Source organism: Microtus oregoni, unplaced genomic scaffold (genome assembly GCF_018167655.1).
Source record: "Microtus oregoni isolate MIOR12 unplaced genomic scaffold, Mior012 000021F_ref0000039, whole genome shotgun sequence".
Taxonomy (NCBI): Eukaryota; Metazoa; Chordata; class Mammalia; order Rodentia; family Cricetidae; genus Microtus; species Microtus oregoni.
The window spans coordinates 21,821,366-21,943,261 of record NW_024543080.1 but is presented as its reverse complement, the minus strand read 5'-3'; the positions used below and the strand labels follow the sequence as shown (position 1 = coordinate 21,943,261).

The 121,896-nt window shown below is 44.3% G+C and overlaps 3 protein-coding genes across 4 annotated transcripts; 1 reads left to right on the top strand and 2 right to left on the bottom strand.

The window, feature by feature from the left end:
• Window positions 1–7,578: 7,578 nt before the first annotated feature.
• Window positions 7,579–45,814, bottom strand: Lrrc66 (leucine rich repeat containing 66). Its single transcript, XM_041671233.1, is given in 7 exon segments — window positions 7,579–8,173; window positions 8,175–8,327; window positions 8,329–9,850; window positions 10,950–11,139; window positions 23,384–23,553; window positions 42,271–42,720; window positions 45,725–45,814. Coding segments are annotated over 7 exon segments (2,607 nt in total). The 5' UTR covers window positions 45,753–45,814; the 3' UTR covers window positions 7,579–8,079.
• On the bottom strand, window positions 45,744–56,755 carry Sgcb (sarcoglycan beta). 2 transcript variants are annotated; one of them, XM_041671236.1, is made up of 7 exons: window positions 56,677–56,755; window positions 53,197–53,406; window positions 51,975–52,160; window positions 51,116–51,307; window positions 50,709–50,840; window positions 48,149–48,367; window positions 45,744–46,032 (listed from the first exon to the last, which is right to left on the bottom strand). In XM_041671236.1, exons 1-6 carry the CDS (start codon window positions 56,713–56,715, stop codon window positions 48,164–48,166), a joined length of 963 nt encoding a protein of 320 aa, XP_041527170.1. In that variant the 5' UTR covers window positions 56,716–56,755; the 3' UTR covers window positions 45,744–46,032; window positions 48,149–48,163. The 2 variants fall into 2 exon arrangements, with proteins under 2 accessions (XP_041527170.1, XP_041527169.1); XM_041671235.1 differs by having other exon boundaries at window positions 45,744–48,367.
• Window positions 56,756–61,284: 4,529 nt separating this feature from the next.
• Spata18 (spermatogenesis associated 18) lies at window positions 61,285–92,182 on the top strand. The gene is made up of 13 exons (XM_041671553.1): window positions 61,285–61,414; window positions 68,229–68,334; window positions 68,449–68,564; window positions 69,774–69,883; window positions 77,239–77,334; window positions 78,856–79,110; window positions 80,782–81,058; window positions 82,155–82,313; window positions 83,768–83,943; window positions 87,384–87,507; window positions 89,019–89,102; window positions 91,328–91,373; window positions 91,658–92,182. The coding sequence occupies exons 1-13, from the start codon at window positions 61,328–61,330 to the stop codon at window positions 91,663–91,665; spliced, it is 1,644 nt and encodes a 547-aa protein (XP_041527487.1). The 5' UTR covers window positions 61,285–61,327; the 3' UTR covers window positions 91,666–92,182.
• The last annotated feature ends 29,714 nt before the right edge of the window (window positions 92,183–121,896 follow it).

Here is a 121,896-nt window from a genome sequence, read left to right as displayed (position 1 = left end):
CTAGTCAATCAAGATCAGCCAAAACAACATTGGCCTATTTTCTGGTTAACTGTGCATAAAATGAGCAGCTTCAAAACAGTGACTTGTTATGAATTCTCAGAGCTTGGAGGTGGATGGTGCAAACCCAAGTTTCCAGAAGGAGAAAAAAAAAGCCTCACCTACATTGAAGACTCCGTAAGGCTGACTGACTAGGCAGATCTTCATGACTGCGGGAAGATCAGTGCTGCAGATCTGGAATCTTGTGGGCTGTCTTTAGTAGCCATCCATCACCTACCTCTGTATCTAACATCCTTCCAACTATTAGGCAAAGGAATGTATTAACTTAGCAGAGCATCAACCCCAATGTTGAGCAGGTTGCCAGCCAACATGTGAAACCTATGCAAAGATTTCTCTGCTTTGCAGTAAGCTGCCTGATGCACCCTCCATACTGTTTGGTATATACCTCATTCTGTGACTTTCTTTTGTTCTGTGACTTGCTGTGGGACAATGGTCTTGTACGCTGTAAAGATTTGTCACTTGTACTGGTTTAGTAAAATGCTGATTGGCCAGTAGCCAGGCAGGAAGTATAGGCAGGAAGTATAGATCAGAACAGGGGAATTCTGGGAAGAGGAAAGGCTGAGTCTGCAGTCATCACCCAGATGTAGAGAAAGCAAGATGAGAATGCCTCACTGATAAAAAGGTACCAAGCCATGTGGCTAACACAGACAAGAACTATGGGTTAATGTAATATGTAAGAATTAGTTAATAGAAAAACCTGAGCTAATAGGCCAACCAGTTTATAATTAATATAGGCCTCTGTGTGTTTCTTTGGGACTGAGTGGCTGTGGGACCGGGCAGGACAGAAACCTCTGGCAACAGTGACTATAAAAGTTTGTTAACCACTTCACACTGTAACACGCTGTCTGGGTTCCTTGGCCATAGTCACTTATGCTTGGCTAAGAATAACGTATCTCTTATTCCCTTTGAAGTAAGAGCTGTGTTTTCACACTGACAACGGGTTTGGCTACTTTATTCTTTTTGTTCATATGTTCGTTTGTTTTGAGAAGGAGTTTCACTGTGTAGCCTTGCCTGTCCTGGAACTCTCTCTGTAGACCAAGCTGGCCTCAAATTGAACTCACAGAGCTCCGACTGCCTCCTGAGCGTTGGGATTAAAGGTGTATACCACCACCACCTGGCTACCTTATTCTTTTTTATAAACTTTACCTCACTTTTATAATCATCTGTGGCCATGGCAGAAACCATTGTCATATTTAAATGTTGGTACCCAGGTTAGACTGTCTAGATCAATTTCAGTGAGGCATGATGTCTTCATGGTTCTTCCACTGAAGAACTGAGCTCATTTGCATTTTTTTATAGCTTGGTTGTCTTAGGGTCTTTGGACCCCTCACACAGCAGCTGGCTTCATCCAGAACTTTCCAAAACACCCAGCCCAGGTGTGACCTAGTAGTCTCAGTCCCTGCAGTGTTCCTGAAGTGGTCAGTTCAGGTTCTGGAGCAAGAGAAGCAGGTGTGTGTGTGTGTGTGTGTGTGTGTGTGTGTGTGTGTGTGTAGAGAAGGGGAGGCTGATAGCTTTACAACATGTGTTTCCATAATATTAATTAGTTCAGGAACACCTACCTACACAAGAGCCCAGGGAAGTCTGCAGAGGAGTAGCCATGCCAGGCCAGGCCACTTTTGAGTTCTGTGCTCAGGGTGCCCCTATATTAAGTCCTTCAGTATATATTGTCCAAGCATCCCACTTATATGAGTGTGCGTGCGTGTGTGCGTGTGTGTGTATGTGTATTAGGATAGAGGCTGACACCTGGTATCACTCTCAATTGTTTTCTATCTTACTTTTTGAGACAGTCTCTCACTGAACCTGGAGCTCACCATTTCATCTAGACTGACTTACAAGCAAGCCCCAGGGATCCTCCCATATCTTCCTGTCCAACAATGGAATTGTAGGCTGCCTTGTGCAGAAAGCCCTTTACCGACTGAGCTGTCTCCCAGCTCTAGTTGATGTGCATTGTAAATCTGTGGGTGCAGCCTCTCCCTGCCTCTTCCTGCCTCTCCCTGCCTCTAGCTGCCTCTCCCTGCCTCTAGCTGCCTCTCCCTGCCTCTCCCTGCCTCTAGCTGCTTCTCCCTGCCTCTCCCTGCCTCTAGCTGCCTCTCCCTGCCTCTAGCTGCCTCTCCCTGCCTCTAGCTGCCTCTCCCTGCCTCTCCCTGCCTCTAGCTGCCTCTCCCTGCCTCTAGCTGCCTCTCCCTGCCTCTAGCTGCCTCTCCCTGCCTCTAGCTGCCTCTCCCTGCCTCTAGCTGCCTCTCCCTGCCTCTAGCTGCCTCCCCCTGCCTCTAGCTGCCTCTCCCTGCCTCTAGCTGCCTCTCCCTGCCTCTCTCTGCCTCTCTCTGCCTCTCGCTGCCTCTAGCTGCCTCTCCATGCCTCTCCATGCCTCTCCCTGCCTCTCCATGCCTCTCCCTGCCTCTAGCTGCCTGCCCGGGTAGTCCCAGGTGATTTCTCAGAGGCCAGTGACTCTTGCTTCATGCTCTGCTTCAGCTCACCTGTCCATAGTCTCCTCAACTTGATCTGCCCTTGGCTTGTAGCGTGTGATTTACAGAATGCAAGGCTTTTCAGGGATGCAAATTTCACAGCAGAAAAAAAATCAAGCTATTATTCTCCACTAAAAGAAAACAGAGCTGAGAGTGATTTCCATTCTTGAGGAACATTCTAGACTGCACTGGAATATTTATTGTGAAAAAGCAACAATACTTTAGGAATAACAGAAAAAAGACACAGAAAATAGCATAAGGGGGAGCCTATTGGTCTGTTTGTGAACATTAGAACATCTAAAAATAAAACCAAAATTATGGTTAATTAAGATTATGTTAAGCTGTAAAAAGCTAGTCAGTAGTGATAGCTAAAGAAAAATAATGAGAATTTTCTTTTTAAGCCCCAAGACTTACATCTGAGCTGTATTTATTTATTCAAATAAATAAAGATGCTATTCACATTTAATCTTATGAATACATGCACAAACACACTCACATGCACGCTCACACACACACACACACACACACACAGAGGCAGGTGGAAAAGTCAAAGGCTGAGCCAGTTTCATGTCTGTGACTGGGATGTCCTGGGCTACCGTGGTGATGGAAGAGCGCTTGTCATTTGTTAAGCTATTATGAGCGTCTGAGAAACCTTAAGACACTGCCACCCCTTCACCGCCAGTATCACCTGGAATTTGCTGTTACTAGGGAAACATGAACGTAGGAATCTGGAAATAAAGTCTGGACAAAGATTGTGCAAAAGCTAGAGATAGCTAGTCGTAGGTCTTTGCTGAACGTCTAGGAAATACGAGATTCTCAGAAAGTGCGGCGATGGGGCCTCTCTCCTTGTGCACTAGCAGACAGGCTCCTCACCGCTGTCAGTCTGCCGCTTGTCTCTGCTTGGCAGCTGGGTTTAGTGTCCGCATGGAACCTCTTCACACAGGGGAACTTCTAACCCTGCTGTCTTTGTCTCCTTTGCACAGGGAGTGCTTCAAGGACAGCCCGCAGACCAGGGAGGGGTGGGTTTTAATTTGAGGTAGACTGAACGAGTATCTACTAGTCTGCATTTACTTGCGGCTCTGTGTTTCCAGCAGCTATTTCTGGTTACCCAGGTTACTCCTGTGACTTTGCCCCAAAGAAGAAAGATGGAGCCTCAGACCTCACACCTGGTACCTTTCTAGAGCATGAGGAGAAAATGCTGTCAGGCAGATCCCCAAGGGACTTCACTGAACTGAAGGATCCTGGGAGGAGGTCCATAAGAGACAGATCATTAATGATCCTACTCACCTTCAAAGAGAGTAAAATTGCAATGTCTCATGTTTGGGGGTTCAGCCCTGGGCCAAGACTTATTTATTTCATAGTTTTGGAAGGTAAATCAATCATACAAAAAACTTGAACGTGTTTCTTGAACTTATATCTGCTAGGACCTGGCTGAGGCAAATTTGTTGTTCTGCTCTAGACATGCAAAAGGGCAGTCTGAATAAAATGAAGATGTTTTGAAAGTCCTCTGTGGAATAACACAACTAGAGACATAATCTTGGAGAAAATCAAGAGGGAAAGCCGAGAGAAAGGGCTCCACAGAACTCAGGCAGAGATTTGTGAGTTTCAAAATCTGGACTTGTAGGCTTCCAATCCTCCACCAACCAGCTCTGCCCAAGTTGACAGCAGGCACTCTGGGAGGGGGTTAAATGTGTTTTCACAAAAGACAGGGGCCTTGCTGGGAAATTGGGCCGCTAAACTGTGCTGCCTGCGTTGTTTCTGCTACACTATGAGGGCTCCTTTTGGAAGTCGGAAAGAAACTGAGTGAATGCCTAAAAAACCAAAGCCCCGAAGACAATTTTCCATGTGCTTCTGGGCTGGAAAGCAGGTTTTCCACCTTATGCATAACTGTGGGCTCTGAGGTAATGGCCGGCTCCATTGATTCCATGTTGAAGCTGAATTCTGCCCAACTATTGTGAGGCAGGAGAGAGTCTGCATGGAGAGTGAGGTTGACATTAGCATATTAAAGACACAGTTGGCACAGAGACCAGAGCCTCTTTGCCACAAAGGCCAATATGTAACAAATGGAGCATGAACAGAAAGGCTCACACTGTGTGAATGACCCCAAAGCCTGGGCCATTAAAAAATCCCGGAGATTTGTACAGTTTTTGTCCACGTTCTCCTGGCTCTGGCTCCTTTCTGTCCTTGGAAGGACATTGTTTCTCCGTAAGCTATCTCCACTTCTGCTATTACCCATGTGTCTCTCGGTTCAGGTTTTGGTTCTGGGACACAAGAAGTTGGAAACCGCACTGGACACTCAGTGAATCCAAAATCCATCAGCAGTTGGAGATTGACTAATAAAAGAGCCTCGTAGGTTCCAGCCATACCAAATTAAACCTTGTTGCTTCCACAAGACGTGAATTATACTACATGGCCAAGTGGGGAACGGAGTGGTCATTTCCACCTTAGTGAGATGAGGGGGAAAGGCTTATGGAGGAGGTACGCTTTGAACCAAGGCTTGGATGAAAAATAGATGCCAGGGGTTGGAACACCAGACAAACAGCACAAAAAGTAGGTTGTAGCTCAGCCAAGAGCAGAGAATGACATAGGCTGGTGTTTGTAACCATGAGCAACTTGTATGGCTGGCTGGCTTGGTTTGGGTGGTCAGAAGCAGGCAGGAGGTAACAGCAAGCAAGCTGCGTGAGAAGCAGGACCTGATCATGGAATTCCCTGTCCTGTGTTACAAAGTTGCTCTTTCATTATTTCTTCAAGAGACACATATATTGAGAACCTACTAAATGTGAATTCTCAGGGAGACAGAGTTGTGGTGGAGTTTTTGTGGTTGTTGGTTCTCATGGAACTTTTAGTATAAAAGGGGCAGGCAGACATTAAGCTTCCGATCGTACAGTTATTTAACTGTACGCACAATAAGCATCTTATATGTAGAAGTTAGCAATGTATAGTGAGAGTAGTAGGAGGGAAATCTAACTTAGTCCAGGGTCTGAGAGTTCCCCAAGGAGGTAACACAAAAGCTGAGATCTGTGTGGATACCTGTCGGCTAAAGCAGGCTTATCTGGACACTTTGGAAGGAGGATGTGGGCAGATATGACGTGGACAAAGGTCTGGAAACAGAATTAGCTGGAGTTTTACAGAAACAGGCAGGTGGGGAAGCCACACGGTTGGTCACATCTGCACCTCAGTCACCCTCACCAGTGATGCAGGACGGGGAGTGTGGTGATGGGTTTTATGTTCTGAGGGCAAAGGGATGGCCTGATAACAGGCAAGCCTTCTCTTTCAGCTGTGCCCAGGCATGGTCTCAGGAAGAGCTCAGCGGTTGAGTCAGTAGATCCAGTGAAGAGCTCGGCTCTTACTGTGTGCACAGCACCATCCAGTCTACACAGTGCCCCAGAAGAGCAAAAAGACAGAGGAAGGAGGGAGTGTCTCTCGCTTCTTGGGCTGGAACTTCCATGTTCTTCTGATCGGAACTTGACAGGTAGTTAAGGGTGGGTACCTCCAAAATCAACCTGTTCTTTCCTGGTCAGGAGTCAGGGATGGCCTTGGTTCTATGGCTATTTTGTCCTGGCTGAAAATGCCAGACATGTTTTGGCCAGGAGACATTGGTTTGGTTCATGTCCTAGGTCATTTAGGTATTCTTCTATAGCAGAGCAACCTAATGAATACAGCTGTCTGGAAGGTAGGCACGAAGAGATACTTCACTGGCCCTTGAAGACTTGTACCAGAATCTCAGCCCAGTCACCAGGGTGGAGAGACGAAAGGACACTCTGTGAGGATCTATGGGCCAGCTGCGCTGACCAGTCCACGTCTCCTTAGTTCTCAGCCCTGTCATTTCAAGGACTTACGGACTTCTTTAGTCAAGAATCTTCTAACTCCAGGACAAAGACCCTTCACTTTCTTTACATGCTTTCTCGCTATAATAAAGCTCCTTGTTGACTTGAAGTTACCCTTCATTATTTGTGAAATTGACCCTTTGCGTTTGCACCACCAAAGAACCTGGAATATCACTGGTTCTGTAGAGGTTTTAGTGACTGGGACCCTGACCACTGAGTTAAGCCCACGTGAGACTAGAAAGTCTCTATCATACTTAGGGGCCACCATCTTCCCACTTCACTCAGACGTCAATGCTCCTGGTTCTTAAGGCTTTGGGCTCAGACTGGGATTTGCAACATCAGATGCACATTCTCTTAACTTGCATTGTTTGGATGGGACTGTATTGCTACCTTGCATGGGCACCAGCTTGGACAGAACAGATTGTGGGACTTCCATGCCTCTATCCTCGTGGGTGTCAGTTTCCCACAGTAAAACCGTTCCTTCTGTCTCTAGGCACCATATTGGTTCTGTTTCCTTGGAGACTCTTGGCTAATACAGGATTTGGAGGAGGCAGTTTGTGTGATGTGTGTTGTTGTGACCAACCTTGTGGGAATGACCAAGTAAGGGATAAAATTGTGACAGAATGGACAGGAAAGGTGGAATAGACTTGACGGATCTCTAGGGCCTTCAACTGGCTGTACCTAATGACAAAGAAGTTACATATGGGGAACATAGAGATAAATGTCAAAAGAATAATCCTTAGATATCTGAATGGAGGAGCCCTTGTGTGAGCAGTGAGGACCAGATCTGGTATGTGGCAGGGATGAGGGGACAGATTAGGCTTCAGTATGAATACATTTACCTTAAAACGAGATAGGCAACTGGAAGCGAGCATAAAATCTTGAAAAGATTTCAGAGCCAGACTTGTAGAAATAAGTAAGGCTAGCAGAGAGGTAGGTGGCCTTCAGAAGCTCCGACACCTGAGAACTCTCACAGAGGAAGGTGAGCGGACTGAGAAGACTGGAGAGTCAGGTCCTGGGCCTCTGTGAGAGCGACTGAGAAGCTAGAACCCTGAGGACCAGCAGTGATGCCATGAGGTGGACAGGGAGACTCTTGGTGTCTTCCCTCCAAACTTCATCTCTTTTCGTCTTCTATGCAAACCCTAATTCAATGAAAATTGTCTAGCCCCGGTCCAGACTGCCTGCCAACTGTCTCCCCACACAGACAGCCAGGAGCTCAGACGGCGCTCCTGTTTAACATCTGCGCAGATGCAGGAAATAAGAGACATCAAGAGTAAGACAACTGTGAATGAATTTACTGGGTTGACACCGTGATAATGGTGACTCAAAAAGTGACTTTGGGAAAGCACACTTGTGAAGGAAAACGATGACTTTCAGGTTCCAGGATGATCCATGTGGATCCGGGCAACTGCAGTTGGGGGATGTGAGCCAGAGTCTGAGTGGGGACTAGGCCTTGTCATGAGGATCTGGCAGCTGTCTCAAGCTGATTGTTGGAGCAATAGGGCTCGCATTTGCCAGAACACTCTGTTACCCATCCTGAAAAACCCTGGTGTTTCCTGTCTCTATCTCCTGAGAGCTGGAAGGACGGTGCGGGCCACTGTGCCCAGTTTGTACAGTGCAGGGGATTGAATCCAGGACTTCGTGCATGGTGAGTCCTGGATTCTACACTCCACCAACAGAGCTTTATCCCCAGGTCATAAAAGGGGGCTGTTTACCAATGCTTACTTCTCTTAGGTGGCAGGCTCCTCGGGAGCTGAGGGATCTCCAGCAGACTGTGGTGGTGATGGTGAAGGACCCGCGTTTGGGAATTCCAGGTCTCTAAGGCCAGTCTACTGCCTCCAACTGGGGTCCTATGTCACCATCACATACAAAGATGTCCGGGGTCTCCTGGTGTGATAGCTTCTGACCCAGGGGTTGGGTCAAAGTTGCTATATTCTCAGGGAGAATGGAGTTCGAATCTCTTCCCAGGTCCATCTCACACAAACGAGTCTGGAGCAGAAATGAAGAGGTTTCCAAAGAGAGCGTCCTGGATTTCATACATCTCCAGAATCATCTGTGGGGTGATGTCCTTATCACTTTCTGCTGATGTCATATCATCCTGATAGTCTCCCAAGTTCCTGCTAGGCAGGGGCTGACTGGCCCCCACATTCTCCACAGAAGCCTGTCCTTCAGACAAACTTCTTGGGTTCTCAGAATCCTCAGAACTAAGGGTAAACAAGGAGCCCTCGTCAGAGTCAGAATCGTAATTGGCCACCAAGTCATAAGGAGAGTCAAAAGGGGCATCTCTTGGCTCAGGCTCCTCGGTGGTAGGTGTGGCATGAGGGTCACTGGTCCATCTCGGCACAAGGGAGGGCGGGTCTACATCTCTTGGGTTATGGTGTAGGACCTCATCATAGACATCGGAAACCCTTTCCTCAGCATCGGCTTTCTGGAAGCTTGGCTCCCATGTGGCCATCCCCCTAACGAAATTGCTCGCCTGTCTTTCCTCGGAAGACTCCATCGGTGAGCCCATAGCTCCCAAAGGTTCAGGGCACCCCCTTTCCTTACTCTCCCCAGAGCCCTGTGTATTTGTAGGTGCTAGAGTTTTGGAGACGGGAGCCACAACATTTCTTGACTGTGACAGGCACAATTCATCCCATTCACCATCGGTGGAGCCGGGGATAACTTCCAGAGAGCTAGAAATGGAAGACCTATCTGTCACATCCTCGTAGAGAGAAGATTCCTGGTCCACCACCGTGTCATAATGTAATTCTTCATAGTGATCCTGCGCCGCTGAAATCAGCTCGTGAATACCAGCCTTTGGAAGTCCATAGAGAGCAGAGTGGGCTACACGGCCACACGGAAGCCCATTGCCATCTCTGCTTCTTGCCCCAGTGTTGTCCTCGAGTTGCACCGGGTTCTGTTGATGACTGAGATCCATTCTGCCACTCCCCGGTACCCTTTCTGGCATGACAATATCATATGGCATTGGCTCTGTTGCCCACGAAGGGTTCTCGCTCTCATAAAGCTTTAGCTGGTGCGATGCTTGGCATGGTTCTGTCCCTTGGTGCTGTTCAGGTAGGGAAATTTCAACTTCATCATAGAAGCCCTCATTTGAATAGGCATCTCCTGAGCCAGACTTTTTGTTCAGGCAGCATTTTAAACACAGTCTGTCAATCTCAGGCCTCATGAAGGCACCCAGGCAGAAAGCCACCACGAATGTGATGCACACCGACAGGCAGATGGCCAGGACGAGGTTTGGAGAATCGTCGTCCTTCCTGTCAGTGACATCATCATCCCCAGAGTCTCTGAGTCCTGTGGGGGGCTGTGGCTGTGTCTCCTTGAGGCCATCGTAGCCCACCTGGGCTGCCTGCTCCAGAGTGGAAAGGTGAACATCCACTCTTTCCTGGGGCTTCTCTGCTTTGCTCTGCATGAGGCTTTTCGTGTCACTCGGAGTAGCAGGAAGGTGTGTTTCCCTGGAAATTCTGATCTGAGGGGTCTCCAAATATGGTTTCTCATTTTCTGCAAGAGGGAAATGGAAAAACACACTGATCAGATGTTGGAATAAGACACCAGGTTTCAGAGAGTCTGTGAACACTCAAACTTTAGCTAGCTAGGTTTTCAAGCATGTATCAGGTAACAGGTAATTTTCATGTATTCATTCACGTGTTTATTCCTGTTCATTGCCCACAGTGGCTCTGTGAGACATGGGCCTGTTTCTCATAGGTCCAGAGGTTGGTTATGTCCTGCCCAACGACTACCCACAAGTAAAGCAACCAGATGGGAGAGCTGACACAAGGCTTCTCCTTCCTCCAAACCCTCAGCTACTTTGCATTTGCTAGAACATTCTATAAACCCTCTATGGTATCTGCTTCTGACCTACTTGTTGTAGGTTGAAATACTAGTTCCTTACCATTCTCCAGTTTAGCTAAGCAGTAAAACCCCCACTTTCTTCTTCTGCCTTATACACTCAGAATGCCAGTCCTGGCTTATGACTTCCTTCTGCTCTTCATGGATATCTTCTACACTCAGTAGCCATGGCCATGACACCGCTTTAATGGCAAGCCCAAAGCAGTCAGATTCCAGGCCGTTTGGTCCTGAATCTCGTTTTCAGGCTAGTGAGGATAGCAGGGGGATTAAAACCTGCCCAGATTGTCCCGCCTCACTGGTGTCATCTGTTGGTGGGGAGGGACGAGGATCACATCAAAGGGAAGGGACGAGGATCACATCAAATGAAACTTTACTTTTGAAATCCGTGTGCTTGTCTTCTGAACTCAGAGAGTCACATTTTAGAAGTTAGTAAGCATTTAGAATGATGCTAAAAACCCCTTCTTTAATCAATCATTAAGAATTGGGGTGAACTTTGTGACATTTTGGGGGCTTCCAGGCAAAATTCTTCTCTAGCTAAAGAACTGTTTCATTTCAATGTTTCTTTGATCACGTGAAAAGAAACTGTCAGAAGCCAAGGAAAAGGGTTTTAAGTGTTAGGACTGTCCTTTGCCGCAGCCCAAGGCTGAATGGGGTGGGGACCAGCATCCCTGTCTTTTGAGAGACTGTCGCTCCTTTTAAGGAGGTTGCCTTCTTATATGCTTTTCCAGGCCAAATGACGCCACCCACTCACCCACAGCCGTGTTGCAGATGGCATCCCACATCTCCCTCCAGGATGCAGAGGTGACATTCTGAAGGCTGGCACTGCTATCGTTACACCGCCACTGGTTATCAGCCAAGTCAAGTTCCAGGTGGGGTAATTCCAGAGCAATGGTCACAATGGGTGCCAGGGCGGTCAGGGCGTTGCTTCTGAGGTCTACCACCTGCTCCAACAGAAGCAAATGTGGGTCAGGCTGTGCACAAAGACAGTGAGGGGAAAAGCTACAAGGAGTTAACACAGAGATATTTCTAGCTCTACAAAAGCAATGCAAGTTCAAGCCTGGCATGAAAGTCAGCGAACACTGGGTTTAAATCCCTGCCCTGCCCACAAAGCCTCTGCGTCTCGGCAACTGTTTGCTTTTTGTGAGACCACCGCCCAGCATCGTCCATGGGTTAGATGCTTTCCGTGAGACCACCACCCAGCGTTGTCCATGGGTTAGATGCTTTCCATGAGACCACCACCCAGCGTCGTCCATGGGTTAGATGCTTTCCGTGAGACCACCACCCAGCATCGTCCATGGGTTAGATGCAACTTGCAAAAGCCTTTTCGACGTCCAAGCATTTCATCTTTATTTACCATATAACCTACTGTAAACCCTAGACTCACGTGCTATCATTGCTCAGAACTGGATCCAGGTCATGAATTTCTCAAAATATCATCATCTTGGAAATAGCAAAGGATGTGAACCATGAGACCACGAGACACAGGAGAATTGTGTGTGGTTAAATCTCTGAGAGTAGCACACGGTTCTTTGTGCATTTGTGGCTGTTCAGAACCTGAAAGATGACTCGCCTCTCCTGCACACTTAGAAATGCAGAGCTGGGCAGGGGGAGTGTTCCCCGTTAATCCCAGCACCCGTGTGGAGGCCCAAAAATGTGAGCCTATTTCCACCTTGTCTGCAGGTCAGAGATCTGAGGTTGTTCAAAGTTGTTGACTACAAGGGTGGCTACACACCCTGACCTAGGGTGTGGTTAGTTGGTCTTTTACATTAAGATGCCCCATACAGGTAGATCCACTCCACCCTGACCGATGGTCAGAATATTCAAGCCTAGTTCTGCTCTTTCTTTGAGATAGAAGGTTTGACCTAGGGAGCGGCTGCCTTCAGGAGACTTGGTCTAGGGTGGGTTCACTGCCTAAACAACAGAATGCTATTGACTTGATGTCACAAAGTATTGAAGCAAACAACTGTTCTGGTTGTCCTTTGTATCATGTTAAAGCAGTCTTCTGTCTTCTTCCCCTGTGGTATTGGTAGAAAGTGTATGGAAAATTAAACATGGGAATTTCAGTATTTACTGGAACTCCCTCCTGGTACTATCCTATGTTTTTTGTTTTATTATTTTCACTTGCGTCTTGGTACCCTTTGCTAACTTTTCTCATCCCCAATCCCCTACGCTGGTAAAGTGGTCCACTTGTCAAAGCATGGTCCCTGACACACCTGGGAGGCAGAGGCAGGTGGATCTCTGTAAATTTGAGGCCAGCCTGGTCTACAGAGCAAGTTCCAGGACAGTCAGAACTACCGCAAAACCCTGTCTTGAACATCCACACCCCCTCTCCACCTAAAAGAGAAATGTATGGAGAACCAGGGGATAGAAATCACTCAGCTGCTCAAGTGACAGGCCAGGGTGTGCTAGAGCCGGGCACGGCAATGCACGATCCAGCAGGGGAAGTTATGTTAGGTACGGCTCTGGCTACAGCGTTGCCCACCAGATATTCTGCTGAGCCTCTGTATATGTTTTCTCAGATTCCCCCAGCATCTTCCGCAGCTCCCCTTCACACAGTGTATCCCATACAGAATGTCCTTGGTACAGGGGTCTGGATTAGAATGGGCACTCAGGAATAATGGAAACCGTAAATCAGATGTGGTGGTGCTCTGCAGTCCCAGCGCTTAGGAGGTAGAAACAGGAGGACAGAAGAGACCAGTCAGACAGAATACTGAGTTTGAGACCATCCCAAGCTACACAAGACTCGGTCCCAGACAATGGGGACAACTGTAAATGGAGATGCTGAAGAATTAAATGACAGAGTTGCAATGCTTTCTGGCCTCCTGGCTGTGTGTCTTCACTTCAAAACACACCCTCTCTGAGCTACCACATTAGTGTGAAGGAGACATTTGGAGAACATAGGTGTTAACAACAGAACTGGAAACCGGAAAACAGAAAACGCCAACCTTGTTTTAACTAAAGAGGACATGGGAAAAAACTAGGAAGGACAACATTTTCTCTCCAGTCCCCAAGAACGGTCCAATTTTCACTATGTAATCCAGGCTGGCCTCGAACTCATGGCAACCTTCTTCGCTCAGCTCCTTGATCAAGGCCAATTTCTAAATAAACATATTACATTATACAAATCCCTAAAATGAGGTAAGTCTAACAACCAAAAAAAAAAAAAAAACTTCACCACAGAATCACTAGAAATAGAATCGAGTTTTTCATGAACTGAATGACCGTTGTTCTCCTGTGTAGAGCCTCTAAGCAGTCCTGACTCTCAGGAAAGGCTCCTGGAACCAGCAAGCAGGAGGCCTGGATAAGGAGGGAAAGCATTTTACTTGGGCTTGGTGTGGTCCAGGGACAGAACCTTTCCCCCACTGGTGCCTGTTCTCAGCGTCACACTGAGTTAATGTCACATTTTTTGAGTAGCTATTTTCTTTCTGGTGTATTACATCCTAGCACTTTTTAAATTAAAAATCATAGGACTAAAAGTCAGTCTGGAGAAAAGAAAATGGATGGAATAATTCAGGAAGAATACTTTCTGAGAAAAGATGGAAACAGAATTGTTACTTAGCCCCATTCTATGGCGTTTGAAAAGTGCATATATTCCGGGATGGCCGGAAGACAGGCAGAGTGTTGCTGCACAAATCATTGTATCTAAGAAGAAGGAGAGAAGATTAAGAAAATAAAAGCTAATCTGGACTGTCAGTGAAACTTACTTCATCCTGTTTAAGTATGCTGATTGATTTATGCTTAAAAAAAAAATCGATCTGGCTTCCGGGAAGGTGCCCCCACGGGAAGAGAAACAGCAGTGTGAATGTGAAATCCATCTTCCGGAGGGAAAAAGCCAACCATCGCGATGCCGAACATCTTCATCATGGTCACAGCCAGTGTTTGGAGTTATTGCCAACCACACAGAAGGGGATGCTGAGCAGGGACCTCTGAGTATTCCCAGTTCTGATCAGTCGGGGACTATGGCTGTATACCAAACATGCTCAGAGCTGATTTATAGCTTGCCTTTGCTAATTTTTTTTTAAACCTCAAACTTCAAAGACTCCTCAAGTACAATAAAATGCACAGGAGAGCAACACGCATGACAAATTCCGCACACAGATGTACCCGCAACCAGTGCACACTGGTTAAGGCTCCTTCACAATCTGCTGATCTCTCGCCAGCAAAGTGGAGAGCGCGTCATGTGAAGTGGACTCTTCTGCTCTAGTTACATGGCAGACAGACTCCAGAGTGGTCCCCCACTATCCTACCTTTTGGTATTCAGGCCCTTAAACCATCGCTTCTCTCCAGTGCAGGCAGGACAGGCGATTTGGTTTCTATCCAAGTGACTCTGCCAGCCACAGCAATGGGATTGCTGCTTTCTGATGACATTCCATGAAACTGAACACTTTTCTTATGCAGAGTAGTGAATACCAGAGGGACTGCTACCTCTCGAGCAAGATGCCACATCATGACTAGCCTGGTGGAGAAGGCTTCAGGGCAGCAACCTGAGGGTAGGCTTAAATCAACAGTGGAAAAGAGCTCAGGTCCAACAGCCCAATCAGGAAGCAACTCCTGCCTGCCCGGCTGAGGTGTCTGTTCTCTACAGTGGGGCTTTCAGGTGAGACTCCAGTCAGGGCAGCAGTGCAGTCTCTTGAGTGACCATGAGGTAGAGGGCCCAGCTAAGGCATGTCGAAATCCCTGCCCCACAGACATTGTGAGGCGATAGATACATGGTTTTAAGCTAAATAGCTGTGGTAAGTCATGGTATAGCAATAGACCACTGACTCGGTCCCTTGGGAGCATTGCCCATTGTGGACACCACTGTTTATTCATAGGTGCTTAAAATGCCCTCAGCTTAGCACTGGGAAACAGTCAGGCATGGTATGTGCAATGATTTCAGCCACAATAAGGCGATACTTCCGGGTTCTAGGGGTCATGCAGGTACAGACAAGCCCTCAGGCAGAAGTGCCTAATGGCCCCTGGGGATATTAAAGGGCCCTGCATGACCCACGTGTGGCATGGATTACATCATCTACATATGACTCTGCTAAGCCCTTGCGCACATATGTGAGCCCGTCATCTGCCTATGATGTAGCCATGTTAACCCCCTGTGTGCATGTGCTAGGCAGCTTTTAAAAGCTGGATGCGCCATCTTCCTCTCTCTCTCTCTCTCTCTTTCTGCACACTGACGTCCCCAGGCCTGTGCACGCCTCCTCTAATAAACTCCTAAGCGGGTTTGTTGCGTGTTCCACATTTCCTTCTCACTCACGCCAGGTGATTTCATTGGTGCCATGAGACTCGGGAGGCTCTCCTGCCCCAAGCCCCTCTCCTGGGGTCAGGATACGGAACCGGGTATTTTTTTTACAACAACCACGTGCTCCATCTGCCTGAGCGTAATTTCTATGCACACCACTAGCTTCAATTGTTGAGTATCCCCCATCTGGTCAACTTAACCGTTTCTCTGAACCCAAGGAATTGACTGTTGAGCTCCCAGAAATCTGGTGTTCCTAGAAATGGGGGACAGGGGACAGCCACCAACCATGGTCTTTATGGCTACGGTTGAGCCCTTCACTGACATTCATCTCTAGATTGCTTCCCTTGCTAAAATCATGTTTGGACTACCTGGGGTCAGCCCTTCCATGACTGGGGGCCCAGGGTTCCTCAGAGTTTTCTTTTTTTTCTTTTTCCTTTCTTATCCCCCCCCCCCCACACACACACACCATGAAATGTCACTTGAAGCAACCTCTGGCCTCTCTGGCTTCCGAGTCACTCTGGCCAGATCCAGCCAGGCTTTAGCACCCCGCCTGTATGAAGAGAACGCATTCCTACAGGCCCTACAGTGTTCACTGCCAATTTACACCCCTACCTATAGAGGAGAGACGTCTTCCTATGGGCCTTGTGGTGTCACCAATTTCGGGGGTTTTCACAGTTTCAACTACGGGTAGCAAGCCTTCCAAGTCATCAATCCATCCCCCCCCCCCACCCCAGGATGCCTTTTAGAGGCCCTAAAACCCCAGGCCTTAATGTCCTACTTACAGATTCCCACACTTGTCCATCTTTGTTCAAAAATTGGCCTCGTTACAATTTAGATAACAATCTAAAGTGGCCGCTTAACGGCACCTTTGATCCTAATATTTAACGGGAGCTTTCTAACTACTGTCAGTGCACAGGCAAGTGGAAGGACTTTCCTTATATCTAAGCCTTTCACTATCTAAGCTCTAAGCCTCAGCCCTCTGTCCTTGCAAGTTGTTTACCTGCTCACCTGTTCCTGGCTATGCCATCTGTACTGGAAGAACCCTCCACTTCCACGCTGGACCCAGCTAACAAACCCCTGCCTTTTTGACCTCAGCGGGCAGCTACCCCTGTTCCTTCAATTCCTACCCCCGTTCCTTCAGCCCCTACCCCCATTCCTTCAGCTACTCCTCTGGACCCCACTAAGAAGTCCACACTTCCCCACCTCAGCAGACAGATCCTTCTGCTCCTTTGCCCTGCTCAGCTCTCTCTCTTCCCCCACTAACTACTCCTCAGCCCTGCTGGACCATCATTCCTCTCAGATGCCTGGCCTCAGCAGCCACCCAGCTCTGGCACCCACCTTTACCCCTCTTCTCACACACTTATGTGCTGCTATGGAACTCAACCCTGACCAAGCCAAGTTGGCTGCAGTTCTCCCATTGCGAGAGGTGGCCAGTGTAGATAGATTCCTTAGGGTACATGTTCCTTTCTCCCTCTCAGAATTCTCCCATATAGAACAAAAACTGGGGATCTATATGTTTACTTCTATCACTTTCATAAAGCAATTCCAATATATTACCCAGTCTTATAGTCTCACCTTTCATGATATCTATATGATCCTATCTAATAACCTACTTCCTGAAGAGTGCAGGCAAGTTTGGGAACAGGCCAGACTACTGGCAGACAATATTCACCAAACACATGCAACACACCCTCCAGGGGCAGAAACCTCACTGGTACTCTAACACTCCAGGTGGGATTTTAGCTAGGGACTGGTTTTTGACTTGCCTCCTGGCAGGTCTCTGGAAGGCTGCCCTCAAGCCAGTAAACTATACTAAGCTCTCAGAGGACATTCAAGATACGAAGGAAAATCCTTCTGCATTTTTTGGAACGCCTCACTAAAGCCCTGCTACAATATACTAACTTAGATCCAGAAACCACGGAAGGCAGACAGCTATTCGTGACTCATTCTTTTTCAGTGCTACCCTGACATTAAGGCTAAACTTAGACATTTGGAGAAAGGCCCCTAGATCCCACAGGCAGAAGTCTTAGAGTTGGCTTTTAAGGTGTACCATGCAAGGGACGACAAAGCCTCCAATCACTGTCATGTGCTAGCCACAGCCCTGCGACCAGCCGAGGTGACAGACCAAACCAATCAGTGCCATCCGTGCTGCTCCCATGGCGCCCGGGGCTCAAGAACCACCAGGCCTGTGTTTCAAATGTGGTAGAACTGGTCACTGGGCCTGAGCATGCCCTAATCCTCATCTTGGTCCTGCAAGACCTTGTCCAAGATGCCATAGGGAAGGACACTGTACATTGTTGCATGGAGACATCAAACCCAGAAAATTCCCCAGTTGATCTTCTAGGTCTGGCCATGGATAAGTGAGGCTGCCTCGGCTCCTTTGACCTGACCACAACCACTATCTGTAACAGGGAGCCATGGGTAAACATCATGGTATCAGGATGGCCCATCTTTCTCTTGGACACCTGAGCCACATACTTGGTACTGAGGGAATTCTGGGGGCCTACCTCTCCTTCTAGTTCCCCTATTGTCAGGGCAGGGAGACAGCCTTATCTCCCTCAGCAGACCCCACCACTTAACTGTGTTTTAGGGGTATTTCTCTCACTCATTCATTTTTAGTCATGCTAATCTGCCTGGTACCTCTTATGGGAAGAGATATTTTAACAAAAGTAGGAATTTCCATTTCATTTGTTCCTTCCATTCATATTACCCCAGACTCGCCAACAGCTCCCCTCCTCCTCCCTCTAGCCTCCCAATCTCCCAGCTCCAATGTGTCTTTTCCTCTACCAGCCTCTCAGATGAACCCCCAAGTCTGGGACACAAAACCCCTCTGTTGTTAAACACCATTCCTCCAAATGTTATCCAGTTATAAGACCCTACTAAGTACATTACCAAGCTCAGTATTCCCTCTCTTTCCAAAGCCTTAGGGAACTTAAGCCTATTATCTCTGACCTTCTAAGAAAAAAGTTACTTCACCCCACTTCTTCTCCATTTAACACTCCTATACTTGCAGTTAAAAAACCTAACAGAACCTATTGCCTCATTTAAGACCTCTGGCTCATTAACTCCGCAGTGGTCCCTCTTCATCCTACAGTGCCAAACCCTAACACACTTCTTTCCACTATCCTTCCAGGAACCTCCTACTTCCCAGTTCTAGATCAAGGATGCTTTTTTCTCTATTCCTTTCAGTTATCAATCTTAAAATATCTTTGCCTTCACCTAGACTGACCCTGACACTCACCTCTCCACACAACTCACTTGGACCATCCTTCCCCAGGGATTCCGGAACAGCCCACATCTATTGGTCAGGCTTTAGCTTCTGATCTACTCTCACTGTTTCTCCCCAAATCTAAACTCATACAGTATGTAGGTGATATTTTACTTTGCAGTCTTTCATTGGAGATCATTAAAACTGATACCTCTGCTTTTTTAAATTTTCGGTCCAAAAAGGCCTATAGAATCTCACCCTCCAATGCCTAACTGTCTACCTCTCAGTTCATTTACTTGGGATTAACTATTACCCCAACCAAAAAGCTATTACCCTAAACAAAAAAGCTAATTCAGTCCCTTGAAGTTCCTTCTACAAAAGAAGAGTTTTTATCATTCCTAGGAGTAGCTGGCTTCCTGCGTTCCTGGATCTCTTCTTGTTCTCTCCTTGCCCACCCCTTATATGAGGCAGCTTTTGGCTCTCTGCATGAGCCCCTTCTCCATCCCATTACTAAACCCTTCCAGAGACTCCAGCAAGCCCTTATCCAGGCCCTAGCTCTTCATCTCCCAGATTTAATTCGTCCCTTCTCCCTCTATGTAACAGAGAAGAAGAAATATGCCCTTGGGGTCCTAGGACATCAGCTGGGACCTTCCTTTGCACCTGTAGCATACCTGTCAAAGAAGCTGTACTTCACCACTCAGGGCTAGGCACCCTGCATACATGCTTTAGCGGCCATTGAGCTTCTTATTCGTGAGTCAACGAAACTAACTTTTGGGTCACCCACCACTGTCTTCTCCCACCACAATCTGTCCCATATCTTTACTTACAAAGGCTTACAAACATTACCCCCTTCCCGAGTTCTTTCCCTCCAGGTGGTACTAGTAGAAGATGCCACACTCACTTTCCAATCCTGCCCACCCCTAAATATCTCAAATCTCCTACCTCAACCAAACATTTATTATTCCCCGTCTCATTCCTGCATAGAAACTTTAGAGTACTTACTACCCCACCCCTCACACGTACAGGAGGGAATACTGTCCCAGGCCACTTATACCTGGTACAAAGATTTCAAATATGCCTTTCATATCCTCCTGTTCCACGCAGCTATCTGGAATGAGAGTGGGTTTCTTATGATGAAAGGAGGATCTATAACTAACTCAGGTTACATTAAGGATCTGTTAAAAGCCTCCCATCTCCCCAAAAGCTATAGGAGTTATTCACTGTCAATCTCATCAGACTGACAGTTCCATTATTTCCAAGGGAAATAACTAACTGACCAAGCAGCTAGAACAGCAGCATTTCAGAGCCCAAACCTACCTCACCTAAGGGGGTTCATACAGTACAGCCCTCATTTTCGCAGATACCCCCTGACACCCAACAAATTCTGTCCTACCTACATCATCTCTTTAATCCTAATAGCAAAGCTCTGCTTCATTTTGTCAAGGCTCACCTCCAACCCACCTCTGAGGACTTAGAGTTCTTAAAAGCTATCACTGCCTCTTGTAAAATCTGTCAAAAGTCAAATCCCAAGACCAAATATTGTAGCTTCCCTTTTCCCACCACCAGGCCAGGAGCTCCCTTCCAGGAACTGACTAGCAGCTTGATTTTACTCATATGCCCACAGTCAGATTAATTAAATATTTCCTGTTTTGGTGGACACCGTATCTGGGTGGATTTAAGTGTTTCCCACCATTAAAAGAGGGCCCAGACAGTTTCTGATGCTCTTCTCCAAGAAATTATCCCCTGGTTTGGAATCCCAACCTCTCTTCAGTTGGATAATGGCCCAGAGTTTAGTTCCCAGTTCCTCAAACTTTATCTAAGGCTCTTAACATTCCCTGGCATTTTCATATCCCGTACCATCCTCAATCTTCAGGGAAGAGAGAACGAACTAACTGTTCCTTAAAAATCGTTCTTGTTAAGATGTCACAGGAGCTTCACCTTGACTGGGTAAAACTTTTGCCTCTGGCCCTTCTTAGGCTTAGGGCTCTCCCCAAAAGCCCCCTTTCCATCTCATCCTTTGAACTCACATATGGTTGGCCAGTCTTAACCCCTGGCCTCTCACCTAAAACCTCTTCCCTTCCTGATCACCTGCTTACTCTACTGTTATCCCATCTTCTCTCCCTATTATGGGATTTTACCGACTACTCATTACCTCAACCGTGTGCCAATTCATGCCCACCACAGATTAAAATAGGATATAAGGTATTATTCTCTCTCCCAGACCAATGTTCCTCACCCCTTTTCCCTAAATGGCAGGGCCCCTTTAAAGTAATTCTTGTAACAGCTGCCAAGCTCAAGGGACTTCCTCATTGGATTCACCTATCCCATCTTAAACCTTTTACTCTTCCAGCTCAAGATACTTTCTTGTATATGGTAACTCAAACAGGGCCCTGCTCCCTTAAGTTCCAGAGGGCACCAAGATCAGCCACTCTTTTTTCAGTTCCAGAAAAATAAAAGTCTCATCACCGTACTCAACTCTCCTGTACCAAAAACTCCATATACTCCTCCTCTTCCTCTTTCTCCTATCTGCTTTACCAGCTTCTCTATATCTCCGATGTCATGCTTAAATTTCCAGTTAACCACTCATCTGGTATTACAGGGACCATCATTAAACATGGAACTGGAGGTACAAGAACTGTCAAAAGCCCAGGTGGTAAGAAACAATAACAAGTTTGGGGACATTCACAGTCCCAAACTCCAAAAACTCACAAAACAGACTTTAACATAACAGGTTTATCACTGACTGCAGCAGTGTCTCCTGGATGTTAAGGTAATACCATGATGCTAAAGAGAACAAGTGCCTTCAGATTTGCTTCAGGTAAAACATCAAGGGTCTAATAATTCCCCTTCTTTTCCTCCCTCGAGGCTGAATTCCAAGCACTCTGCCCCCTACCTCATTACTGCTTCCTTAGTCTCCCTTCCACGAGGAGGGTTCAGGGAGCCATCGTAGGTGAAAGGGAGAGGTGGAGGCTTGTTTTAACAGCCCTTGTGAAATGCTGGGGAAACATCCCCCAGTCTCTGGCCAGGCTGCCTAATATGTTAGCCCCGTGCGGCCACTGAACATCGAAATACTGAGACAGGAAGCACATGCTAGAGGTTGAAAGTGGTTTTTTTTTTTTTGAAAAATGGAATGCAAAATACCACCTTAATAATTTTATACTAATTATACCTATAATATTATAGCTATTAATATTAATATAAAAGCTATTATATTGGGTTCAATAGTGTGCATTATTACGGGGAAACTCTTCATTTCCCCTTTTAAAGAGGATTTATGTTTTAGTATTTTTAATGAGAGTGAGTGCAGGTGAGTGTGGGTGCCTATAGAGCTTTGGCCTGGAGTTGAAGATACAGGAGGTTGTGAGTCACCTGATGTGGGTGCTGGGATTTGAACTCCTGTCTTCTTGAGGAGTAGTGCATGCGCTAACCACTGATCCATCTCTGCAGCCCCTCGGTTTCATTTTTAAAGTCTGGCCACTGGAGCATTTAAAATTGCATGTGTGTTCAACTTTGTTTTAAGTGAAGAGCAGTGACCTAGAGAAGAGTGTGTGTGTGTGAGTGTGAGTGTGTGTGTGTGTGTGTGAGTGTGAGTGTGTGTGTGTGTGTGTGAGTGTGAGTGTGTGAGTGAGTGTGTGTGTGTGTGTGTATGTGTGTGCGCATGTGCGCACCTGTGAGATGGAGGTGTTCTGAAGATGGAGACTGAAGAGTCTCTCAGCTTCACTGGGGGTCCCTCTGGTAAGTCTGAAGGCCACTGAGAGGAGCCATTGCACTGTCTTCATTGAAGGGAAGGGCATGGAGAAGGGGCTCAGGGGTTCCTCGGCTTCAGTCCTGTCAAGGAGACAATTTGCAAGACTCACTGCTCTGAAAAGAGACGTACATGCCCCGCTGGAATAACGCGCGGCCTGTGGTAAGGGATGCACGTGGGTGCACTATTATCACTGTCATTCTTACCGCCCATGGAGTCTTTGGCTATGAAAGCTGCAGGGTCCCTGGCCAGCAGCGACCCCATGGTCCTGGGCTGATGACGCCCCAGCATCGGCCACCGCGGTCAGAAGGACCTCCCAAACACTCCAGTGCGTGCAAGAGCCCTGGCACCTCTGGCTGACCTTGCAGCCTAGGTAGGTGATATTATTTATTTGTTTGCTTGTTTAAGACAGTGTTTCATTCTGGGACCCTGGCTGGTCTGGATCTCCCTATGTAGACCAGGCTGGTTTCAAACTCGTAAGTAACACATTTAATTTCTTGCCAGCTGGTAAATGGAAACTTGGAGTTGAATTTGATTTGGTTTAGAAAAAAAATAATATGCCAATTTCTTTCTTTCAGTTTTAGATGGTGCCTCTTGCAAGCGAACTGGCCTTAACTTGATATGTATGTGGCTACCACCTGGAACTTAAGGAGCCTTCCACTTCTATCTCCCCACCCCCAGAATATATGTGTAGGCTTGGGATCGAACCTAGGGCTTGTGGAATTCTAGGCAGGCCCTTTATCCACCCAGCCACATCTACAGCCCCATAATGTGAGTTCTTGCTGCTGAGAATTCTTGGTACATTTGTGCCCACGGTTGTGGTCTTTGATTTTTGAGCAACAGATTTTGGGTGTTTTAGGATCTCTTAAATAGACTCACATACTTTGATTAACAGCCCATTGCCCTGCACATGGAGATTCCCTCACAAGAAACCAGCCCTCTCATCTAACTGGTCACAAGACCGTAGAGTTAAGACAGTAACAAGAAAGATTTTAGAACCTGTAATTTTTTGAGGCCCTGGAAGGCTTCAGGGTGAATCGTGCTTATCTTGTTGCTCTTTAAATAGATGCTCTCCAGCTGCAGGCAGCTGTGAAAATCAGACGGCCCAACGTGAACTATCCTGTTGAATGACAGATCCAGACTCTGCAGCGACTTCAGCTTCCACAGTCCTGAGAAAAGGAAAAGCAAATTCAAACCTAAACTGGTGCTGTTCGCTGCCGCAGAGTGTGTGGTGGGAAGTCGGAGGAGATATTAATGGCTCTTGGGTGGGAAGTTGCCAGAGTGTATGAAGAATGAGAAAAATAAGTGGTCTTAAGAGAGATGAGTCCAATCGGCCTGTGAGCTTAGTGAGCAGGAAGGAAAAAAAAATCAAGTCAAAATAGTACAGATTATAATGACAAATGTTCTTGAGGGGACACACATAAACACAGGTAGGTATGTACTTGAGGGGGATACACGCATAAACATAGGTAGGTATTACTTGAGGGAAAGCACACTAACATTGGTAGGTATGTACTTGAGCGGTATACACACATAAACATAGGTAGGTATGTAGTTGAGGGAGATACACATATAAACATAGGTAGGTATGTATTTGGTGTGGGCAGAAATAAGGTAGTGAGTGAAATTAACAGTCATCACGGTTTGGTGTAGGATGGCTGAGGGAGGGGGAGAAGGATATGGAGAAAACTCTTTAACTTTATATATATTGGCTCATTCTTTCAAATGAGCATGTGCTGTTTTTATCACACACTCATTTAACATTTGTCATTTGTGTATTTGTATATGGATAACACAGGACATGTATGGAGGGTAGAGAATAACTGTCACGAGCCATTCTCTCCTTCCACCATGTGAGGGGGCAGGATTTGAACCCAGATCATCAGTCTTGTCTGCAATCACCTTTCTTTTCCTGGTGAGCTGTATTTCTAGTCTAGTGTGTGCTCTTCTTAAATTACAGAATCAATTTTTAGAATCCTAACCATGATTGAGTAAGGTGATGAGCAGATATCTGTTGCTTTGATTAACTGTCAGTGAAACCGAAAGATCTCCCTATGATAACACTGGAGAAACTTACCCTGAAGTTTATCATTACAGAAACGAATTCTTCCACTTTGAAAGTTCCTTATTCAGTTTTTAAAGCTTCTTCTTTTTTTTTAGGGTTCTCTTTGTGTATATTCATTCTACATGGTCCTGTACTGCAAAAGAATACGTTCGTGCAAGTGTAGATTGTATGTTGAGTGTATCTGCCTCCCATCCCTCCCCACCTGTCCCCTTTGTTCAGTTGGAGGATTCTAATTCTATTTCTGCATCCCACGCACATCTTTAATTTTAGCCATTTGCATTCTTGTAACTGTTTGCCGTTGGTATTATAACTATTTTCTAGGTATCCTCAGATATTTCAAAGGTAAAAAGATCACAGGTAGACTTTGCTTTCCAGCACAAGAATCAGATGGAGTTTTAGTCTCTGCCTTTTCGTTTCACTTTGCTTTGGGAAGTTGGCAAAAGGTCCCGCTGGCACTGAGAAGGAAGACTGAGAACAAGGTGCCAGTCACAGCAGACTTGCAAACTTAATTCCCAGATGGGTCTCCTAGGGAGGTGCTTGCAATTTCACACGTTCTTCAGCCTTATTCTCAAACGTGGGCTGAATCTCTACTTTCTGGGTAGCAGATCAGGCTTATTCAATAGTTCCAGAGCCAAGCTTATCCCTTGCTTACTGTCTGCAAGGCATCGACGACAAGACTGATTCTGAAGAGAGCAGGCCACATAACTGAAATGGCTGTACCATGCGGACCATCATATGTGCACTTGAGTCGCACAGATTAAGCAAGAGAACTTTAAAGAAATGAATCAATCAAAAGATTATGATGGCCAGGCGGTGGTGGCGCACGCCTTTAATCCCAGCACTCTGGAGGCAGAGGCAGGCGGATCTCTGTGAGTTCGAGGCCAGCCTGGTCTACAAGAGCTAGTTCCTGGACAGGAACCAAAAGCTACGGAGAAACCCTGTCTCAAAAATAAAAAAAAAAAAAGATTATGATGGAGGCACATGGTACTGAGGATAAATCCTTACCCCAGAAGCTCAGAGTGGTGGCACAATAAGACACACAGACAATAAAACTTACATGTCAGGCAGAGCTGTCCATCATCCATAGCACCCCACTGTACAGTGGACTATTCGTCCTCCTGACTGGCAAATGATCAAATCTTTTCTGTGCAGAATAAGCTGAACTTTGGGATGTAGTGTTTGACCCAACATTGAGGATTCAATACAAAAGTCTGTATTTCAGGCTTCTTTGGAAAGATTCAAAGTTTCATCTGGTGTGTGACATTGGCTAGAGTTGAATGGAGGCTGCTTGCTTTAGATGGGGCATGAGCTTGTAGAAAACTGTTATTTCTATGAATACACACACTCTGTGTGTGTGTGTGTGTGTGTCTGACACACAGATACACACATGAGGGATAGATAGGTAGATAGATATTAAAAATTGGTCAAGAAAATTACATTTAAAAATCAATGAGAATGAACCAAAGCTGATGTTCAGTTAGCACATGTGTGTGTAAAATACTCCCATATTTCTGTGTGCCTGGAGTCTGTGTGTGCTGTCCCATGGTCCTGGAAATCCAGTGTACTTCTCCCATCTCTTCCCAAGTCCCCCCTCAACTCTTTCTCTGTTCTAGCACCAGGATACATCCAAATGAGGGCTTGGAGGAGGGGAAGGCCAGTTGTCAACAACCTCTAGAGATGAACACAACCGCTAAAGAAAATACATTTCTTTGTGCAGAAATTCTTCTCCCGTGTTTAAATGTGCAAACACAGGGATCTGGGTGGGGAAGACAGCGTCGGGAAAAGCACTACAGATTCTCTGCCTCTTCCTCATACTTGTCTGGCCTATTAAGAAATGTGAATTCATGCTTCCTAAAACAACTCAATGCTTAGCTGAACTGAGCAAGTTTCTAGGAGCTCAGTGGAGGGAGAGTACACACTAGCTTTGAAGGGAGAGAAACGACTATGCAAAGCTCCTGCATAATCATACATGGTTTATGCTTTAGGCATTTCACAAGTCTTTCATTTTTAATGTTCACAAAGTCCTGGGACTTCTCACCATTTACAAAGAAAATACCAATGCAAGGCTTGCCCAGTGACAGGATAACACTGGATCAAAGTCCAGATAGCTTTCCCGGTAACTGTGCCCCAACAGTAGACACACCAATAAGACAGAGGAGCACATACTGAAGGAACTTGCCTATAAAAGGGGGACAAGAGGGTGTGGTTCTCCAAGAATGCACTGGGTGGTTTAGTTACTGTCCTATTGCTATGAAGAGACATTATGACCAAGGCAACTCTTACAAAAGAAAGCATTTAGTTAGGGTCTTGCTTATAGTCTCAGAGGTTCAGCCCATTGTCATCATGGTGGGAGGCATAGCCGCATGCATGCAGGCATAGTGCTGGAGAAGTAGTTGAGAGTTTCACATCTGGATCTGCATTCAGAGAGAGACTGGGCCTGGCATGAGCTTTTGGGACCTCAAAGCCCACTCCCAGTGACGTACTTCCTCCAACAAGTCTACACCTTCTCATCCTTTCAAATAGTGTCACTCCCTGGTGACCAAGTATTAAAATTTGTGAGCCTATGGGGGTCATTCTTATTCAAACACCAAATTATTCCATTCCCTGGTCCGTATAGGACTGTAGCTATATCATAATGCAAAACTGCATTCTGTCAAGCTTCAGAATCCCCATAGTCTATCACAGTCTCAACACTATTTAAAAGTCTAAAGTTCAAAGTCTCTTCTGTGATTCATGCAATCACTTAACTATAACCTCCGATAAAATAAAAATAAATAAAGCAAATCACATACTTTCAACATGCAATGACACAGGATGCACATTGCCAACTGACGGGGGAGAAAAGGGAGCATAGGAAGGAAATACTGGATCAAAGCAAGACTGAGAATCAGCTGAGCAAATTCCAAACTCTGCATCTCCATGTCTGATGTCAAAGTGCTCTGCAGATCTCCAACTTCTTTCAGCTTTGTTGGCTGCAACACACTTCTTTTTCTTGGACTGGTTCCACTCCCTGTTAGCAGCTCTCCTCTGCAGGTCTTCCAAGGCTCTGGCATCTCCAACATCTATTTTCTTGTATCCTTGACTCTAAAGCCAGAACCATAAGGCTGAGGCTACCAAGTTCTGTTGCTTGGAGCTGAAACTTGGTTCCCTTGTCCAATTGCCTGTTTTCCAGTTTTCTATTGTGGATGGTTCCCTTCACTGCTTAAGGCTTTCTTTTATTTCTGTTCACAAGTTTGAGGCTTAGTTGGGTGGGTTCTTGCCCAGAGGTCATCACTCCCTTTATTCCATTTAGCATTAGGCTTTTCTTTAAACTTTTTAGTCTCTGTGAACACTGGATTTAGCTCCGTTACATTTCCTGGTGCTCCTTTTCTCCTCAGACTGTACATTCTGCATTTCTCCTTGCCCTTCTTGCTCCTTTTCAATGTAAATCTACACATGTGTGGCCACTGGTCATCATAAGACACACTCAATACTAGGTTGTTTGAAATCTCCTCCAAGGACCATAAACGGAGATTCTGCTTTTGCTTCCTGATTGCCCAGACCCGAATAATCACACAGAAACTATGTTAATTGCAACACTGCTTGGCTGATGGCTCAGGTGTATTTCTAGATAGCTCTTGCATCTTAAATTAAGCAATTTCTATTATTTTATTTTACCACGAAGCTCATGGTTTGTGACTTCTTGCTTCTTGGGAAGCTACATGGCGTCTCCCTGACTCTGCCTTCTTTTTTCCTCTATCTCTACTTGGATTTCCCACTTTGCTATATTCTGCCCTGCTGTAGGCCAAAGAAGCTTCTTTATTAACTAATAGTAATAAAACATATCCATAACATACAGAGGCAAATCCCACATCAAAGGACATTCATCCAAAATTCTTCAATTTAGCCTCAGGCAGGTTTTCAGGATAAGGGCAAAACATAGCCACCCATCTTTGCCAAAATACTGTAACAATGGTCTCTAGGCCATTTACTAATATTATTCTTCTCTGAAACTTGAGCTGGGCCTCCATAGTTCAAATTTCCCTCAGCACCTGTCTTCAATGCTTGTCTCCCATGCTTCTACTAGGAGGGCCCAATAGCCCACCCCACTTAAAGTGTGCAATTGTTTTTCTAGTTCAAAGTCCCAAAGTCTTCCTTAAACCTAGAACAAACAGCATGGTCAGTCCTATCACAGCAACAACCCAGTTCCTAGCACCAACTATGTCTTATTTTCTTATCTTATGTGTATGAATGGTTTGCTTGCATATGCCTACCTGATGCTTTTGGAGGGTGTCTGGTCAGAAGGTGTTCGGCCCCCTGAGACTGGAGTTACAGATAGTTATAAGCTACCTTGCAGGTTCTGGGAATTGAACTTTGGTTCTCTGTACAAGTAACAAGTGCTATTAACCTATGAGACATCACTCTAGTCCTGGATGAATCATTTTATATATGCCAATTGAATCAAGATTTTTGATTAAACTATCACTTCACCGAGATCCTTACTGATTGCTTGTCTCCTTGATCTATTATTGGTGAGGGGTGTTGAACTATCAGTTTTTTTCAAGTTTTCTTATGTTTCATTTTAAGTGTATTTATGTATAAGATTATTATAGCTTATCATTATTTTTTTTTAAAAAAATTAGTCCCTTTATCATTACATAGGACTCTTCTTTATCCTAATAATTTTTCTTGTTTCAAATTCTTGAACACGATTAGAAATGTATGTACAGTATGTTCTAACAAAATTAATCTCAAATTTGTATCAATATACAAAATTTGTGTACAATATATAAAAATCCAGTCTATTGTAAGATATTTAAAATTAGTAGTTGCTTTTTAAAAAGTGGATTCAATAATCTACCTTTTATCTTATCAGATCTATAAGCTTCCCTTTTTTCAGAGTAGATTCAATATTCTACCCTTTTATCCTATCATATTTATATCGCAATTTTTTCTTTCTAAAACAAGAACTTTGATTCCAATCTCCTTTGCTCAACTTTCCTCCTGACTGTAACCAATAACAACTTGTAACCATCTCAACCCCCTAAACAATGACAAATAGTCATAATCCATTGGATGACCAAAACCACAAACCCCACCTCTTGGGAATGTGGGTGTCATATTCTTAAATTTACTTCCTATTGTCTGGGGGTGATGACATCTTTAGGGGATTCTGAAAAGAAAAAATTGAGTTGCAGAGTCCCGGGAGAGGTACCTTTATTATTTGTTTTCAAATCTCTGCATAGTGGGAAAGTGCAGGACTTATCTCAAATCCTGCTTAGAGTAGTTTGTTAGGCTGGATCATCTCAGCTAATGACCTTGAAATTGTTCTGAGAAATTTATAGTCCAAAGCTGATCTTTAGGTGGTGTCTCTCACCTTAGTGGGGTTATCAAAGTCCTGGAGGAATTGTCACTGTAGGGCCCTATTCTCAAACATTGGAGACTTCAAATGTTTCTGTTAGGCATGGTCTTCATTCACTGCAGAAAACCTAAACAAATATCATGTGCAGCAGATCTCAAAGAGGTTAAAGAAAAGCTTCAAAGACTCAAAATAGAACCAAAGAATTATGAGATTGGAGGCAATAAAATAGTCCTTTAATTTTGTTTTTCTTCTGTTCCACATCAGATGGCTCTTCTGACATGGGACAGAGATTTTGGATTTTACTTTAATAAGCATGCTTGGGTTCAGAGAAGGAGAGAGCCATGCTCCAACTCCAAAGAGAGCTTTAATTTTTAGTAGGACAGGGACTACAAAAGGACCATTTGCATTACAATCTGTAGAGAACAGCAGAAACAAACATTTGGGAAGATTTATGAATTTTGTCCTGTTGGAAATGTGATATACCAATAGGCCAATTCTTTTTCTTGGGACATTTTTTTTTTCTGGATGATTTATCCTTTTTCTTCAGATGTCTCTCTTGTCCAGTTGTCTTTGGATTCCTTAGCTGGATGCCTTTATTCTCCTGAAAACACAAAAACAAACCCTTCCCCAACTCTAAATTTTTGGGAGATTCTCTTTTTGGCTAGTTATATATTATCAAATGAAAAGTATTTGTTAGTTTTATAGGTTAGTTTAGATTAAATGACCATGCTGTTTGATGAACTATATAATTTCTCCTAATTAAGAGGTGTCTGTTGTTCAAATTGAATCTTTATCAATTTTGATGGTTTCCATAGCTTTCCTTCTCTTATAGAAACAAAAGCAAAACCCTTTCCCCAGTATAACACATGTCCTGGTTTCCATTCCATGTAAAGGTCAGTATATCTTTAAAGTATATTGGCTAATTTTATTTCATAGTTTTTTTAATACTATCCAATGTTTTTCTGCAGTTGTTCCTTTCTCATTATCATTTAGAAAATTCAAAGTTAATAAAGCAGTATTCAGTCTATTTATGGGGGTATTTATCATCCTTTTTTGTTTACTTAACATACCTTTAGAGTTTGATTTGGTCTTTTTCTAATTGTCTGGCCTATAGGATTGTGTGATATACCTATAATAAGCTATAATACTATAATAAACAAAACTGTTTCATTTTCCTAGAGACATATGCCAGAGAGTTGTCTGTCTTTATTTGTACAGGGATACCCATGATGGCCATAACTGCAAGTAAATGTATAATTACCAAATCAGCCTTTTCCAAACTCAAAGCAGTTGCCAATTTAAAACCTGAATAGGTATCAATGGTGTGGTGTACATATTTTAGTTTTCCAAATTCTACAAAATAGAACACATCCATCTGCCAGATTTATTCCTTTTAGTACCCTTTGGGTTACTTCCTGCAGGTAGTGGTGTTTGGTTGTATAAAGAATAAGTAGGACATTTCCCTATAATTTCCTTGGTTTGTTGTCACATAATAAAAAAGTCTTTCTGAAACCTTTTCCATTGACATTATATTTTTTATGAAATTTCCAATCAACAATTCACCAATTTCTGCGTTACCTTGTGCTAGAGGCCCTGGCAGACATGTATGGGATTGGATGTGTATTATATACATGGGATGATTCCTATTCCTGATTATATCTTGTAACTGAATAAATAATAAAGTCAATTCTGTATCATCTGGTATAAATTCAGTGCAAAGCAACTCTTTCTGCACATTGCGAATTGGTAAATGTGTCGAGTGGTTCTTTAAAATCCATTAGTACCATGAGAATAGCATATAATTCTGACTTTTTGACAGAATAATAAGGGCTTTGATTCACTTTATTTAAGTTTTCTGATTTGCAACCTGTCTTTCCTGATTTATTTGCATCAGTATAGAACATAGGGGCTCTAGTTATTGGTATGTCCTGTACAATTTGACAAAGAATCCAGTTAGTTCTTTTTGTAAGTTGAATTCTCTTCTTTTGGGGATTCTTTTGTTAATTTCTCACAAAAGAATTGCTACAAGCTTTTTGCCAGAGTTCACTTTCTGTCCATAACTTGTCAATTTCATCCTTATTAAAGTGCACTATAATTTCTGCTGGGTCTATTCCTGATAATTGATGAAGTCTCAATTTTCCTCTTAGAATTAACTCAGAGATCTTTTCCATATAAGTTTTTAAGTTTTTTACTTGGTTTACGTGCTAAAATATCCATTCTAAAATAATATCTTTTTGGAGTTGATCTTGTATCCTGCCACATGGATGATGTGGCAGAGATCAGGAATCTTGAACCAGACCAATGATTCTTTGTGATGAACGCATACATGTTAAAATGTATGAATAAAAGGTTTTTCTGTGAGACTCCCTGTGTCACGCTGCAACTTCCATGATGAGATTTAAAAAACGAAAAACAAAAAACATGGAGTTGTTCGTGGAATGTGTAGCAGATAGGAGTTAAGTTTACTTCCGATGATTAATTACAGCTCGCTATTATTATTTGCATATATGCCTCTATGGAAAAACATGGTTTTTGCCACGTGCGGCTTGTCCTTGTAATTGGACACTCATGTGTTTTTTCTTAACCCTCAGAGTATAAATTGCCCGATGCTCTGAATAAAGTTGTCAATTGCATGAGATTTAAAAAATAAAATAAAATAATATCTTCCCTCTGCATTAAAATTTCTGTAAGGGAATGTTTGGAGGGTAATATGCCCAGAACTCAGTTAAGATTTGGATCAAAAAGATCAATGTGTGCCTTCTGTAATTTGTCTTCTATCAAAGTCAATTCTCTTTCAGCTTCAGCTTCTCCTTCTCTTGATAATTTCCTGGAACTATTTAAGTCCTTGTCACCATCTAGGGTTTTGTTTAAATTAATCAGTTTATGAGGCTTTATCCCAATAGTTAATCATAGATTCAAAATGTCTCCTAGCAAACTTTTAAAATCATTAAGCATCTGCAATTGATCTCTCCTAATTTCCACTTCTTTTTTCAAGACAGGATTTCTCTGTAGCTTTGGAACCTGTCCTAGAACTAGCTCTTGTAGACCAAGCTGGCCTTGAACTCACAGAAATCCACCTGCCTCTACCTCCTGAGTGCTGAGATTAAAGGTGTGTGCCACCACTGCCTGGCTCTAATTTGCACTTTTTGAAGTTTAAAATTTTTGTAAATGTATCTTATAGCCTAAATAATTAATAGAATCTCCTCTGTGTATTTTTTCAGGAGCAATTTGTAGTACCAAATAAGGTAAAATTTTCTTTACTTCTTCAAACATTCTTTCTAAATTATTTACATTTGAATAAGCTATAAAATTGTGTTTTTCATGTAATGATAAACTATAGATTGAAGAAATAGTTTACATATCGTTTCCAACAGCTGCCATACAAAATATTGGCACAGGGTGGAGCTATTTAACATCTCCCTGTGGGAGAATCTTCCATTGATATCTCTTAACAGGGTGAGAATTATTATAAGTAGGTACTGTGAAGGCAAGTTTCTCTCTGTCTTTTTCTTATAAAGGGATAGTAAAGAAACAGTCTTTTAAATCAATAGTGATAAGAGGCCATGTTATAGACAATAGAGAAGGCAAAGGACTTCCAGACTGTAGAGAGCCCGTTGACTGAATCATCTTATTAACAGTTCTTAAATCTGTTACCACTCTCCATTTTCCAGATTTCTTTTTAATAACAAATAGAGAATTCCAAAGGCTAGTTGATTCTTCAATATGCTGAGCATTTAGTTGCTCCTGTACTAGCATAAATCCAGAGCATAGTCATCATATAAAGCTTGCCTTTCTATATAGTAGAATATTCTCCTTCTCCAAGAAGTTGATCTTGGGAGATTTCCATACCTCTTGCTTTACTTTATTGTTCAACTGTCTTAGCCTCTTCTCTGAACCAGGTGCTCTACTGTAATTGTGGACCAGGTTCTAAAACAGCTTTAACCATATCTATCCAGTCTTTAGGTATAATCCTATCACAAACTGACACAGGTTTAACATTTGCTTCATAAGAGGTGTACGCATGCCATATGAGACTACCGCTTCCTTGAATCTCTTTAAATCTAGCACTGGCACAGGAGCCCAGTTATTTCTTACAAACCCTCTATCATTTGGCAATTCCTTTAAGGTTACTGGGTATATTAAAGTTGATTGTTTGAAAACCTTAGGCTGTTCCTCTCTAACCTTATAATGCAATGCTGAAATTGGTTCTCCATTAAATTCCTCTGTCTAGATCTGAATATCTCTATAATCTGTTTTATTAAGTTTTTCTAAGGCCTGTATCTTGGCAGTCAAACCAAATAACTTTTTAAGAGATAAACCAAGAATTATAAAAAAAAACCAGCAAGGATTATTAAAATGGTAATTAACAGAAAGTCAATCCTGGTTAAGTTGATTATCCCTTCTTTTAGTTGTTCCATTTTTGGAATCATGCATTACGTAATCACACAGAGACCTAACTTTCTCTATCGCAATTGTGTTTACCATTTTTTAACGTGGTAAAAAGCTCTCCCTTTTAAGGAACTCTTCCCTTTAAGAATTCCCAATTTTCTCACCAAATCAGCCACCAATAACAATGAAGATGTGAGGCTTATTGCTGCCGTGTAGAACAATAAAAGCCTGACTGGAGTTCAAGGCAGCTACCTAGTTTGGCAGCAGCCTGAGAACCGAGTTCTCGGCCTGAGAAAGAAGCAAAAGCCCACCAGGAGAGAAGTAAGGAAAACCCAGCATGTAGGGCGGTGACTCTGGCCGCATGTAGCTTCGGCCTCTGCCAGTGTCTATAAAGCCACAGGCAAATGGTTGTTTCATGAATTTGTACCACAAATATCGGGTGCCAGATGTAGCATGAATAATAAAAACTCAGAGACAGATATTTGAGTTCAAGCTGAAGATCAGAAAAGAAAAGCAGTCAACCACTAGAGAACTCTTACCTCTATGGAGTCTTCAGACTGAAAGAGAGTGAGTTCCTGTCTCATCCCACCTTATATTCCTCTAGTTCTGGGATTAAAGGCATGCACCACCCCTGGTCTCTATGGCTAACTAGTGTGGCTACTGGGATTAAAGGTGTGTGCCTCCACCACCCGGCCTGTATGGCTGACTAGTGTGGCTAGCTTTGCACTTTGATCTTCAGGCAAGCTTTATTTATAATACCATGAATAAAATATCACTATATATAAGCCTGTATGCAAGCCAGCAAACAGGATTCCTCCATGAGTCCTGCATTCAGATTTCTACCCTTACCTCCTACTCAGACTTCCTTCAATAGTGAAGATGACTTGAAAGTTTAAGCCAAATGAAACTTTTTTCCCCCTGGTTGCTTTTGCTCAGGGTATTTTATCAAAGCAGCAGTAGGGAACTAGAACAATACTAGGTGCCAAACTTGGGCCTTCATGTGCACATACATATATATGTGCAGATGTGTTCCACACATGTGTGTTCACACATAATACAAGCATGCATTCACATACTCGTGCATATCATATGTACACACAAAAACATATTAAGGGGAAAGTGATAAAGGAAAGCACCTGGAGAGTCAACATATGCATCACACACACACACACACACACACACACACTTTGCCTTTCTTTTGGTTAGTGCTTATCTAGTGGTTTATCTTTTTCCATCCACCTTCATTGCAGCACATCGAGCCTCTCCCCCCTACTAGCCTATCTGACAACAGGTGATGAGCTTATACTCAGCAGTGAAAAATAACAAAAATTTAATATATATGATGATGTGAGTAAACATCCAAATAATTACACTGAAATAGAGATGCTGAAATAAAGCAAAAAATGCAAGCAGATGCTTCCTGATAAACAAAGATCTTATATTTTAATAAATCCATCACAGGCTGAAAATATCACGTCAAAATGCCTTTAATATAACGAACCCACCAAATAGCCTAGCGTAACAATGCAGTACACGGAGTCACTGACTACCTACACGGTCCAGAGGCTGACTGGGAACCATGACTCTGCCACCACCTGGTATCATACAGAATACCACAGTATGTAGCAAAGGCCCCAGGGAACAAAAACAGAATGCTAAGGACAGTTTCTACTCAATGTGTATTGTTTTGTCACCGCTGTAAAACCAAAGGGTCATTAAGTTTGAATCATCATAAGTCAAGGTCTGTCTGTATTGTATGGTTCTGTTCATATAAATGTACAGGAAGTTCAGGCGCGCTTACAATGCCAGGAGAGAAACCAGTGTTTCCCTGGGTTGAGGAGATGATGAGATGAACGGGAAAGACAGGTTGTCCAAAGGTTCTGGAGAAACTTCCACAGTGATCGCTAGGTCATATCTGGATGGTGGCAATGGTTTTCTTACAGTTCAGAGTGGCTTAGAATCAGGGCACAGAACCAAGGTTTCTTAGAACAAGGAAGGGTAGGGGCCCTCTCACACTATAAAGAGGCGCACAGCTTTGAACAGAGCAACGGCACATTTGACCAATCCTCTGGACGTTTGAAGACACTCAGATAGCTTTTGTTTTTTGAAATGAGCATTTGCCCATAGACAGCCTGCATTGCTGTCTTTTTCTCTGTCAAATATTTCTGTGCAAGATTTTTTTGTTTGTTTTTTGAGACAGGGTTTCTAGTGCAGCCCTGGCTGTCCTTGAGCTCACTCTGTAGACCAGGCTGGTCTCGAATTCACAGAGATCTGCCTGCCTCTGCCTCCTGAGTGCTGGGATTAAAGGCATGCGCCATCACCATTCAGCCAGAAAATAGTTTTTAATATTCTAATTTACCTGAAATCAAAGAAGTGACAAGGACAGAAGAAAACTGGTGGGCCCCACAGTTAGAGTTGCAGGGCCATTCAACAGCACCAAAGGTGGCTAACTGGGCTAAGGTATTATGTACGACATCACTCTGTGTTCTAGGCTTCAGATAGCATCTGTGTGTGTACTCATTTGCTGATCCTGTATACTCATTATTCCCAGAGATATGATTTTTCATGTTTAGTGAGTTATCGAAGTGAGTTATTAAGGAAACAGAGTAATGCAAGATGTTTTTTTCAGCTTCCCTCATAAAGTCAACCCAAGAATACCCCAAAAGGGTAAATTTCTTCTGAATATGGGACTAAATGTCATGAAGTTCTTCCAATTTTAGAGGATTAAGATTTTGTTTTATTAAGGTACTGGTGTGGTCCTTACAAATGACCTTGACCATTTAAGGTCTCCCAAGATGGAGTGAGATCTCCATCTTGGTCATTCGAGTAACTCATTTACATATCCAGGCTGCACAGCTAAATGGGGGGAAATGTGTTTCTTATCTGAGCCACTGATGCTCGAGTGAGCAGAAGCTGTGAGGTGCTGGGAGCCACTGGGCCATCTCATGGCAGTTAGATTCCATGTTTCAAGCAATTCAGGGCTGAGAGGAAAAGTCAGAAGTGACTTTGTGGGAATGGAATTAGCTTTGGAACTTTATTCTGACGATGACATGGGCTATGAGGGGGTGAAATCTAATCACCCAGTACGTAAGAGGCCAGAAACGGTCTTATTATTTCCTGGAAATCATATTAGCGTTCCTATGTAAAAAGGGCAGCAGAGGGTGTCTAGCCACCATCTTAGTAAGCACTGTCTTTGAACTATGAACTTCTGCATGCCTTCTCACGTGTAGTCATCAGAGAACACAGCAACAATGCCATTCTGGAGTCATGGCTTCAAGTTCAGAGTATTAAGAACCGGAGTAGGGTCTAAAATGGTCCAGGGTGAGACATTTTATCTAATATGTCTTCCTTGATTGTGACCAAGGTGTAAGTCACCAAAGTCCTGCTCTCTTGGCTTAATGTCGTCCGCACATTTTGTTTGTTTAGATTGAGTTGATTTTGAGAACAATGGTTATTTGTGTTCCTATAATCCAATAGCAATCCCTGTGGGTAAAAGAACACAAAAAGCTCTTGTTTTATAAGACATGGGATTTTCCGTCTTTCCTAATTCTTCTCATTTCAAATGTCAGCTGTTCTTTCACCTTGTCTCTAATGCATCTCTCTAGTTTCTGAAACTTGGTGGGTTAGCATGAGGGATGCCAGTCTGACCTGTCAATCTCCCTGGAGCCAGCGCCCAGTCTGACCTGTCAATCTCCCTGGAGCCAGCGCGAGGTCTTTGTCCCAGGACATTCCCAGCTACTGAAAAAATCCTGCCGAAGGTCTTAGAGGCTGGCTCCATTGCTTTAAACTCCTAAAATACTGGTTGCTATGGCCGTCCCCAGGATGGCTTAGTCCCTAGCTTGGAGCTACTGAAAGGAGTGAACTCTTCAAGAGGTGGTGCCTACCAGGAGGTCTGCGGCCACTGGGGACATGCCCCTGGTGGGAACTCTTGTACTTTGGGTTCTTGCTCTCTCTCTCTCACTGGCTGTTACCGTGAAGTCAGACACTTCTACCGTGTGTTCCTGCCATGATGTACAGCTCAAAAGAGGCCCAAAGCAACAGCACCAGCTGACATGGACTGGAAACTTCAGGACTGTGAATTAAAGCAAAACTTTCCTTTTTAAGTTGTTTATCTCAGGCATTATTTTACAGTAATAAAAAGACCCAATATCCTGATTTTAAGTTATTACCATTCCAAAGTTCTGGATGGAAGGTGGAGCTATCACATTAAGGTTGCATTCATGTCTGGCTTCTCTCTTGTTTTGCCCAGCACTGGAGCAGGGTGTTTCCTCCACACGAAGCTTATTGCTGACGTCACAGCTGACTCAACACAGGAGCATGCCTGACAGTGGATTAGTCAGTGTGGTGTTCCAGCATTATAAAAATGGGACACTTTTCTGAGAGTCCTAGAAACAATCACTGTTTAAAGACACAAGTCATAGGCGATGAAGCTCTGTGTGCTGCATGGTCAGTGGCTTGAGAGGTGCCTTCTGGGGTGTTTCTAATTTATTCTCGTTCTGGACAAGTAGAGCACACCTAAACAGACACGCACGGCCCTGCTGTGGATTGTAGTGGGTTATGGGTCCCCTCCATGGCATCACTACTTAACGTTTTCAAAGGCAACTTGAGATGTGGAGAGAAGCGAATTCATTCTTTGTTTCTAAGTATACTGTTGTTCTTAATTTGTGCCAAGAGAGCAATAAAAGCTAATGTTTGCAAATCGCTCTCGGGCTTCCAAACAACCTTTCACATCTTTCAACTGCTACCCTGCACTGCGCGTGGCTTACTGCATTATAGCGACAAAAGGGCCCCTTTTCACTGATTCTTCACAATTCAGATAAAGCTCGTGGAGCCTTTGATTTATGATGGGTTGAACTGTGATTATTATTATCTTTTTGCTTCACAGTGGTCTGAAATTGTGCTCACACAACCACCGCTTCACACCTTCAGTACTTCTATGTGACATGGGATACTCAACATTTTATCAGAAAATGAACTGGGCATCACAGGCTTTCTTCTGGCTGTTGATGTAAGTGTTCTGAGACTTTCTAAGGGAGGGCATGCTCAGCTCTGATGCCAAGGAGGTCAGGGGCTGGTAGGTTTGTTTCTTTTTTCTTTTCTTTTCTTTTTTTTCCTGGTTTTTCGAGACAGGGTTTCTCTGTGGCTTTGGAGCCTGTCCTGGAACTAGCTCTTGTAGACCAGGCTGGTCTCGAACTCACAGAGATCCGCCTGCCTCTGCCTCCCGAGTGCTGGGATTAAAGGTGTGCGCCACCACCGCCCGGCTTGTTTCTTTTTTCTTGCTGTGATAAAATATCTTGGCAAAACCAACTTAAGGAAGAAAGGGATTTGGGCTCACAGTTCTAGAGAGCTAGAGCCCATTGTGGCTGGGAAGGCATGGTGTAGGAGCAGGTGGCTGGCTGATTGTGTTTCATCCAAACTTAGAAACACAGGGAGAACAGCAAGGGGGCCCAAGTCCTGCCCTAGTGATGTACTTCCTCCAGCAAGACTGTTTTTTCCTTCTAAAAGTTCCATAACTGATGTGGGGTTCTCCTCTGTATTTTGTAAATACCATTGGTGAATAAAGAAATTGTCTGGAGCTGGAGAGATGGCTCAGAGGTTAAAAGCATTGCCTGCTCTTCCAAAGGTCCTGAGTTCAATTCCCAGCAACCACATGGTGGCTCACAACCATCTGTAAAGAGGTCTGGCGCCCTCTTCTGGCCTTCAGGCATACACACAGACAGAATATTGTATATATAATAAATAAATATTTAAAAAAAATTGCCTTGGCCTGTTGATAGGGCAGAACTTATGTAGTGGGGAAAACTAAACTGAATGCTGGGAGAAAGGAGGCGGAGTCAGAGAGAAGCCCTGTAGCCCCGTCGGACACAGACGCTGGAAGTTTACTTGGTAAGCCAAAGCCATGTTGCAATACACAGATTACTAGAAATGGGTTAAATTAAGATATAAGAGTTAACCAATAAGAAGCTAGAGCTAATGGGCCAAACAGTGATTTAAATAATATAGTTTTTGTGTGATTATTTCAGGTCTGAGCTGCCAGGCAGCTGGGAAATAAACAAGCAGCCTTATTACAACCGTCCCAAGGGTGTCATCAACTGAGGACTGAGTGTCCAGATGCATGAGCCTTTGGTGGAATTATTTTATTTTCAAACTCCAGCAAGTATATTTAAATGCACCTCTGATTTATGGTGTTTGTGACCTGCGTTGGGTTTGTGGTGATTATAGACCAGGGAGCACCTGCTTGATCTAGACAGACTTGAGCAGCAGAGTCAGGAGGCCTGAAGTAGAGTGATGTCCAAGCAGCTCATCTCACTAGCTCCTCCCCTCCAAGATGGGATCCTAGGTTGCGCACCTAGCCACGGTCAGCCTTGCAGAATGACAAGGGGTGTTAGAGGGGGTCTGACCTAGGCAAACTTCAAGAGTATGTTGGCTACAGGAAGTGAGTTCAAATCACAAAAGGTCTGGGTAAAAGGCTGTGCTATATCAAATCAGATCCACACATTCCATGGACTTTCTATGTGTGCATCCTTCCTCTCTTGAAAGCGCCATTGGCTAGAGTTCTAACAGAATTCCAGACGCAGGAGTGGCTCATTTCATTTTCCTGCTGTTTTCTCTATGCGTTTACCATTCTCCTCCTTACAGTCTGGAAGGCAGAAGTTTAACCTCAGAGAGGAAGAAGCCCACGTTTATACTGGGCCTTTGACCTTGAAGTAAAATTGGCTGGTATCATCAGTAAGTGCAAGCCCTCTGGAGAACACATCTGTCCTCAGGAGAGAGGGTCACATTTCAATTCATTCTAGGATAGTGACCTCCGTTGCTAATCCTGTGGCTCCCTGTAGTCTCCATTCTCAAAGCAAAGCAGGCTCTGTGCTACTGTGCCCAGCAAAAATGAAGCGGAGGAGTTTGGGAGTCCTGAATCTCAGAGGAGCGAATCCCTAGGCCTTTCTCAAAGGGCGTTGAAGAAGCAGAAAGGGGAAGGGATTTCCACCAATCTGAGAGACTGAGAAAGGCTAGTCTCTGAGTAGCAGGGGGTCAGGGAGACAGACAGACAGACAGACAGACACACACACACACACACACACACACATACACTAGCACACCTCGATGTCCAGGGTCAGGGACACATACACACACATGCACGCATGCACACACACGCACACACACACACACATGCACACACACACACACACACACACACACACACACACACACACCGTGATGCCTTGATTGAATCTAAAAATTCTACCCCAGCTGTGGAGCAAGACTTAGAAAGGGCAGAGGAGGGCCAGCCCGAGATGTTGTCTGTACCCCTGGGAACACCCTCCTTGCGGCTCAGAATCAGAAATTTATTCCCCTGTTCCTGAAAATTGAAGGCGCATCTCCAGGACCCAACTTAAGCTTCAGCAAGAAATTCTGATTTGGGTTTCATAGTAGGAAGTTTTACATACAAATATAGAATATTGTGATATGGTATTCCTGGTCTACATGTGGAGGACAACTAAAATGCAAAATGGATTCTAAGAAGAAAAAAATTGTCAATATGATAACATGTTTAATTTGAATTATATATTATAAATACCTTGTATCCACTATGTCTCAGGGCTTTCACATATTAGTAAATATATATAGCAAACAAGATAGATAGCTTAGCCAGGCAGGGTGGCATTCATGTTTAATTCCAGCACTTGGAGGGCAGAGGTAGGCTGATTTCTATTTGTTTGAGACCAGTCTGGTCTACATAGGAAATTCCAGGTCAACCTGGGCTACACAGTGAGACCCTGCCTCAAAAACAAACAAACCTAAATACGTTAGAGATTATTATGAGCACTTAGGGGAGTCCCAGGGTTTCTTGACAAAGTCATAACCCAGCAGCGGGAGCGAGACAAATGGAAGATTAAGCCGCACTAACTGTAGATTCCACCCTGGCCGGCAGCGCCACTAGGAAACGGCTTTATTGTATTTGCTCGGTCAGACCTCTGTGCTTTTTCAGCTGTTCCCTTGTAACTGAACGAAATACAGAACTCTTGTTGACATACAACACCAGCTCCCCCACATACTGTCTTTCTGTTTCATCCTTTCTTTAAAAGTGCTCACCTTTAGGAGTGCCACTGAGTTGATTTCTTTGAAGTATCAGCACCTTTAGATGGGGCAATCTGCTGTGGTCACCGTTTCGTTGCGAGGGGAGAGCCAAGGGCAGATCCAGCCTGAGGGAGCGCATGGCGTTGTTGCTGAGGTTTAGTGTTTCCAAAGCATGTAAAGGAGTGAGGGGGCTGAGGGTCATTTCCGATATGCTACGGTTACTCAGGTCCAGATGTTTTATATGCCATTCTTTTCTCGTGTGAGACTGGAAGAGGACTCGAAAGAAACGGGAGCTCATATCCGCGGTCTCTGTCATCTGTGATGTGCGTCTCGTTGAAGACCAGTTTGCCAGAAGATGCCCATCCCACTGGTACCTGCTTTTTCTTGATGGGTTTGTTGCTGTTTCCCGAAAGCAAAGACCTATAACTACGATAGTAATTCTGAAGTAGATGTCTTTCATAATGCCTGAGGAAAAGGTAAGTAAATTGATTCATTCAAAGTAACACGGAAAAACAAACAGTAAATAAAAAGCAGAAAACTTAATTTCTATCTCAAGACTCAGGAAGCATTCTTAATTATCAACAGAAGCGAATATTTGATTTCTTAGAAACTGGCCTCTGAAAGGTAGCTCTCCCCAAAGCTGTAACTATAAAATAAAATGAGATGAATATACATTTTATGGAAAGATCCCCCACTGGTATTCACAGAATAGACATTTACCAAAGCCTCACTTCTCCACTGCCTTCCCAGGATCCTCCCGCCTGTAGTCCACTTCCTAGTGAGTGAGTCCAACTTCTCTGATCTGTCGCTTGTCACCAGCATGGGGCAAAGTCTCTTATGTTTATCTCCAACATCGTCATGTGGTTTATGACATGAACGGCACACAGCTACACCACAGAGCAAACCTCATAGGAACAGAAAGTACAACTCGTGGGACAGACGCTCGTGTCCTTTCTGACTAGAACCATAAGCTTTATCTTTACAGCGTTTACTACTTTTTACATCATTTTGAAATCCTTTTAAATATACACAAAATAAATAAAAATGGTAAGAAAAGGATGTCCTCTCACCCAAGCCAGGAAGATGTCATAAAATATTGGAATGTCAAGCCTTTTTCATGTCAGTCTTGAGGAACATCTGTACGTTCTGAAACAATTTGCACAGGCTGAATATAACTAGAAAAGTGGCTGCAACGGGTGGGCAAATGGATTCTAGAGATTTGTTTTAAGCTAAACTCCTCGAAGACAAAACCAGAGTACAAATAACAACCCTTTCTCAGCAACATATCACCCATTCTTTTCTGGTCTCATCGGAAGTCCTGGAATAACTTTGCTGAGCTTCCTGACCCAGGGTCCCCCAACTCCCAATCCCCGCCACACACACACACACACACACACACACACACACACACACACACACACACAGACACACACACACACTGTAGATAACTCCAGAGGATTATCTTTCCAAAAATGCTATTTCCCTTGTGATTTTTTTCTTCGAAATTTTGAAATGTTCCTTTAATTGCCTATAGTCAGAATCCCCAAGGTTGGCATTCAGAACTTCCCATAATCTAGCTAGCCTGGTGCCCTAAGTCTGACAGATTTGTGTGGGGTAACTTCAAGATGTGGCCCAGACGGGGGATATGTGTGTCTGCCTCACACTCAATGACTCTCCTCTCCTCCTTTAATCCATGATCAGTGCCAATGCCCTCTGTGGTCTGAATCTTTACACTTTTAAGTCTCGTCTCAATTCCTATGGTCCGAACCTCTTTTTCTTGAGTTAGCCAGGATTTTGTCTTTGCTTTCAGTGAATAGTGAGTGAACGCACTCAGTTCCATCCCATCGGACGGTATCAATGCCAGCACACAGTGTTAGCACTCCGCTTTGTGCCTCTCATACGAAAAGCAAAAAGAGGGCAAGAAGGTTTAGTGTTCTGGGGCCCGTCACCGGGCTGCGCTCTGAGCATGAGCGAGTGCACAGAACGAAGGGCATTCTCGCTGTAACTTCTAAACGTCTATTTCACAGGAGGTCAATTCTCCCATATCTCAGAGGGCATCTAAATTTAGGCACAAAAACTGCAAAGGTGCCCTAGAGTAAGGAGTAATTTATAATATACCCTTTGTGCAATACCAGAAACCAAGCTCACTTTTCTAGTCATAGTGATATGTGTTTCAACATTAAAGCTGCCACCATTATGCACACAATTGGGTGCTAACCTAAAGTAATATGAGCAAAAAATAAATTTATCATAAATATACACATTCCTTTGTAATAGCGAAGAAAATGATGGGGTTGAAAAACACCTTTTTTTTTTAGAGGGAATGAAAGTGAAAGATTTTTATAGTCTGGCCTTTTTCAAGGTAAAGAGATTGATGTATGAATAGATTCACATTGAAAAAAGGAAGACTAGAATAATTTTATTTCCAATGGGTGATGGTGGTGCATGCCTTTAACCCCAGCACTCAGGAGGCAGGGGCAGGCAGATCTCTGTGAGTTCAAGTCCAGCCTGGTCTACAGAGCGAGTTCCAGGACAACCTGGACTGTTACAGAGAAAAATTCTGTCTCAAAAAAACAAAAACAAAAACAAAAAAAAAAAAGAAAGAAAGGAAAAGGATTAATGTTAAGGAACATTATTTATAATACATACAAGTGTCTATGCGTGAGGCAAAAACAAAATCAAAAGCAACCCCTGCCCCAAAAGGAAACAGTGGGAACTGCCGGGAAAGTACAGGTAATTGACTCTGTAATTGAGACTGTAAGTCTTTATCTAGGCTGATTCAAGTTGAAGTATGAGGAAGCAGTTAGAAATGACTGGGGCATGCGCACAACAGAGAGAGACGGAGAAGGCGACAGGACAAACTAGAGAAGAGATGGACTCTTCTGTAAGGAAGTGGGAAAAGGGAATCAAATAGTGAGGCTCTCCGGGGAACGAGACCTGAGGAGGACAGGACTCCGCGCCAGGCCTACCTCAGGATCCTCAAGCGGCCTCTAACTGCTCTGTCTCCAGCTGATCCAGCCATGTGGGGATTTCAGATCTGTCCCTTGAGGCTCCGCCCATGTTCCCCAGCTCTGCTACCAGCCCCCACCCTTTCATCTTCTGGCTCTCTCCTTGGTCCACTGGGGGGAAGCCTCTTGGAAGGCATAGAAGATGAGACTGTCTAAACTGGAAATGCGCAGGTTTCTGACTCCAGAGCGGCCACATAAACAGGTCGCTGAGATTTAGACTCTGTGTTGTGCTGAAGTAGAAGCTCCTTAATAAAGTCATTAAGAGACTGACACCAAAGTTCACGGAACTGTGCTGTAAACAGAGATCATCACTCTGAAACACAGTATAGGGTTATTTTGGTGTGGCAGGGCTTGTAACCTTTGGCCCTCTTAACATCTTTCAAAAGACCCCAGTGACCAGCCCTTCAGTGGTCTCCTCCTCAAGTTTAAGGCCACCATTCTAACCCCTTAAAAACACTCACCAAAACCAGGTAGAAACTCTTCCATCATTAAAACGATCACACGAGGTTTATTTTGCTTCTGTTACAATGCAAAAAGATTGCCAATACAGTATATTTTAAAGGATTGCAGAAGATGGCCGCCAGGTCCTGCTTTGGGTTGTGTATTTTCCTCTCTGTTCACTGGACAGTCTCTAAGGAACCTTATGTTTATTTCTTCTGCCTCTTCGCGTTGATAGCCACCTCTAAAACATTGTCCTTACTTAAATAAATGTTTGTCCGTTTTCTTCTTGCATCTGCTTCCCGTGAGGCCGCTGCAGCACGTCCTCTCCCTGCAGTCAGTTCAAACAGAAGAAATGAACAGATGAGCAGGCAGCGCCGCCTGACGGCCAGCGTGAGCAGCGTGGCTTCGCTGTGCACCAAGAGGACTTGATCTTGCTTGGCTCCTCCGCAGAGCTTCCAGGTGAGTGTGGGTGCACTTGCAGTGTATTCCACAGAACACAAGGATGCCCTCTCACAGCAAAGAGCTCAATGGAGACGTATCGAAATACAAGTGTTTCTCAAGGAAATGCAAAAATACATTTTTTTCATTAATTGTATTTAGTAAATAATACTTAGTAATATAGTGTTCTGTGGTTTTAGTAAAAATATTTATTTAAAGAAATTCTCAAAACAAATGCAAAGAGAATACATAACAAATGCACAACTTAGCATGAAAATGAGAATTCCAAACATGATTTTTCTGAGCATTTTTTAGTTATTAAACAATACTTGAATGTATCCAGAGGTATAAACCACTCTCTTCCTTTACATCTAAAACCTGCACTCAGTGTCAGGTCTCAAGTCAGTTCTTACCCCAGCCTGAGTTCACAATCTATACGGTATTCAGTTTTTCCACTTGACAAAACTGTGACAATATTGAACACACACTGTTTTCTATATTGATTTTCTTATATTCTAAGTGACCATGACAGAATGCAAGGGTCAGCCTGTGTAGCTAGGTCCGTCATCTCTCCCTGCTGTCTACTTTACAGCTATGTACTCTGGGTCCTCATTCCATGTATCTTGGTAATACCAGAAATTCCTTTCAGACCAAGTATAAACCACATTAAGAACCAACTGCCTTGAGGGCTGTAAATAGCTAAAACGAGACAGGGAGATGAGGAGCAGAGATAAAGCACCCGCACCATCTCCCGCTGCAGCACCCTTGTCCTACTGCACACGAGTCTCTAAGGATGAGGCTGGTGTGGGACAGCGGAGGAAATGCATCGGGGCAGCAGGGCTTGTTGAGGCCTAGCCTCCCTGCTTTCCACTCAGCTCTCCTGGGGCTTAAGGAAAAGTATGCTGACCTCTCTGTAACTCATTCAGGTGCTCCCATATGGCAGGCAGACCAAGCAGATCTGTCCATTGAAACACAACTTGGAATTGGCTCAAGATAATTAAAAATCTGACAGTGATTGGTCATGTTTTGCTAATAGGTTAGTATTTTAACTAGAATAGCACACACATTTGATTTTTACCTATTAGGTAAATAGGAATTAGGCTTTTCCCATCTTCTGGGAGTTTTAAATAATTGAACATTCAGTGTAGAGTATAAAAGGCAGGAACACATTTGGAATCAAGTTCATCTAGTTCAGCATTGTACTTGACTTCCAATCCTGAGTCCATTCTTTCCTATGTGGTGTGGGGCAGGTTCCACAACTTCTCTGACTTTCGCTCTCTTGACGGGTGAAGCTGGAACTGAAGCACTTACTGAGAGAGGCGCAGTGAGACCTGGAGGTCACACACACAATGCCCAGCGCAGTACTGCGGAAGAAGAGGCCCAGCGATGACAGCTACTGTCCCCACATACAAGTGAGAACTGGGATTGGGTCTGATGTTTACACAGCGCGGGTACTTACACGTATCATTATTTCAAGTAAGCATTCCACCACAGAGTATTTTCTGTAGTGCAAAGCTAAGGAAACACAGTTTCTTACCAGCTCATATATGGAAGGTTCTTCTGTGACTTGTTTGTGAAAATGTGGCTTTGGGTTAATGCAAAAACCTGTGCCTTCCCCCTTAAAAGCTAAAAAGACAGAGCACAGACAGTGATGTTGTGCCTTTCAAACATCTCTCCCCCCTGATAAAAATAACCAAAGGCTTACTTACAATCTTATCCCTTCAGTCCTTTGTCCTTTAGTCAAAAGATGTTAAAATACTTCCAAGATTACTTTTGATTTTATTAATTTCTCATAATTATTTTAGAGAACTGTCACTTTTGTATCAGTGCAACTTAATAAAGCGTATTAGAATTTAGGCACTCAAAAGTCCCTTAAATACGGAGAGTACGTAATACACACAGGGTGCTCCCCAGTCAATCAATCACAGGTCATCGCAAACTGTACAAACATGGTTCACATGCATTCTTACGAAGAACAGATCAAGTTGAGATCCGAACACACTGACCCTGGGGTGGATCTTCTAATGAGTGTTCCCACAAGGGTTGTCTGCCACCTGGCAGCCCATGTTGTGGCCTGTCACTTGCACCTTGAAGAGCGTGCCGTCTGCACACATGCAGAGCTTGTAGCGCACCCAGTCGCCGCTCCCCGACGCGTCCCCGCTGGAGGAACTGGGCATGCGTGTTGGGCTGACCATCACGCTTCCATTGAGGATGATGCTGTTTTCCTAGGAGGACGGGAATATGGTTCAGCTACCTCCACAAAATGGACACAGACGAAAGTTATCAAACTAGACAAAACTTGTGAAATATCAAAGGGAAGGGAGGCGGCGGGAGGGTAAAGTCACGATCAGAACAACCATGGCCATCGCAAAGCCAAATACACACTGAGGATTCAAGAGTGATTGTGAGTCAACAGATATGCCAACACTAGTCCAAATCACGTCCCTCATAGTGTGACTGATGGGGACAGTCTTGGGTAATTTTCACTTTCTGACTCCAGAGATTCTTTTTTTTTTAAGTTACTAATGTTGATATGGGGGGGGGGTTCTCTTATAGGAAACTAATTTTAGTTAATAGAAATTCAATTAAAGATTAAAACTATGTAATTTATTAGATCAGAATTCCAAAGAAACTGAAGGTTTCTTCTTTTAACTCGTAGCTACAGAGTCATTTTATACTGTAGGCTCTTAAGACTCTCTCTCTCTCTCTCTCTCTCTCTCTCTGTGTGTGTGTGTGTGTGTGTGTGTGTGTGTGCGCGCGCGCATATGGAGGTCAGAGGTTGAACATGTGTCTTTGTAAACGGCTCTCATACTTGATGTGGTGAGGTCTTTCCCTCACTGAAACTGGAACTCAGCAAGTAGGCTAGGCTGTCTGATCCAGCGGCCTCTACATCCTGAGAATAGGATTATGGGCACATGCCACTGCCGTCTTATTTGGGTTCTGAATGCAGGTCCACGTGACGGTTTGGAAGCACTTCACCAATTGAGCCATCTCAGCCTCTCAAGACCCTTTCCTTTAGGGACCAGTAAGTTTCTACTTCTCTCCCGGCTCCCTTCTTCCCTTCCCTCGCATTAACGAATAGTTACTAAATGCTGCCATGTGCCAGACCTATCCTAGGTCTTAGAGAGTGCCATCCATGTAAGCATGAAAGTCGTCACTTTAGGGAGGGGCTGAAATCAATGGGAGTGGCAATAAAAACAGCGGGAAGGGGTCCTGCTATATACAGACCGAATGGCAGCTTTTGTCTGAAATGCTTGGAACAGACCATTTCATAGTTCTGAGTTTATTTTGTTTTGGCATATCTGCATAGATTATTCTGAAATAAAGTTCCAAGTTGTCAAGGATCCGGTTCAAATTTTGTTTCCATGCTGCCATCTTGTGGTCATTTAAGTGTACTTTCTTGAAACTGTAACAGTGTTCACAATACATTGTAACATAGGGTGACTAAGTTAACAGTGTTTGTAGAGGTAAAAACAATTAGGAGAGACCATTCTGAATGCTCTTAATCTGAGAGGTGGCAGATATCTGAGATGATGTGTATGTTAATTCCCCAGTCTGATCATGTGTACATGAATAAAAACATACAATATACCCAATAAATATGTATATTATATGCTCATTAAAAATAAAATGTAAAAGGTAGTTTGACAAAATTATTGCTAATGATTAGCTTATATACTTTAAATCTAGCTATTGATATCAACTAACTTACAAAGCTAAATATCTTTTCAATACTAGAAACTAGTATGTACGACTACTTCAGACAATTTTAAGATTTGTCACATGGACAAGGCAGAATAGTGTTAGCATTTTCTGGTGGGCAGATGGAAGATTCAGAAACTTAGGCATGTTCTGGATACAAAGGGCTCAGACCTCACTCCTCCGACCTTTAGTGTCAACTGCCCTTTAAAATAATATAAAAAATACAAACAAGCAGAAGTAAAAATGAAATCATCTGTTATTCTATCACTGTTAGCTAAATATTGCTAACATTTTCCACATCCTTTCAGATTTTATAAACATGCACATATTCTGAAAGAAAATATTTTACAAATTACTTATAACCTTCTTTCATTTTACAATCCATTTGAAACATCTCATCATGACAAAAATAATTTTCAGTAATTGTATGTGTGATATTTCGTTTGTATTTTAATAAATAATGCTTGCCTGAAGATCAGAGAGTAAAACAGCCCCACTGGTCAGCCTTACAGACGAGACAGTGGTGACACACACCTTTAATGCCAGAAGCCACATGAATTGACATAGAAACCGGGCAGTAGTGGAGCATGCTTTTAATCTCAGCAACAGAAAGGGGTCTAAGATGGGAGGAGACAGCTCTCACACACAGTCCCAGTCTAAGATTCCTGGAGGCAGGATCACCTTTCGGACAGAGGTAGAGGATAAGAGCCAGTGGATGGCTGTTTTGCTTTTCTGACCTTCAGGTTAAACTCCAAAATCTGACTCTGGGTTTTTATTATTCATGCTACAATTACATATTATTCTACATGTAATTATAAACTATTCCAAAATAATTTCTTAAATTCATACACAAACAATACTCACAGCCTTTAACTCTACATTGCCCCCCATGTGAAATTCAATGGTTTTGCCCATGATGAACACGCCTTCATTGCCACGCACAATTGCACGCCCGTCAACTTTGATATTTAAATCACTGGTGGCATTGCTGGTAATCTAAAGATGAAAACACATGCTGAAAAGAGTTTGTCAGTTAAAGTGAGAATTGTTGTCACAGAGAAGTAAAAGTTCTAGATGGGCTATAAAGGGCAGTTTTATAATTGTGGGAGTTAACATAAAGAGAGGACTTACTAGTGCTCCTGCAGGCTAAGGGCAGGGCTAGAAGCATCCCTTGGATGTCTGGAGGCTGTGTTCGCAGGCATCCTAAACCCTCCCCCAAAGAGTAGCTGCAGACAAATTCCCCGCTAGCAATGCTCAAAGAATAGCCATACCCTTTCGGTAGACGCTTTCTGAACGTTCAGACTTTTCACTCCGCTTGGCAGCTGGAACTCATGATTCTCATAGTCCGTGCTGAATAAGACATTTTGTGTCCTTGGGTCAAAAAATTGCATTCCAATGTCACTGGTGATAGACGTTCTGTTCTTTTCTACACTCAGTTTGGTCGTCCCTTGCTGAAAAACAATCTTCAGAAAAATGCTTTATTGTGAGTATCTTTTCAAAGAATGCACAAAGTTCATGAAGACTATTATTTTTAGAACACTACAAAACAAAAATGACAATAAGAGCCAGACTTTAAACTCTTTTAACTGCACCTGTCCATAAGACTGGCTAATATATAACTAACTTTAAAATGAAGGATAAAATTAAAAAGTGTGCCTTCCTTTGCTGTTATAAGACCCACTGTACAAAAAAACAGGTCATAGGAACAGGGCTTGGGCCCCAGATGGTCAGTGCGGAGGTGAGGAAACACCCCTGAGGTTCATTCGGTTTAAAGCCTGTGTTTTAGCAGCCACTGGGCCTCGTGTGCCACTGAGCAGCATTTCTCTTTCTGATTCCAGGAACCTGGACCGTCTGACCTGGGAAGGTGCCTTTGATGGCTGTGTCACATGGACCTACATGCTCTTACACTAATCACACCAGTCAGTGCTTCCTGTGGGGAAAACCCACGGTGAAATTATACAGCTAAATGTTATTGGCCATTGGGTATTTATAAACGTGAAAATGCTTGTACATATGATACATCATTTTAACAAGAAGATAGTATTTTCCAGTACTCAACTGTAGGTTTTCATGAGGAATGCTGCCTTCACCTCTCTCCCATCCACACACTTCCTTAGTGGGGAAACTTACTGGCTGGTTGTTGCCAGTGATGACCAGATTTTCATTCCTCCTTCCTCCCACCGTGCTCTTATAAAGCGGGCGGATGACACCCATGTCAGACACTTGCTTGAACCGCAGCAGGCCGCTTTCATGGAACTCCATGCTGTCACAGCCGTTTGGCCCGATGCGAATCACAGCCCAGATGACAAGGGTAATCTGAAAGAGAGACACGTTTACTGAGCTGCTCAGATGACATCAGTTCTGTTTTTCTCTTCTAGTTTATTTTCCTGGACCTGGCCTTTTCGTTCCATTGAGAACAGCCAGTCTCTAGGCTGCCAATATGATGGAACTGGGAACTTTCCTTTCCTCTCCTGCTTTCTCCCATGTGAGATGCCCGGCTTCCTGTATCTCCACCTTGGAAATACTTGCTTTAGAGCTTTCTATTGGCAGCCCAGTGGCTGTTTGGCGCATGTGTATGGTAAGACACTGCCTGTATAATTCCTCACATTTGTGGGATGATCTGGTTAGCCATGTTTCTGACCTCTTAAGACAAAGACTTTATTACCTTGCTGTTTCTAATGCTCACAAGAGGTCCAGAGCCAATTTGCTTTTGATTCATCCTACACAACATACTTTTCTCCTCTCTAGGAAGTTTTGAATCTTTTCTTTATTTGCAGTTTTCTTAAAACTGGATATAGTGATAGCATGATCTGTCTGTCTGCTTCTCTGCTTCTGCTACCCTCTCTCTTAAAATATATCACACTGAACCCAGAATGGTTTCAGTTTTTCTAGAGAATTTTTTTTTTTCGAGACAGGGTTTCTCTGTGGTTTTGAAGCCTGTCCTGGAACTAGCTCTTGTAGATCAGGCTGGTCTCGAACTCACAGAGATCTGCCTGCCTCTGCCTCCCGAGTGCTGGGATTAAAAGTGTGCACCACCACCGCCCAGCTTCTCTTTTCCTTCTTTCTGTTCTCATTCTCTCTCCCTCTCTTTCCCTCCCTCCATCCCTTCCTTCCTTCTTTCTCCCCCTCTCCCTCTACTCCTCTCTCCTGTCCTCTCTCTCTCTCTCTCCTCTCTCCTCTGTTCTCTCTCTCTCTCTCTCTCTCTTTCTCTCTCTCTCTCCTGCAACAGCATTTCACTCTTTAGCCCTGGCTATCCTAGAACTCACTGCGTAGACCAGGCTGGCCTTGAACTCATAGAGATTTTCCTGCCCCAAGGTAACTTAAGAGGCAATACTCTGCCCCACATACTCACGAGTAGATTGATGACAGCCAGGATAAAGAGGAGGATAATCACACAGATGGCTAAGTTGCCCTTTCTTCCTCTCAACCCTGTTTTATGGAGACGATCTTCGTCGATAGGAATATAGCCAGCTTTAAAGTTGCTGTTGTGCTCTTTGTTGACATTTCTTCGCTCCACAGCCTTCTCCCGCATGGATTTCTTCACTGGCCCATTGGAACTTTGCTAAAAAAAAAAAAAAAAAAAAAAAAAAAAAAAAAAAAAAAAAAAACAAGAGAGAACGGAACAGCTACATTCTCTGTTGCTGTATTTATTAAATTCAAACTCACAATTAAAGAAAGCTGAACTGGCTGTTGACAGATGTTCCACGAATACACTACAAGCCAGGTCGGACTGTAGATGTCAAGGCTGCTGTCACATAGGACACGCTCCCTCTGCTTTCCGTCATCCTACTGTCAATGTAGGCACAGCCTGTTTCTGGGCAGAGTTGGCATATGCACATAGTGCAGTGGGCATTCTTATTTTTACTAAGACTTAATAAATTTTTACTTACATATTTTTCATTTATGTGAAAACAATTTGGAATGATTGACACAGATTGCTACTTATAACTCAACCAATTAAAACCTACATTATTCTAGACCAGCAGTTTTCAAAATGTTTGGTGGCAGTCGCATGAGTATGTATGTTTAGGGGTGCCCACTGAACTCTCTTCAAGGTCTGAAATGTCAGACACATTTTAAAAGTAATAATAATATTTTTTACTCTGCCACTCTTTTGAATGAATAATGGTGTTTCCGGAGGCTACGTGACCATTTATGATAGTGTGATTGTTCTAAGAGTTAATGAAATGTTTGCTTGGGCATTCCTATGCTTTCACAATTTCTCAGTTTTAATTTCTAAGATGGTAAATATCAACAGGTATTTAAGAGCACAAATATAATCTAGGATCAGAAAACTTGAGAACTTCTGAGCTTGACCACAGCTAAGTGACATTAAGCAATCATGTGATACACATACAGAAGAAGTAGCAGAAATGGGCACTGCCCAGTTCTCATATTTTTTCAGAGTTCTGAGGCAGTTCACATTGCAGGAGGCACATACTAAGAACTGTATGCTTAAACACTATCACGATAAGTAGGAGCATAAGATAGGAAGACATGATCCTTATCGTAGGTATTACAGACCTGCATTGTGTGTTATATGACACACACTCTGTATGTCCGGGTGCCAAAATCAGTAGTATAGACAATATGTGCTTCAGAGTTCAAATGGGGCAGTTGGGACACTTTGGAGTTGTTGGGAAAATGGGAGGAACAGATGGGTCAGATCAGCAACGTTGGGAGAAGAGAGGTGGAAAGCAGAGGCAGGCCGAGACAGCTCTTAGCACGGTGGAGACTCACTGGCAGTTGCTGAGCACAAAAGATGCATATTTCTGCACACTCAAGGTTAAATAACACTTGACAGAGGTAAGCAGACTCTTTCAGATTATGCAGGAAAGGAGGTCTGAGGGAATGAGGGACTAAACCGAGGAGGGATAGATACATGAATGAGGGGAAAATGAAGTGAGAGATGCGGTAAACAACACAAGCACCACTGTACAGGAGGTGGGCTTTATCCTGGGGGCGGTGCGGAACTACTGAGGCGCTGCGCTGCTGCCGCTGCTGCCACTGGGTGGCGCTGCTGCCGCTGCTGCCACTGGGTGGCGCTGCTGCCGCTGCTGCCACTGGGTGGCGCTGCTGCCGCTGCTGCCGCTGGTGGACTCCTCTTCCCTCTCCCTCCTCATCTTCCTTCTCCCCCTTCCACTCCTCCAATCTTCCTCTTCCTCTTCTTTTGCATTTCTTTATTCTTTTATTGTGTGTGTGTGTGTGTGTGTGTGTGTGTGTGTGTGTAGATCAGAGGACAACTTTTGGGAACTGGTCCTCTTATTTCACCATGTGGGTTCTGAGGATTGAACTCGGGAACTTAAGTTGCCAGGCCCCATGGCCAGCACCTTTATCCACCACGCCATCTTGCCAGCCCCTACTGAAGACATTTGCATGGACATGAAACTATGTCCCAGATGAGAAGGGCTGAAAGAGAGGAGTTGGAGAAGATGCCAGCACATTTCCTTGGCTCTGGAAAGTGAAGCTTTAAGTGGCAGAACTGCCAGGACCTGGTGACTAACACAAAGGCGTCTACCATGCCTTCCAAACAGAACAGGTGGGACCCCGAGCACAGAAGCAAGTCTTTCTGTTCAAATCTATAAAGTCGAGGACACCAGGTCACTAAGCCCAAGGCGTGTTTCTCCTTAGCTCCCACCAGACAGTCCTGCTCTGGTTAGGGCAGCCACATGAGCAGATGACTGTAGCCTTTTAATGGTAGGCACAGACCCTCAGAACATCAAGACGCATGCGCAGAACAACAGCCTCGACTACCTCCGAGGATGATTTAGCTACGGTGTAAACTAGGAAAAGCCGGGAATGGCTTCAGTCCCAGCAGTTCACGTTGTCCCCTTTCAGCTTCGTTTGCCCCTTGGCATTCTGTTGTGACTCTGCTGACTTGTTCGATGTTTGGCCGTTTGACTTTTAGGCGCTAGAAAAGATTTCATGTCTACTTTTTTCTACCCCTTAGACGAGTCCTCCGGGAACATATACCTAACAGGTCTCTAAAATGTTAGCCACCTAAGAAAAAATTCCCCAAAGTCAACTAAGTATTGGCAACTCAACTCACTTTTTAAAAAAAATCAATGATGTTGAAGAATGGGACTTTTAAAGAGAAGCTATCTAACTGGTTATTTTAAAAGGGAAACAACAGTAAAGAAGTGACTACAAAAATTGTTTTGATTATAATGTGACTCTGGCAACTACATGCATGTGCATGCATTCACACATCTCACACACATACACGTATGCAAATGCTAAAATAAAGTACATCTTGCTATTTGAGGGGACGCCTTCTAAACTATTCTCGGCTTCCAACGAGGACCAGAAAATATTTGATAATGCATTTCTTAAAAGTAATCCTAAACCCACTGGACACGGGTCAGTTTTATGTCGGTGACTGAATCGCCGAGAAAGCAAAGTGGGAGGGGAGATCTGGGCTGTGTGCACATCGGACATGGCAGAAACAAGACCTGGCCCCGATCCACGCCAGGCAACAGCTGACCACGACTTGGCTGCAGTCTCCCGGCCGCAGTAGACGTTATTTTTATCCGCACGGTTGCAGGGTGCGGAGAGAGAGGTCCAGGCGCAGGCTGCGCAGGCCAGTGACTGTCACTCCCGCCGAGGGACAACTGCTCTCACCGGCCCGGAGCTGCTGTCCAGGTTCCCGCCCGGCCTTGGCCAGCATCTTGGCTGCGGACAGCTCCCGCCGCCCCGCCCCGCCCCGCCCCGTCCCGCCCTGCCACCCCGCCTCGCCGCCCCAGCCCAACCCTCGGGCCCTCGTCCCCGCCCTCCGTGGGGACGACCCGGCCATCCCACTCCCCAAGCCCTCGGCCTCAGCAGGCTCACAGACCTGCTCAGTCGCCGCCGCAGCCGCCGCCGCTGCCGCCATCTTGACCCGCCGCAGCCCGCGCTTGCGCTCTGGCACAGGGGTGGGGCTCACACCCCCGGTGGCCACGCCCCGCCGCGCCCCTGCCACGCCCCCGAGAGAAATCCGGAGTGGGCCAAGGAGTCCTGGGTTGGCTCAGATCCGCGGAGGCGGGTCCCTCGCGACAGTGAGCAGCGAGGGTTGGACGGGTGTGGCAGGGATGGTACGCCCTCTGAGGCGTCCTCAAATTCCTTGGAAAGGACGCCCTCAAAGTCCAAAACATGTCTTTCCCTTCCACACACTTTCCATTGTGGAATGCTGTACCATGTTGTGACGGCTTGAGAGGGCAAGAGGTGTCAGTGAGAGTACTCGTGGGCGAGGTTTGGGTGCAGACCAAGGAGACAGAAGTTAGGCAGTTAATTCAAACTAGGAAGACTCCGGGAAGACTGTGGTCAAGTCTGGCACTCTTTCTTTGAGGCATTAGAGGCAGGTTGTCTGCCAATACAATGTTGGAGACGTGATGACCATAATTAGCTCCTTAGGGACCTATTTGACACACAGTGAGCACCTGGAAGACATTCGGAGGTGCAGGGAACAGGTGCACACTGGTTGTTCTCTGCTCTAACAATCCCTTAAGTCAAAAGGAAAACAGTAGACTGAGCAGCGTCCAACGTCCAAAAACTGTTCCTCAGGTCATGAATAGCTTCTAGAAAGTACCATGCCCCACCCAAACCCCCCACCCCCTACCCACGCCCCAAGGGGAATGCTCCACTCAGCTTCTTTTCCCCGGGACCTTAGTCATTTTGCTTTTGTAGCCAGTCCATTCGCTGCTCTGTCTACTTTTGATGAGTGTGGAGTTTAAATAGACGCTGTCACCTAACAAATATCTTTTAACCTTTTTTCCTTCTCATTTCTAACTTGGGGTAAGGGCTGCGCCTATGTGGTCATTTTCCTGCTCATCCCTTCTTCCCCGACTGCTTATACCAACTGGCTCCATCTCCATAGCATGCCTGCATTTTAGGCAGGAAGACTATAAATACAACGCACAGGGTTGGGAATTAGTAGTATCTTCGTAATAGTTCGGCTCTCGTCCCATGAATCAACTTTGACTGGTCCTGGGTTCCCGTGCTTCTCCTTTTACTGTGCTCAAAAGGTCTTTTCCTTTTTCACCGAAAGACGTTCTCCTTTGTGTCCCCAAGAACCCATCAAACGTCTCTTTGGAGCCTTTGGAGGCTACAGTCAGTAGTATGAGTCCTCTGTTTCTAATCTTGTGTAGGGTTTTAGTCTGCAGTGTTGAAGGCCTATGTCTCAATCACACACAATAATGAAGCTTACTAAAAGTCTTCCAGAGCTGCCCGATATTCCGAGTTTTAAGATAAGAAGCCCACCTTTTTCCTAACCTATCTTCACATAGGTGCTTTGATAATACATTTTCCTGAAGTCAGATGCCTTTTGGCTGTCTGAAGATTTGCTTTCCTTGGATTCCTCATTGCTAACAGGACACCCAATTATTCTTGTGGCCAATTTGACTTGTTGTGGCTGTTTTTAAGAGCTGATATTTTATGTGTTTGTCTGTTTTGCCTGCAGATACAGATGTGCACTCCCTGCATGCCTGGTGCTGGGGGGGGGGCAGAATAGGGTGTTAGACCCTGAGACTGGAGTGGCAATTATGAACCACCATAATTATGGGTACAGGGAGCTGAGCTCAGGTCCTCTACAAGAGCAGCCAAAAGATGTTAATATCGGAGCTGTCGCTCCACCACTCCCCCATTTGTCGTTTGAAAAAGAGAACCAATTCATTCATTCAACCAGAAGCATAATGTGAGCATGTCTAATGCTATTATTCTGAGGCTTTTTTCCCCCTGAAACATTTGGAGGATGCTACATGCTTGGCAATGTCCCTAATTCTCCCAGCAGTTTTGTTCTAACTGACATTATACCAGTTCACCATGACACCCCCTTTCTATTTAAGTTATTTTGCTGTTAACATAGTTCTCTCCTAAGTAGACTGTGTGCTCCTTAAAAACTGGGTGCAGTATGTCATTACATGTTACTCCAAGTCCTGATCATGTGAGGAATGAAATACACACTAAATCCAAATAGCTCTGATGACTGAATACTGGTCTTTTTCGCTGAATAAAACAATGTCAAATATCTCTGACATAGATTTACTTTAACTCTCACTATACAATACTCCAGATGAGGCCCACATTCCCATCGTCTGTGCTTCCTAAGAGCTCTTCCTTAGTCCCGTTCCAGCTCCTATAGAACCTGCCACATGGTGTCTACGAAGAGATCCAATTACAATTCTGTTTGTAGCCTGCCTTCCCCACCGCCTGTGAAATAAACAATCTCTTGTTATAAAAGGCGCATCAGAGCCAAACCCACGACTATGCTCAGCTTGTCTCTGACTCTGTAGTCACAGCGGACTCTGCATTTCTTACCCTGGTAGCTTTCATTTCTCTGCATTCACTCTCCTGTGTCTGGTAGACTCCTCCATCCTTACAGAGCTGGTTCTAAAGGTCACTTTCTTCCACAAAGACTGGAAATCACTGTGTCCCTAGTTGTATAGTTATCTAATTAGTGTTTTACACACTGAGCTACCGTTGTCTGTCTCTTGCAGATCGTGAGATCTCAGAGAGCAGGAAACCAGTCTGACTCCAGCTTATCCTTAAGGTGGATGGGTGGGTCATCACCAAAACCCAGTAAATGCTGTTAAATGTGAGAAAGCTCCATTTCCATATCACCCATCCTAGGCACCACCTTCCTGCCGTACCACGCCATTCTTCTGAGAGGATGAAGGCTATCTGTCAAGGCTGAACATCCCTTGCTCCTCTCTGCAGTGTCTGTGTGCTGAACACCCCTCCCCTTCGATGGCCATGGCCACAGTATCGTGTATTTGCCATTTCATGGAGCTAGTGGTGCTGAAAAAGTTGATGACAGGGATCCCTTCTATGATGAAGTAAGTATACCAGAAACCTTGGTTGGAATTAGGGGGGTATTTGGGTCAATACAATTTTTCTCTTATTTTTCTTTTTTATTCTGTATTTAAATTTATTTTTTTTTTACCTTAAGCAAACTGGGCATGAGGGGAAATAATTCTGGTCTGCCCAGAGAGACCGCATACTGGCATACTGGTACTGTATTGACACTTCACATGAAACCTTGACTTTCTTGCTTCCTAGAGGAGGAACCTACCTTCAGCTTCCATCGGAACCAGTTGATTTTTCCTTCAGCGAAAATTTTTGTTTTTTTATTTACGTGGAAGAAAGCATAAGGGGTAAGGAGATGCCGACCTAAATGGACAAGGAAGGGCCTTGGCACTTAGGACAAAGTGACTTGTCATACCACCAGTAAATTCTCTCTCTCTCTCTCTCCTCTCTCTCTCTCTCTCTCTCTCTCTCTCTCTCTCTCTCTCTCTCTCTCTGTGTGTGTGTGTGTGTGTAGGTGTTGTTTGGATCTCTTCACCTTATTTTTTGATCCAGGGTCTCTCCCTGAACCCAGAGTTCAGTGATTAGTCAGACCAATTGGCCGGTAGTCCCAGGAGTCGCCTCTCTCAGAGACCCCCTCCCTCGTTGTTTTAAATGTGTGTACTGGAGATCCAAACCCAGGTCCTCGCGATTACATGACAAACACCTCACCGACTGGGAAATCTTACCACTGTGGAAACCCCGTTTTCAAAGCAATTTCGTGCAAGCGGAGCAAAAGCTAGGTTTTCTTTGAACAGATCCTGACACCACCAACCCCACCGCAAAAGAGTGGCATGGTACACCGAGGGACCCGAGTGTCCACACAGAACACAGGTGGGCAAAGGGATTGCACTTGTACATGCTGAGGAAGACTTGACAGTTAGGGCAAAGATCTCACTGTGTAGCTGCGTGTGTCATTGTATGGAGTACAAGTCTATGGACTTAGCCCCACCGAGTGGGTCGAGAGACAAAGCCAAAGATGTAAGTAGTAAAAACGGATATTTTAGTCGCAGTTTCACATAGGCAAACGGAGAATTAAATGCTTGAGAGGTGAAAGAGTAGGAAAGGCCAAGGAAGTCTACTAAAAATTCCCACGGAGTTAACTTGCTTTCCTGGCCACACACTGTCACCCAGAATCAGGTGTCCTGCGGTCCCCTATCCTCCTGGCAGGTCTAGGCCCAGCACAGGGTCGGGCAGCAGCCCCCCAGGGGTCTGGACATCCCCCCCAGCGGGTTGCACACTGTTGCCCTAGCTGCGGTCTTGGCAGCTCTCCGAAGTCCCCGGGCTGGGAGTGAGCTGGGTGGGGGGCGGGGCGTTGCTCCGACGCTAGCCGCGGGTCCCTGGCAGCCGGCCGCCACGTCAAGGTTTGTTTAATAATCGACGGGGTATTTATGGCCTGGCCCGCGGGCGGCGGCTGGGAAGCTTGAACAGCGGGCCGGCCAGTGGATGAGGCGTGGCGCCTGCGGCTCAGAGCGCCTCCCCCCTCGGTTTCCCGAACCCTGCCAGGTCCGACCCGAGGGGGAGGATGGACACTCCAGCTGCGTTCTGAGCCTGCGCAGAAAATAACACCCTTGCGGCCACAACACCCCACCGTCCTACCCAGGTTACCCCCTCGTCCCTTCTACCACTCGATCTCCCGGAGTCGGAGGCGCGGAAAAGCGCGCGCGATGGCGGACAACGTGAGGAAGCTGGCCAAAAGCGACTCTTTTCGAGGGCTGCAGGATAGAGTCTCCTTCTGGGTGCAGGACTACAAAGTGAGTCTGGGCGGGAGACCCCAGGGCTCTCACTGCCTAGTTTCCCCGCACAGCCTCGATCGGGGCTGACGTCCAGGAGGTCACTTCACCTCTTGATACCCTAACAGGCATATCAGACTCCTACTTAGATCAAAGAAGGAAGTCCTATGTCTATGGGAACCCTTCACCTGGGGCGGGATGACTCCAGGCGGCCGCAGAGCGTTGGCCTGTGTTCGGTAACCGTGGACGCCGGAGGCCCTAGCAACAGAAGGAACAAGTCGGGCTGCCAGCTCCCCTTTCCCTCCCCCCTCCCCCCCCCCCCCCCCCCGCCCATTCTCTCTGCCTGCTTTGGAATTATTTTCTACTGTACCCTTTCCACTCCCTGCGGGGTTTCCTTTCTGTGAGGTTCTCAGTTTTCAGGACATCCAGTATCCTAATAGAGCGAACGTTTCTAAACCTACACCCGGGAACTATTATTATAGTAAAGGGGACATTTGTAAAAGTTGCGCCCTTTGCGTGCTGGCAACATGGCAGAAAGGTACCAGGGCGACTTCCAGGAGGTGTTGCCAAGGCAGTGTCACCAGCATTCTGCCACACCCAGAAGCACACTCCAATTTTCACTAATCCCACTCCACCCTGGCTCCAACAGCTGCATGCTGAATTTGCCTCACATTCCATGAAAGTACCTTGAATAGGCAGGCGGCTCTGGGCTTTTCCTAGAGTCAGCAGGGAGAGGTGTGAGCTGGGACGACAGACATTGGCCTGACTTCTAGGCCTGAATGTGGCTACAATTAGCCAAGAAATGTTTGCCAGCCTCTCTGGGTTTCAGCACCTCAAGCTGCTCCATAGTTGGGGTTTTAATTATTATTAAATAATAATTGACTAGTAATAATAGTTCTTATTATTACAATAATATGTAACGTTGCTTTGTGGATCTCAGATTTTTAAAATCTAGACCAGCTTGGTTTTTTAATTTACACCTGAATCCATCCCATATGTTGTTATGTGTAGTTTGGATTTGGGTCAGTTGCTAAGCAGGTACTTTGTAATCCCCAAAGTGGTTTTGTTAGTAGCAAGAAATTTTGAATTAAACCTTAAGATGAATATTCACTGCAGAAAACTCTAGTTAAAATGCTAGCTGTAGAAAACTACATTTACGAAAAAAAAAAAAAAAACAACCCTGTAAATTGTATTTGCTTTGGAAGCCTGATTTTGATGACTGATTTGGCTTAGTTAGAATTAAAAATTTTAAAAATGTCATGAATAATCCTTTACAATTAAAGCCCCCCCTGGGGAAAATTTACTTAAAAAAAATAAATGGTTTATATTAATCCTAAACACAACACATAATTTCAATTTTCTTCCAATTAATGATTTTTTTTTTTGCTAATACCCATTTAGCTTTTCTTTTATTTCCCTCGTGTGACTTCCCCCCTTTCCTCCTCCTCTCCACCTTAGTTTAGGCGGTGCTGCACTTGAACCCACAGCCTGGTAGCTACCCTGTAAGACGGACTTCACCATGTACTGTGCCTTGGCTTCTTTTTATCCATGTGTTCATCGTCCTCAATTTCAGTTACCTACAGTCAACTATGGTCTGAAAACACAAAACAAAACCAATTGCTATGTTTTAGACTGTGTGCGGGGGAGGGTGATAAAATCTGTATTAGAGGTTAATTCATCTCTTGATGAAGCTTGTGCAGAGTATGTGTGAGCGCAATACTACCCACAGGTAGCGCTGCCTCAGTTTCCAAACACAGCTGATGGTCTTTAGAAATATCAGTCTATGCCCTAAAGCCTTTTTAATCCCAGCACTTGAGAGGCAGAGGCAGATGGATCTCTGTGAGTTTGCAGCCAGTCAGGTCTACAGAGTGAAACCCTGTCTTGAAAAGCCAATAATATATATAATATCTATTATGTGTGTGTGTGTGTGTGTGTGTGTGTTGGTTTATGTTTAATCTTAAAGCACCTAGCAGTCTTCTGGGTTGTGAAAGAAACTACTCCCTGTTGATTTGGACACAATCTTTTTTAGGGCTGAAGAGATGTTTCTTTAGGTAGGGTCACCTGCTGCCACGCCTTGTCCTGAGTTCCACCCGCAGGACCCACATGATGGAAGGAGAAGCTCAACTCCCACGAGTTGTCTTCTGACTTCCACATGTGTGCTGTGACATGTTTGCAGCTCCTACCCATACGCAATGTAACAGTGCTTACAAAATTCTCCAGGAAAAGAATGTTTCCCAACAGTTCCCCAAAGAACCAAACACTAAAGCCGACAACTGAGACAGCTAACAGCCCTGCCTCTCTTTGCCAAGCGGGTGCTACTGAGCTTAACGTGAGCCTCTCAGGTACCTTTAAAGGACAGCTTGGTCTGAACACGTGACTTTCAGAAGGCGCTCACCATCTTTGTTCAGCTAGGAGCCAAGGCAAAAACTGAACTCAGCCAGCAAATGGTTACGGGCCAACAAATCAGGGGGCCTGACAAGAATTTTTGCAAGGCATCTTTAAAAGAGCATGTTGTGTGCCTGTCTATGCTTGGTGCTGGGAGTGGGAGCTACACATTTTTAATTTAAAAAGTTTGTTTTCTGTGTATGAGTGTTTGGCCTGTGCACCGCTTGTGCAGTCCTGGCAGAGAACAGAAGAGGGCACCGGGTCCTCTGAAACCAGTTACTGTTGGTTGTGCTGATCCCGCCCCATGAGTGCTGAGAACTGAACCAGGGTCCTCAGAGAGCAGCCAGTGCTCTCTGCTGCTGAGCTGTCTCGCCATCCCTAATGGAGTCGTGCCTTAAAGACAAGCCTCTCTCTGTAGAAGAGAAAGAATGTGTGCAAGTAGGGAAGCCCGAGGGAACTGGTGGGAGCTGGGAAGAAGAGGCTGAGCAGTTGGAGAGTTGGGGCCATGGGATGGGGGGAGTTCAGCCTTTGTTTGAGGGCCCAGAGGGAGACTCTGAAAGCACAATACAGGAAGAGGACCACTTGGGATTGGACTCCACACTGGTTGCTCTAGTTGTCTGGTGATGGGGAAAGTGCAATCTCTAGAAAGAGGGTTTGGGGTTAAGTGATACTTGAAGCAAGAGAATTTATGAATAAATGAACCTGGCATATTTAGCAGACAAGATGAAAGACACCAAGAATGCCCCTTAAGGCTCCTGTGAGAGGGTACTGTTTAAATACCGGAAATTTACAGGGCAACAACTTTATAGTTGTATTGGTCAGTTCTGTAAAAGGCAAGGATCCCTTTATAAGCAGAGCTGAATTCTGATGACAATTACTCCTTGGAGTTGTAACACCTTATGTTACACCGCCTTCAGTGGGTCAACCCTGGACTGGATCCCTCCTTCCTCTGGGATACTCCATTTCCCCTCCAAGTCCTGTGGACTAGGGAGTTAACTTGAGTTAGATGACCTTAGCTTGACTCTAAAGGCGTGTGTTTGATAATTATAGCAGCAAACGGTAAATATGCTATCCTTTATAGTCTATCCTCAAGATAGGATAGATGACATATACTTTGAGTCAGGGTCTTGCTATATATATAGGCAGGGTTAGCCTCTAACTTGAAATCCCTCTGCCTCCTGAGTGCTGAGATTACAGACATGCAACTGCTTTTAAAGTAAGATGATAGATAGTAGGACATCACAATTCAAAAACTTTGTTTTTTATTCTTTTTAACAAAAAGGATCTCTTGTAGCCCAGGCTGGCTTCAAACCTGATTCCGTAGCTAGAGACGAACTTGAATTCCTAATCTTCCTGCTTTCACCTCTCATGTACTGGGATTACATGTGTGAGCCATCATGCCCAGTTTACATGTGAAACTGAATAGGAATAGAATCAGGGATTTGTGCACGACAGGCAAGGATTCTCTCAGTGGACCCCCAGCCCCCAGAAAGATCAGTTATTTAATACATGAGACTGATGGCAAGAGCTCTATTGTTATTCTCTTCCATTAAGGATGTGTTCACTAATAGTTGAAAACATGGTATTCAACATCAGCATACGAAAAGGAGATCTTACTGAGGCGTGTCTTCTGTTTGGTTTAGAATAGCATTTGTGGTTGAAACAGAGGTCTGTCAGTGTTGCCATGGTGTGTTCAAACAGACTCCCTGACCACCGTAACGACTCCTCAGTCAACAAACTAACACGTTCTTCAGGGTACAATCTAAGCAGTAAACTTAGAAAGAACTTTATGCTTTTCTTTATCTCTTTACTACCAGTTCAAGCTTCAGGAACAAACAAATACACGAATCTCAGGGTCTCAATGGGAAGGATACTTTTCTCTTGAAAAGTCACAGGGCAGCTCTTCATCTCTGGTTCAGTTCCCCTTGAGAGAGCATGGCTGGTGTCCTAGCATGCCCTCTGGAAGAGCTACAGGGGAAGGAAGCAAACTTGTACTGCTCTTAAATGACATGTTTAAGATGTCTTGTCCATAATCCTTTGCCAGAAGCATGGCTGTGTATCAGTTGATAATGGGGTGTCTCTGTTGAGAAAGACATCCTTGGGAAATTCTGGGGCTGTGTATCATAGTGTGTACTTACCCAAGCTGGATGATGCTATAAAACCACTGTCTTGTACATGGCTGTTAGTAACAGAAATGTCATATAACCATAGTTCTGTGACGCCAGCCTGATTGTCAGGCAGCCAAAGAGTGGCTGAGAGTATAAACACACTGTGGTATCATAGAGATCTGTTCTTACTTTCTTGGAGCTGCCCTCCTCTTTGCCTTCTTTGTCCTTCTTCCTTCCTTCCTTCCTTCCTTCCTTCCTTCCTTCTTTCCTTCCTTCCTTTCTTGCCATCATTTTACTCTTTACTAGTTATCTTTTCTTCCTCAGTCCACTTGAAACACAAGATGGTCCCTGAGCCCTCTGCCCATCCTGTATCATTACTGTGATCTCACCTCTGTAGGTTTCCACTCTCCCATCCAAAGCCACACCCCCATTCCTGTCTCTCTTTAGCAGTCCGGATTCTACCTGTTTTTGGTAGTGTTGTGGTGGGAAGCACGCATGTCTCACATGCTGAGGTTGCGAGAAACCCAACTCAACCGTCCTTTCTTCGAATGGCCTGACTTTACTTTCCTGAGCTGGTGTGTCTCCCATAGGAAAGGTAGCCCATGTATAGCATTGTCCCTTCCCCTTCCCTCCTTTCCCCTTCTCCTCCCCTCCCTGGCTCTCTTTTCCTCCTCCCCAGGGCCTGTTTTGTTTAGCCTCTAGCTTACTTCCCGCACAGAACACTTGATATAGCCTGGGATGATCATTTATAGACTGTTTGCTTCCTCATTCTCCATCCTCTCCCCCCAGCTGCTGAGCTCACCCACAGCAGGCAACACGTTTCATTTAAAAGTAACTTTGGCATGGGGGGCATAGGAAGTCTGGGACTTATGAATAAATGAATCTGAAGACTCTGCTCTGCACAGGGTACATTCGATTCCCATCTTTTCTCTGCTTCTCAGATGATAGGGCTAATTGAATAATGTGATCCTATTGTAACTCAAGCCATCTTAAGCAGTGCTTTGTGTGGGGAGCTGGGCATGTTGTAACTTGTCTTGGGATATCCCCGTGAATATTTGTGTTGTGTACACAAATGCTCCTTTGGGCAGCAGACAAGCAGGTGGTGGGAAACCACAGACACACTTCTCATTGAGGATCTGTGCTGAGTTAGCACACAAAGTCAACTCCTTCCTAAATCCGAGGACACAGTATCTCATTTACATACTTTCCTAAAAGAATTCATCTTGCTGGTGGAGAGTAGGATTTGAATCCAGAGCTTCCTGATTCCTGGGCCCTGGCTCCTACACAGCACCTCACAGCTGCCTTTTGTTTCTCGAAGGGCTGGGTAGTTTGTTTAGATTCTTTCTCTGAACACTTTGTATTCCCACAGTTTGAGACAGGAAATAGGCCCAGACAGCAAGGTTGGGTAACCAACATCTATGTAATTTACAGTCATGGGTTTATTGTTTGTTCATATACCCACCCTTAAAGTTGGAATCACTTCAAGGTCTAGCTATGAACATTAAATAAAGACCAAAACAGAATAATAACCAAGAGGCCTACATGACCTTCCATTCTCATCACTGAAAGGGTTCCACATTCAGTACGGCCATCTCTTTCCCACAAACTACCTAGTTGACTTAATTTCTTCTCAGACTTTAGAACCCTTCACCGATTTTTCAAGACAGCAGCTTTTCAGTGGACTTGATGCCCCTTACACTCCCTGCCGTCATCTGCTAGTGGCCATGGGCCTCCTTTTGTCTTGCTCCCCCATAGCATCCTGCACCCAGCATAATACCGTCCTGCTGTTAAAGGAGTTGTAGACTTGGCACATATAATATCAAGAACTGAATGTTATGTACAATATGATAAAGCAGATGAATGAGGTGACAATTTGCATTGGGGTGTAAAGAGTCTCTTAGGTTCATAAGGGAATTTTTTTTTTTTAACTTTCAGGATTCTGAGTCGAATCATTGCTATGAAAGTAATTCCTCAAACCTCAGAGGGTTAAACACCCACAAACAACTTCCTCAGGCACTTCTCGTTAATCAAGTCAATAGCTTTGGGGGTCTTGTGTGTTCACACTTCCCCTCCTCCACAGGAGGGAATGCTTCCTCTGCATTTACCTGGTAGATCTGGAAATCTAGAAACAGGATTGCTCAAGAGATTTTTTTTTCCTGCCAGGCCCAGTTATGGTGTATAGAACTGAGTTCAATCACAGAGTCGCCAAATGCCAGCTGTGTGTTCAGAGGAATAGATCTTGGGCAGAGAGCCTGGTAGCCCCTGGATTACACAGTCACGTCTATCTGCAGCCAGTTCCAGAAACAAGGAACTGTACAGATGTCTTCTGTTTGACTTTACAGACAAACTCCTGTGACGAAAACCTAAATTACTGCATCGGACTCATCGAACAAGTGGCCAAAGTGCAGGCGCAACTCTTCGGGATCCTCACATTGACAGCCCAAGAAGGTGAGAGCAATTTCTGCCTCCCCACCCTTCAAACCCTCTCCTTTTGTGTTTGTGCGAATGTGTGTGTGTGTGTGTCCACGTCCTCCGGCTGATCTGCCACGTCCATTCTCTTAGGAGGACATAATGAGGGTGTGGCAACGATCAAGAGTCGCCTTTTGCCTTTGCTGGAGACATCTTTCAGCTCTGTAAACGTGGGAAAACTTACGGACAACAAGGTCACCATCGGACAGGTAAGGATGCACAAGGATGATGCGGCAGCATAAAACTGGAACTTTCAAGTTTGGAAAAGTGAGCAAACAGTGTTCTTACGTAGGCCTGGCACTGGTGACTTCCACGGGCAGTGGAACTTTCTAGATCGTTGGAATCCAGAGCGCAAGCATGACGCATACCAAAAATTAAGACAGCAGTCCCATCATGTTTTCTGTTGCCACAACAAACTCCTGCAGGAGACAGCAATATGTTGGTGGGCATATGTCCTGAAGGGAGTAAGCACATCCCTGGGAGCCAGGACACAGGGAGGGGCCAGGCTTGCTCATTCATAATAACTCTCTTGAGAACTAGCCCGGGTCTAGTGAGAACTCCCGGTTTTCCATGTTCTGATGGCTTCTCCCATCACACCCTACCTGTCACCTGGAAATGCCAGGGCCCAAACTTTCAATCCACATACTCTTGAGGAACACAGTGTAGCCATATTATATACAACGGCAGCCAGTAATTTTACTTCCAGATGTTTGAATGGCTTTGCAAAGACTTATAAAAATGGATGGAGTTCCCCAAAGCTACAGAGAAACGTAGTTGGAGTGGGCTGTTCTGAGCAGGAACCAGTAGTTGAACAGTTTCTGCTTAGGTGAGAACCAAACTGGACAGAAACCCTGGGGAGTTGTAGATTTTGATGGTTCCTTTTACGTACTGGCCACACGGGGACAATAAGTTTGCCAACTTAATGTTGCCATCCTGGTTTCTAAAGCATGGTAGGTATACAAAAACAAACAGGTTTGTAGCAAGCCTGGCACCTGGTAAGATTTCTCTTTACCTGAGGTGATAGTCGTCACTAGTACTTTTTGAGGACAAACACTGGCTAGAATTTTACTGTCTGTGGGTATTATTCTGGGTTAGAGGGTCTTTTTATTCTGGGAGTAGAGGTGATGTAGGATGATGTTTTAAAGTCTACACTTAAAATCGAGTTGTAATGTATATATAGTGAAGCCCACAGCAGATGAGTTTTGAACCAGGAACAAACACACAAAACTCATCCCTGCACTGATCCACAAACTGCCACCTCCCTCCGAGCCTGCTTTGTGTCACCTCCAGAGCAGCTGCTGAGGGTTCCTGCTGGAGAAGTTCACACAAATGAATGCAGCTTCTTTTGCTAAGTGCAGTGTTTTTGTCATGTGTCCATGCTATTGTCCATGTCCACACTACTTTTTTTTTCTTTCCAGGACACGTATTTTAGAGACAAAACGAGAGAAGCTAGTTCTCAGGATCAGGACCAAGAACAATTAGACTTTGACTCCAGCCCCGACAGTCAACAAAACCAGGTTCAAGACGAGTAAGAGGAATGCAAGTTATCTTTTTTTCAAACAGAATTATTTTAGAATTAATTACTTTTTAAGTTTGAAAACAGAATAATGGGTCATGTAAAATGTAGGGATTTGCAAGTAAATGTGTGTGTGTGTGTGTGTGTGTGTGTGTGTGTGTGTGTAAGGGAGGAAGGGGGAGAGGGAGGGAGGGAGTAGAATGTGTGTGGGAACTTATGACTGAGTTGGGGCCTGGGCATCTGCATTCTATGATCCTTGGTACTTCACCTCCATCTCTGTTGCTCACTCAACAGCTCATGTTTTAGATAAATATCAGTAGATAACAGCCTGTTACTCCAGAGACTATGTAGAAGGAGAAGGTCGCAGGAGGAGGGAAAGGTGGGATGAAGAGGAAGACTGAGAAAAAGAAACAGAGCAGGTAGAGCAGGGACGCCTGTATCAGCTACTTTTCTCGGTGCTGAGACAGAGGATCTGAGTTTAAGGGACACGGAGTTTATTTTGGAGAAATAAATTTCATCATGGCAGCTGTATCACCGGGCAGCTGCTCTCCTCACATCCAGTCATGGGGCAGAGGGCGATGCATGCTAGGCTCAGCTCTCCTCCCTTGTTGTTCAGTCTGGTAGGCAGGCTTCTGCTTCAGACATCAGTTACCCCAATCCACATAATCCCTCATAGGCATGCCCATGAGCCTTATGACCCAGTTGTTTGTTTTTGTTTTTTTGTAAGACATAGACTATGGCTGACCCGGAACTCACAGAGATCTACCTACCTCTGCTTCCCAAGAGATAGAATTAATGGCATAGAGGCAAAAGTCACTACACATATGACTTACCTTCTAGATCTTGTCAAGACCACCATGTCTATTATCTCTTAGGAGAGCATCTATAATTTATTGGGAGAATTGTAAACTTAATCCATGTTTTTGAATAACTAGCTATTATATCCATATATATATATATACATACATACACACACATGTAATATGGTATGCGATATATATGTATATATATGTAAAAGTTAGGCAAGGTCAGGCAACAGGAAAGAGTCAGATTAAGCTTCTGGAATCACTGCAAAGAAATTTCCGGCTTTCGGTCTGAAGGTAGGCAATTTATATGGAGCAATTTATATGGGGTACCATTTGACAATCTTAATTTAAAAACCAACAAATAACACCAACACACACACACACACACACATACACACACACACACACACCCCTCATTCCTAGCATCCACTTCATTCCTACCGTGGATAGGATAGTGAGAAAGGCAGGGATGGAATAGTTTGTGACTCTATCTTGTTCTCTGGTGGAATTTCCTTTTTTTCTCCCTACGTGGAGAATCTTGCAATTTGCTCGATAGTAAAAACAATGCAAATTTCCTTCTCAAACGCATAGAAACAGAAATGTAAAGGTGGAAGTCTTGTTAGCTCACTCTGTCAACACTTTGACACACTATACTCCAGACACACTGTGTGGGCTTGCACCTACACACACACCTAGGCAGCAGTCACACAACTGCAGTAGCCAAATGCACACCCACAAAAGCTGAGTTCCTCTGAAGGACACGAATGTGTTTCGTGTTAGCTGATCCTTCTGTTCACCACTTGGAGGTGAGATGGGCTTATCTCCTTTATCATAAATCCTCTTTGTGTAAAGTGTCTACTAAATTCCAAGAGCCATTTCCCTTCTGAGCTGGTTTGTCTCTTGTGGGATTCTTTTCTTGATCTACGCTTAGGCATCCCCAAAGGTGAGTCACTTGGGTCTTGTACTGTCCTGTGGTCTTTGTTGGCCTTGGTTCCTTCTGGGCGCTAGCGTCTTATGCTGCTGGGTTCTGAGTTGGGTCTTGTCTGGTTCAGTTTCCTGGCAACTGCTTCAGATGTTGAGGACCTTCTGGTTTCTCTAGTTATAAGGGAAAGCATTGAGGATTTGTTGCATTTTGATGTCCGCTAGCACAGATGGGGGCCAGGATTTCCTACTTCCCTTTGTTTGTTTGTTACATGGGTCTCACAACCACTCTAAAGGGGTGATAAGGACCAGGAATCTTGATTCTTAGCCAGTGTTCTGGTGCTGTGAAGAGACCATGATAACTGCAACTCTTATCATCGAGAGCATTTAACTGGGGCTGGCTTACAGTTTCAGAGGTTTAGTCCATTGTCACCACAGTGGGAAGCATGGCAGCGTGCAGGCAGATGTGGTGCTGAGAAGCAGCTGGGGGTTCTATACCCAGATCTGCAGGCAGCAGGAAGAGAAAGACACTGGGGCGGGTTTTGGCTTTTCAAACCCCAAAGCCCATCCCCATGACTTTCTCCATGAAGGTCATATCTACTCCAAATGCCACACTTCCTGATCCTTCTGAGTAGTGCCACTCCCTGACAGCTAAGAATGCAGATATATGAGCCTATGGCGGCCACTATTATTCAAACCACCACATTGGTGAACACAGAAATTTGTAAGAATAGTGTCCCAAACACCAACCCATCCTTCCATGTCACGTGTTCCATTTACTTTATTACTTCTGAGTGACTTCCTTTCCTTCCAGAAGCTCACACAGAGATACTGACTGCCATGTTCCTATTTTGCTTAGTTATGTTTAACACCTCTTTGGCCCTTATTCTGTTTTAATTGAAGATCTCCCAAATGATGAAGTGTGTGTTTCCTATACCAGAAATTTGCTCAAAGAATCAAACCAATTCATCACAAACCATTTAAATAAAGTATATTCACCTGACTAAAACAGCTTCCTATTTAAGAAGGTATATCTCTGCCTCCTATCTATTCCTCATGTCATCCAAATGTGTGGAATTAGAACTGTGTGTGTGCATTTGTACATATATGTTCATACTGTGTGCAAGGAGAGGGAGTACTTCATCTGTCTGTACTTTTCCTCTTGGTTCATTTTGTTTTGTTACTGTTGATTTTCTTCAGCTCTTTCATCAAGAGAGAAACGAAGAAATCATCTTTCCACATTAACCTTAAAAATCTGTAATAGACTCAATTTTTTAAGAACAAGCTAATTTCCCTTCAACCTGCAATAGCTGTATTAAGTCGTTTCTAATCCAGCACTCTTTTAGACTGTAGACAGTTTATTTATTCATTCATTTCGTATTTCATCTTTCACCAAGATCTGTGTAATGGGCTTTAAGTGCTGAGGGTAAAGAGGAGTAGCATAGTTTGTAGTTTATGGTATGAATATGAGATAAATGTGAACGGCACTCAGCGGAAGAGGGCACGCTGAACTTGAAGCTGTGTCTGGTGGCATATGGAAAGTGGAGGTGGGCTCACGTGTAAGTAGTGACCGATTGCTTGGGTTCTGTGTGGTTGTTATGGATTCTTCATCCCGTTATTTCCCTGTCTGCTTTATTCTCTTGGTGAAGACCCGTGTTTGTCAGATTCCAACCCTGTGACAAAATACCAGAGATATATAACTTAAAACGAGAAACAGTTATTTGGTCTCATGGCTTCAGAGATCGTGGTCTCTGGGACCCTTCACTTGGGGACTGTGATGAGGCAGCATATCACGACAGGGAGTGCACAGTAAAGAGAAACACCTAACTTGATACTGGCTGTACAGTGAAGAGAGAAGGGAGAGTCTCAGTGTCCCCTTGAAGGCATGCTCCTTGTATCTTCCCAGCACGTCCCAGTGCCCCCGATAGCATTTCCAGCCAGGCATCAAGCCTACCCCACTTGAGCTCTGGGCACACATTGAAGATTCAAACCACAACAAGATCCCGATGTTTTACCCCCTATTATTTTTTCACTAAAAGACTCATACTCTAGCCTCAGGACTACTGTGTACGGAAACAGCTTAGATATTTCATGGGAGGCAAGTCACAGATGTTGTGGACCCTTTGTGAGCCTGTGATGTCCCCCTGTACCAGGACAGTTCCATTGAGAACCACTGGTCTCCATCCAATGTCCATCTGACCTTCACTGGCTGAATTTGAATTCTCTGGTCAGAGAAAGATGATGTGGCTTAAACCAAGTTAAGAGAGTCCTGGATACTAATTTTTGATCAAGTCATTTGGACAATTGTCCTTAGTAAGTGGTGGAAATCAATGACATAAAACCATATATAGCTACACACACACACACACACACACTACTTTTCCTGCCTGTGGCAGCAGGAAGCTGCTTGCTCACATATTGAAGAAGATAAAGGGAATATTGCTGTTGTGCTGGCTTTCTTCCTTTTCCTAGTTTCCCCAGAAGTATCTGATGGTCCTGTCCACGTTAGGGAATGCCTTTCTCTCTCTGCTAATCTTCTATGGAAGGATCTTCATGGACAAGATCCTAAAGGAATGCCTCACTGACATCTTAGATGCTTCTTGCTCTATCATCAGAATTAACTGCCACGAGGCTGGCAAGATGGCTCAGTGGTTAAAGGGTGTTTCCTGTCAAGCCTGATGACCTAAGTTCCATGTCTGGAAGGGCAGAAATGACTCTCACAAGTTGTCCTTGACCTCCACACATGCACTGTGGCTTGCATGAGCGCAGACGCTAGAAAAAGAGAATTTGGAAAAGCAGCCGTCACTAATCTCACTCTAACAAGCCTGACATCCAAGTACAGGGCTTTAAATCATAGTATTGTGTACTGGCTGGAGTAGCCTCATGCGGATCTCAAAGTGCACAATGCATTTAGTTCATCTCTAGGAATTCCCAACGCCTTAAGGGTTTTAGAATTGTTCAGAAGTGCAAGTTCAAAGTCTTCTCTGTGATTCAAGGGACTCCATTAACCCGTCCAATCTCAAAAGTCAGTTCTATACTTTGAATATACAGCGACACAGTAACCATGCCCATTCCTTACAGGTATAAATTGAAGCACAGAAGGAGCAGAGCAAAGCAAGGCAGACCTAACAAAGACCAAATCCTGAGACTCCAAGTGTGGCATCGGGGTTCTTGTGGAATTATCTAGGCTCCACTGGCTTTACGGCTAGTCCCTTCTTTCTGGGCTCTTCACTGTAACATAAGCTGACCTGTCATGGTTTCGTGCGCAGTGCAGTCTACAGCTGCATGCAGGCTAACCAACCTTGATACACATCACCTGCTCTCACTGGTTTTCTGAATCCTTGGTTTCTCACCTCCATAGCGCTTCATTCTTACAGCGCGCATGCGCAAAACCAGCACTGTAGGCCTCACCCAAAGTTGTCCTGCCATCTTGAGATGTAGCCTAGCCCCCTTGGACCATAGCGCAGCAACCTGTGGGACTTGGCTGAACCCAGGAAAAACTCTTTTTTTTGTTTTTTGTTTTTTTTTCGAGGCAGGGTTCCTCTGTAGCTTTTGGTGCCTGTCCTGGAACTAACTCTGTAGACCAGGCTGGCCTCCGACTCCCAGAGATCCGCCCTCCTCTGCCTCCGGAGTGCTGGGATTAAAGGCGTGCCGCCCCCCCCCCCGCCCCCCCCCCCCCCCCCCCCCGCAAAACACTTTCTTATTCGGCTGTTTTTCTGTGGTGTACCTCGAAGGCCACATTTTCTCAGGCATTCTCCTGTCAAGTCAATTTACAGGAACACACCCAGGAACTCTTGTTGGTTGGGAACTTTTGTGTCGCCCCTGTGCAGCATCCAAAGTTTCTCATTAATGGTGCTAATGTCTTTAACCTCTTCCTGCCTGATCTTCAACTTGAACTGGGTCCACATTTCTTTTCCCACTAAACCGCACACTTTCCCATTTTATGTAGCCTTAGACAGGTCACGTGGTTTTTCAGCTCCCAGCACGCTTTCCCGTCTTTATGCCCCATCGTTTTCTCTTACTGTAAATCTGGGAAGTGCGGTGAGCAATCGCCACAGCACAACCTGCATAGTATGCTGCCCTGAAATTCCCTTTGCCAGACAAATGATGCACTGTTCTTAAGTTCAGCCTCAGGGTGTGGACAGAAATGCAGCCAGGTTCTTAGCCAGAATGACATGAAAGGCTTCTACTCCCCTTCCCCGTGAAGTTCTGATGGTCTAAATCTGAGCTGGTACTGTTCCTGCTTCAACAGCTCACATGGTTCATATCTTCATTCTGGTCCTCGAAACTCCTCCCAGAGATCTATTAAGCTCCAATTGCAGCCTTCTAGGGCTTTCTCCGGCCTGCAGTTTCAAACTCTTCCCTATTATTTCCACACGCCAGTCGCATGAGCCTTCTAGTCAGGGAGTCACAGCCCTGCTTTTTAGGACCAATTTTGGTCAGTGACTAGGGTTTCTGTTGCTGTGATAAGGCATCATGACCCATATCAGCCTGGGAGGAGGGTGTTTATTTGATCATACAGCTTGTAGTACCTCATCCGGGGAAGGCAGGCAAGAACTTGTGGCAGGTTACCTGAAGACAAGAACTGATGCAGTGGTCATGGAGGAGGGCTGCTTACCGGCTTGCTCCTTACAGCTTGCTCAGCCTGCTTTCTATAGCACCTAGGGCTTCCTGCCTAAGGATGGCACTGCCCACAGTGAGCTGGGCCCTCAGAGAGCAATCAGTGAGCAAAATACATCACAGGCTAGTGAGGACATATTCTCAACTCAAGTTCTGTCTTGCCAAATGACTGTGGCTCGTGTCAAAGCTGACATACAATTAAGCAGCATACCAGACTAGATGAATCTTAGGAGAAAAATGTTTATATTGGCTCATGGTTTAGAGGGATATAGCTTATCACAGAGAGGAAGGTGTGCTGGAGAGACAGGCATTGGAGGCATTTGGAAGCTGTTCTCTCATGTCTTTGTGGATCAGGAAGTAGAGACAGGAGAATGCTAGCCTTCAGTGGCTACCTCTTCCCACTCCCCACTAGTCAGCCCATGGGATGCTTCTGACTCTACTAAAGGTTATTCTTCCTCGCGCCAGTTAATCTTCCCTGAAAACATCCCCATAGACACACCTCCAAACACTTACCTTGCCAAGATTCTGAATAGAATCAAGTTGGTGACCATAGTTAATGACCATTTTTACGTTGAAAAAGTACTAGAAAAATAAGTAAAGTCACACAGTGAAAACTGAGAATAGAAATTGGTCCATAGTGGAAAGTGGAGAGCTTCCGTAGAGAGGCTACTTAGAAACTGGATGGAAATGGTAGGCGATGAAGGAGAACTAAGTAGGGATTGAGTTTTATCCTTTACCATCTAATGTTGATAGTTATCACAGTCTTTTAGGGATCAGCTCTGTAATCTCCCTGAGTTTGGCTAAGCAGGATGGAGGATGCTGGCATGTTTCTGTTTGACTCCATCGTAAAGTCTACAACATGGTCTGAGGGCTGAGAATCTGATGGTTGTTTTTTTTTTTTTTTTTTTTTAATGGCAAATTTATAACTCAGGCCAGGAGTTTCCTAGAAAATCTATGCCTTGAGTTGGAAAGTCTGCCAATTTGGGAAAATCTGGTTTTAGTTACTGATTTCTCTTACAGTCTGGCTGACACTGGAAAGAGTCTTGAAGGAACCAGGAACAGATCAACCATATCCCTCATGGCTGCAGAGGAGGAGATAAATCAGCTAAAAAAGCAGTAAGAAAACAAGAACCCATAGAACCCTGCAGCTGCTGCCGAGCCACCAAGTTTAGTATTTGAGTCATTTACTACAAATGAGAGAATTCACCATGAATGAGGAAGGGCGGTGGCATTTTATGAATACTTAGCTTCTTTTTCTCACCACATGAATTTCTTGCTGACTACAGGAAATTTCTGAACTGTTGCATAGTATCCAGGAGCCTAAAACCCCTCTCCTCATGCTATGGCACTTAACATTACCAGTTCATTTCTTCCAGTTAATATGTTGAAACAGCTAAGAGCAGATTGAGGTCTATACGGTTTTGGACTCCACCTTTTCATTATACATACATACATACATTATCATTGAGATAAAAGTAGTGCAGAAATTAGTTTTAAATAGGTTCATCATCTTAAGTTGTTCTAGAATTTCCTTCATGTTGAGCATGTACTTGGATATTAACTTTTAATCCTGGATTAAAAGACATTGGAATAAATTTTTGGCAAATCTTAATTTAGACTTTGGACTAGATCCTAGTGATTGTTTCCAGAGGGAAGCAATGAGCTACACGTCCTTTATCTTCTCTTAATTTTGAAGCCTCCCTCCTTTTCCCCGCAAAGGAGCAAGTGGGAAGTGTATTTTATATGTACATATATGCACACACCAAGACACACATCTTTTGATAGATACTTTTCATGTATATTTTAGCTTAATTGAGTTTCTATATATGTTCTAGTGTTAATTTCTTCTAGAACACTCCTGAGGCTTCTTGAGATGCTGTTACGTTTTCCACGTCTTTCTTCCCCTGCCTCCTTTTGATCTCTTATGCCCTGGTTGGTCCTCCACCTTGAACTCATGGCTGACGTTACCCAGTTGTCTTCCGTTGTTTCTAGTGCGCCTTTAAGTCCGTCAGTGCTCTGGCTCCATTACATCCCAGTCTTCTTCTCTTCCTCCTCCACTGTGTCGTCTTCATCAACGCAGGTTCTCGGGCTCTTGCTTCTGTGTTCCAGTGCTCACGCCTCTCGGATCGTAATGAGGAAGCCGATTTTATTTCCAACACTTTTATTTTAATGCTGCATTATTTTTTTTGAAGTCCACACCTCCAGCTGGCCTTGTGCAGTCTTCCTTCACACTCCGTTTAAGAAATGAGCTCCTGAGTGTAGGGATTATACCAGGGTTGGACTAAGTTTTGAAGGGTAAATGCTTTTGGAGTTTAGTGCCAGGAAGTTGAGTTTAGTTGTAAAACACTGCTGTTCCCGGAGGACCCACGTACATAGCCTTTCTTCAGGGAGCCCCCCACCTTGGAAGCTGTAGAAGTGATTTTGTTCCTTACTTATTGTATGGGTTCACATCTGTTTCCTTCAGAATCTCCCCATGCAGCAATGGCATGAGAGTGGCCTCGTTTTCTTCTTTCCTTTCTCCTTTCCCCTCCCCTTTCTTCTTTCTTTTCTAATCTCTTCCCTACCTCCTAAAACATTGGTTCAATTTTTTCCCATCCTATTTCCTTTCTTTCTCATTCCCATTTCCTTTGTTGTTAGACTTAAATCACTTCAAGCCCAGGAAGACGCTCGTCACAGAAACTCAGAGAGTCGGCGCTTGGAGGCTTCAAGATCTGAACGTCGAGCTTCAAGCAAACGGGGCTCAGAAGCACGGGGCTCAGACGCACGGGCCTCAGACGTACGGGGCTTAGAAGCACGGGGCCAAGAGGTGATGTTCGACTATGAGAAACATCTCCAAAATCTGAAGGATGAGATAGCTGTGTTGTCTGCTGAAAAATCCAGTCTCCAGGGAAGGTCTGACAAACTCTCCCAGATCCTTTCATTTGCCTTTCAGGTTTTTTTCTTAGTAGCTAAAGCCTGGACAGTAGGGAGAGGATGACAGAGTGAAATCAAAACCCCAATGTCCTGGGAAGCTCCAGTTTGTAAAAGAGTTATTTTCTTAAACTTGCACCTTCTTTCTTTTTCTCTTTCTTTCTTTCTTTCTTTCTTTCTTTCTTTCTTTCTTTCTTTCTTTCTACAGTATCCTGACTGTAGGCCAGAAGAGGGCACCAGATCTCATTATAGGTTGTTGTGAGCCACTATGTGGTTGCTGGGAATTGAACTCAGGACCTCTGGAAGAACAGTCAGTGCTCTTAACCACTGAGCCATCTCTCCAACCCCTGAACTTGCACCTTCTATCCAGGAAAAATACCTGAGAACTTATGAAGGTGGTGTCTTGGCTTTGAAACCAGGCTTGTGTGAGCTGTTTCTTCAATGGATAGTATACGTTGAAAGGATGTTCCATAACCTGACACTCTTTCTCCAGAAGCCCAGGTGTCCTGTGCCCAGTGACTAGAGATGGTTGTTCATTTTACCGCACTGCGTTATCCCCTTGAGCCACAGTCCCGTTTTGTATCCAAGATTGGCCTGCCTTTCACTATGTAATCAGAACTGGCGTGAGATTTGCCATCCTCCTTCTTCAGTGTCTCGAGTGGTGGAATACGAGGTGTGAAGAAGCACCACGCCTCTCTTCTCTCTCACTCTGTTGATGGGCCGTGCATAGGTTGTTTTCATGAAATCCCTGCTGTTCAACCCGATGGGGAGATAAGTAGGGTAAGTGAGGACAAAGCAGCTGTGGCGCCAACACTGCAGTTTCTCACTTGTTCTAGTCTCCTCTGGCACCTCTTGAGTGAGGTTATTGAAGCATTGGCTCCGTGCCTGTCCCCATTTGCCTCCATGAGTCCTTCGTTTGCGGAGGCTCTCTTCCGCTGTGCAGTGCCGATATTGACTGGAGCTGATCAGCCAATGCAAGTAGTGGAAGTATTTGCCCCACGGGAACGGGCAACACCAGGAAGGACGGTGACAGTCCCCACTCACAGCGGAGGCTGACTGGATGGCTGCCTCACCCTCGTACTTGCATAGTTCCTTCTGTAAGACTTTTCATCGCAGCCTCGTTGCTGTGGCGCTGACCGGTGTGACCTCTAATAGTTTACTTTGCTCTTGATAGCAGCCCAGTTTCAATCACAAGGTCCTGGGAAATACTTGGATGCTGTGTTAGTACTTCAAGGTCAGTTTAAGAAACTCCAGCATCTGACTTGCATGCTAACTCCGGTCCTCATTTGGTGGTGGCACCTCCAGTTGGTCCTCGAGGACTTCCGGTTCCCCCTTTGTAAAATGCTCAGCAGTCAAAGTTGGAGACACTGGGCGACTGAACCCAAGGTTCTCATGATGAAAGGGCTTTGTGATTACTAATTCGCTGGGGAAATATGGAGTATTCTTTCCCATTTCTGGGGCCCTTGGAGACAAAAATGCTTACTCCTAGTGGGGAGGACGTCCCCACAGACCCTCTGCCCACATGTGAGAGGCTGTAGGGTATTAGTGTGTCATTTGTGAAGTGTATGCGGAGAAGACTAAGAGCTCAAGAAGTCCAGGAACGAGGGAAGAGTGAGTCACAGTCTTGCCCAGCTGATTCTTGTTCACCTGCAGGTCAGTGAGGAGCCGGTCTCCTAGCCCTACCTGCTGTAGCCCTAGCCGAGGCCGCAGCCGCAGCCGCAGCAGGTCCAACAGCCCCTGCACTGCAATGGCCAAGGTCAGAAGCCCGTCCCCAAACCGGTCCAAAATGTCCAGCGTGGCTCGCAAAGCGGCTCTCCTGTCCCGATTCAGCGATGCCTATTCCCAGGCCCGTCTGGACGCACAGTGCTTGCTGCGGCGTTGCATCGACAGGGCGGAGACAGTGCAGCGGATCATTTACATCGCCACAGTGGTAAATGTGACATCTGCAGCTGGACTTCGGGTTCTTGGGGCAGTGGGAGATTCAACACCAAATGAACGGTGCAATCTTAAAAGGCTGGTACATCCTGAGGTCACTGGGGAGAGGGGATTCCAGTCCGCCCTTCCTTCCCTCTCATCCTTTCATTAACTATATTTGGGAGCTATTCATTTTTTTTTACAACTGTGAACTATCAAATATACTATTAGCACTTATGTTGGGCAGACATTTATTGCAGTGTCCATCACTCAACACAGGGCTGTCTCAAATGGGTTCACGTCAAATCGACCGATAGTGTACCTTTTGTGATATGAGCCTACACCAGCCCATCTTGTTAGTGTGAGAGTAGACATATCGGAAATCCTGGGTCTATTCATTTACGTCAAAGGTCAGCAAGCTATGTGCACGGGCCACTTCTGACTTGTTTCTGAAACACTGCCCAGCTGCTACGAAGGAAGAACAAGTTTATACTTTTAAAGAGGTGTGATGAAAATTAATCCGTGCCAGAAATTTTTGCCAGTGAGGCCTAAAGCATTTACCATTTGGTTCTTCCTAAGAGAATCTTGCCAGACCCTAGTTTATGTAACTAAGAGTGATTTGGTTAAAGCTACTTTGTGATTTGGTTAAAGGGATTTGGCTAAAGCCTGAGAAAACAAGTCAGTGTTATTGTTATTGTCAGTGTTACCGCATATGGGATATGGGGTAAGAGGTATGGGATAAAGGCTTGTTGGGAAATCTGGGACAGGGTGTTTTCTCTTAACGTATTGGCTGGTACCAGGATGTTACTGTGTGCCCACAGCACAGGACTTAGGTCCCTGGGTCTGCATCATGCTGCTTTTTGGCCCCCAGAGTTACCAACACAATGCTTACTTGTCTTAAGTAGTTAGTTAATTAGTGTGTTATCATGTATATTTCTACAAATGTTTTAACATTGAAGGTCATATTATCTCACGGGTCAAAACCATGTTTGACCAGCCGTGTTTGGTTATCTAGACACCTGTTTGATGTTGCATTCTGAATTCTCCCTAATTCCTTTCTTTGGACCTTTCCACCTCCTCATCAGATAAACTTGCTGTGTTTTCGTGTGCAGGAGGCGTTTCATGTAGCTAAAATGGCGTTCAGGCATTTCAAGATCCGGGTGAGGAAGATGCTCACACCGTCGCACGTGGGGTCAAATGACTTCGAGTGTGCAGTCTTGGACTATATCATTTGTCATCTCGATCTCTATGACGCTCAGAGCAGTGTTAACGTAAGTGTTGGGTCTCTTTTGAGGACTAGCACGTGACTGATGATGACATACCGAATACTGACTGCTTAGGAATCCAACCATATCTTTGGTATTTTGTCTATGGGGTGGAGGAGCACAACATTCAACTTACCCTGTAAAACCAGTTCTTACTGACTGCTTTCCTTCTGTATATGTATGCAAGTGGTGTGTGTGTGTGTGTGTGCGCGCGCGCACATGTGCGTGCGTGTATCTGTGTGCCTGTGGGGTGTGTACACGTCTGTGGAAGTCAGAGGTTGACTCTGTTTCTGCCTTGATCACTTTCTAATTGCTAAAGCAAGGTCTCTTGTTGAGCTTGCCAATTTAGGTACTTTAGCTAGCCAGGTTGCTCAGGGAACCTCCTGTCTCTGCCTCTTTAGTGCTAAGGCAGCTACCCCGAATTTCTGAGAGTGCTGGGATTTGAATACAGGGCCTCATGCTTGTGGTAAATGCTCTACACACTGAGCCATCTCTCTAGTTCCTTACTCAGGCATCTTACGGGGAAATGTTCAGAGCTTTGCACTGCCAGCCTTTAGGTGGGTCTTTGAGACTGGGAGTTTAAATATTTTAGCTCTTAAGAGCAAGATACACTGGGAAATGAGTACTGATTTGGCCTTGACTGTCACGTGACTACCGTGTTGCCTTCCACAGTCCTTTAAGCTCTCAGTGCTCTGACTTTCTAATCTCTGACAGGGAGCCTCAGAGATCCTTATCCCATACAACTGCTGGGAGGGACCAACGAAAGGAGGCGGGCCATTTGTCTAGTGCAAAAAGCAAGCCATTTTACTTCCATTATGGTGTAGTGGAGGAATAGCCAGAATTTTTGGCTGGTATCTCTCACATTTACCCATGGAAGAACGGTCAGGAGGGAAGATGCCTCAGTTGGTAAAATGCCGTCATGGAAGGGTGAAGACCCGAGTTCAGGTCCCAGGCACACACATAAAATCTGGATGAGGTGGCACATGTCTATAATCACAGCATGAGGGGTCAGAGACAGATTGATCTCTGGGACTCATTGGCTGGCCTGACAGTCTATCTAAATCAGGTTCAGTGAGAGACCCTGTCTCAAAAAACAAGACTGAGAGCAACAGAGAAAGACATCCATCATTAACCTATGAACTCCACATTCATATGTGCTCACATGCATAATAACATGTACCCCCACACACATATGAACTAATAAGCACGATGGGCCTCTTCCTTCAGTTTTTTTTCTTCAGTTTTTTAAAGAGGGATTCTTCTTGCTGTTGGTTTGTTTCTGCTGTGTCTTCTCTCTTTTTTCCCTAGTGAGCAGCAGCATCCTTCTCCTCCTGGTACACCTGCCCCCGCTTTGGATCCACATATTTCATTCACATGCTCTTTCCCATCTCCCATCAGTCACATGATGCTGAGAATCCTCTGGATGTCTCCACCAATCGACGCCATCATTTGTTTTTCAGGATGTGATCCGTGCCATGAACGTGAACCCCAAGATCTCATTCCCTCCTGAAGTTGACTTCTGCGTCCTCAGTGACTTCATCCAGGAGATATGCTGCATTGCCTTTGCAATGCAGTCCTTGGATCCACCGCTAGATATCGCATTTGGGGCTGATGGAGAAGTCTTTAATGATTGCAAGTAAGAGACACAGGAGCAGGTGCTAAAAGATGCTCACTGTCTCTGCTCCCTGGGAAGATGGATGGAAAAGAACCATGGGTAGAGAGATCAGTAGCCACTCCCGTGCCATGAGTTTCTTTGTATCATCATCTGGATCCTCCTTGGGCTCATTCTTCACTGAATATATTAGCTTTTGGGAGACCTAAGGAGTTGCCTGGAGCCCTGCTGGATCATTGGAAGTTAAAAAAAAAATGCAAGGCAGTGGTGGCGCATGCCTTTAATCCCAGCCCTTGGGAGGCAGAGGCAGGCGGATCTCTGTGAGTTCGAGGCCAGCCTGGTCTACAAGAGCTAGTTCCAGGAAAGGCTCCAAAGCTACAGAGAAACCCTGTCTCGAAAAACCAAAACAAAAAATATTATTATTACTATTATTGTTTACGGTATATGCATGTGTGTGCATATGTGTGCAGACGGACACTCTTGAGGAGGTCAAAGGTTGATGCTCAGAGACATTGGTACACCATCAACTCAGAAGCAGTCCAGGCGTCTGTTAGGGGTGCACACATCTTCACCAAGGTGTGCTCTGTTTTCTGCAGTGGTTGCACCATGGCGCTTGGGAGGCTGCAGTTCATGAATAGCAGGGATACTCCATGCACACCGGTGTGTCGGACTCCAGTCTAGAACCATTAGATTCTACCAAATTTCACACAGCGAATATTCTTCTAATCAGAAGAATCTGAAATAAGCTGAAACATTCCCTGAGATTTGGCAAGATCTTATCTATAGCTGGAGATTACCTGAGGAGAGGTCAAGCTAGTGGTTAAGAAGGCCAGCTCTGGCCTCAAGCTGCCTTGATTTAAATCCTGACTCTACCTAGTCACGATGTGATCTTGGGAATGGTCCTTTGGTTTTCTGTTCTTCATGTCTCTTCTCTTTCAAGGAGTGGGGTTTGTAATGCTTCTTCCCCAGGCCTGTAGAAGGCTAGCTAAGATCACTCAGATGGAGCATTGAGGATGGTGCCAGGCATGTCGTGAGTGCGTAGGAATATGAACACTGGGTCTTTGTTTTAGCCATAGTTCAGGACAGGTAGCTGCCCAGCATTCCTGAATGCTTACTGATGAGGGAAACCATGCATCTTTCTCTCACCACAAGAATGGGTTTTCTGGTTAGTTTGATCCATGCTCTTGATTCTATGTCTTGATCATGTTCTAGTGTCTTTCAGGTCATGGTTCCCAGTGTGTATCCACTCCAGAAGAGCTGGATGTGTAAACATTGCCCTGCAGTTGGGTCCTTTTCTCTGCAGAGATTCTTACCACCTTCCATCTTTATTTTCTTTCTTTGGAATATGGGTATTATCATTAGATGGTCACCCACTTTGGTTTGTGGGTAACTGTTGGGTCTCTCCATCACATGCTTTTAACCAGAGGAAACCTAGAAGGCTGAGCAGTTGAGATTAGAGTTCCTAACTATAATTGAATGTGATTCTATTGTTGTCCCTCTGTGTCTAGAGGTCCCTATCTGTTGAGTGAACCAGCCAGGGGTTTAAAATATGAGGGGGAAAAAACCTGAACATATATAAACTATTTTTCCTTATCATCTCTTAAACAGTATAGACTAATAATTGTCATACCTCATTAACATTGTGTTAGGTATGGCTAAACAATCTAGATGTGACTTAAAGTATGCAGGGTAAGTTCCATAGGTTATATGAAAATGTAACATTATCTGTCTATCATCTATCTATGTATCTATTATCTATCTATGTATCTATGTATCTATCTACCTATCTATCAATCTATCTATAAATCTATATGTATGTATGTATGTATCTATCATCTATCTATCTATCTATCTATCTATCTATCTATCTATCTATCATCTATCTATTTATAGTCAGTCTTACTACACAGCTCAAGCTAGCCTGGAGCTCATTAACTACATAAGATTGGCTCTAAACTCAATCCTTCTGCCTTAGCCTCTCAAGTGTTAGAATTACATGTTTACACCACATACTCAGCCTTTGAGACCATTTTATATAAGGCACATGAACATCTGGTGACCCTGGTATCTGCTGGGTCCTGAAGCAATGCCACTTGAATACAAGGGGGCAGAGTGTTTTGGAAAGTCACAGAACACATTAGAACACTTAGTAGCTGGCATCCTTTCCCGGGAAGCATTCCTGAAATCCTTTCCTTGGCCTCACGGCATCATAGTTTTTCCCATGATGTGGGCTGGGGACTCCTTGACAAATAGCTCTGATCCTTGGCCTGGGCACTGAGCTCTGTTGAGTTTTCCTTTGAAAGGAAGAATCAAAAAATTGGATAAAGGAACCTAGATTGAAGTGGTCAACAACGAGGGACTAGCACTATTTCATCCCTATTTATCCCTGTCTATCAATGTAACTAAATGTTTTTTATTATGAAAATGGCATTTGCCCATTCCAAGTAAAACTAAGCTTGCTCTTACTGTTTGCTGTTTGTGCTTTGCCTAAACCCGTGTTTCCTCTGTTTGTGCTAACACACTTTCCACACTCCACCTTGCACGCTCTCGTGTGCTCACACTGCATTGTCTTCTTACCCCTGGTTTACTGTTCCAGCCTACTGAGCTATTTTATGGGGTGCCATCATCTAGGTTTTGGGTTTGTTCTGCCTGTCTTTGAGCAAGTTTTTCTACATTTTACCCAAGTCACTGACAAATATGTTGACTTGTCATCAGATCGAGAAAGAGGACTGCAGAGATGGCTCAGTGGTCAAGAGCACTGGCTGTTCTTCCAGAGGAAGAACAAAGAACAGGGTTCAATTCTCAGCATACCACAACTGTCTGTAACTCCAGCTCCAGAGGATCTGACCTCCTCAGGCACTGCATGGACAGAGAGCCCAGACATTCATACCACAAAATATCCATAAACAGAAAAAATTGTGAGAGAGCCCCCAGCATCTTCATTCTGATACTAATTGATCTGCTGATGGTTCCTCTTTAGATGTGACCAGTGAGTCACATTTCAATCTGTCCATGTAAACATTCGCCTAGATTTATTGTTTTGTTCACAGAAATAGCATGAGAGATATTGTAGAAAGCCTCAAAGGACTTTGTCTATGCCTCTAGCATTTTCTAGACTTAGAGCTCTTAGGATTCTGAGAAGACTAGAGACGGGATGAAGTTTGTTGACGTGTGTTCATAGCAAGTCTGTGCCAGAGGCTAGCTGTTTCTGGTTTTTGTTCTAACGATGTGTCCATTTCCTTAACCACAGAATGAGGATCTGGGCCCTTTTCAAATCTAAGCCTAGTCAAAACTGAACTCTTCAGTTGAGTTTCCCCTAGCTTTGCTACAAAATGCTTAACTTCCAGCTGGTGGCCCTGCCCCAGCAGTAGAATGTATGTCTAGCATGCGCAAATCTCTGGGTTTGATCCCTACCATGAAAAAGCAGTTTTTTACCTTCTGTGTTCTCTTGTGCATTTCCACAGGTACCGCCGCAGCTATGACTCGGATTTCACTGCCCCCTTGGTCTTTTATCACGTGTGGCCTGCTCTCATGGAGAATGACTGTGTCATCATGAAGGGAGAAGCTGTCACCAAGAGAGGGGCTTTTGTACGGTGGCCTTGCATAGTGACAGTTCATCCCCAGTGTTTGATTCACAAGTTCGAGAACATTTATAAACCCAAAGATTCTATAAAAGAAGTTGATAGAGTTTGATAAGATTTCATACAAAGGAGAAGGGGAAAAACAGCGTCCTGATTTTTGGACTGTCCCACAATTCTTTGCAATTCCCTGGCAGTGACTTCATTGCTGCTCTTCTGTCTAAAGACGGAGTTAGCCATGGCTCATTTATCTACTCCGTCTTAGAGATATTTTGACATTCCTAATTCTTCAATTGGGGGAAATTATCCTGTTTTTCTCTCCTTGGTATGATGTATAGGGAAGGGAAGGATGGAAGAAAATGGGGCAGAGGGGGTGGGGAGAAAGGAGCTATTTGCTTTGAAGGGGTGTTTCTTATAGTTCTTAGTTAGAGATGTTTTGAACATCTTAAAAAATTGAAAACCCCCAAATGGAGTCTTGCGTGTGTGCGTGCGTGCGTGTGTGCGTGCGTGTGTGTGTGTGTGTGTGTGTGTGCATGTGTGTAAGAGTAGGGAGTTTGTGTGCTGGGATTCATGGCCACAGGGACCTTGGGTATGCATAGACCGTGATGTAGTATTCACCTCATCCTTTCCTAGAGAGAACTAGGTGAATTCTGAAGGGGGTTCCTTGGTCCAGAGCAAAGCCAAGGTGGTGGTTTTAATCCCTGTTTTCTGAACTGGGTGAAAGCGGTGGGGCTTTGAGGCTGCACATAGCAGACTAGAGAAGTTTATTTTAAAAAGCTTACAATGTTGGTGCTATTTTACAAGTTAAAATCCCATTGTAGTGAAACTATCTCCATAAAAATGTTTTGTGTTTCAGAAGTTGAGCTTATGAAAATTGGATTTTGTCCATCTGACAACACATATGCTCTCCAGTGAACATTTTTATAACACAGGATTCTTGCCCTTACAACCCTCTGTTAGGAAAATTTTACTAACGAAGTGCAATTTGGAAGGGAAGGAGGTGACTCGGTCACAGGTTTTTTTTCCTCGATTGCAGTTTTTACGATCCTGTCAAACAGCTTTTGCCTATTGATCTCCTCTCCCGCAAGCACACATTTGCCCTTTTTCACTGACACACAATTAAAACAGTACATCTCCCGTGTGCTTGGAGTATAATTTTCTTCATGTGGACTCAGTAGCTGGCCAGCAGAGGCCTCTCTCTCTGAGCTCAGCAAGACTGATTTATTCTGTAGCTATATGACCCCAGAGCTTCATTTACACGGTAGATACTTACAGTGAGCAAACAGCCTTGAATCCCAAAGCCAAATGTGATGTCTAACAGCTTACAGAATGTGGATACCCTCAAGTTCATTCTAATGGGATTTTACGGGAGAAGTTCTTGCCCAATACTGTGTCTCAGGAAATACTAGGGATGTCACACTGGTGACAAGGGAAAGCGCCGTCCTGTCAGAAAGCCTGGGGTGAGTCATATCTGCTTTCATAAACTCATTACTCTTTCTCTGCCTCTTTCTCTTTCCTCAGTGGAGTTCTGTGCGACCTGTAGCTCGCTGCCGCAGCAGGAGTTTAAGCCCCATCTGCCCTCGTAACCGCATTGGATTAAGCACGGTACATTCCTGTCAAATCGTTGGTGCAGAAAACCTACAGTGATACTTTCCTGTGCAAGGGGTGTTTGCGAATCCATAGGTAGAAAGAGAGGTGATTGCCCTGAACCAACCCCTAAGGGATTTTTCTCTTTTACATAACTATGGCTAAGCAATGTAGCAGCCTAGAGAAAATTAGAAGCGCTTGTCTTTCCAGTTTTCCTGTTTAGGTCTTTCAAGGAATAAAGGACTTTACTCATTTAAGCGTTTTATTCTTTTCACCCTTGAGCAGGCTGTTAGAGAATAGACAGATGGACATGCGGCACTTGAGTCACAGACCTGAACACAGGCCCCTGGTTTTTATAGAAATCAGCACATGAGTTGGAGGGATTACTTAGAGTCGAAATACTTTCTAATGGGTAGTTAGAGTATCAATTTGTCTCCAAATTCCAAGTAGAAAAGATAAAATTAGCTTCTTTGCATATTAATCCTTAGAAAGATTACTAATCTATTTAAATTAAAAAATAACATAAAAATATTTCTGGAAACTCTCACTATTTGCATCCTTAAAAAACATCACAATGACTCAACATTATTAGTCACCAAATAAGATTTAGTCAGCATCTGTTGACTGTGGGGCTGGACCAAAATAGACAGGCTACCGATCCACCGTTCCTTTAAATGGAGATCCTTTCTGTGTGAGCTTGACCTTGTTCTCCAGGAGAGAGTAGCGAAGGGGACCTACTGGTGGCAATACCTCACATCTCCCAAATGTCTCTGGCAATGCAGTGGCAGGGCTTCCTCTGCAGAACCAAGAAGAACAGACCCACCATCACCTCAGAGTTTAGCAAGCATCCGTTATCTCTCCTGTAGGTCCCTTCTCAAGCATAACTCGAAGGCCAGATGTGAGAGGGACAGAAAAATAACCAAATGCGGTCTTCTCCATGAATGGGTTACCATCTAGGAAGATCAGTGTCACGTGAACAACTTAGTTGGACGGTCATGATGCAGATCAAGTTGAGAGGACCATGGGTGATGTGGTGTAATACAGTCTGTGGCGTAAAAACCTGGAGGTGGTGAGGAAACAGCATAAAAGCTGGCATTTGAGTTGGTCTTTTAGAACGATCTGATGTTACCAAGGAAGCAAACCACGGAAGAAATGCTAGGGAAGTGGGAAAGACCCACCATGAACACGGTCCTTTTGCTATTGGGGTTTTTATAAGACTTAATTACATAAATGAATAGTGTGTGAAGAAGGTCGAAAAGAGGACTATGCATTTTATTTAGTGACCCGATAAAGAAAAAGGGGAACCTTGACAGCATCATAATGGGACGTCTCCCCATCCCAAGAGGAAACGGTGTATCACAGGAGAGAGTAGTCGACAGGCTAGTATTAGTAGATGCTTCGCCAGCCCTGAGGACTTGAACTCTGGATTCTCAGTAGAAATTTTATGCAAGGGGAATGTCTTCTGCACTGAGTCCTGAGACATGTTTGAACCCCCTTTTCTTCCCTATTCTCTGCTCAAGGAGGGCAACATAGACCCAAGTGTAGATGAGGACGTTAACATATATTCTCAAAGGTGAAACTGAGCCAACCTCCTTTCTCCGCCCATCTCTCTCTCTCTCTTCCTTCAACAAAGCTAGGCACCTCCAAAAGGAAATGTGAATAGTTTGATTGGTCTGCCTTTTAGGCTTAATTAAGGCTACAATCCCCACAGAACAGATTTCACCTTGGACAGTATGTATTTATCTAACACGTTTGAGAGTTCACAACAGGAAACCGGCTTGTAGCTGGTACCAGGCGTGAGGTCACAGAGTGGTAGTTTCTGCTTAGGGAAGGTAATGGTAAGATTTGAAAAGCATTCTTTTGTGGATGCTCAGACCTTCCTTCGTAGGGCAGGATTTGGACACATGAAAACTTTTATAAAGAGCCTTTGAGTTTATGTCATAATTTTAGCTTTGGTTGGTTAATTGTGTTAAAAAGATTCTCTCCCATTAAGCCACTGACTCTGTCAAATTTTTAATCATGTTAAAAAGTTTTCTCTTTTCTTAAACCATCAAACCCAACTTCCAATCACCAATATAATTTAAACCAAATTAGATGTGCATTTTCTTTAAAAGCCCAGGAAGACTCATGTGGTGCAGTGCCTCAGAGAAACTCCCTGGCTGCTTTTAAGACTCGCCCATGTCCCAGGGATCTGCCCTTGAGCTCTGTCTTGTTTAATTCACATTCCCCTTTCATGTTTTCAGATGTCTCGAAGTCGGAGTCCTTCTCCAATAAGATGTACATTGCCAAGTAAGTGTGACGGTCAAGACGGAGCTTCTTAATATCCTCTATATGATGCTGCATTTTGGAGCACTGTGATTATTCATGGGGGGTGGGGGAAGATCTCTCTTCTCCAATTCATGCTATTCCTTCATTTCTGGGCCCTCTCGCTGATGGTGCCTGGGCTGGTTTCATGGGTTACAGAAGAAGCACTTCCTTGGAGAGATTTAACTGCTATGGCCCTTTTCATTTGGGCAGCTCTGAAGGATGTGTAAATGTGAGCATGGTAACGAGCTGTTTGTTTTTCTCCCTAGGATATTAAAACCACCAGCCACTTTCGTTTACCACAGTCCATTGGAACAGCCAACCTCCTCAGTGCCTCCAGCCACCTGCCTTGTCTGCCTCCGACCTCACTTAACATGAAATGAAAAGGCAATTCTGTGCGTCACGCCGCACAGAGAGTTTAATGCTTTGGCTCAGCGCCTTTGTCGCTCTAGGTCCATAGCAGGTCCTTTCGTTTCATAGGAGCGAATTCCATTAATTTCATAAAACAATTATAGGCATATAGGACCATATTCATTAGAACAAAGTCCATTACAAAAGTAAGGACTTCCCTCCCCACAAGTATGGGGCTCTCTCAGAGCCCACGCTAGGAGTGACAGCAGAAGTCACTGTCCAGCTGAATCCCAAAGGAAGGACGATTGATTTCATTTACAGAGGAGTCAAAAATCCTCTCGTTACTAGCATCAGCTTTTAGCTCCCTGAAACCACAGTTTCAGTGTTCTGATCCCCTCTCAAGGATTCCAAGATATCCATAGTCTCAGGTTGGGAAACTTGTCCCCATAACACTCACTTTAGGGAAAATGTAGACAGTAAGAAGATATTCATTTTAAAAGAGAGCAATTAGCTTGCTTCTCTCTCTGTACTTTGGCTGAATGGCAAAGCTACTGGATTTTCTATTTTCTTTTCCCCTTCCTTCCTTCCTTCCTTCCTTCCTTTTCTTTCTCTTTTTGTATACGGGTGCCATTTAATCAGCTCAGATCTGGAAGCTTTAGCATCAAGGGTCTGAGAACTAACTCTCCCATATTCCCCCCTTTACACATTTTCTTGCAAGATATGCAATCAAACAACAAACTTAATCAACTAGCGACTAACAATCAATTAACAACCAAGCTTAACCAACTGATGAATTAAACTGCATATATACCGGCAACTTATTACAGATAGATTAATGTTGAGTGATACGAGATGCCCCGGAACTGGTCCATGTGAGAGGGCTTCCTATAGAGCAGACCTGTGTCAGCGTGAGATCAGTGTTCACCGTCTGCCATTCATCTCATCCCAGGGACTGTCAACGTTTTCATGCGTGTGTGAAATATCAATCTCACCTCCCACTTCCTTCTCTAGTTGTAAATGAAGACCTCCCATGAAAGCCCTCTGACCAGGGTACACTCATTCAGGGCCCCAAGTGAGGGGCTTGATCTACTGATTTTAAGTCGAGTTTATCTCTTTTGACTGCTTCACTGCTCTGTGCTGGAGAGCATCTAGTCAAGGTAGGAATGGGCGATTACTCTCTCCAGGTAAACACGGGTTCCTTGCTTTTTTGATTTCCCTTTCGTACAGGCCACAGGCTCGTCACTCTGAGGTCCGAGTGCAAAGAAGCATCTGAGACTTTTTGGTGGGGATGAACAAAAGCAAACCTCTCTGAGCATCTTGTGGCTATGCTCGAGGGTGGGAGTAGATTCTTCTCCCCTGCTCTTTGTTCCCTGAATCTTACGATCGCAACTCGATCTGAGGTGTGAATTTCTTCCTCTTTGTGACTTTACTTTTTTGGCCATGATCTCGCTGATGCCAGGACTTGTTCTGAAAGGTGGTGTGTGATTGCCTCCTGACCATTAGTTTGCTGTGTAGCCTTCAGCAAGGCCCTTGACCTCTCTGAGCCTCAGTTTCATTACAGAATGAGCAGATTGGATGAAAATGAGAGTTCTCTTAATCCGAACGGGCTCCTCAGTACTTTACTCTGAATAGCCTGGAATAAAGGCTAAAGTTGGTACAACCCGTATGGCCATATGGATGTAATAAAGGACATGATATACGGACTATAAACAACTTTTAATAAAAGTTTTCAGTAAACAATGGGCAAGGACCATCCTTGAAGATAAAAAGTAAAGCTCCAAGTGCCGAGTTTTCCCAGCATCCGTCTGTGACATCACTGGCTATGACGACACCTCAGTACCAGGAGGCGTCTTGGCACTGGAGGTGACTTTCTGAAGTGGTGGGCCATTTTTTTATTACATTTCAGTTAAAAGCCAGGCTTATTCAACTTAGGCAGTACAATAGTCCCTTGTGTTATGTGACAAAAGGTCTTTCTTGAACTCTTACTAAGCATTGAGAAGGCCCCTGTATCTTAAGTTTTTCTTTCTCTTTCCCCCAAAGCCACATGTGCTGTCTAACTCGTGAAAAGCAGTCCAGTTGTTTGCTCTCAATTCGATTGTGCCACCTGCCATTTCTCAGGTTTCTAGTCTGAGCTGTAGCCATGCAGAGAAAGTCAAAAGTCTCTTCGGAAGGCATCTGCGAACCCAGAGGAAGCTGGCTTGTCCTCGTGGCCTCTGGGTGACGGAGGCTGGAAAGCTTCTGTTTGGCACTCTGGGGCAATGTGAGTGTCTGTGTTATTGCTCAGCGTCTCGTGATAAAACCGCAGTAGCGCGCTGTACTCTGACATGCCTTCCCTCCAGATTCTCAGGCTCCTCCCATCTCCACTAACCCACAAAAGTGAACCACGATCACACATTCATCAAGTAAATACTGGCTTCAGCCTGCCCCAAGTTGACCCTGAGAGAGCTGCGGCCCACGGGGAAGCCAACCTGCTCTGTTTTGTCTTACCACAGCTCCTCTCACCTGTTCAGGATGCCCTGGACCCCGCTTAACCGTTTTCATTTACCTTATTCCAGTGTTTCCCCACAATAGCTAGGTGCACCTGTGGCTTCATATAGAAGGAACCTTTTGTTCAGTGCACTCTACAGTCTTGTTTCAATGTCTTTGTCTTTTGCTTTAGAGTAAGACTCTGTCTCCTTTTCTTCTCTTATTTTGGTACACAGCACTAGTTCTTGGTTTGTTTGAAGGGAAAATCTCTCTCTCTCTCTCTCTCTCTCACACACACACACACACACACACACACACACACACACACACACACCAAGGATGTATATGTAGAGAAAGGGCTGGCTCTATGGAGTTTAATGTCTCATCTAGCTGTATTCCTGAGTGATTTTCTTGTCATAAAGAACAGATGTGAATACACACGAAATAAGAAAGCCAGGCTTGTGCCACACAGCTGTAACCTCAGGACTTGGAAGGTCAATGCAGGAGGACTGCCGAAAGTTTAAGGCCAGCTTGGGCTATTTAGTGAATTCTAGAACAGCCTAAGCCATCTAGGATGGCTTTGTCTCAACAAAGAAAAAGAAAAAAAAATGCAGAGAGAGAAAGGCCCAGCAAATACAGTAAAGATATGCTACAGGTCAACTGAAGGATTCCAACTATCATCAGGCAAATATCTCTATACAGGACAAAGCTGTGGGGCAGCTGGGGAGAACACCCCAGGCAGACAGGTGCTTGCTGTTCGACTGTAAAATTCTTGAGTTTGGATTCTAGTGCCGTAAGGTTGAGCATGCTGGGAAGGTAGAGACAGGCCCCCTGCTAGAGCAGACCGGTGAGCCCAGGTTGTGGGGAAGGGTAGGGAGAAGTTATCTCAAAAATAAGGCAGGGGCAAATTGAGGAAGACACTTGACAACAGTTCCTAGCCTCCACATACAACATGGTGCATACGTGCACCAATATCCATATGCATATACATAGAGAACACATCACACACACACACATACACATACACACACACACGTTGCGAGGGCGGGGGTGCAGAAGGAGTATATAATCCTGACATTGTTAAGGAAGCCAGTGTGAGAAGGCAGACGCATCAGAGGACATCGCTTTGAATGTTTCCCTCCAGCACAGCTGTTGGCTCCACCCATTATATCCTTAAGTTAGAGGGCATTTGCCCATCATTCTAATTGGCTTTCAGGAACACCGCACGTCCTGTGGTGGGGTTAGCGCAGCCAGCTTCATTCTGTAAGGCTAGAACTGGTAGGAGATTTCTTAGTGGTGTTGCTTTGAAAAATTTCATACATGTAGTGAAGGGTAAGATGTTATGGGACTTTAAAGAAGCTAGAAAATTTACAAACTGCATTGGATCATGGAACTGTGAGCCCAGGAACCATATGAATAAGTGAGATTTAGAATGGTATGTTAGCCTTAATATAGGGATGAACAGAAGCCTTGAAAAAAATACGAATAGCTTTCTCATTGCAAATGAAATGGGATAGGACAATTTTACACTTGAAAAACAGCCCAGCAGGGGTCAGCATGAACACACTTTCCATAGTGTCACCAACCATTACCCATCAAAACTGGACATCTATTTGCCTTTCTACTGGGTGAGCGACAGAGGAGAGTGGCAAGTGGGTATATTGCAGATTTAATTACAAATTGCGTTATCATACTTTTAAACTTTTAGTATTGAATTGACGTATTAAAGTGTGTTGTAAAATGTACTAGAAAGGCTACTTAGTAACTAGGCAATGGCCAGAAGATCTTGGATGTCATACTGTGAATCAGGTTCCTTAGAAACTCACTTCCTATGTTGGGACACCGGGGCCTGAGGCCTTACAGTCTCGCTTTTGCCTCTTTGGTTCAGGGAACAAGTCCTGACGCCCTGCCATAAAATAGTATTGGCCCAGCCCTGTGAGTCTTGATGGAGCAAGGCTCCTTTGTTAGCTTTCGAGACGCTTTTCCTGGTGTGCTGGTGGGCATCTGAGTTGTGGGCGAGGGCTTTTAGGGGAGGTCTTGCAGGGTGGCATTATAGAAACCCTGTTCCAGGACATGTGTCTTTAGGATGCATTTTTTTCTTTTTCAGAATTAAATATGTTGTTGATTACTGAAAACCATCGCATTAGCTTCTACAAGTGAATAACGAATCAGGGCCATACCATCGACTAAGCACACTGGCCTAGTCACTGGTTAGTGAGCGCTATGGTGACAAGTGGTACGGCCCGGTTGTGCGCCTGTTGAAATTTAACTCCCACCATGTGGCATACTGGGGATGAAATCTTAGTTCTCTGATGCTTAGAAGTTAGGCTTTTGGGAAGTGGTTAGTACTAGGTGGTAGAGTCACTAGGCGGGGTGCGGTTCAGTCCTGGCGGCTGCAGAAGAGACATGCTCACACATGGACTCACTAGTCTCTGCTGTGTGGTGGTCCGTGCTGTCCGTGGACTCTATTAGCAAGGAGGTCGTCACTCCATGTGTCCCTTAGACCTTGCACCTTCAGGACACTGAGCCACAATAAAGCCTTTAAAAAAATATTTTGCCTCAAGCATTTTATTATAATAGTGAAATATGTACTAATGCAACCAGTTATTGAATAAAAGACCCAAATAGGCAATCTCTTAATTGTGTTCTTTATACATGCTTATCTTTGCTTTCTATTATATATGTACATGTATATAATATTATATGTATAATAATATTAGGTATAATAAATTATGTATATATAATATAGTATATATTAACTATTTAAAAACTGTGTTATGAAACTATTATGAAATAAAATTTCTGGTTTATTATGCTGATGCCAGATTTTATCCAGCATGTATGTTTTCCTTTAAATTCCCTATCTTTACATCTTTATTTCTAATATCTCCCTGGTTCTCTTTGAATTTGTCCCTTTCCCTGGGTTTCAGTTGATCTTATCTCTTTGATAAAAATTTATTTCCCCCAAATATCAGCCCCTAACCTCCAATGTAAGTTCAAGTGAATTGAAGACAACAAATGGTATTTTACATAAAAGATTTATATACAACCTGATTTATACAATGCATTAATTTTACTGAGCTTTCAAGTAATTTCAAACTTTAAATTTTTAGGGTATTAAAAAAGCAACACATTTAAAAATTATACGTACAATAAATCTGACCTCTGGTTTTTCTTAGCTCATTGAGTTCAATGAAAATATTAACTAGTATTTTTCAAACTTTTGACAAAAATACCTGTCAATCACATCAGAGATGCCTTCTTGGGCTTCCCACCGAGCTTATTAAGAGTCTCTAGGTTATTTGTATTAGCCTGACCTAGGTTATCATTGCTGTGATGGACACCATGACCAAAGCAACTTGGGAAGGAAAGGGTTTCTCTGGCTTACACTTCCACATCACTGTTCATCATCAAAGGAAGTCAGGACAGGAACTCAAATAGGGCAGGAACCTGGAGGCAGGAACTGAGGCAGAGATCGTAGAGGAGTGTGGCTTACTGTGTTGCTCCACTGGCCCACTTTCTTATAGAACCCAGGACCACCAACACAGGGATAGCACCACCCATGATCCCCCAGCCATCACTAACTGAGAAAAAGCCTTACAGCTGGATCTTATGGGGACATTTTCTCAATTGAGGTTCCCTCCTTTCAGATGACTCTAGCTTGTGTTAAGTTGACATAAAACTAGCCAGTACACACAAGCAGGCTTGCAAATATAGGCCTAAGACCAGGCTTTGAGAACCCCACAATCAGAATGGCACAGACCCAATGTATTTTCATAGACCTTTCTAAACAGAAAACGCTGCACTAACCTACAAACCTCTGAGTGTATTCAACTATTTATCTTAACACAGAAATATGCACAGCACTGAAAGTGGGGTATATTTAATCTTTTTCTGCATGTATATCTAAAACACATAGCTAATTATAAGCTACACATTTAGATCGTCGCTAAAGGAGGATAAAAAAGAATGCTAATTTTATTTCTCTTCCGCAGAGGTCAGCACTTTCTTGTTTTTAGTGTCTGGATGATTTTGTTGTTGAGAAGACACATCTCATTTGCTTACATTGTAGAGATCTGGGTTCAGCGTGCATAACTGAAAGCTGGGGTATAACTAGGGCATGAGGCCCTGTGGGTGTGTCTGAACAGTCATGGTCACGTGCTACAGGGAGCTGAATGTTACCTGGGTGACCCAGGCTTGTGATGGCTCTAGAAGAAAAGTCTAGAGGAGGCAAAGCGATATCTGAACGTGACTGGAATCTCCTCAGACCCCCCCACAGAAAAGCTTGACCTTCTACTTCAAAAAATACCAGTAATCCCCAAACTGTCCGAAATGAACTCACCTCGTTCCCTTACGAAAATGAAGCGTTTCCCCTCTTTTCTTTCAAAGCCCAGTGGTGTTTCCCACTACCCAAAACGTCTCAGTGGTGCAAGGTAGATTCTAGAGAAAGAGCCACAGGTAATCCCAACCCGAGCGAGACAACATTCGTGAGCTTGGCTGGGTTAATAGCGCTATAAGAAATGTTTGATGGAAACGACATTTCTTTTTAACGTTCCTTTGTTCAAGGTTGGCTTTTCTCCTTTGACTAGCCAATGGTGACGAAGTACCATAAAATGACAGGGAAGTTTGAAAACCAAAGTTGCAATAGTTCACAGCAGGACCTCTCTCTCCTGGACTAGCTGAGGCCACGATGGGAGGGAATTCTAAGGGCTGGATTTCCTAGGGGAGTTCCAGGCCTGTGACCCAGAATTTCCCTGGGAAATATATGAGAGGCACCACTAGATGGCAATGTTGCTTAGGAAATGAGAGGCACACACTTGCTGTAGGCAATGGTTCAAACGGAGAAAGAAGTAGAAAGCCCTCAGAGTATATCTGCAACTTCATTACTGGATTAATAGCTCACTATAAATCTGGACAATAGCTTATATTGAAAGTGAATGACCAATATAAAATAGCATGTCAGAAAATTAACTGTGATCAACTATGCCATAACACCTGATAAAGGATTTATGGTAAAGGATTCCCTTAAGGCTCAAAACCAAATTTATAAGCTCAAGGGGAAGGGTGGGGTAATTTTTTTTTTTATTTTGAAATTCAATATAACACCTCATTGTGTCTATCTAGAGTTCTTACTGGGAGATGCAATGCCATGGAATATTTGGGACATCAATTTTTGCTCTTACTGCTCGGACACAAGCCCTGAGCTGATTCTCAGCACACACACCATGGCTCACTATTGCTCCAGGGGATCTGACACCCTCTTCCGTCCTCTAAAGACATCTGCACATACAGGGTGCATGAGAACTCAGCCAGGCACACGGACAGAGAGGGGCACACACAGTCTCTTGGCTTTAGGGTTACTTTTCTTGCCTTCCTGTATGAGTGAGAACGCGTGACGTCTGTCTCCATCCAGGTTACCATCAAGCTGTCTGGTTCCATTCATTTACCTGAGGATCCCCTTTCTCTTTATAGCTGAGTAGAACCCTACTGTGCATAGGGATGGTTTCGTTATCCGCTCATCAGCTGATGGACATCTAGGCTGTTTCCATGTCACGGCCACTGTGACTAGGGTAGCTGTGAGCATGAATGAGCACGTGTCTGCAGTAGGATGTGGAGTCCTTTGGGACTATGCCACCAGCCGAGCTGGGTCATGAAGGAGACCTACTTCCAGTTTCCTGAGGGACTATCACTCTGATTTTCATAGCGGCGGCTCTACCAGTTTGCACTCCCAACTGAGAGTGAGGAAGTGCTTCACCGCCCCCCACCCCACCCTCCTCCCCATTCCCCACCCCACTCCCATCTCTACCCCCACTCCCACCCCTCCACAACTCTTATCTTTTGTCATGCTAAGCCCTTCTGACTGAGGTAAGGCGAAACCTAAATGTCGTTGTGTCCCCTGATGGTTAAGGATGGTGAACATTTACAAAAATATCTCTCAGCCACTGTTTTTGTTCTTCTGACACCCTCTGTTCAGTTCCATGGCCCTTACTGTAATTGAGTTTTCTTAGTGTTCCATGGTTTTCAGTTCTTTGTGCATTCTGGACAGGAATTTTCTGTCGGGGCAGAGCTTGGCTGACAGAAGCTGTAGTTCCCTACGGAAAAATAAGCACAGGGTCAAGCCAGCCAACATGGAGCATGGGGGGGGGCTTGTGAGCCCAGACCCCTGAAGAGCTGTCGATATCTGATAGCTTCCAGGGGAGGGAAAATCAGTTTTCCTTAGGGGCGTGGCTCTGCTAGATTGATCGCCATCAAGTGGATGGCCTCCTACCCGTGAGTATGTGAGCAACACAAACTAGACTCCATAGATGGTTAGAAGACACACACTTGGGATCTGGGGAGAAGATGGAGTGATGTGGGAGTCCCTGCTGTGTGCTGCTGTGATTACCATTAATGAATAAAGAAACTGCTTTGGACCTACAGCAAAGCAGAACTTGGGTAGGCAGGGAAAGCTGCACTGAATGCTGGGAGAAGGAAGGGCGGAGTCAGAGATGCCATGGAGCTATGGGAGATAGATGTGCTGAAACTTTGCTGGTAAGCCACGACCATGTGGTGATATACAGATGAATAGAAATGGGTTAAATTAATATGTAAGGGTTAGCCAATAAGAAGCTAGAGCTAATGGGTCAAGCAGTGATTTAAATAATATGACTTCTGTGTGAATATTTCAGATCTAAGCTAGCTGGGCGGCCAGGAACCAACAAGAAGCCTGCTGTTACAATGGAGACTAGATCTGGGAGGAGTTAGGGGCAGGAGTTGGGATAAATATAATCAAAATACGTTGCTTGCTTGTATAAATTCTCAAAGTATTAATAAAAACCTTATATAAAGAAGTCTTACTGAAAACAAACAAATCCCTGCAAACCAAATCAAAGTTGTCCTCCCCGAGCTGCTCAGGAACACAGCTGACGGAAACTGGGAATCAGGTTCCTTGTTGAAGAGAAGCCGCAGCCGCAGAGGGAGAGCTGTGTTAGCGTTATTGAGACAGACCTCCGGACCACGCTGGGAACCATTTCCCCTGGACTGCACAGGGCCCAAGGACCTATTGAGAACCCGGGGGGAGAGAAGGAGGATTGGAACCGGTTTAAATGGCATCTTCAAAGTTCTAGAAAAGTCTTATCTAAGAGACACCCCCACGCCAGCGCACCCCTGTGCCCACATCCCCATGAAGCCATTTTTCTCAAACTGGGCTTCTTTATGCTTGACTTTCTTCCTTTTTTTGTGGGGGGGTGGTCTTTAGGAAAAGAGTAACAAACCAGCATTTGAATTCAAGTAAAGCAATTGCTTTAGAGGCCAATAACTCACTAACGTTTTAGCGCAATATCAGGAAACAATGGAAGGACTCTAGATTGAGCCGTGTCAACATCTTAAGGGAGGTCGGGAATGTGTTCTCCAAGCTCTAAATGCACTGCATTGCCTGCAAACCAGCTCAGCTCAGCCTGGGGGGTGGGGGTCCCCACTTGATTTGTGTCTGTTCATTAAGTCTTGTTGGAAACAGAATCAAACCCAAGAACTGACTTTCTCGTCCCAGAAACAACACGTTATCAGTAACTTATCTCTATTGTCTCCAGACTGAAGGGTGGCGTGCGTGAGAAACGGTGATGATCGCCAGTTCCTGTGTCTGGGACACGGCTGTGGGCACGGATCCCACCAGTCCTCTGCCACCTTACTCCTGGGGGTGTTCCGGGTCCCACCCTGACCACTGAGCAGAACTGTCCGTCTGACGTACAGATGCCATTACTGGCTGCTCTAAAAACAGCATGCTTGACCTTTCAAGGGAGCAGTAAATAAAACCGAGAAGGAATTCAGCAGCCAGAGGCTGTCTTGTTTGAGTAAAATATCTTCACCATTCTTATTGAAAGGGAACATCTTGCGTGGGAAAGACAGTTACTGACAGATAAAGGAAGCCTGCTGATTGCTGGGGCAGCTCTGCTGTGCGCTCCTTGGCTGGGTTCTGAAATGCGTGTCTTTTTGACTTTATGTTGGAGAGCTAAAATCAGCCTTAACGCTAGCACTCTGCAGCCCCTGAAGACCAAGGAGTGCTCAGATTTTGCCTTGAGGGGCCCAGCTAAGCCTCCTCTCGGTTAAGATCCCCTTTCCCAGACAATTAAAGGCATTTAAATATAGTCACTAATTTCTAAATATCCAGCGATGGCAGTACAGTCACGGGAACCCAAGAAGTCCCTACCTCTGCACAGACCCAAGATCTGTGCACGATGCCATCCGCTGGGTCACCAGCAGGATCCGTGCACAAAGTCAGCCAATGGACTGCCAGCAGGCCTCTGTTTTGATTTTTAACATTAGAAAAAAAGAGGGGTTGGAGAGAGGGCTCAGCTGTTAGGGGCACTGACTACTCTTGCAGAGAGTCTGGGGTTCCAGTCTCAGCATCCACGGTGTCTTACAACTAACTGCCTGTAACTCCAGTTCCAGGGGATCAGGGGATTTCTTGGCTTCTATGAATACCGGGCGTGCAGTCAGTACACTTCCATACATGCAGGGAAAACACCCACACACATAAAAAAGATAGAATAAAGACCAGGACCAATCTTGGCCTTCCTGGTCAGACTTTAAGTGAAGGAGGATCACTGCCACCCACATAAAACAAGCCTACTCACTGCTGTTTTCAAACAAGATAGACATAGTTTAGGGAGGGGAAAGCAGAATTTTGTTATATTTCCTTATGCTTTAAGACAGTATAACAAACTCAGTCTGACTTACATTGACCAATTTTTTTTCATCTTTTCGTTTTCTTCCCTTTTCTTTCTCCCCCCTCTCTTCTCCTCCCCTCCCTCCCTCCCTCCCTCCCTCCCTCCCTCCCTCCCTCCCTTCCTTCCTTCCTTCAGAAAGAGTAGTCCTGGCTGACCAGGAACTCACTATGAAGACCAGGCTAGACTCAAACTCACAGAGACCCATCTGCTTCTGCCTCCCAAATGCTCAGATAAAGGGCATGTGCCTGACTTGCAAACAGGTGTTTGTGAGGCTGCACCTTAGTTTTTTTCCCTAAAGCATGTAAAATAGCATGCATGGAGACAGGGCATGAATTCAGTCTGTTGGGTGAGTCCTTTATAGCAAGCTGTCCACGTGGGCTCTCCTTGCACCCTCCGTGGCCTTTCTCCAAGATTTCCCATAGGTGAGAATCCTGCTTTCTATTGTCAGAAACTCCAGGCCACTGCCTCAGTGTCTTGTGTTCCATTTGTTCCTCTTACGTGTGCACATGTAGTCACAATCAGCAGATGCTGGGGCCCTGCCTGCTTGCTCCGTGACACCCCAGTGTCTCATAGTCCTGCCTGCAGTGTCAGCCCCAGTCCCAGGGCTCTGCTTGACTAAAGACCTTTGTGCTCTGAAGTCCCAGAGCCCTGAGGGAGGCACAGCAAATGCAGAGGAACAGGGACAGTGTGATGTTAAACAGAACACTCTCTGAGCTTTGTTGAGAGAAGACAGCTGGGCATGACTTCATTGCTTCCCCTCTTTCAGGGCTCTAAGAACAGCAGACCTCCTGGGCTCCCCAGGGAATGTGGGGTTCCAAGTAACTTAAGAGAATAGGGTGCATTGAGATGGAGATATTGCCTCTTCCCAGGGATGGTTCCTTCCCAACTTAGCCCCACTTTTCCAGGACCATCCGAAGCAGGGATTTGATCCATTCTTGGAAAACACAGAAACATACTGCCCACCTCAGACCCTGACATGACACAAGCTGGAGACTGAGTCTGGGTGGTTTTGCCTTGACTGGGAGAAGCGTCCTGGTAGAGAAGCTTGGGTTAAAAAGAGAAGGTTTAGAGTCTGGTCGGCCATGATTCTTGAAGCTTCCCATGCCTCTCAGAGTAGCTTCTGAAAGAAGTGCATGCCAACTGTAAACCCTCAGGTCAAATGTGGGGTACCACGATCCCTTCATGAGGATGACAAATGCAGATGTCACAGATTTAGGGGCATTTTTTTCTCAGGCAACCCTGAACAGAGGTTAGGCATATGGAGGTTTGGATGAAAATGGCCCACAGGCCCATAGGGAGTGGCACTATTAGAAGGCATGGTCTTGTAGGTGTGGTCTTGTCGGAGGAAATGTGTTACAGGAGGCTTTGAGGTTTCAGAAACTCAGTCCAGGCCCACTGCCCCTCTCTTCTTGCTGGATGTAGAGCTCACAGCCCCTCTCCAGCACCATGTTTGACTGCATGCAACCATCCCTCTTTCCATGACGATAACAGAACTAAAGCTCTGAACCTATAAGCCAACCCCAATTAAGTGTTTTTCTTTATAAAAGTAGCCATGATCACACTGTCTATTCACAGCAACAAAAAATCCTAACTAAAACAAAATCCCATGAGAATTACTCTCAGCCCCTCAAGACCTGCTCCAGTCCTGTGGGGACACATTAAGCCATTCGTGATGGTGAATCTGCCAGGAGCAAGTGTTTTCCTGCAATGGGAATATTGGGAACATAGGAAGAGAGGGACAATTTAGTGTGCAGATCAAGAGGGCAGATAGGTTTTCCTACAAGATGCACTAAAAATATTTTTTGAAAAGTGATAAGAATTGTGCATAAGTACCTAATAATTTTTTTTTTAAATAAGAGAGCAGATACTTGTTAGGCCAAGTAACCTTCAACAGCCCAAAGGGAGTGTTTTGAATGTTTCACCACAGGGGAATGATAAATATTTGAAGTGATGTGCTTATTTATTTAATTTAATCATTATACAATATATGTTCATTAAAACATCAGACAGTACTCATAAATTTCAGTAATCATGCCAATTAACAAGAAAACAGATGGGGGCAGGAGAGATGGCTCTACAGTTAAGAGTGCTTGCTGTTCTTGCAGAGGATTGGAGTTCAGTTCCCAGCACTCCCACTGCGGGGCTCAGAGCTACCTGCAGCTTCAGCTCCTGGGGAATCTAACACTCTCTTTGACCTCTGTAGGTAACTCCATGCACAGATACATAAACACAGATATAGGAATACACACGCATAATTAAAAAAATAAATATATTCTAAAAATCAAACATCTGCCTCAGTAAAACATACCAGGAGCATCGGGTTGTATGTCGTTACCCTATTTTGAGATACTTTGCATGGCTATAAGACAGGGAGAAAAGCTAAGAATGCCAAGGAAAGGAATCTCCACTTCTGTTTTGGTCATAATAAACTCACAAGCACTGGGAACAAAGATCCATGTACCGTTTCGTTTAGTAATGAGACCGTTTTGAGATTTCCCCATCATACATGAGTCATGCGCCTGCTGTAATTTCTGCTCTGCTCTGACCCAGGGCACCATTCCTCCTCACACAGCCAGTTTTGACATCAAATGTCAGTATTTCCAAGCTTAAGAATTTGGTCTAATCTAATGGAAGCCAAAAGCCGAAGGTGTGATCCCTTCTACTCTGCAGATGTAAAAGTCTAGCAAGATAGGGAATGGTCACAGCCCCTTCCCCTGTCTTCCTATTACTACAGATGACAGCAGAGTCTGGACCTTAGTCACAGTTTAATACTCTGCCTGGTAAATCCCTTCCCTGGCTGCTCTCACTTTTAGTAATTAAAAATTCAATTAACTTGAATATATGAACACAGGCAGCGCACAAACTTGGGTTTTATGGGGAGCCCAACTTGGAGAACTCCCAGGCAGCTCGTGGGCTCTCTTACCAGCACAAACCTAGAGGGGCTTGTTATCCAGCCTCCCCCTCTCTGGCTGCCATATGACTCTCACCGTAACTTTAATCAGGACCAGGCTCAGCCTGACGTGGAGTAAGATCTGAAGGCTGAGACTGGAGCAGCTGGGGCCCACAGGCCAAGGGGAGCTTGTTTAGAAACCATCACTTCCATTCTGGATTTCCAGCACACCTTAAAGGGAGCCTAGCTCATATCTTGGAACCTTGGAAACACTGTCTGACCTCGGGGGTTTCCTGTGAACCCGAATTTGGCTTGTAATTAGTTTAGGAAATGACAAACGCCTTTCTGGACAATGGTGTGCCTGGGTCTACAGTCGTTTGGCTTCAATAGGCGTTCGAAAATGGTTTTCCAGGAAATAGCAAGAAAGATCAATGAACGTTGTTACAGATCCGGTCAGTATGCGTCTTTTCCAGGGTTGATTTGAGCTGCATCGCATCGCTGCAGCCACAGGGAAGTGTTAGGATGGAGAAAACTGCCAAGTAAGCGCCCTTAGCGTGAATGACATGAAAAATGGGGCCCGGAGCTTCGGCAGGCTTCGCGGATGCTTGTGGTGAAGACCAGCACAGAGGCAGATGGGCTAGGTATGATGGCCGTTCCAGTCCAGCACTTCCTCTTGGGAGGAGCGGGGTGTGTCTAGAGAGCAGCACCCATAGCCGGTGACGAGCTGGCTTCGCAGTCCTTGGTGGAAACAGACCTGCGACATTCACTTGTTGGGTACACAGAGAACTGGCTTAGAGACATCAAATCACCTCCTAGCTTATGACTCAGGCCCCTCCATTTATTGTTTGTCCAATGGGGATAGAAAGGCCAACCACGCACACTTTATGTGAGACACCCAGGAGAATCATCACAGAAGGAGGGTATATAGACCTTAGGGTATTAGAAGTCAGTGTTCTGATAAACCTGCAATGGCCTCTCTCTACCCAGATGAGTAAAGAAAGTATCTGTATTGACACAGAACTAGTGACATGCTTATAGCACCTTCTCAATCTTGTCATTTTGGGGACAGGACCAACCCTAATCCAGTTTACACCCACGGTTGAAACTTATGTTTGATCCAGTGTCTGAGAGAATAATTTCATAGTATTTTAAATCTATTCTTTCCCTAACTCTTCCTCAAGATGGTACCCAAGTGAGTATGGAATGAGAATCACAAGTCTGTGTACCCATCTTTTGGTATCCAAGTGAGTATGGGATGGACATTACACATCTGTGTGTCCTTTGCTTGGTACCTAAGTGAGTATGGGATGGGCATCTCGAGTCTGTGTGCTCATCATTTGGGATGCATAATTCAAGTTTCTGATATTTGACTAGCCTGGCTCTCTCTTTGAGGGTTCTGCTGGCATCTTGACTGAGATTTATAGGATTTTAGTGTGTGGTCTAGTCTTTCTTGACAGGTCAGGGTTGAATGTCCTCCCCACCCTTCCTCCATCTTCTTTGCCATGGCCACAACACAGTCCAGTTCCTACTTGGCTGTCCACTCTAGACAAAGGAAAAGGAGGTATACTTGTTTTGTTCTAAGAGGGTGAGTGTCTTACAGGCCAATGCACTGGTTTTTTTTTTTTTAACCCAACAGACAGAAAACTAGGGATCTGAGATGGAAAGCTGAACCCTAGAAGGACTAAACATTCTACCAACTGTCTTTCAAGGTCACCTTACACGGTCCTACACAGCCTGTAGGGCAAGGTGGACTCCTGGCTGCTGTGCTCTCCTCACTCAGGGTAGGAAGACAGGTTCACCAGTGACATTCTGTCTCCCAGTAGTGGCCTTTTCCTTGTCTTTCTCTGTTATCCTTCTAAGATAGATCTTTACTTGCCCTTCCATCCTACTTGAGCTTTCTCAGCCAAATCCTGTCGATCTCTCTTATGGTCTTTTTGAAAACTTGAGTTCTGGGCTTTGTGCATGCCATACTGGGCTTGAATTCACAAAGATCTGCCTGCCTCTGCCTCCTGAGTGCTGGAATTAAAGGCGTGTACCACCACTCCTAGCCAGAATACATCTCTTAACAATAGGAGGTGCAGCGTTACTGGCCTGGGTGAGGGGACCACACTCCACAGGGCCTGGGTGTAGTGTGCACTGCAAAGGGTCTGGCCATGGAGACCACACTGCACAGGGCCTGGGTACGGAGACCACACTACACAGGGCCTGGGTGCAGTTGCAGAAATATTTGTTCAGATAACCCACCAAGAGGACGCTCACAGGTTTTTGCTTATCTCTCCATCTGAGAACTTCATAGGGGCTTAGGCCCTTCACACTCAGCTGACTGATGGAGGAAGGTCATTGGCTAATAAAGGCACTGCCCTGGAACCTTTTCTTTTATCTAATCAGAGAGTTTGGACTTTTAAACCTGACATTCACTAAAGCTTATGGTTTTAGTCCAGAAAGACAAAGGGAAAGAAAGATGGCTGTAGTAGGCACTCAAGGACGCTTTGACCTTAAAGCTGGAGCTGTTGTGAAAGGGACCCACAAACCAGCCACAGGCCCTGGAAACACATGGCAACAGCTGACTCTGTTATTCTTCTGTGATCAAGAGCAGTGATCTCAGTTGCTCAATTACACTGGAGAAAGAAAAAGAAAAGGTCTCTATTTACCACAATTTATGAAGCCCAAGATACTCAAATACAACTTACAGCCTTTGCTGTAAGAAACAGGGGTAACCACCACCCTGGGAATAAACACATATTGGGCTTAGCTCGGCGCTAGACATGATGTTTGCTGAAGAAACGCTCCAACTCATGGTCTGGTTGCCACGGTTTCCATCAGCTGCCCTTGGGCTACTGTTGACGTCTGAAGAGAAACACTGTGCAGTTTTATGGGAAAAGTATTAAGAAGAAATCCACCCACATTATGAAGAAATGGGCTTGAAAACTTTCCACTTCGCTATATGACTTATATTTTTAGTTGTAGGAAAATATTTGTCTTCTTCATCATAGGCTCCGCGTGGGCCATCAGATGTTCTGAGGAAAAAGTCCTCAACAGCATCAGCTGTTGAATGTACATGAACATTGACCCTATCTCTGCCCCAGACACCATGTGCTGTCGGTCTTTCCCCTCTCGACTCCTGTATCTAGGCCATGCTTCTGAAGGGACTGATCGCTCTCCGTCTCCCGGGGAAGGAGACATGATGCTCCTGAGAGCAAGTCTCCCCTCTGCTTATCCTGGCTCCGATGTCATGCTGGAGATCTGCTCATTCTTGATGAGAGTCCATTTCTCCAACAGCAAGGAGCTGGTTGTATGTAGGGAGGCTTTCTGCTAGCCAGGGTGCAGGCCACATGGAAAAGAGACAGTTTCTGCCTTTCTTTTTCTGAGTCATTCAGTCTTGGCTGTTGCTACCCTGGAAGTATTTTTTAGAATATTTCCTGAAGTAATAAGGGTGGCGGCGGGGCTGCGTCCCCAGAACCCCAGCTGCCTGCTCGGCTAGCTTATGCCTCGAAATAACAACACACAAACTGTATTCATTTAAACACTGCTTGGCCCATTCTCTTCTAGGCTAATTCTCACATATTAATTTAGCCCATTTCTAATCATCTGTATGTAGCACCCCAAGGTGCGCTTACCGGGGAGATTCTAGCCTATGTCCATCCTGGGTCGGAGCTTCATCCCGGGAGCGGGGCATGGCGTCTTTCTGAGGCGTCTGCCCCCGAGAGGAGCTGTGGAGTCTCTCTGCTCACTTCCTCTTCCTCCCAGCGTTCTGTTCTGTTTACTCCTTCCACCTATCCTCTAACCAATAAAATGGGCCAGGGCAGTCCCTTTATTAGCCAATGACCTTCCTCCATCATTTCCCCTTTTTCGGTTTAAACAAAAAAAAAAAAAGGCCTTAACATAGCAAAATTACATATAACAAAACAGTTATCAAGTAAAAGTTACAATAATCTTTATCATAACTAAGGAAAACTATAACTATAACTAACTATTCTTAACTCCATCAAAGACTCTAGAAAGATATAATATTACCTAAGTAAGCAAGAAAAAAGCAACTTTTAAAACTCTAGAAATGACGGAGATATCTCGCTACCTGGACAGTCACCCAAAGTTCCTCTGTACCGTTGGGGCATCCATCTTAAGCCTTCAGGCCCATGGTATCCAGCAGACATTTCCATAAAGCAGGAAAATTCAAAGTCAGTTCAGTCACTATCTGTTGTGTCCTGCAGAATGTCTCGCAGACTCTTTCAAAATGCAGGAACCCCGAAAGATCATCTCACCTTAGGCAAGTTCAGTAGTCCTCTCTCTGCGGGTTCTCTGTGTCCAGTTTATGCAATAGTCCAGGCAAGAACAGTTTCTTGCCCAAATGGCTATCAAACTCCATAAGGTGCCTCTTTGATGCCCATCTTCCTCTTGAAGTACATTGGTGCTGCCAGGAGCAGAGTGTCTCATTGTCATGAAAAGTCCTCAGTTATTAAAACATTAAATGTCCTATTCTGTAATCTTTGAAAGACACGAATAATGTCTATCTAAAATATATCTCTATATATCTAGAAAATCTAACTAACATGACTACAAGCTTTACTATTATCGATGATTATCCATTAACAACCCATATTTCTTAATTATACAGTACATATTTAAATGAACTACACAATCACAATACCGTAATCAAAATCAGAAACACTTATACATATAACAAAATTGACCTTAAATCTCTATCAATAAAGCAAAATCTATACTAATGTAAATTATTCATACCTATATCATATATCCCCCTTTAAATGTAAAAGAACATTTATAAACCATATTTGGGAACATGGGTGCAGTTTTTTCTCTCCAAACTGCTTCCTGCTGAATGGGGGCGTCGTTAATTAGGTCTTTCATGGTATAACCTGTGTGTTAGTTTCATCTCAGTTGGTAGTTGAGCGAAGCAATTTTCTGAAGATGTTCACAACAATCCTTCAGGAGGGCGTGGTCCATCATACCAAATCGGAATAAAAGAAATGAACAGCGTCTCATCCTCTGTGAAAACAAAATAAGAAACTCCTTTCCAAAGCATCATGTCCTTAGATCCAAATTTCAAAGTCAAGGCATCAAAATATCTATGTCGGATTAGTTCAGCAGCATTTATAAATAAATATCTTTTAGCAGCTGTTGCTTCTTCCTCAGCATTCAAACAATTCAAAGAGAGCATAATAGCATACAGTATCAAGATTCTCTGTGTATTTTCCATCTTTGTACAGCTTTGTTTTAACCTCTATTTCATTTATTTTTACTTTTAACTTTTTGCTTTTTGAGACAGGTTCTCTGTATCTTTGACCTGAAGTAACTCTGTAGACCAGGCTGTCTTTGAACTCTCAGAGATCCGCCTGTCTCTGTCTCTGGGATTAAAGGCGTGTGCTACCACACCTTGAAGTCACAGAGGTCTATCTCCCTCTGCCTACCAAGTGTTGGGATTAAAGGTGTGTACCACACACAACAACTCTTTTCCTTTTTTTTTTACTTTAAGAACTTTAAATTTTAGTCTGCATATATTTTAACACACTTCAAACCATTTAGAAATTTTCTTTGTCTTTGAATCTCTCTTTACTGTATATCTCTCTTTTTCTGACCACATGAGTCTTTAATTTACCAAGCAATATCAGTAGGATTAAAGGTGTGGCTTTGCCGGCTGGATCCAGCCCATTCCTTAGCTTTCCAGCCTCATGGCTGAGGTACTGGCTGTAGCCAGCAAGCGAGCTTCAGCAGCCTGTGCTTGCAAACCGCACAAACTGCCTGCGTAAAAGAGTCAGAGTTTGCCCTGGCAGGACAGCCCAGAAAGCCGGCATTTTTAAACGGCGCAGCTTTTTTCCTGCTATGGCTGAAAACCGAAAAGCATGTGTTCAGCTTTTCGTCAACACCATCCAAGTGTTTCGTGGCAGGACCTCTTAATGAGCTGCAGGGTTTTGCAGCTAAAGCTGAGTCAGGAAGCCTCTCTTAGATGAGGCGCTTGCTTGCCTCTAGCAAGCAGAGTAGAACCGAGAAATTGCTGCTACCAAGAAACCAGGCACAATGCTTTCATTTTGTTCTAGAATTACTTCCCAAGCTGTCTCAGGCTTTATGTGGAAGCAGTTCCCCATGTTGGGCGCCATATGAAGTAATAAGGGCGGCAGGGCTGCGTCCCCAGAACCCTGGCTGCCTGCTCGGCTAGCTTATGCCCCGAAATAACAACACACAAACTGTATTCATTTAAACACTGCTTGGCCCATTCTCTTCTAGGCTAATTCTCACATATTAATTTAGCCCATTTCTAATCATCTGTATGTAGCACCCCAAGGTGCGCTTACCGGGGAGATTCTAGCCTATGTCCATCCTGGGTCGGAGCTTCATCCCGGGAGCGGGGCATGGCGTCTCTCTGAGGCGTCTGCCCCCGAGAGGAGCTGTGGAGTCTCTCTGCTCACTTCCTCTTCCTCCCAGCGTTTTGTTCTGTTTACTCCTCCCACCTATCCTCTAAGCAATAAAATGGGCCAGGGCAGTTCCTTTATTAGCCAATGACCTTCCTCCATCAATTTCCCAAAGTGTATCCATCGAGAAAAAATTCAGTAGAATGTTCCATAGTCAGATAACACTGAGGACTGCTGGGAACCAAAACTTTGTTCTTGGAAAGCTTCTCTCCAAAACCAGGAAGAAAAGCTTTGGGAAGATTCTCTGTAAGGATGTGCATTTCCCTTTATCGTCCAGTTTTCCCGCTTGCTTAGAGGCTCCTTAAGAAAAGCCATTCTAAGTAATAACAATGCTTCTAGACACTGCAGGCAATTCTGTCATGCATTGGAGTAGAGCAAGGGGTGCAGGGTGTTCTCTTAAGGACCTGTCTTGTGGAGCATGAGTTGTCCCTGAGCTCACAAAAGTGCCGTTAGTGACTATAAACACTTTTCATATCAGGTCAGAGCTCTAGGGATACTGACCGGGCTGTGAATTTTGGCAACCTGGTGTGCTCAGAAATTATGGTGGTTTGAGAGGTAGTGCCAAGGGGAGTGGCACTACCAGGAGTTGTGTCTTTGGAGGAGCGGGTGTGGCCTCGTTGGAGGAAGTGCGTCACTGTGGATGCAGGCTTTGGGGCCCAAGACTCTGCCCTAGGGCAGGAAAGGAGGTCTGGGATAAAGTCAGTTTTATTAAATATAGAATAATACAGAAGCAAAAGTACATCTGCCATGTTTCCCAATGCCAACAAGGGGCCTTGGCTCAGAATCAACACCGATTTTCACCATCTCCAGTTTCCGTCTCTCTCAATAGACCACACCACTCCACTTGTCTATCTTTCCCATCTCTCCTTTACATTTTTGTTCTTTGTAGTGGTGTCCAGGCCCGCTGGGTACAGTGTTTGGCTGACTTTTAGTGCCACTGCCTGAGGTCCCAGATCAAGAGTTTTCAAACTCCCTTAACCTGCAAACCTTTTTAAAGTTTATTATTGCAACTGTATATATATATATATATATATATATATATATATATACACACTATATATATATAGTATATATATGTATATATATATATATACATACACACACTATATATATACAGTGGGTACAGTGTTTGGCTGACTTTTAGTGCCACTGCCTGAGGTCCCAGATCAAGAGTTTTCAAACTCCCTTAACCTGCAAACCTTTTTAAAGTTTATTATTGCAACTGTATATATATACATATATATATGTATATATACATACACACACTATATATAGTATATATATGTATATATATATACATACACTGTGTGTGTGTGTGTGTGCGTGCATGTGTGTGTGTGTGTGTGTGTCTAGGCCAGAGATCAACTTTCTGTAGTCAGAACTTTGCTGAGAAAGGGTTCCTGTTATTGTTTTTTCTCCTTTTCATCCTCTAGACTAGTTGCCCTATAAGCTGCTGGCAGATTCTCCAGGTTTTCCTGTATCCCCTCCCATCACTACCCACTCACCTTTTTGTCTTAAATTAATACTTTTTTTGTAGTGATATCTTGTTTGTATTTTAATAAATAAAGCTTGCCTGAAGAGAAATTAATACATTTTATTCATTTATTTATTTGGGTTTTTCAAGACAGGGTTTCACTCTGTAGCTTTGGAGCCTGTTCTGGTAGAACTAACTCTTGTAGACCAGGCTGGCCTTGAACTCACAGAGATCCGCCTGCTTCTGCCTCCCGAGTGCTGGGATTAAAGGAGTGCACCACCACCACTTAGCAGAAATCCTAGACATGTAATAATAGGGTGGAGGGAGATTCTGTTGATGGCATGGAAGGGAACGACAGTGGGGTGGAGTTGCAGGAGGTTGAGTTCTTCCCTACAGCGCTTCCCTAACCATTGTATTGACTTCACAGCTTGAAGATTTCCAGGTGAGTGAGAAGGGTCCCAAGGTTTCTTGCACACTGAACATTCTAGTTTTGAACGTTCTTTTCTTGTGAGGATGCGGCCAAGAAAGCATGGACCAGTCGGAGCTTACAGTTCTCAGCATGGCTAACAACCAAGGAGAGAATTGCTAGGCAGTCTTAATGCAGCAGCCCTGCTAGACTTGGAGTGTGGGTGAGAGCAATCTTTTAAAGCTGGAAAAGACTGACAGCTCCTGCTTTGTCTTAAAAGCCAAAACCCAGTCCCTGCTGTCCGTATGTGGAACTGGGCTGAACTCTGCGAGTCAGGGAAACATCTGATGGTTTCTTTACTCTGCATCAATACAGACGGTCACTTTGACAATATGGTGTCTCACCCAGAAGATAAAAGTGCACAGAAGTTTCCCCTGCACTGTTGATACTTTGGACTGAACGTCTGGGGTTTCCTGTACTAAGCTGCACCTGACGTTGCTGGGAGACACAGAGTTGGGCACAAAGCCACTCACTCATAAGTTGCTATTGTTTGGTCAAAAGTGAGACCCCAGTCCTCTGACACCCCTATATCCAAAGAATCTGGAATGTAATATTGAGCTGGAAGTGTCACTACCAGCCTGCTAAGCACTTAAGCGCTTCACGCTTGGACTCCAACTCCCAGCCTGCCAAGCGCAGACCACTCCTACAGGGTATTTAGGGTCACACCAGAACAAGAAACATGTGGTGGTTTGGGGTTTGTATGTGTGCTCCCTCTGTCTTTCCCTCACCATGCTCTCCCAGCCACCTGGGACTGTGTCATCTATAAAACATGGGCATTGCCTTAATCTGGTTTGATTGGAGTTCTTTGCGCTGCTGGAGAGATTTTTCTTAACAGTTATGGTGACTGTGTCCATGGAGGATGTATGGCGGTGACCAGAAGGGGGGCATGTTTGCACACCCCAGCATCATACTTAGCTGGACTCTCAGGAAAGAGTGACGCTGCAATGGCTGCCTAAGCAAAGAGCAAGCCTAGGAATGGAAGCTAGAAATGGCCATCTCAGGGCAGCTGTCATGGGATCCCCAGGAGACAACCCAGACTGATCCAGACTTTTCTGGTCCCACTTGATTAAGGGTTGTAACAAGACATTCCTCTAAACTAGAGCTATAGGTTCATGGTAAAACCACTGCGTGTCCTCCCTCTGTACTCTTTGTAAGTGCAACTAGTGTCCCCACAGGTCACAGTGCCTCAAGGGAAGGGAACCATGTACCTAGCATAACCCCCGGCACATAGTAGGTGCTTCTTCCTGGATATACTCTTCTTGCTTTCTAAATCAATAGTCCATTCCAGCATCTCCTATCAAGTCTCTTCTTGTGGGGTAGCTATGCAACATTGCCTTTTCTTTAAAAGCTCTTTGAAGAAATGGCTAAGCACTTACATGCTTTGGCCTCAAGCTATTACCTTGTCTTACAAGATGGGAATTCCTTTCTGCCTTCTTCGTGTTTTGTCCATAGACGCTGACTGTCAGGTTTTATCACCATCTCTACCTAAAAATATTGGTCTTCAGAAGTCAGTTTCCCATTCTTGACAGAAGGCAAACTAATTAGAGCTCTCTAGAGTGAGTTTTATGGGGGCAAAAATGCCTTTTTAGAACAGCTCGGGGAACTGAGACTGTCTTAAATAAGAGAGAAAAAGTGAGAGTGTCTCTTGGGTTTGCAAATGTTCGAATGAGGAAATCAACCAGAAACCCCACTCCCCCAAAGGCTTCGAAGGCAATGTGGAGACTCCCAGAAGAGTTGTGGGTGATCCTCCAGGACCCCGACAGGATGCAGGTGGCACGCTTCATAGATTGGCGAAACGGGGCACCCTATAAATTTTGCTAACTAAAGCACCCAAAGCATGTCTACTAGTTAGAGTCAGAAACCTGTGGGGCAAGTGAGAGAAACAGAGGCACAAACCAAGTTCAGCTTTCTAAGTTTTGGGGGCAGGGTAGGAGTTGCATTGCAGAAATCAGGTAATTCGGGGCTTTCTGCATGTGAGTCTAAGTGTCTTAGAATTACAGGCCTTATGCTGAACTGTCTGCCGCCTAATTTTGGCTCTGCCACTAATAGTGTTTCCAGGTAATCACATTATCCACTTTGCTTTTCAATTTCGTCATCTAGTGAATGGAGTTTATCTTAATACTTACCTTATAGTGTTTTGTTCAAGGTTAATCAATGCCCATAAAATTCTTAGTGTTGGAATATGGAGTGCTCAGAAATGTCCCCATTGTTATCCTCTATGAGGTTTATGTGCTCTCTCATTTAAACTCTAATGGTTTCTTTAAAAAAAATTGTTTTTATTTTATGTGTTTGTGTGAGTGCCTCCATGTACGCATGTGTACCACACTCACACCAGGTGCCCTTGGAGGCCAGAAGAAGGCAATGGATCCCTTGGAAATTGGAGTTATAGGTGGATCCTAGTTGCCATGTGGGTGTTGGGAACTGAACCCAGGACTTATACAAGAACAGAGTGCTCTGAACCTTTTGTGGTTCTCAGCCTGTAGGCCCCAACACCTTTGGGGGTTGAACGACCCTTTCACAGGGGTCACATATAAGATATTCTACATATAAGACATTTATGTTATGATTCATAACTAGTCAAAGACAGTTATGAAGTAGTAACAGCAATAATTTCGTGACAGGGGTCAGCAAAACATTCAGAACTGTATTAAAGGGTGAGGAAGATTGAGAACCATTACAAGCCATCACTCCAGCCCCAGACTGCAGTGACTGATTACATCAACTGAGTGGGATTTGTTATGGAATTGGGGGAGGGGGACAGTTTGGGTCCCGGAGCCCTTGTGTGATCCATGTATACCACACACCCGAGAGAGTGGTCCTGGAAATGAGTGGTAAACACTGGAAGATTTTAGGAACAAGGCATTCACAAATAAGTCTGGGAAAGCTTTCTTTCTGGAAAAGTCAGGGAATAGGCCATGTAAGAAGAATAAATCATTCTAAGAAAATGTTGTCAGGATGGACCTTCACAGAACTTAGTTTCGGGGTATCTCAGGTGAAATGTCGCAACCTCCACTCGGTTCACACAGCAAACAAAAACACATCTGTCATCACAGAGTTGATTAGTCCAGGGGTCCCTTTCACCTTTCTTTGCAAATAAAAAGCTCCCCCAAAGCTACTTAGCACCACAATAGCCAGGAAATCTGTTTTTCACTCTTGATTGCTGATCGTCAGGACATAATTATGGCTTGAATGTTTCTAGGTCACACGTGGCTTTCCAATAAGAAAGATTTATGATCCAGATGAACAAAGGACCAAATAGCAAATAACAGCTTCGATTGAATGGATGGAGAAGAAAGTGCAAGTTCTATTTACTCTCTGCCAAATACTTTGAGTTTGGGGATGTGTATGGGCTACAGTTGCTTGAAACCAATTAGACAGATCAAGGCAACTAAGAGGAAATTAAACTTCAGACAAAAATGGATCATTAAGTAACATATGAATATATGTGCATATAAATACATATTTAAAGTCACTTTTGGGAAAGCTCTTCTACTATTGTCTATAGTTCTTGAGGGCTCAGATGTTCCCAGTGAAGCACACAACCATGGGCAAATGTTTTCCAGATAGAATGTACAGATTGCTTTGAGTTGAAATGAGATTTAATATTCCCTTTATGTGTGTGTAATACTTTTAATATTCTTTCTTTTCTCATCTAAGGACTTCAAGCACAGTTAATTACTCATTTTTCATATGAGTGAAACAATTATGATTATTTAAATAGCATTTTTAAAATTTCTTTTATTTGTCTGCCCGGGTCTTTTGACAAGCATTGTTAAAGGCTTGTGCTGTAAGGAAGGAAAATAAGGATGATGGGGGGAGGGAGGGAGGAAGTAAGGGAGGGAGAGAAAGAAACAGATGTATGAGTTTTTTGAATACTCGTTCGCTACCTGGATAAGAATATAGGAACAATACTTTTTCATCTACAACATAAAATTATTTGTGATATACATCCTTATCATAAAGTTACTATGAGATGCTAAGTTCAGCAGAATATGTTGGAAAATTGAACTGAAATAAAGAGATTCAGCAGATACCTAAAATTAGCGGAAATATCTTCAGAAAGAGAGTAGCTGTAAGGTTTCTCATGCTTACTGTGTTGACAGTGGTTGGAGAAGCTCTGAGGTTGTGTGACAGTCTCAGCTCCAAATTCCCGGATGAGCATCATCTCAGCAATATCAGCAGAGATTCTCTATCTTCTGAGCACTTGGGCAGAGGCTTCAAAAACTCTGAAATGTTGTGAAAGACTTCAATCTGTATCTTCAGCTGGTGTTAAGATTCTGTCCTCATTCTCACCTGTCATTTCTCTAGCTGTCTTCCGATTCATCTATCTTTCCGGAACATTCTTGTGCATACCTTAGCAAATATGAATGCAGATGAATCTTCTCACCCACACGCATGGAAAAAATAAAATTTGAATTTGAATAACAGAGGTCAAAGCTAGCATCTGAAATAAACTGGTGGTTTTAAATAAACACCCAAATGCAGATTCCCAGTGTCTAGGAGCCTGGACTTCTCCAGTTACTCTACATCAGAAGGAAAAGTCAATGTCTGCTCAAGGCCAGGCTTCTCAGATACCTTTCCAAACTCCTGTGAGCCTGTTAGAAGTTTCTCTGTAGTGCTGGTGGCATACAAAAGACTTCCACAATAGCCCAAAATGGAGTATAACAAAGGTTTATTTATCTGGGGATAAACTCACAGAAAGAGTAGCCATCTACAGTCCTCTTTGTACTCTGGGAACTGGAACCAAATCCGGCAGCCAAGAGGCCCATGCAAGCCTTTTATCTGCATTTATAGTACATGAGACCACACCCAAAGTGGGCCAATATCTTAAAGGCTATTGGCTGAAGGAGTTCCCACAGCATAGTACACATGCAAAGAGAACACCTTAGTTAGGGTTTTTCTTTTTTGTTGTGAAGAGACGCCATGACCATGGCAACTGTTATAAATTAAAACACTTAGCTGAGGTGATGGCTGGCTTACAGTTTCAGAGGTTCAGTCCACTATCATCAGGATGGGGAGGATGGTGGCATGCAGGCAGATGTGGTGCTGGAGCTGACAGCCCTACATCTTGACTCAGAGGCAAGAGGAAGTCGACTGACTGTCACACTGAGTGAACCTGAGAAAACAGAGACCTCAAAGCCCGTCCCCACAGTGACATACTTCCCTAGTAAGGCCACTTTTCCTAATAGTGCCACTTCCTATGGGGCCATTTTATTTCAAACTACCACAGAGAGCTATCCTCATTCTTTCTCTTTCCCATTTTTCTCTTTACAAATGAACAATCTTTTGATTTGATACACCATTATTAACAGTATGATTTGTTTTTTTTTAATTTATTTATTTATTAAGGATTTCTGCCTCGTCCCCACAACCGCTTCCCATTTCCCTCCCCCTCCCCCGATCAAGTCCCCCCCCCTCATCTGCTCGAAGAGCAATCAGGGTTCCCTGACCTGTGGGAAGCCCAAGGACTGCCCACCTCTATCCAGGTCTCGTAAGGTGAGCATTCAAACTGCCTAGGCTCCCACAAAGCCAGTACGTGCTCACTCATATTTGGTTTCTAGCCATAAATAAAGGACATTGAGCTTATAATTCATGTTCCTAGAGAAGCTAAATAAGGTGAATCCAAAGACAAACACATAGGCATCCTCAGGAATATTAACCTTCATCAGGCGATGAAAGGAGACAGAGACAGAGACCCACACGGGAGCACCGGAAGAAATCTCAAGGTCCAAATCAGGAGCAGAAGGAGACGGAGCACGAGCAAGGAACTCAGGACCACGAGGGGTGCACCCACACACTAAGTATGATTTGTTTTAATTGGCATTTTTAAACCTTTTTTCTTTTGCTATTAAAAATTATATAGCAGGCTAGGCTTGTTTTACAATTCTTTAATACTAGCATTTGAAAGGCAGATGCAGGCAGATCTCTGTGAGTTTGAGGCCAGCCTGGTCTACATAGTTTCTGGACAGCCAGGGCTATGTAGTGAGACTCTGTCTCAAAAGAAAAGTAAACCCCCCCAAAACTCAAAAAATATAATTAGTAAATTGCATAGCTATATTTCTGAGACAGATTTGTTATATTTGTAAAATATTAATTTAATGTAATACTTTTAAATATTCTAGTCATATTTTTATCTCTCTTATTGTAAATTTTACTATACCACTTCTGTGCATATACCAAGGAAGTCTTGCTCATCCATTTTCCTCTATTCACAAGAAAAAGAAAATTAGCCTAGATGTCTATCACTTGATGAATAAATAGTCACAATGAGATTTGTACTCCATAATGTACTCAATTCTGCCTACTTCTTCTCCCGATAATGATAGAATTGCATCTGATTCTTTTTCACAGTTCAATGTTGATTATGCACACCACATTTTAACTATTTAGCTCTTGTTGAGTACCTGGGCTGAGTCCACTTATGAATAGACTTGGATCCTAAAGAAAACTGCTTTGCTGAGATATAGTTAACAATGAACTGGACTCATCTAAACCACATAATTTGATTTGTTTGGGCACATGAGACTACCATCAAAATCAAGACAATGGACACGCCTATAAGGGACCTGAAGATTCCTCATCATGTGTAATCCTTTTCTCACACCCACCCTCTCAGGAAAATCCTTATTTGTTTTCTGGTACTGTGAACTTCTTTGCCTTTTCTAGAATTTTATATTAACAGAATTATGAAGTTGATACTGGGGTGTGGCTTCTTATACTCAGCATAGTGATTTGAGACTAAATGCATTATGCGTACCAATAGTGAGTCTACTAGATTGCCGAATAGTTTTCCATTGTGTCGATATGCTACAACTTAGTTTTTTGGTGGACATTTGCTTTAGGATCACACAGTGAGGAAATGGTGAAAACCCCAAGAATTCATTTGCACGGTAGGATACCATTATTCATGACCTTAAGTATTCCAATTGCTCCATGTTCTTGTCAACATTTGGCATGGTCAGTCCTCCTCATACTAGGCATTACACAATGGTAACTTCCTTCTAGGGAAATTTTCCACATAGCACGTCATGACTGAACCATCAGCGAATTACGAGTTTTATGAATTTCATTTTACATCTGGATGGTAGGGATTTCTTTAGTTGGCTAATTCAGTACAAAAGTTGACTACAAACCTGAGACTAAGTATCTCTGTTTTGTTTCTGATCTTGGAGGGAAGACTGTATTTTACCAGGAAGTCTGATATCAGCTTTGGACTTTCGTAAATACATTTTAGAACTTTCCCCATGTTTCTAGTTTGTTGAGAGCCTTTTTGGTTCAGAATGGATGTTCACGTTGGATTTTGTTGAGCGTAGTTTTTTTTTTTAATCTGCTGAGACAATCCTATATTTCCCCTTTGTTTATAAAAAATGTGAATTATATTGATGGCTTTGAATATCAAGCCAATCTTCATTCCCAGATTAAAAGAAACCCACTTGGTCATCTTGTGTTATTTTTTCTCCATATAGTTTAGATTTCCTGAAGTTTTGTTTGGGATTTTTTTTTACCTCTATATTCATGAAAGATAGTTAGAGTTAATTATTCTTTTATGCCTGGTTTTCGTAATACAGAAATGATGATCTCATAAACCAACTGAGAAACATCTTCTCTTCTTGGAGTTTCATGAAGAATTTGCATATAACTGAATTATTTTCAGGTAAACTCTCCATAGAAGGCATCTGGTCCTAGGGTTTTCCTATGAGAATATTTTCAAACTACAAATAAAAATAG

What these genes read in the sequence shown, in the direction of transcription:
- Sgcb (XM_041671235.1), bottom strand. Translation starts at nt 56,715, where the DNA reads ATGGCGGCAGCGGCGGCGGCTGCGGCGGCGACTGAGCAG. An exon ending in TGGCTGTCATCAATCTACTC is followed by an intron (nt 52,161 to 53,196) that starts GTGAGTATGTGG and finishes TCTCTCTTTCAG; the next exon opens with ATTACCCTTGTCATCTGGGC. An exon ending in AGAAAGCGTCTACCGAAAGG is followed by an intron (nt 50,841 to 51,115) that starts GTATGGCTATTC and finishes TTTCATCTTTAG; the next exon opens with ATTACCAGCAATGCCACCAG.
- Spata18 (XM_041671553.1), top strand. Translation starts at nt 61,328, where the DNA reads ATGGCGGACAACGTGAGGAAGCTGGCCAAAAGCGACTCTTTTCGAGGG. An exon ending in TCACCAAGAGAGGGGCTTTT is followed by an intron (nt 87,508 to 89,018) that starts GTACGGTGGCCT and finishes CTCTTTCCTCAG; the next exon opens with TGGAGTTCTGTGCGACCTGT. An exon ending in ACCGCATTGGATTAAGCACG is followed by an intron (nt 89,103 to 91,327) that starts GTACATTCCTGT and finishes TCATGTTTTCAG; the next exon opens with ATGTCTCGAAGTCGGAGTCC.